The 114,340-nt window shown below is 42.8% G+C and overlaps 1 protein-coding gene and 1 long non-coding RNA gene across 3 annotated transcripts; one reads left to right on the forward strand and one right to left on the reverse strand.

Moving 5' to 3' along the window:
- The first annotated feature begins 43,706 nt into the window (after positions 1-43,706).
- On the forward strand, positions 43,707-62,487 carry LOC140104180 (uncharacterized). The gene is made up of 4 exons (XR_011850259.1): positions 43,707-44,166; positions 53,586-53,710; positions 58,929-59,042; positions 60,646-62,487. It is a non-coding gene; the product is annotated as an uncharacterized lncRNA (long non-coding RNA).
- Positions 62,488-70,723: 8,236 nt separating this feature from the next.
- LOC140104270 (ADAMTS-like protein 2) lies at positions 70,724-110,375 on the reverse strand. Of its 2 annotated transcripts, XM_072127738.1 has the most exons (16): positions 110,236-110,375; positions 103,892-104,016; positions 102,794-102,869; positions 100,119-100,221; positions 98,551-98,696; positions 97,127-97,244; positions 95,638-95,718; positions 94,860-95,035; positions 92,278-92,551; positions 88,994-89,237; positions 85,532-85,623; positions 84,428-84,554; positions 83,480-83,693; positions 82,960-83,115; positions 80,922-81,066; positions 70,724-71,678 (listed from the first exon to the last, which is right to left on the reverse strand). In XM_072127738.1, exons 1-16 carry the CDS (start codon positions 110,311-110,313, stop codon positions 71,560-71,562), a joined length of 2,274 nt encoding a protein of 757 aa, XP_071983839.1. In that variant the 5' UTR covers positions 110,314-110,375; the 3' UTR covers positions 70,724-71,559. The 2 variants fall into 2 exon arrangements, with proteins under 2 accessions (XP_071983839.1, XP_071983840.1); XM_072127739.1 differs by lacking the exons at positions 103,892-104,016; positions 110,236-110,375 and having other exon boundaries at positions 98,556-98,696; positions 102,794-102,874.
- Positions 110,376-114,340: the final 3,965 nt, after the last annotated feature.

The following is a 114,340-nucleotide window of genomic DNA, read 5'->3' on the forward strand; positions in this document are numbered from 1 at the left end:
GTACTGTATTTATGTAGTAATATCTCTTTTGATACTGCATCTATGATGTATTCTTGAAATTGGCACTGTTTCTATGCTGTAATATTGGTTCTGGTAAAGTATCTATGTATCTAGATTAGTTTGGCACTGTTTCCCTGTAATAAATTTAGCTAGGGTATAGTTTCAATATAAGAACTTAGGTTATTGTAATGTTTTAATGCAATAAGCTTCAGATCATTTAAAAACTGTAGGCCACTGGGGGTGGACCCAGAAAATTTTCAAGTAATAGGCCATGAAATTCCTGGAACATCCTCTGGGTCAGTTTCCACAGTTTGCACAAGTTTGTTTGTAGCCAGCCTTAGTCCCATTCAAATGACACAAAACACAGCAAGTATCCAACATAGTAAAGAATCACAACCAAAAATGTTTTTTGCAGAGATTTTGCAGAGGATAAAAAAACAGACACACACAGTTGACTGCAACTAGCAACCTTAAGCTATGAAACACAGCCAACACAGCCTACCTAAAGTCAATATAAGATTTCAGTACAATTGTTGCTCTGGGGCAAAATACATAAACATGAAATACATTTATCACTTTGCAAGCACGCACTTTGGTGTTCTTGACAGAGAGGAGCATCCTTCTGCCAGATTATTTTAATCCTCTCTGTTTCATTTAGTGTCTCCAATATTTCATAACAGGACATCCGGTTCCATGATGTAGCACCTGTTACAAAGCAGCTTTGTGGAAAAATAAGCTTCTCAGTCTCCCATGGATCAAATCACACCATTTCTTTAAGTGTTGTAATTGCATATTGCTGTATTCTATCCAATAGGTCAGAACTCCAGAATTCCAGCCATCATGGGTACAGGTTATATCCAAACTCAGAAATACAATATCCAATCAGAATATAACACACTATAACATTACAGCATAAATTACCAATCAGAAGTGAGATTTGAGGGGAGGCTGATGTGTGTGAAAGGGACCTTCACAATCTATCTGTCTAGTTCCCATTAATTACTTTGCGTAGTGTAGTGTTCTCACATTTTTTAAAACCATAAAATAGTGATGTTCCAGGTCAGTCTGGTCATGATATTTTTAAGAAAGACCAGGGACAAACAGGAGATGGGCTAAAGTTAATAATTAGGCTACTAGGCTGGTAGCAGATTAGACAGTCAGCTAAAGAGATGAGAAAGCTGAAAGTATAAAAACAAAGATATGTGGAAATTAGAACATTTGAAGACAAAGAGGGACATTTACTTAAAGTGTCAGTGTCTGCATTGGCTTTGTTACCGACATGCTCTCGGAAAGAAGATACACATTTAGTATTGTGGAGCTGTGCTGAGACATTTCTGGCGCCGAGACCATTTTCTGTCCCTGGGACCAAAATCTGTCCCGAGCACCAGAAATGTGTCCAACAGTCCCTGCTAGACCAGTTTTCTTTTGGTCTACTTTCCGCCAGTTTACAGCGACCAAAAAGGGCTGCGACACATATTAATTGTGTCTGAGTTTCCACTCCGCTAAAGCCACGCCCCTTTTCGGAGAAGAGTCGGAGCAGACGGAAAAAGTCATTTTTTCTGTCCCCGACAGCTAATAAATAGGTAGGAGAGCAGAAGATGCGGTGAAAGCGCCACAAAACTGGCGGAAACACCATAGTAAATGTCCCCCAAAGAGTGTGTCCACACATTCAGTTTTTCAGATGCAGTTTATTAAGCCAAAAGCAGGTGTGGATGATAATGGGTTGAGACAAATAATTGAAAGGTGCTGCTCCTCCTCCTACTTTTACTCCATTCCTGGTTTGGGCATCAAAAACTACATCCAGTGGCGTAACAATAGCCGTAGCAGCTGTAGCGGTTGCTACGGGGCCCGGGTGGCACAGGGGCCCGGGATGAAAAGCCAAGGTGGGACCGCCTATGAACAGTCATACGGACCACTGTGCCGTCCCGACGGCTCCAGCAGCCCGCCAGCCTAGTTCCCCCACGGTAGCCCGCCCCAGTCTGTTTTCAGCCGCTTGGCCTGCTCCCCATACACGGCAATGGGCGCACGGTGCCCTACGGGAGCGGAACGGTGCAGCACACGTGCATGTCCTAACTTTCCCTGGAATACGGTGCCGTGCACCATATATTACTATGCAGAGGGGCGGGGGTGAGCGGCGCTCATGCCCTCCTCCTCTCCCAGGCGCCGATATGTGCCCGCCATGCGACGGTACGGCGGGCACACGTTAATGTGAATGTAGCCTTAGAGAAGACCAACTTGCTGATACATTTTACATAAAAAGTAATAATTATTTGTGTATTAACTTTTTATTTAATTATCTTGTTAATGGCTAATGAATAGCGGAGTTCTTGACAACAACCTCAAATATATGGCTTGATAAAATTGCACTTGCATCTGATATTCCACCTCCACAAAGTAAGATAAATAGCCCTCAGTGCGCAGATCAAACTTGGCTCCACAGGTCACAAACCTCCTGGCAGGTGGCAAAAGATTAAGTGTAACCGAAATACCAAAACCATCTTCCCAGGGACCTTCCCGTAGAGAAATGCATATATGTCTCCACAGACATACAAAGCATGCACAGCGTTCAAGCCAACACTTTAGAGGTCCATTAGAGATCCGCAAACCTCCTAGCGAGCGGCGTAACTAAATGTGGCTAACCAAACCAAAACCATCTTCTCAGGGAAAGCCCCTTAGCGAAGTGCATATATGTCTCCACATATATACAATGCGCTGGCCATGTGCCTGACTAACTCTCCAGCTATTTCATGGAGATAAATGTAATATAATATTACAATGCTTCTTCACCATTATAGTCTGAGGCGGCATGTGACCCCCTCAGTATTGTACCATCCACCACTCATGTAATATACAGTATACATTAGTGCACAGAAGGTATACATGGACAGTCCATAATATAAAAGACACCACTAAAGGCTACATATATATGAAAAAAACTGGTGCCACAACTACCAAGAAGCTGTGAAATGGAATCCATATGATATGGAGGTCCTATTCAGATCCCTAAACTCCCCATAACCAACCATTATAATTACTCTTTACAGGTCAATGCTGGATCCATAGACCAGGAATGTGAGGGACCAGCACCTATCACGGTCAGTAAAAAGCAGTAAAGTGTAGGCCACCTAGACTACAGAGAGCTGGATGAGATTACAAGAGACTAGTACAGGCAGTCCCCGGGTTACGTACAAGATAGGGTCTGTAGGTCTGTTCTTAAGTTGAATTTGTATGTAAGTTGGAACTGTATATTTTATAATTGTAACTCCAGACAAATTTTTTTTGGTCTCTGTGACAGTTGGATTTTAAATATGTTGGGTTGTCATAGGAACCAGGATTATCAATAAAGCTTCATTACAGACACTCGTGATAACTGTTACAGCAGTTTATTGTAGCCTGGGACTAAAGTATAGATACCAACATCCAGAGGTCCGTTTGTAACTAGGGGTCGTCTGTAAGTCGAGTGTTCTTAAGTAGGGGACCGCCTGTAATAGTGCAGCCTCCATCTTTGATACTGTACATGTGCTCCCCTGCCCCGGCAGCTTCTCTAATCATGTGTAACATTATACAGTATACATGCAGTAATTACCCTCATATAAATCACTGATATTATTAGCCCCAAATCACATAGAGAAGGGACTGGGGACTGTAGGGGATTTCTGGTGATGGTGCAGAAGGCGGCTTAAAAGGCGATTGGCCCCTTCTTTAGGCGGTCCTAAAAAGAGGCTGGATTGGGCGGGCTTATTGGGGCCCGCCCTGTGGTTTAAAAGCATTGGGGGCATGTGGCGGGGCCTCTTTCCTTCTGCCCTCAGGACCGAGCGGTGTGAAGTCGCCCGCCCACCCTTGGCCTCAGGTTAATTTTCGTTTACAGGTGGTTTTCCGGTTTCTGGCTGTTCTCTGTCTTCCTTTCAGATGTCACAGCATTGGCGGATTTTCACACGCCCGAAGGCGAGATGAAGGTGTCCACATGACGTCTGACGCCATTCGGGTGAAAGGTTTTTGCTCAAGAAGAAGCGAAGGGCCCGGATGGGCATTAATTTTGTTCCAACTATTTTGCATTTTTTCTATTGGTTATTTAATTAATTAATTGTTTCTCTAAAAATAAATGCTGTGCCCCTTCCCCCACATACCCACAATAAGAAACATGGTGTGGTGTCCATTGATGGCTGGTTTAATTTTGGAGGATTTAAAATTTCCGGGTCAAGAGCCTGAATATTTTGGGCTACGTTTACAAGTCCCTACAGTCTATACAGTGTGTGAGGTAGCTATACCCTCATATAAATCAGCCTTATATAAACCATCAATACCTACAGTGTGTGGTAAGTACACAGCTTTATATAAATCAGTGATATGTACAGTGTATGAGGTAACTACATCCTTATATAAATCAGTGACATGTTAAATGTGTGAGGTAACTACATCCTCATATAAATCAGTGATATGTACAGTGTATGAGGTAACTACATCCTCATATAAATCAATGACATGTACAATGTGTGAGGTAACTACATCCTCATATAAATCAGTGACATGTACAATGTGTGAGGTAACTACATCCTCATATAAATCAATGACATGTACAATGTGTGAGGTAACTACATCCTCATATAAATCAATGACATGTACAATTTGTGAGGTAACTACATCCTCATATAAATCAGTGATATGTACAATGTGTGAGGTAACTTAATCCTATAAATCAGTGATGTGTACAATGTGTGAGGTAACTACATCCTCATGTAAATCACTGATATGTAAGGTAACTACACCCTCATATAATTCAGTAATATATACAGATGTATGAGGGTGTAGTTACCTCACACAATCAGTGATATGTACAGTGTGTGAGGTAACTACACCTTCATATATATCAGTGATATGTACAGTGCGTGAGGTAACTACACCCATATATATATATATATATATATATATATATATATATATATATATATATATTACTGTATTGTCTGTCTAGACACCAACATGCCTTGTTCATGCTATAGTCACTAAGTCTGGTGCTACCACGCCGGTTTTAGGCAAAGTGAGGCCCTGGGCAAAACTTAAACTGGGGCCCCAAATGTGTGAATACTGTACCAACAACACATTCACATTTAACTGGTTTGGCTATAGGAAAAGAAGATTAGGTACACAAACCGCAAGACATGCACCCAAAGGAATTATACACACTGAGCAGCCTCATGAATTATACACACTTCCCCATTAATGAATTTCCATACTGGGTATCAGGATTTAGGGGTAGTGGACCCAGTGAACCACCGTGGACAATGACGTGAGCCGCTACACGGTTTTCACCAGAGCCCACCGCAAAGCGGGTTGGGCCTGTTCCAGACCACACCTTTTTAATGGCACAAAGATCCGGCGGGGAATAAGGGAAGAGGCTGGCTATTTATTAAGTTACCAGGTGGCCAATTAGCAGTGTTCTGGCCTTTTAAATATTGCAGAGCCAGCACGGGTGCACACTAGGAGGGTGTGCCTGACCGCAGGAGCCGCGGCTGGATCGTGGGGACGTGAGTGACACTGCTGCCGTGGAGGGGAACACTGAAGAGCATGGAATAATGGTACATAATTCACTGTTTAACCCCTTCCCGCTCTGCGTCCGATATATCGGACCCTAAGCGCAGTGACTTAGCGCTCAGCGTCCAATATATCGGACGCAGAGCTGATGCCGGTTCAGCTCAAGATCCGAGCCGAACCGGCATCCGGACACACGGGGTGCCAGCTAAAACTAAAAGCTGAAACCACCGAACCAGTGGAGGAGCAGCTGCCGAGCACGGGAGGCCCTCGTGAAGAATACGCCCACCAGACCTCAGCCAGGGATCACCTACCACCACCTACCCGACCCAAGAACTCTACAGATCAAATGTTCTTATGTAATATTTCCTGTGATATTGTAAAGCAAGCTGGAAGCTAATTGGAGAGTGCTACCACCTGACTAAGGGAGTATATAAACCCCTGATGGGCTGGAGCACAGGAAGAGAATGAGAGACTCCATCTAGAAGCACATGTCAGCTCCAGTAAGCAGAAGAGAGAACAGGACATTTCACTGCTGCAACAGCCAGTGTCCTAATGCCAGGAACCATAGGTATCTCAGGCCACTGCCTAGCACTCAGGACAAGTCAGGAGCCCCAGAGCCGGGATCCACCATCTGGACTCAGCTCTATCAGCCCGGCCTGTGAACAACCTTCCTGCGGACCAGCTATCTCCAACAGCTTGCTGAATCTGCTGCTACTGTTTGGCTGTCGCCTGCTGTTTAAAGTTGAATAAAGAACTGTAAGTTGAATTGCACAATGTTGCCTCCATTTAATCACTGGATAAGGCTATATTCACACTAACGTATGGGGGACGTATATACGGCCGATGTATATACGGCCGATATACGTCCCCATAGGCAGCGTGCAGCACCGTACCGTTCCGTACCCGGGAAAAAGATAGGACCTGTCCTATCTTTTCCCGTAATATGGCGCCGTGCGCCATAGGTTGCTATGGAGAGGGGTGAGTTAGCTGTGCTCACCTCCTCCTCCTCTCCCCGTACACTGCCGTTGCCCGCTACGGTACGGTATGGGCGGGCAACGGCAGTGTGAATATAGCCTAAGGCAGTTTACCACCATGGGCTCCCCATCCATGGGATTTATCCAACGTACACATCAGGGGTTGCCCCAGGGAGAAACCATTGCATCAGCCTCTCCCTCCGTATTCCTTGCACACACTACCTGCTGGAGACCTGCCAGGCTGTAGGTCAGCCCCCCGGTCCCCATAAAAAGCCCTGTGACCACAGCTTACCCAAGGCTGCCCTAGCCAGCCACTCCAGTATTCTGGGTCACGGCTGCCTCCAGGCCACAAGAAAAGGCTAGGCCCCAGTGGGGGATGATGCATTAGCAACACAACCACAAACCTATTAACCTATTAACCACAAACCACACCAGTTTGGCCAGCAGACAGGGATTCCTTTCAATATATTTCCCAAAAGTCCTGATATTTAAATATTTTAAAATGGATTTTTGCGTTTGCGAACCTTGTAACGGAAAATAGCACCCAAATGTCAGAAACCCCCTTTTTTTTCCATTTTGCGACACATAAAAATTTGAATATAAAGTGATCAAAAGATCATATAGTCCCCAAAATGGAATTTATGTCTAAGTCATCAAATATCGCGAAAATGACACCTTAAACATCTACTTACAGAAAAGTATAAAAAAGTTATTGGTCTCAGAAAAGAGTTACTAAAACATAATAAAACTTGTCTGAACTTGGTATCCCTGTGATTGTACTGAATAAAGGGGAGGTGTCATTTGGAGCGGACAGTGAAAGGGTTACTAGCAGGTTTACAATGGCATTAATAGATTTTCCATTAGGGGCTTGACCCTGGCATTTAAAAGGGTGAAAATTGCAGTTAAAATCTATAGCTTCTTGTATAAATGTGCACACAATGGGGCTCATTTACTAAGGGTCCGTGGACACGATTTCCGTGCTGAACCACATTTAACAGGGGTTTTTGGCACACACAATCGGATTTCGGCACATCGGCGCCGGCTTTCACGCGACACAAATCGGGGGACGGGCTTTAACATTGCAAATCAGACAACACGCGGGATTTAACATCGCAAATTTTGTCGCAAGACAATGCACTCACATAGACCAGGAAGAAGAATGTGTACTCCAGCGGACCTCAGCAAGGGAAGCGACAGATGCAGGATCTCGGGCGCATGATGTAGGCGAATCGCGCCGGACTTCATCTTCGTCGGACCGTCCAGATCGGGGATCGTGACAGGACCGGGTAAGTAAATGTCCCCCAATGAGTAATGGCTGCTGAGATTACCCAGCTGTAATGTCACAGCAAGCATCAGAAGGTGTCATATAATGCCTCAACAGTCTACTTGTTTTGCGTTTTTGAACTATATTTTTGTGGTTTGAAGGAAACAGAGAATTTGCTTTGCAAAGATTAAATCTACTGCAAAAAAGTGACATGCTGAAGGTCACCAGTACACAGCAAAGGTCCATTCTCATTGCATATTTTTTGTACAGCATGTGGATGGGATTTGGAAAAAACCCATACATTACATGGATTTTACATTAGTGATACACATCATGTCCAGAAAACACCCAACCTACTGGGTTCTCCAGTCAGTGGTGGCACTAGGTCCAAAAGTCCAGGAATTGGAATGGACGTAGATAGAGCAGAGTAGTACAGTGCAGCGCAGGAACATAAGCTCCCTGCTCCACTACAAAGTGCAGGAGACACAGTCAGTAGGGAAGAGCGCAGAGTATTTGTTGTTTTTAATCATACAAAGGAGATGAATGGGCACATTGAGAGGATATTAGTGGGGGCCATTTTGCCACAGGCAATATGTGTGGGTGGCATTATTACATGTCAGGCCATATTTAGAGATGCTATGATGTGTGTAGCACAATAAGGCTGTAATGTAAAGTATGGGGCCATTTGCTGTGTGGGAGCCGTAATCTAGCAGGATAACTATAAAGTGTGGGGGCCACAATGAGGACAATACACTGTGCTCAAACCAGGATGTGAAGTATATCCATATGGGTTATACTTGGGGGGCCATTACAAAGTAGAGGCCATTATACAGGGAAGGAATGATAAAGAGGGCATTTTACTGTGTGGGGGTCATTTTACAACCTGTTCTGCTAGGAAGCATTATTTGTGTGTTTCTAGTATTTTCAGTGTGTAACACTATTGCAGTATTTGGGGGGAGGGTGGTGTTGGGGATAGCAGAAGCACGACACTATTACCGGACCGGGATGTATGGAACAATGAGGGGGTGAAGAACATACTGTCTGTGTGGAGAGGAGACCTGGTAGTCTTTTCCTAATAGAGGAAATAAGAAACAAGAGCAACTAAACCTGAGGACACATGATCTGTAGTCATTTGATGTTCTCCTGTGTTTTCTGTAGTCATATACAATAGAAACTATTGTTTTTGGTGCAACCACATATGAGGGTGGAAGATACCAGACCTGATGCTACTGAGGATCTGGTACATATGCATTTCGGCCCATGCCCCAGATCTTTTACTACCCTAACATGTCCCCTGGTGTTGTACATAAAATAATAATAACAACGGTGTGGCCTATAATAATTAGAGGATACAGCCAAGGAAACCTGTTAAGGAGGTCGCACTGGTTTCGGACGCCATCTTGACTACTGTCCGCCATCTTAGATACAGCGGCCATGTTCCCTGACCATTGTCAAGTTAATGTCATGATTCAAACTTCATTTTATGTAACCTGTTTGCTGGCCTGTCAGCTAATACCCTTTGACATTTAATGAGAAGCTAGTCTGTCCTCGAAGCTGCATAATAATATGATTCTGGAGCCACTTATCTTCTTCTTAGTATAAACAATATCTGTGTACAAGGTCTCTGAGAACTGAGCACAATTAATTCACTTTCTTTTCCCAGAATTTGCTGATGACCAATAGCTTTGCAGTATACTATTCACGCCCCTTTGATGATTCTTCTGTTTGTTATATATTATGCATTTTGATTATTAAAGGAGAAGATCTTGACTAAGAGATTGGCATGTCTTGGTCTCTATGTTCAATCAAGGGTTAATTAGGACTCACCTTACAAAAGTCAAGAGGGCTGTTGGGGCCCTGCATAAAAATCCCTAACAATATTTGGCGTCCATCTGGGTGGGTTTAGGAGTAAACAACAACAGCACTAAGACAGCCTCCGTGAAGTGTCCCCGCCGGCTCGGTGAACAGAACTGACCAGAGAGCTCTCAGGGTAAGATGTTTTTTCTTGTCTACCTTGATATGTCACTTCTGGTTCACTGGTTGGACGGACCGGGTAAGACTGTCTCTGTGTTATATATTTGCCACTGTTGTTCACTGTAACCTAAGCTCAGAGTTTTTGGCAAAGAACCACTTTGTAAGGTGATGGACAGAGACTGGACAGAGACTGGACAGTGACGGATGGTCAGACAGTCTGTGATGTTAGCTGAAGCTGTGAGGCGGGAAGTAGTAACCCTTAGATGTCTGCAATGCTAGAGTGGGAGATATTCTGTTGTGATAGTCGGATTATCATAGTGTCTGGGATACTGTTTGTTTGGGACTGGTTTTTCCCATAGATTGTGACAGAGTTCAGATTGCGGAGACCCGACCTGATCAGGTGAGCGCTAGACTTTCTTCGGGAGTCTGAGCGGTCTCGTGTGACTGTGAGAACTAGTGGAGGATGGCGGCATGTTTTAGTCAGTCTGGAAGAAAGTGACTTGGTATAGAGTCAGTCTAGTCAGGCAGTGGCTTGGTGTAGCGTCCTTTGTGAGATATTCTCTGGTAGCTAGTTTCTTTGTTTGTCAATAAATCGAGATGTTGGCATCCGCTGAATCTTTGGGGATGTGTCCCTGTAACGGTATCGTAGTTGTAGATACAGAGAGCACAGCAGAGTGAATTGGAATTGAGCCAAGTGCATTGCAGACAAAGTGATGTAAGTAGACAGAAGGTTGTTGAGTTAAGTAGGACTGATGGAAAAGTGCAAGTTGACATGATCGGACATAAGGCTGGTAGTTTTGTGTTGAAATGAAAAGTAGTATTGAAGGTTTTGGGATGTATCAGATGATCTGATGATTGTACAAGTGGGAAAACTTGATTTGCAAACAGACACTTATAGCCTCTGACTGACGGACGGACCAGGACAGAATGACAGGAATCCTTCAGAGTGCCCATTGAAGAAAGAGATGGGCGATAAGGGACATTTCAAAGTTTTTGATGTGGAGAGAATTTGAGAAAAAGAGATTTTATTATATTTTCCTTGGAGTGAAAAATGGCCCCTATAATCCAGACTCCACCCCTGTATCTGGTGGTTAGAGAAGATGACACGCCCTACCATTCTTCAGTGGCGGCCATCTTAAGACAGTTTATTTCTCAGTGGCGGCCATTTTTAAGTTATATTCCCTTCAAGTCCCTGAAAGTTGATTGCTGTTGGCAGCCATAAAAGCTGTTGTGGGGCTTTGTAGGAAAACAGCTGACCATGCTTGGGGCGTCTGCTAGGGGTCTTGGAGTGAGGGATGGAGGTTGTTTGAGTATTATTCAAATTTATTGATCCCGACAATTAGAGAAAAATTACTATGAAAAAGTGTTACAATGTCTCCGGTACCTGCTTTCTGGCATTTAAGGGGTTAACAAAACGGTGGGGGCTGTTGGAGCTGCGTTTTGTTTTGTGAAGAACTGACATGTACATGGCCTTGACGCTGAAGTTCTCCAAAAATCTTGGGCTCTGTCTGAGCTGTGTTATCACTTTGTGTTCTGTTCTGACCTTGACGCTACAGTAAGCTGAAGTTGTTTACAGAAGGGGGCAGATCGCTGCGTTTAGACTTCTCCCTGACAATCTAAAAAAGACTTGAAGGAATTTATTTGGTTGTGGAACAGGGATACAGTATGATGTGATGTCCTCCTGTGTACCCCATGAACAGACTAAGCAAGAATGAGCCCCCCAACTGTATTACAGAGCCTATGACTGACTTTTGTTCAGAACTTTATAGGTAGCACAGAACACTGGACTGGAGATGTGGTGGAGGGACTCTGACATTGACATACAGAGGGAATAGAGGATGTTTCACAGACCACGCCAAAGTGAGATTGACAACATCTCCGGAAGTCTCAACCGACCAACCCAAGTGGGCGTTGCGGGGAGGAGACATTACTGTAGTGAGTGGCGGAGACGGCCCCGACAGGGCAAGACAAGGGGGGTGGTTATGGACAAGGATGTCAGTGAGAACAGCCCCCCCAAACAGAGTTATCGCCTTTCCTTGTAGAACTCTCCCCTGCTAGTCCGATGATGATTTTAGCCCATTCCCGGTCAAGAAAAGACTCAGAAAGAACAGCCGGATACATGTAGCATGGTCCATGACCTCCAAGCTGCCAATGAGTGTACTGAAGCCCAGTGGTCCCTAGCCCAAACTGGCAGCAGTCCCTGAGAGTGACATATTATTCACTGTTGATTTGGCAAATGCTTTCCTCTCTGTGCCCCTACATGAGGATTACCAGTACCTATTTGCCTTTACCAGTCCAGTATTCCAGTACACCTGATGTAGATTCCCACAAGGGGGGGGGTAAAACTCACCCAGCCAATACCCCACGGCCCTACAGGGAGTAGACTGGGAGACTAGCCCCTTACTGGATGTTCTCCTTTTCAGTATGCGGATGACCTACTGTTCTTGTTTGCCAGGTTGCATTTATTGACCTTATGTGTTTTCTGTTCCAGAAGGGTTACAAAGTTCCCAGAGACAAACTCCAGTACTGCCAGGAGAAGGTGGTCTTCCTAGGCTACTGCTTCTCAGCCACAGGCAGATACCTGGCAGAGGGAAGAGAGCTGGCAGTCCAGAATGTGCCCCTGTCCTGAGGCCCTAAGCCTCTTCACATGTTTCTAGGACTGGCCAGCTCCTGCAGGCCTGGGATAAGGTCTGCTGCCCCCAGCCTGATGCTGCCCCTTTCTGACTGAATTGCCTCTTCCCCATTTGCCCTTAGTCAGGAGGCAATTGATGCATTCCATAGCCTTAAGCTGGCAAATCCTGTCTGCCCCGGCCCTAGGCACATGCCACTGAACCAGACCTTTTATTTTATTTTGCACGGAGTATCTAGGAGACAGGTGTCTTAGCCCAGGAACGTGGTGGCCTCCCCAGTGACCTACTCTTAGGCCCGGTTAGACTCAGTCGTGCGGGGAGTCCCTCATGTGTTAGTAGCTGCAGCCAGCAATCTGCTCAGCAAGGCCAGTGAGCTGATCCTAGACCCTAGATCACTCAGTTACTGTGCAAACCCCACATACCTTGCACATTGTCCTCACCCAAGTACAGCCCAAGCATCTGAGCCAAGGCCAGACAGCTCAGACTCCAGTGTGCACTCCTGATTCCTCAGGATACACTGATAAGGTGCACAGCTCTGAATCCTTCGTTCTATCGCCAGTCTTCCAGGATTCAGAGAGGGGGGACAGAAGGGTGATTAACCCAGATGTTGAGTTTTTTTCTCATAGATGGCTCCAGGTCTGCAGGAGAAGACAGACGGTTCTACACTGGATATACAGTGGTCAGTGGCGCACATGAGGTAGTACAAGCAGAACCACTCCCTCCACACAGGTCAGCGCAGGAGGTGAAGTGATGGCACTCAGGGAAGTGCTACAGCTGGTGGAAGGTAAAAGGGCGAACATCTATACTCAAGGTATAGTTCTGGGGTCTAAACACGACTATGAACCCATATGGAAGGCTAGAGATTTCCTCACCTCTGCAGGGAACCCCTTTAAGCATGGCACGCTGGTTATAGAGCTCATGGATGCTCTCCTACTTCCACAAGAGGTGAGGATAATAAAAGTTAAAGCACACACAATTTGGTAACTCCACAAGCCAAGGGCAAGTATGTGGCTGACGGGATGGCGAAGGCAGCTGCACAGATGGAGCCCAGAGACTGTCCTGAAGTCTCAGCGGTGAGTTCTGAGCTAAAAGTTTGATCCACAGGTGTTCCAGTCCCTGGTGGCCCGAGTGTCATCAGAAGTGAAGGAAGTGTGGAGGAAAGCTGGAGCGCAGATGCCGATGGGACCTGGATGCTGGGAGAGAGGGTGTGCCTGCCCGGAGCCCTGCACCCGACAGTAAGTCAAGTAGCCTACAGACACATACACATCCAAAATGGCCATACTAGTGCTCATAAACCATAAGTGGTTTGCCCGGGCGTTACTACCCCTGTCACTAGACTAGTGAAAGCCTGTATAGTCTGTGCCCGCCACAACCCGGGTAAGGTGGAAAAGACCCCACAGAAGGTGACACCCAAGCTGCTGTATCCCTTCCAGAGACTGCAGATGGATTTTATCCAGCTACCAAAAAGTGGTGCGTAGGAATACGTGCTTGTGTGCATTGATCTCTTTCCAGGGTGGCCAGAAGCTTCTCCCATGACCAAGGCTACTGCCAGAGCTGAGGCAAAGAAGTTGGTGAGTGAGATTTTTCTGCAGGTTTGGACTTCCAGAGACCATAGAGTCCGGTCGCAGAACCCACTTCACTGGACAGGTAAAGACCTGAAACCTTGTCCCTCCTGGGTGTAGAACAGGCCCTGAACACCCCTCAGCATCCCCAAGTTGGTGGTGCGTTTGAGATACTTTAAACACCACTCTTAAGTTAGAGATCCGGGAGGCCATGGAAGTAACAGGGAAACCATGGTGCGAGTGCTTTCCTGCTGCCCACCATTCAGTTAGGAACGCCCCCAACAGAAAGATGGGATTGTCCCCCTTTGAAGTACTTTTTGGCTGTGCACCCAGACCAGGCCCCTACTTCCCACAGACCCTAGAGATGATGGCAGGAAACCCGGTGGAACATGCCACACAGTTGAGCCAGGCCTTGAAAAAGGTCGGCAAAAGTGTTTCTGATTCCTTTTTCAGATGCAGACAGAGAGCTCAGGATGCATAACCTGAAGCCTGGAGACTACGTGGTGGTAAAGAGACACCAGGGAGAGAGTCTGGAGCCTCGCTATGACGGTCCTTTCCAAGTCCTGCTGACCAGTGCCACGTCTGTGAAGCTAGAGGGAAGTCAGCACGCTTCCATGCTTTCTATTGCAAACTTACTTATTCTTCTTGCTAGCCGGTCTCTTCTGACTGACTGTATGCTCAGGGACACCCCAACCATAACTATCACTGTATCTATAGGGCTGACCAGCATGCCCTCAGGGTAGGAGACTTTACCTACGGTTGGTGCAACAAGACAATGACCTTCTTTAACATTGACAGCACAGGTAACCCTGTATTAGCAGTGTCTGATGTGTACTGGATTTGTGGGGATAGGAGAGTCAGGTCAGGCCTAGAGGCTGGGAAGGTGAGTGTACGGTGATAACACTTGTGCATTCCTTCCTCGTGATCCCCAGGGATAAGGTTGATCAGACACATAAAGAAAAGGTAGAGAATCCCAAAGGATTCTGGAGGTCTGAGAGGAGCACCTAGATGACAACGTTTATATAGATACAGTGGGAGCACCAAGGGGGGTCCCAGATGAGTACAAGGCCCACAATCAGATATGGGCAGGTCTAGAGTCCATTATTCCCCAGAGAGCTATGAGCAAAGATGTTGGTTGGGTTAACTGTTTTTTTTATTGTAATCAACAGAGATTTGTGAATTATATCCGAGATGCTTCCCAGAACCGCATGGCTTTGGACATGACGCTTGCTGAGAAGGAAGGAGTCTGTAAGATGGTGGGAGTGGCTTGTTGCATGTACATCCCAGATGACATCGCCCCCTATGGATCCATTACCCATGCTCGTGAAAAGATTGAAGGACTGTCCAGGGAACTCAAGAGAAACTCTGGGGTGGACACTTTGTCCTTCACTTTGTGGGTGGGGGATTGGAAGGGTTTCCTTTAAGCGGGGGTGATATTGGGGATTGTGATTTTGCTCTTGTCACTTACTGCGTGCTGTGTGGTCCCCCTCATCAAGTCCACCATGTCCCAGATGGCCGTCAGGAGAAGTGCCCGGAGCGGAGGATGATGCTGCCTGTTTACAAACCTGTGAACTATGGGATCTCAGTGATGTGATTTGAGTGTGCGGGCCTGTAACCCCTGAGTGACCAGCCTCCAGGGGATCTGGTGAAGAGTTAACAAGTCCAGCAGGTAAGGGCTTAGCCTACCTGTGGGTACCTGGAGCTTGAGGAGGTTGCTCAGGATGGAGTTACAGGCCAGCAAAGCTCAAAGGGGGGAATTGTTAAGGAGGTCGCACTGGTTTCGGACGCCATCTTGACTACTGTCCGCCATCTTAGATACAGCGGCCATGTTCCCTGACCATTGTCAAGTTAATGTCATGATTCAAACTTCATTTTATGTAACATGTTTGCTCGCCTGTCAGCTAATACCCTTTGACATTTAATGAGAAGCCAGTCTGTCCTCGAAGCTGCATAATAATATGATTCTGGAGCCACTTATCTTCTTCTTAGTATAAACAATATCTGTGTACAAGGTCTCTGAGAACTGAGCACAATTAATTAACTTTCTTTTCCCAGAATGTGCTGATGACCAATAGCTTTGCAGTATACTATTCACGCCCCTTTGATGATTCTTCTGTTTGTTATATATTATGCATTTTGATTATTAAAGGAGAAGATCTTGACTAAGAGATTGACATGTCTTGGTCTCTATGTTCAATCAAGGGTTAATTAGGACTCACCTTACAAAAGTCAAGAGGGCTGTTGGGGCCCTGCATAAAAATCCCTAACAAACCCAAAAGTCTATGTGGCCCATGTATCATAAGTCTGGTTTTGTCCTTCTGTTTTTTGGCACTTTTATTGGCTTACCTGCTGGTCGGATGTATCCAAGCGGTTTTCCCTTTTTGGTACACGTGGTGTTTGGTCTTTAATAAATTTGCAAAAAAGTCGCAACAAAAGTTGCAAAAAGTGTCCAAAAGTTGCCCTCAGTTCCAAGCTATTTTCTACGCCTGGTCAAATCTAGATTCAGCTGATAACTAAGGGAACACTGCAGAAAACCAGACAATGGCGAACTTTGAAAGGAGACTGTTTTAGGCGCAAAAAAAAAGTCGCAAATGAGCACAAGGACCATGAAATGTCTCAAAAAATTAAAGAAAAAGGCAAACCTAAAGTTTGGTACATGTGGCCTACTGACTGTCAGTCACAGAAGTCCAGTGCTACTGCCTGCTGAATGAGGGGGATGTCATCAATTGTTAGTAATGTTGTCAACATTTTTTAGATCAGGTTGTAGATGCTTTTTAACCTAGATAAACGCAGCCTTCATTGGATAGTTAAGAAAGGCCATTCAAAAATGTTGGGGAGTGTAGTCAGTGCATCAAGAGCCAGCACATACAGATGTATACAGGACATGGGCTACAAGTGTCACCCTCCATGTGTAAAGCCATACCTAAACAATAGACAATGCCAGAAGCGTCTTACCTGGGCCAAGTAGAAAAAGAACTGGACTGTGGCTCAGTGGTCCAAGGTGTTGTTTTCTGATGAAAGTAAATTTTGCATTTAATTTGGAAATCAAGGTTCCAGAGTCTGGAGAACTAGTGGAAAAGCATAATCCAAGCTGCTTGAGGTCTAGTGTGAAGGTTCCACAATCAGTGATGGTTTGGGGTCCATGTCATCTGTTGCTGTAGGTCCACTGTGTTTTATAAAGACCAAAGTCAGTGCAGCCGTCTACCAGGAAATTGTAGAGCACTTCATGCTTCCCTCTGCTGACAAGCTTTTTGGAGGTGGAATTTTCATTTTCCAGCAGGCCTTCCAAAAGTCCACACTTCCAAAATTACCAATACCTGGCTTAATAACACAGTATCACTGTGCTTGAATGGCCAGCAACTCACCTGACCTTAACCCCATAGTGAATCTATAGGGTATAGTCAAGAGGAAGATGAGACACACCAGACCCAACAATGCAGACAAGCTGAATGCTGCTATCAAAGCAACCAGGGCTTCACCTCAGCTGAACATACATTTTCATTTGGCACAGTTTTGCATTTTGCACAGGTGGTCTTATATAATATTCAAATCTTCTGGCTATGAGCCATAATCATCAACATTCACATTAATAAACTTCACTCTGTTATTACTCTATATATTATATACAACAAGAGAAAAATGTCAGCACTCCAAGATTCTGGTGAACACTGCAAGGTTTCGACTCCTGAGGTCTGGAGTATTTCTCAAGCCATATGACAATACGATAATTTATTCAAGGTGATAATAGTATACATTCTAATACTTTAGGAGGGGCACACATGGATGTTTTATATGTGGAGGGCAGTGCAGTTGTGGTGTAAGGGTTATATATTATTTAGGAGCGCAGTGTTGTTATCCAGGTGACGGTTTTTGGTAAACAATGGCGTAACAGGACTCTACTGGGCCCTGGTGAGAACTTTGGATCGGGGCCCCCATATACCTAAAAACAAACTGCCACTCCTGCCCTGCACATAAGACTTGAGAATACACATATATGCTCCACAGAATTATACTCTTAGAGCTTCCTCATACAACTTATATTTACTGTCCAGCAGCCTCCCTTATTCCAGCAGCTCTTAAAGAAATGCTCACAGCAGCACCCTTAATAAAATGTCAGCAGAGGCCCCCTTGATGAAATGTCAACAGAGGCCACTTTAATTAAATGTTAGCAGAGGCCCCCTTGATGAAATGTTAGCAGAGGCCCCCTTAATGAATCAAAAACAATAAACTCTGTATTCGCCTCACCCAGTGATCCCACGGCTTCCTCTTCTCTCGGGCAGCAGCGAGGGCAGATTGGTGAGTGAGATTCTTTCACTTTTATTTTCATCTTGAAATATATAGTTCAATGTTATATAGTTATATATAGTTAAACTCTTTTACATAAGTTGCCCATGTGCCTGTACTGCCTCAATAATAATCTCTGCAAGTGATTCAGCATTTCTGATACTTTTGTGCTGTCTGCAGACTTTCTGTGATTCTTTGTTTACATGTCAGAGCTATGTTGAATAGGAGGGGATTCTGCAGGTGATTATGACTCATCCTGCTCCTCCCTTCTCCTTTCTGTGTCAGTCAGCAAGGACAGACTGTAAGAGAAAGAGACACGCACAGTGGGAGACCCATAAGGACGGGCTGAAGCAGTGAGAGAGAGGGAGGTGTGTATATATGCAGAGGACAGCATGAGGAGAACGGAGAAGGGCTGAAGCTCTCAAAGCCAAACCCCTTTAAGAAAATGGCTGTGCAGCCGATTTTAGTAGTTTTCTGAAAATTTGAATTTTTGAGGGATTAAAAAATAAAAAACCTATATAAACCAAATAAATAAAAGAGATATTTAATTTGGACTGCACAATGAAAGTCGTAATAACCAAGCTCATAAGAAAATTAAAATGTCTCCACATTTTGTTCAACCAAGCCCCAGCATGCAGAGGCTACAAAACATCTACACGTCAAATGTAGATTGTATTATTTGAAAAGAGCCACCAGAGGGAGCTAGAGTACTACAACCAACATCAGCTCTAGAAACACTGCTCCACATACACATTCTTAACTCCCAAAACAAATCATATCAACTTTTAGAATGAAATCTCACTATGGAGATCAGTTGATGATGAATAATTAAAGCTGCTATTCATAATGCTTGTGGGCACAAACTACTTTAAAAGGATAAAATGTAGTATCTCGTATCTACATACAATATTGTACTGTAGATTAGGTACATATGGCAGGTGCTACAATCCAAATGGTCAGCAGGGGGCAGTGTTGTTTGGTAAATTTGTACTAAATAAAAATGTCTTCTACTGTTCTCTGTTTTAGTAGGTGTGAAGAATAAAATCTCAATTTGCGTGTTGCAATGTGATTTTTACCTTATGAATATGGTTGAGAAGAAGTGAAGCGAAAGCGCGCTGTCATTTTGGAGGAGAATCGTCGCTCCCCGATGAGATCAGATCTCAAATTCGGGTTCATCCAGCATTCTTACGTGTCTGCTCATCAATCTTTGCGTCTGCTGCATAGGAACATATTTTTTCTAAAGCTGCAGGATTCAGGTCTGTTGGGTGTTTTTGCAGGCTGTGTATGTTACCTAATTCTGAGCAGCACAAAAGCGGCCAGCAAGTCACTGATTTTTGCGGATCGTCAAGAAAATGGGAAGCTGGCAAATTATGTCAGTAGCTTCTCCAAACTCCATGGTGTGTCACGTGATTGTGTTAGCGGGCAACTGATCCGCAAATAGGACAACAAATGGATGACACGATGTGTGTCATCCGTATTTATATTATCATAGCACCTTAGACTTGGGAGAGCAGAGCAGCAAATGCAACATCCCCATCGGGAGCTGACAGTGTGCAACATCCCCCACCGGGGCCTGGCCTTTGTTTGGGTGGCTTGAGGCCCAGAATACCGGAGTGGCTGGCTTATGCGGCCTTAAGCACGCTGTGGTCCCGGTGCTTGGTACTGGGAACGGAGGACTGACCTACAGCCTGGCAGGTCTCCAGCAGGTGGTGTGTGCAAGAAATATGGAGTGAGAGGCTGATGGAATAAGCTGGACTCTGACCTAGGACTGAGAAAGACTGAAGACCATGTGCTCCCGCCCACAAGGAGTTTTTATATTCCCCTAGTGAGGTGGCAGCACTCTCAATCAGCTTCCAGCTTGCTTTACAGTAAAGAACAGAGCATATAATTGGTTAAAGACAATAGCTATGTTAACTGTTGCCCTCGCAGGCAGTGGGTCAAGATGAAATTACAAAGTATTCCACTTTCGGAATCCTCCTAGAGAGGTGATCAGTCTCCCTAGACAGCCCATAAAATGAGAGGGTGCTATTTGCAACAACTATTCACACTATGCATTGGCAGAGTTGTTGCAAGTGTATGGGTGCAACTGGAGACTAGGAACGCAGTGGCTGGCTTGGTGGCAGCTTAGCTGTGGATGTCACAGTAGCTTAGTGGAGCCCTCATTTACAGTCAGGGCCAGCAGGATGAACCAAGATTCATTAGAATAAAAAGAATTCAAACTAAAGGTTCATTTAGACATCCATGTCCTCGCCTGTACTGGATTCCTGGCAAGCACAAGGCCAGGGGGAGGGGGCAGGTGTGTGTGCTCGTCACCCCACTTCCCTTCATAGGTAGAGGAGTGTCTGTGCCGCAAATCTGCCAAAATCATTGGTGGTGTGATGACACAATGGGGCAGATTTACTTACCCGGTCCATTCGCCATCCAGCGGCGTGTTCTCTGCGGTGGATTCTGGTCTTCCGGCGATTCACTAAGGCAGTTCCTCCTACGTCCACCAGGTGTCGCTGCTGCGCTGATGTCCGTCGAGGCCCGCCGGAGTTCACGATCTTATACTTGGTGAAGGTAACTAAATAGAAGCTCTGCTGCACTATTTTTCCGTATCCCTTTCTTTCCTATACGGACCACTACGGAGTAAAGCGGAACCAAAAGCGCTGCGATCGAGTTTCCATCTGGAGGAAATAGTAACTCACACAGCCGCCCGCTGCATACCGCAAGTGGAAACATGGGATCCACGTGAACATCGCAGAGCCAGTGACACATGGAGAACCTGATGATCTTACCTTGTTATTACATCGCTTACCAGATTTAAGGTACTGTCCCACATCTACATTGAATACCTGAAAGACGTTGATGCAGAGGGAAAAGCTTCTTAGACAAAGTGCGTGTCCCGCTGCACTTTTTTTTATTTTAAATCCGTCGGGTTTTCGTTTGGCCACCCCCCCTGATTTCCGTCACATGCATGCCGGCGCCGATGCACCACAATCTGATCGTGTGCGCCAAAAACCCGGGGCAATACAGGGAAAATCGTCGTAAATCGGAAATATTCGGGTAACACGTCGGGAAAACGCGAATCGGGCCCTTAGTAAATGACCCCCAATGTGTGCTCACCACAACGTCACCAGGACCCATAGAAGTCTATGGAAACCAATATGTAAGGCAACAGTCAACAAGAACCTTAGGCTACATGCACACTTCTGTGTGCTAAAAAATGGGCGCAAACAGAAGGCTGTGATCTAGTCACAATTTGTGGATCCAAATCATGGACTTTGCACACAGTAATGTACATAAGGCTTTATATGGAAGGTATAGGGATAGGTAGAGAAGGATCAGATAATCCAAGATTGGATTTTGGGGAATGAGAGAGGGCAATAAGGATTTAATTAAATCAAAAACCAGTTGGGCTAAAAACCAGGATGAGGCAAAGGACCCTGCCGCACAAAATAACAAAGTACCAGAGGCAGGGGAGGGGGTCATCAATAGGGAAGAAAACAAATGTACAACTTTTTAAAATTGTAACCACAATTCAGAGAAGAAAAGTTGTTACCAAAAATAGAGGTGGAAAAAAAGAAGACACATTTGTCACTTACCATGTGCCAAGTAGACTGGCGGAGAAGGAAACCAGACACTATGATAAATCCCCCTGATAGTCTCCCATGGCTGCCCCCCATTAGAATTAGTAATTTACTATTCAGTACCTTATTATTATTTATTCTAGCAGGTAAACAATTAAGATTTTAGATACTGATTTGTTGTGCATTTTGACAAATCTCTTTGTTTACTTTCTGTAATCTACAAACCAAAACATGTAAGGGCCTAACATCATACCTCCCAACATTTGGGAAAAGGAAAGAGGGACAAAATGGCGGCACGCGTAGCGTGCCGCGGCGATCCCCCTAAGCCACACCCCCAATCACTCCCTGGCCACGCCCCAAATTTTAACCATATTAAAAATAATAAAAATCATAATTTAAAAAAAAAAAAAAATTATCCTTATTGGGATTTGAACCCAGAACCTGCAGTGTCCATGTACAATAATAACACAGCGCCTCAACCCACTGAGCTATAACCTCAGTGATTAACAAGTGGAGAATTTTGGTAACTAAGAACTATATACTGCCTTGGTATATAGGGAGGGATCTTCTCAGATTATTGTAATTATTGAGACTATTATTATTATTATTGAGATGATTATTATTATTTTTACCATTATTAATAATCATCTCCATAATAATAAAATTTATAATAATAATAATAATAGTCTGAATAATTACAATAATAATCTCTGAGAAGATCCCTCTCTATATATCAGTGCATTAGTCTGTGTCACAGTGTAACAGTGCAGATAACACTTCTTAGTTACCAGAAATCCTCAGCTCTGTATCACTGGGCTTATAGCTCAGTTAGTTAAGCTTCTGTCTGCAGTGCAGAGGGTCCCAGGTTCGAATCTCAGCCTGGCCAAAACTTTATGTAATTTAATTATATAAAGAGCTTGTGTCTGGGGAAGACCTGGAGACCATATATGGACAGATAGAGATCTGAAGCTGATGACGTGGTCCCTGCTCTCCGGCTGAGCCGACACTTCTCTGAAAAAGATTCCCTGCCCGATGTCTGCTCTGGGGAACCCTAGGAGATGCAGTGACCATATATGGACAGATCTGAAGCTGATGACGTGGTCCCTGCTCTGCGCTAAGCCCGACACTTCTCTGAAAAGGATTCCCTCCCGATGTCTGTAGAAGCCATTCTGTACTGTGAGTTCAGACTTTCAAAGTATTTACTATGCGGACACAGCGCCGGGACAAAGCGGGACCTGGGGGGAAAATTCGTGACAATATCATAGCTGCCCGTGACGCGGGGCAGGGGTACGAAAAGCGGGAAAGTCCCGGCAAAATCGGGACGGTTGGGAGCTATGCCTAACATGTACCTGCAAAAATTGTGCTTGGAAAAATGTTTGTACCACCGCTGCCACTTGTGACTAACGCTGTGCTCATAGTGACTGATAATTACACATTGCACTTGCTATGTAAGAACAGGATAAAATCTGAGCACATTGTACAGATTGTGAATAAATGGAAAAGGTGCGTCTTGTCAGTCTGACCTTTCTATGAGCCAGAGTCCTAATCTCTGTTGCATCCTATTAGAATGAAAGACGCCAGGCTTTGCCCAGAGCTACCAGCCTCATCCACTGCCTGCACAACCTGCATAGTCACTGATGTATGCACAGCGCAGGAATACCATTATACCAGCCCATTAGCCACATCATATAAACATCTGGCATCTTCATGCAGATTCTAATACACTGCTTAATAATACCATCAATACAGGAGCCTTACTATAGTGGTGCCCGTGTCATGTGCTGCCACGCAACTTTATTACAGGGGCCCGACATAGAGGAGGGAGTGTTCCAATTAATTTTATGCAGCCCGGGACCCCCGCACATTTTATTTCTACACCACTTACTGCCTGGCGTACAAATAAGCACAGCCGGTGACTTTTCATACCTACTGCAGCAAGTGTGCTGGTCTGGGGACAGGAACACTGCACCCCAGCCCACTCCCCCGCATCTCCTTGGTGTGGTGGTGACAGGAAGGGAAAAGTTATCGAAAGTGCTAGAAAGACACTTGCATTTGTGATTTATGGCACAGTTATGGCACAGAAGCCCTAATAAATAAGCCCCTATGAGCTTGTATATAATATAGGGTGGCACAGATACTGCATATATACATCACAGTATATGTTATATACATATTACGCTGGACAATGTGCAGTACAATATAGATGGTGTACATCCTCCATTCTTTATTGTGTCAGGTCGGATGACGTGGGCCCTCTGACACTGCGACTGCTATGGCTCCTAGCGCTGTAGTTACGAACCTGATTTTAATAAGAGGTGCTACATAATTGTGTTTTAAAATGTATTTAAACCGCAGACAGGGGTTTTTTTTACATGGCAAAACACTTGCTGCTGCTTATCAAACACAAGCATTTAGCTCTAAACACATCTGTAGTCTGGAGGGAGATACTCCAGCTGTGCTTAAAATGCATTTTAAAATGCAATTCAAATGAATCTTGTGAACGTGGACACTATGGGGCTCATTTACTAAGGGTCCGCAGACCGCAATATTGTCAGAATATCCGTCGATTTCCGATTTGCACCGCATTTTGGATTTTGTCTCATTGGCTTTTATGGTACACAAATCCTCGCCAGACAACACACCTCGGGGATCGCGACAGGACGGGTAAGTAAATGTGCCCCTATGTATTTCATTCCAAACTCGGGAAAATACAACTTTAAATACATCTGTATTTTTATCATCATTAATCATTAATACTATGTAATGCGTTTTGCCTGGTGCACTTGAAGTGCATTTCAAAGCGCAATGAAAAGGCATTGGGGCTTATTTACTAAGGGCCCGCTGACACACCTTTGTCCGATTTTTCCGGGAATTTTGCATGGCTGTGACAGGTATTTAACAGGGGAATGTGTCGCTGGCAATCGGATTTGGGCGCAACTGCTCTGCTCTTTCATGGAACAGAAATGGGGTGGCGTGCTGTCCGACTGATTCAGACTGAACCCGGGATTTAACATTCTACTTGTGACGCAAGATCAAGCACTTACATGCACCAGGAAGAAGAAAGTGAACTCCGGCGGACCTGAGCAGGAAGCGACACATGCAGGATATCGGGCGCACGATCTTAGTGAAGCACAGCACAGTGCATTTTCGTGGCAAATGTGCCCCATTGTGTGAATGTGGCCTAAGAATGTACAGGTAATATTTGCATGTAGCTTTTGGTGAGGCCCTAAGACCTCCAGTCGACCCTGGTCTGAGATGAGGCACTTTTAGGGGATTTAGTTCTGTTGTACCTAGAAACAGCTATCATATGAAAGATAAAATTCTGTCAGATTGCATTCAGATTTCGGATCTTCGTGCAACAGTACTTAAGATGGGGGTAGTTAAATAAAATTTTGTGAATCTTTATTTTCAGCTCACATTCCAAACTATGACTTTAAAGAAAATCTACCGCCAGGATCAAAGATAGTACACCAAGCACACTTACATGCTGGAGCATGACCGCTCTGGCAGGAGCCACTCTCTTTTATAGCTTCTTATGACCTTGTTTTTTTTTAAGGCTTTTAAAATTATGCAAATGAGCCCAAGGGGCTCCGAGCTTTATAGTCGTTAAATGAGCCCTGAGCCACCTGAGGTTTATTTGCATAATTTAAAAGACTTTTTCCGTAAAAAAAAAAACATAGGAAACTAAAAGAAGAGAGGGCCCTGCCAGAGGGGGCCCACACCTGTATGTCAGTGTGCTTGGTTTACAATCCTTCCTCCTGGTGGTAACTGCTTATCCTTTAACTGCTTATCACTGTGGTTTTTGTAGCTCTGTTTTTTCATACAGATTTACATGTGTTATTTCTTCATGCAATTTTTTACCTGTCTTGTTTCACCTGATCTGTTGTCATTTCAGGCAAAAATCTGCATCAAATCCAGATTTTATGCATATGTGTTTATAATAATTCCTTTATTTATAAAGCGCTCACAGATTACGAAACGCTACACAAGAGCTTGTCAAATCAGTCCCTGTCCCCAATCTAATCAACCTAGCAGTATGTTTTGGAGTGTTACAGATTTGATGGAGACTTTCACATTCCCATAGACATGTAAAACAATGCATGCATTTTTGTGCAGAAAAAATATTGCATTGTCTACATTAATTTTTCACATTCACTTTCATTGAACAAAATCCTTATGTAAAATCCATGCGTAATCTACAACAATTAGTGTAGAGTCCCGGTTCTTGATAGTGAACGTTGGGCAGGACATGTGACGTTTATTGGGGGTCTCTCCTGTTCCTCCCCCTTGACCTGTGCTCTCTACATTTCTAATAAATTTGCTCCTTGCAGGGAGCCGATAGCTCGGTAAACCCCACGGAGTTTCCCTATATTATATTTAATAGGGAGCTGGAAGAGCTGGCTCTTTTCAGTGAGTGGATCTTAATGACCCGGTTCAACGACAAGAGGTGAACTTCCTATCACTACGCCACATCCCTTCCCCTTGCTTTGGCTGCTTTTGCATCATTTCCATTAGACTTTAGCCAGGATTTTCTTTGCTGTTCCTCCCACACAAAAGTCACATGATCATATGACGTCATTACCGGTCCTTTATACCTCATGTACTGCAGCTAATATACAGTTAGTGCTGGTAGTGCCAAATTTTACTATTTTCCTAACGCTGGTGAAATATGATTCCTGCCCTCCATCGGTAGCTTTGTTTGGGGAAACATTTTAGATGTTTTTCAGCTTTATTATTACTATAAAATAAAACTATAAAAAAGGAATCATAGTAGAGTAAATTGCTTTCTACTTCTGTCTGATTTATGATTTATGTTACGCATTACAGTTAATCTACAAGCCGGATGTGTGCAAATTATGATGAAGGATGTCAGTTAATTAGGATCAGACATATTGAAAGCAATGTGTAATAGCTCGCATTTTACAGACAGGTTTTCTCAAGCTTCTTTATTGTTATAATCAGCAGCTGTAATGTGTATTAGATATAGCACCACCATAGATATACTGTAGAAAACTTTGCTCAAGTCTACAGTGTAGTTACTATTATAAATTGAAACCATTAAACATTGCTGAATCCGTCACATGATAGACACTAATAGGGGCACATTTATTTACCCGGTCCTGTCGCGATCCAGTGGCGCGTTCTCCGTCGAGGATTCGGGTCTTCCGGCGATTCAAGGTTGTGCGCCCGATGTCCACCAGGTGTCGCTGCTGCGCTGAGGTCCGCCGAAGTTCACCAACCTATTCCTGGTACATGTAAGCGCATCAAGCGACACAATTTTTATTTTTTTAATGCCGCCTTTTTTCTGAATCCATTGGCTTTTCCGATGGCCAGGCCCCCCCCGATTTCCGTCGCATGCATGCTGCGCTGATGCGCCATAATCCGATCGCGTGCGCCAAAAACCCGGGGCAATTCGGCACAAACCGCTAATTTTCGGGAAACCCGACGAAAAATAGCGATTCGGACCCTTAGTAAATGTGCCCCATAGAGTCTGACTTCTAGTGCTGCCATGGTAGTAGTTGCGAATAGCGCCCTCTCCCGGTAAGGATCTATCTGGTGAGCCTGTGCAACTTACCCGGAGGGTAATGCCAGGAGAACTTAGGTAAATTGCAGCTGAAGCCTCTGCCTGGAAACGCAACAGTTAAATGGGTGTAAGCAATTATCCAATTATGTGGCTGTATTGTAAAATGGAGTGTGATTGGAGAGGTGCTACCACCTGACCAGGGGGAGTATAAAACCCCTGTGCCGGGAAGCACATGGTCTTAGCTGGTCTAATCCAAGAGTGAACAGAGATACAGGGGCAGATTTTTCAAGCTGTCTGAAAGTCAGAATATTTCTAGTTGCCCATGGCAACCAACCACAGCTCAGCTTTCATTTTACCATTGCTCATTAATATTTTAAAGGGGAGCTGTGATTGGTTGCCATGGGCAGCTAGAAATATTCTGACTTTCAGACAGCTTGATAAATCTGCCCCACAGTGTGTGCAGCACACATTTAGTGCTGACACAGATACCAATCCCAGGAACTGAGTCAGGAGACTCTAACCCAGAGCTGCAGCTTCCACAGTTTGGACCCAGCTTCATCCCAGTTATCCCAGCCTGCATCTACTACCAGTCCTGCTCTACTGGTCCACTATTCCTTCAGACCACTCTCCATAACCACTCCAGTAACCAGAATCTGAATCTGCTGTTTGACCGTTCTGGCCTGTTGTCTGCTGTTGAATTAAGAACTGTAAGTTGACTTGCACAACATTGCCTGTGTCTTATCCCTGGATACGGCGCTTTCCACCACAGGCTTCCCCATCCATTACCCAGGGACTCATCCTGCAGACACTCAGGGGTTGCCCCGGGAGAAACCATTGCACCAGCCTCTACCTCCTTATTTCTTGCACACACTACCTGCTGGAGACCTGCCAGACTGTAGGACAGCCCTCCGTTACCTATACCAAGCACCGTGACAATAGCGTCCCCTAGGCCACAATAGCCAGCCACAAGAAAAGGCTAGGCCCCTGTGGGGGATGTTACAATTACATTATAGGATGAAAAGTGTAATGGATGATCCCAGGGGCGTCACTAGACCAAAAGATCCAGGATCTGTGCCCGCTGGTCGGGCAGCTCTGCACACTATCACCTCTGTCTGCATCCTCTCTGGACACAGATAGAGGTGAGAACTTTAGTGGGGAATGGAGCTGGCAGCCCCGTCCTTCACTACAGATAACAGTAGACATGATTGTAGATGCGTCTCCTGCTTCCAGCAGCTGACTACGCTTTATAATTGCATCACCCCGTCTCGTCTCACACACTGGCAAGAAGAGGAGAAGCTGGAAGGAAGGCACAACTCACAGTGTAGGGAGTTGTGTGGGGAGCTATGGGGAACATTAATTTCATGTGGGGCTTTGGAAGACATCAATTGCTTGGAGGGCAGTGGGGAGGACATCCGTTGTTGAATGGCTTTGGGAGATTGCTGGGGTGTGGGGGTGGGGGGGCATCAATACCTGGGAGGGGTTGAGGGGAATATATTGTTGAGAGGGCTTCAAAGGACATCAATTGCCAGGGTGCTTTGGAGGACACCAATTGCTGTGGTGTAGGGCTGTGAGGGGCATCAATAGCGGGGAGGGTCTTCCAGCAGCTGACTACGCATTATAATCACATCACCGCATCTCGTCCCACACAATTCACAGTGTAGCAAGTTTTGTGAGGAGCTATGGGGAACATTAATTATATGGTGGGCTTTGGAAGACATCAATTGCTGGGAGGGGCTGGGGGGATATCCATTGTTGAAGTGGCAACAGAGGACATCCATTGTTGAGGGGGCTGCAAAGGACATCCATTGCTAGGGGATTTGGGACATTGCTGGGGTGTGGGGCTGGGGGAGCATCAATAACTGGGAGGTTGTTGGGGGGAAACTACTATTGTTGAGGGGGCTGCAGAGGGCAACAATTGTTGAGGGGACTGCAGAGGACATCAATTGCCAGGGTGCTTTGGGGGACATCAATTGCTGTGGTGTAGGGTTGTTGGGGGACATCAATAGCTGGGAGGGGCTGCAGAGGGCGTCCATTGTTGAGGGGGCTGCAAAGGACATCCATTGTTGAGGGGGCTGCAGAGGACATCCATTGTTGAGGAGGCTGAAGAGGACATCCATTGTTGAGGAGGCTGCAGGGGACATCCATTGTTGAGGGGGCTACAGAGGACATCCATTGTTGAGGGGGCTGCAGAGGACATCCATTGTTGAGGAGGCTGCAGAGGACATCCATTGTTGAGGGGGCTGCAGAGGACATCCATTGTTGGGGTGGCTTTGGGAGACATCAATTGTTGGGGTGTGGTCTGGGGTGGACATTAATAGCTTGGTATGTGAGAGTAATATGACATCCAATGCCTATTTAAGGAATATATGGACTCTGGTACCTACTAAGGAGCAAGTCATCGAGAAGACACTTAGGCATAATTGGTACTTATTGCCTTGAAAATGGACATTGTGAAAATATTCAAGATTAGCCTAAAAAAGGAGAAATATCAAGGTTAATTGTGAGGAGACATGTCACAGAATGGTGGACATGCCTCCCTTTATTGTGATGTATATTATTACTGTTTTGTTTAAATAAAAATTTATAAAAAAAAAAGCTGGGGGAACATCAATTGCTGGGATGTGGGGTGGCTGGGGGACATCATATATGATGTTATATCATATATGTTATAACATCATGTTGTTATATCAATTTCTGGTTGTGGGGTCTGTGGGGATATTACTTACTGGTTGAACTGAATTATTCATTGGGTATTGTTAGGTGGCTTCTTTACACATGATAAGAAAGGAGCCCCAATTGTGGGGTATTACATGTAGAGGCATTGAGGGGGAATTATTTAGTGTAGAATCACATTGAAGGGGCGTTAGCAGGGGCCACAGATATTTAGTGCATTATAACATGTTTGGCCTCATTCAGAGAACATTATTATGTGGCACAATCAGGGGGTTGTAATGTACAGTATGGGGTCATATATTGTGAAGGGGCAACAATAGGGACAGTGCACTGTGTGTAAATATATGTGGGTTATTCTTTGGGGGTGGGGGCAGCGTAATGTGCATTGCCACAATTGCTGGTATTATAAATTGTGGATTTTCCGTTTTGTCGTAATACAGTATTTGAGGGACAGCGTTTGGGGTAGTAGCGGAATAACAGTGTCTGGGGACCAAGATGTAGGGACAATGAAGAAAATAAGATGTCTGTAGTAAACTCAACAGGGAGGACAAGTGGCTGAAGATGAGACATGGTGATGCCGGGCTTAATGGAGAAGATAGAGAACAACTATTGTACATGTCAGAGGACCCGTCACCTGCAGTCACTGGATGGAATAGGTAGGGATTTCTCTAGTATTTTCAGTTAGTTTTGGAAGAAGCTCCTTTGAGGGGGGTGATGTACGCAAATGGTCACTACTAACAATTCAATCCATATGCATTAGGGCCCATGCCCAGGATTTTTTAAACCCTAGTGTCAGACTTGAGGGTTGTGGATCCTCTGGACCACTGCAGACGATGGCACAAGCCACTACCTGGGACCGGAGTCTAAGTGGTACCCGGTTTTCACCAGAGCCCGTCGCAAAGTGGGTTAGACAAGCAGCGGCGTGGTACCACCAGGTCATTCCTCAGGCGTGACTTGTCTGCAGTTGCGGCCAAGGTTGAGGTACAGGAACGGCAGACAATCTCGTGGTTGGGTCCAAGCACAGGGTCAGGGCAGGCGGCAGAGATGCAAAGTCAGAGTCCAATCCGGGGTCAACAACAGGAGGTCCAAGCAGAGGGGTACGGGAACACAGCACACAGGACAGCATCACGGGGGAACACTGGTACACAGGAACAGCAGCATGGAGGAACACTGGTACACAGGAACAGCAGCATGGAGGAACACTGGTACACAGGAACACAGAGGGACTCACGTAGACACAGGAACACGGAGGGACTCAGGCAAACACAGGAACACGGAGGGACACAGGAACGCAGGAGACACAGGAATGTAGGGGACACAGGAATGTAGGAGACACAGGAACGCATGAGACACTGGAACGCAGGAAAATCGCTATAGAGCTTTCTCTCAGGCTGTGAGGCACAAAGATCCGGCAGGGAGTGTAGGGAGAGGCAGGCTTAAGTAATTTCCAGAAAGTGGCCAGTGCTGCCGGACTCGTCATGGGAGTGCGGCGAGGTAAGGGACTTGCCAGGGAAGCGGGACCGGGGCCAGAGCTGCAGGGAGGAGCATGGGTGACACCTAGCAACGCCTCTGGATGATCCTGATGAAGCCTCCGACATAGATATGAAAATGAATTAATATTTTTTTTCCTTCAAATTACAAAATTTCTGTCTATTACTGACCAATCACAGCATGAACCTCACATTCTTAAGCAGAGAGAATGCAGCAAATATTTGCTGGATTTGTTAGAGATGCGTACATCAATGCTAATAACCTTATAACCCAGGATCAGCATGGGTTTATAAGTGATCAGTCTCGTCTGATCGGCTTGTATAATGGGGTAAGTATGATGATTCTGCTGGGACAGGGGAAATATGTAAAATTTCGTTGACATTAATAGTACATTCTCTTTTTGTATTGCAGTTACCAGTTGGGTGCCACAGATGTCAGTCTTGGTCCCATTTTTTTCATATTGTTTTATTAATGGCCTCATAGGGTTATAAGTATTATTTCAATATTTGCAGGTATTACTAAGCTTTGTAATGTAACTAATACAGAGGCTGGGGCATGGTCTAATAAATGGCTAATTAGGTTAATTGTAGATAAATGTAAGGTGCTGGACTTGGGCAGAGAAAACAGAAAGTGAATTACTTTGGGACTATTGGGAAACAGGAAACTTAATTTTAGTGACCCAAGCCAGGCAGCTGCTAATAAGACAAAATTATGTGATGTATCAAGAGAGGATTTAATGATAAGGACAAAGTTAATTTTATTTATTTTATATCTATGCCGGTGGCCAAAACAAAGGGACATGCTCTATCCCTAGAGGAAAGGTGCCATTGTCCTAGAGGGAAATCTTCACTGGGACTGGCTGCACCAGATCAGGGCCACAAGTCTATAGCACCCGGTCACGGTGTCATGAGTACAAAGTGTTTCACTGCTCAGTGGTGTGGTCGAGCATGTTCATCTATTGTTGGACTTGCAGCCGCTTCTACTTGGCTCCTATGGTCCTGATACCCACCCTGGCACTCATGTCCAACCCCAGAGGCATCTATTTGTGTCCCAGTTACAGCGGAAAATAACCACCTTTGGGGGCAAATGTCTGGATCAGAGCTGTACCCGGTCTTGTCAAACCCAGGGTGACTTCCAAGTCCATCAGGACCAGAGGAGCCAAGTAGCAGGGGCTGACAATAGATGATCATGCTCAGCCACACCACTGAGCAGTGAAACACTTTGTACTCATGACACCATGACCGGCAGAGACATTGATGCTCCCTATAATCACTACATAGCACTGCTTCAGGACTATATGGTGAGGAATGAAGTCAGAAGTGGCAATAAACTGCTTCTACCGTCTCTCTACGCTTTCTCTAAAAGCCAGAGACCCAATGTAGCAGGACAGAATAACCTTGTCCCAGATTTGAGTATTGTTTGTCCTTCAGGCCAGTCTATTCTACTCTAACATGGACCCTTGATATAGTCTTAACCCAGGCCAAATTATATCCCAGGAAATAAACTCTACTCCATGTGTAGGAACGGTACCTCCGCTGGGTAACCATAGCCATCTATTGGGGCGTTTGCAGCAAGATATACATCCCCACGACAACCGTGAGATTGGTGCCTAGGTTGAAGTTTACATAGCTCCTTACCATCCCAGATTCAGTGGGAGAGTCCCCGTTTTTCACTGCTGCCCCGTTGTACTGGATGGATGGGTGTTAGCCCCTATTTGCCCAGCTGTGTCCCACCTCATGATGCTTACAGTTTTATTTTAGATTTGCTCATCAGGACCAGGAGTCAAAATGCAGAGGAGATGTTCAGGACACCGCTTCTACTTCACTGTCACAGCTGAAGATTCACAGCGCGGGCATTGGGACCAGAGGGTGATACAAGCTTCCCTCACACAGAGTGCGGGTTTCACCTATCAGCCCACAATCCAGCAACTTCCCTTTAAACTCCACTCCAAATAAGACTGTGTGCAGAGACACTGCGGGACAGTGTCCTCTGGGAGCTGCTGGTGGGGGCGGGAACACAATATGAAGGGAAACTGCTAAGGGGGGGGGGGGGCATTGGCATGAAGGGAAGCTGCTGGGGCACAGTATGAAGGGGAGTTGCTGTGGGGATGGCTACAATATGAAGGGAAAATGCAGGCGGAGCACAGTATGAGAGGGATCAGGGGGGCATAATATGAGGGGCCCTAAATATGAGGGAGCCACAATGTTAGGGGGCGGTACATTTACATTGTGTTTACATTACGTTAACATTTATGTAAATGTTTACGTAAACATAATTTTCTGTCTTGCTGACACAGAGCGGCCGCGGCACAAAACAGGTTCAGACACTTTATAAATACATGTGTAAGATCCAGACAGAAAACTGACTCGGCCAGTCTAATATTTTAGAATTTTTGTATAAAATATACAAGAATTTTATACTAAATGTTGCTACAATGATCTGAACCCTACATTATTTTGTTGACAGTTTGTTATACATAATAATATTTATGTGGTTGTTGAAATGGTGATTTTTTTTCCTGTGTTCTTGTGCTGAATGTGGCAAAACAGTGGCGGCCTCTGCAAAAATGTTAAGGCAGCAAAAAATAATTCTCATGAAATTCAAAGGCACCCTAACACCTCTGATGATAAATGGATCCCAGTGCTCTATGCAATGTTCTGTTTTCTCATGCCGAGGCTCAAATATCAAGGGATTTTCTTCCAGATACTATAGCTGAGCTCGCCGTCCGAGCAATTTCCAATATAAACAGTGCAATTAAATTATGATTTGTGTACTCTGCAGATTTTCACTACTTACGAGTCAGAAAAATGATGGATATCTGAGCGCACCCTGCAGACGACGTGAATTATGTATTGCAAGATCTGATGCTATAATTGATTTTGAAGGTGAGGAGGAGGCGAGTGATACATTGAAGACTAGATCTTGTACATGTTCTGTACTCTGCTCTAACCCTGATGCAACATTTCAGGCTGTAGACATTTGTTTCCCAATCTAATTTCTGATACCTTCCCAAAGCTGGAAAGCTAATTACCCGGCATAGAGCACAGCTGGGGCTCGAGTTTATCCAGGATCTGGGTAATTACAGCACATGTCTTTAATTTAATATCTTGCCTCATTATGTATGCAGTACAAGCGCACACCAATGTAGCCACTGCATTATTAAAGGTCTCAAGATAATAGCCTGGAATCGCCTGCATATACAATACCTGGAGCTGGTTACTTTGCTTCAACATTTCTGCCATTTTTGGAGCTCTTAATATAGAGATGCTATAGATTGTCTGTACAGTGTCTGTGACTGATCTCTACAAGAAGTAACGCTTATCATCATGCTAGACATCATTTACACAGCAAAGTATTTAGGATAAGTCCTAAACATCTGCAACACCCTTGCCAACGTATAGGCAAGGGGGTAGTTGTGAATAGGGCCCTCTCTCTGCCAGGATCCATCTGGTGAACCTGCGCAACTCATGCAGAGGATAATGCAGGGAGAAAGTAGGTAAACTGCAGCTGTCGCCTCTGCCTGGAAAGGCAATAGTTGTAAATGGTTGTAAGATGTTATCCAATCAGTTGGCTGTATTGTAAGCTGGAGTGTGATTGGAGAGGTGCTATCACCTGACCAGGAGGAGTATAAAACCCCTGGGCAGTGAGAGCACATGGTCTCTGAATCCAGTCAGTAGATAGAGTAGCAGGTCCAGTGTGTACTCCCTCCAGAGCTGCCGCAGACCCACTACCAGGAAGAACAGGAATCTCAGGCCGCTGCCTGATACCTGAGGGCGAGTAAGGAGACTCAAGCCCAGAAATGCAGCTTCCACTAGTTCCCTCTACATCAAGCCAGCCTGCACCTTCTACCAGGCTGAGAGTAACCCTCCTGCGGAACAACTACCACCCACCAGCTCCCCAGACTGCAGAATCTACTGCTGTTACATTTGGCCATTGCCTGCTGTTCAATAAAGAATTGTAAGTTGATTTGCACAACGTTGCCTCCGTCTGATCCCTGGATATGGATGTCTACAACCACCTATCTATCACCCAGGGACTTATCTCACATTCAGGGGTTGCCCCATGGAGAACCGGTACATCAGCCTCTCCCTTCATATTTCTTGCATACACCACCTGCTGGAGACAGGCCAGGCTGTAGGACAGTCCTCTGGTCCCCATACCAAGCATTAGCGTGCCTAGGCCGCAATAGCCAGCCACTCGGGTATTCTGGGCCCTGGCTGCCTCCAGGCCCCAAGAAAAGGCTAGGCCCCGGTGGTACTAGTAATAGCGGATTACAATGTAGTTTGGGAGGTAGCCCGGGGCTCAAGCTTTCTAGGGGGGCCATGGCCACCTAAATCATGCAACAAATTTTATACTGAGAAGGACTTCACGCATGAAATTATCATATGCATGAGCCCTTTCAGAACCTTTAATGGTTCTCCAAAGGTCCTGAAAGCAGGCTGAAGGGACACATCCATTTCCCAAAAAGCTGATTCTGGTACCATATATAGGAAGTGAATTGCAGACATGTAGGAGCTATAATATTCATACAGCCCAAGACCCATGGCAGTCTTTATCCATTCATGCTAACCATTCACTAACATTCCCAATTCACTTCTATGGGCTCAAGCACATGGCTGTGGATTCTGCATTGTTTGGTCTGGGTAATACACACAAAATATTGTCAATTAAATAAAACATTTAACCCCTTCCCGCCGTGGCCCTTTTTCGATTTTGCGTTTTCATTTTTCACTCCCCACATTCAAAAATCTGTAACTTTTTTATTTTTCCATGTACAGAGCTGTGTGATGGCTTATTTTCTGCGTAACAAATTACACTTCAAAATGGTTGTATTTAATATTTCATGCCATGTACCGGGAAGCGGGAAAAAAATTCCAAATGCAGTGAAATTGGTAAAAAAACGCATTTGTGCCGTATTCTTGTGGGCTTGGATTTTACGGATTTCACTATGCACCCCAAATGACATGTCTACTTTATTCTTTGGGTCGGTACGATTACGGGGATACCAAATTTGTATAGGTTTTATAATGTTTTCATACATTTAAAAAAATTAAAACCTCCTGTACAAAATTTTTTGGGGGAATTTTGCCATCTACTGGGGCTAATAACTTTTTCATACTTTGGTGTATGGAGCTGTGGGTGGTGTCGTTTTTTTGCGGATTATGATGACGTTTACAATGTTATCATTTTTAGGACTGTACAACCTTTTGATCACTTTTTATAGAATTTTAAAACATTTTTTAAATGGCAAAAAAGTGCCATTTTCGACTTTGGGCGCGATTTTCCGTTACGGGGTTAAACGCAGTGAAAAACCGTTATCATATTTTGATAGATCGGGCATTTTCGGACGCGGCAATACCTAATGTGTTTATGATTTTTACTGTTTATTTATATTTATATCAATTCTAGGGAAAGGGGGGTGATTTGAATTTTTAGGTTTTTTTATTATAATTTTTTTATTTTAACTTTTTTTTATTTTTATTTTTACTATTTTTCAGACTCCCTAGGGTACTTTAACCCTAGGTTGTCTGATTGATCCTATCATATACTGCCATACTACAGTATGGCAGTATATGGGGATTTTACTACTCATACATTACCATGTTCTGACAGCACATGGTAATGAATGGGTTAACCCGAAGTAGCTTCGGGTCTTCGTGAGACCCGAAGTTACCATAGCGACGGATCGCCGCTCCCCGATGACGTCACGGGGAGCGACGATCCACGGAAAGATGGCGGCGCATGCGCGCCGCCGTCTTTTTGAAGCCGCCGGCACCTTTGCCGGCGGCGATCAGCGGTAAAACACCCGCGATCGGTGCCGGCACCAATCGCAGGTGTTACCGGTAAGCCTTTGCTGCAATATACCGGCACCCGACATGTGACGTACTATTACGTCACATGTCGGTAAGGGGTTAAAACTGGCCTAATGTCAAAATTTCATGCAATGTTGAGGCACAATAAATGGCAACTAATGAACAAACACAGACCACATGCACATGCAAATCCTAATCAAATTTCCTACCAAATTTTGACTCACATGCACAATCTGAACATATTGGGGCAGATTTACTTACCCGGCCCATTCGCGATCCAACGGCGCGTTCTCTGTGCTGGATTCGGGTCCAGCCGGGATTTATTAAGGTAGTTCCTCCGCCGTCCACCAGGTGGCGCTGCTGCGCTGAAGAGTATCGGAACGCACTGGAATACACCGAGCGGGCTGAGTGAAGGTAAGTGCAATTTTCGCGACACTTTTTTTTTTTAAATGCAGCGGTTTTTCCGAATCCGATGGGGTTTTCGTTCGGCCACGCCCCCGGTTTCCCTCGCGTGCATGCCGGCGCCGATGCGCCACAATCCAATCGCGTGCGCCAAAATCCCGGGGCAATTCAGGGGAAATTGACGCAAATCGGTAATATTCGGGTAACACGTCGGGAAAACGTGAATCGGGCCCTTAGTAAATGACCCCCATTGTATACCATATGGCATGTGGAAAAAGCTACAGGTGGAAAAAACAGGCCAAAAAGCCTCCCATTGAGAAAGAAATGCTACTGGCCCTAAAATTCCCAATTTGCAATTTCCAACTTAATATTCTAGTCAGGAACCTTCAATGAACCTTCAATAGTACAATGGCATGGAAAGATGGCATGCAGCAAGGGTAGCGCAGCTGGTGACAATTTATCTATTAATTCAAAAGGCAAAGGTGAAATATGTGATTTTCTGAGTGGACATAATAGGGGGATGGGAGGCTCATGTCACCATGACCAGACGTACCAAGACTTTTGACACCTTCATCATGAGGGTAGACAAGAATCAATATACTCAATGTGAAAACCTAATAAGGAAAGCCATTACTTTAAGGAAGTGCATATGAAGTGGAAGGAGATGACATGAAACATATCCACACTAATAATTGCAATATAGGTAATCTCAATCACTAATGATTATCCTAATATCACCCAGGCCAATTTATCCTGGAGACACTTCAGCACATGTTAGATGTTAAATGAATCTGCCTTCAAGGTCTTGTGGTCTTGGCAAAGCAATCTGGTGAAAAGTCAATGCACATGCATGCTGGGATCATGAAGCACTGATGACAGATCAGGCGTTCATTTATGTTTGAGCTCTGTTGGATGGACATACAGGGGCACATTTACTTACCCAGTGCTGTCGCGATCCTGCGGTGCGTTGTCCGACAAGGATTAGGGTCTGCCGCGATTCCCTAAGCTCATGCGCCCGAGTTCCTGCATCCGTCGCTTCTGTGCTGAAGTCCGCCGGAGTTCACCTTCTTCTTCCCGGTGCTTGTAAGTGCGTGTCTTGTGACACAATTCTAAATGTTAAATCTTGCGGTTTGTCCGAATTTTGTCAGACGGCCCGCCCCCCCATTTCTGTCGCGGTGAAAGCCAGCACTGATGTGCCAAAATCCGATCACGTGCGCCAAAATCCAGGGGCAATTTGGTGCAAAACAGAAATCATCGGGAAACCCGACGAAGATGCGTCCGACGGACCCTTAGTAAACGAGCCCACTGTGTCTTGCGAAAGTATTCAGCCCCTGAGAACATTTCTACTCTTGGCCACAATTCAGGCTTCAAACAGAAAGATATAAAATTGTGAGACACTATTGTGAAGTGGAATGGAATTTATTTCTTTTGTAAAAAACAATAAACTGAACATGGAGCAGGCAATACTATTCATCCCTCTTTACTTTTAGTGCAGCAACTCATTCCAGAAGTTCAGTGAATCTCTGAATGATCCAACGTTGTCCTAAATGACTGATGATGATAATATAAACCACAGTATCCTCTATATACACTCACCGGCCACTTTATTAGGTACACCTGTCCAACTGCTCGTTAACACTTAATTTCTAATCAGCCAATCACATGGCGGCAACTCAGTGCATTTAGGCATGTAGACATGGTCAAGACAATCTCCTGCAGTTCAAACCGAGCATCAGTATGGGGAAGAAAGGTGATTTGAGGCCTTTGAACGTGGCATGGTTGTTGGTGCCAGAAGGGCTGGTCTGAGTATTTCAGAAACTGCTGATCTACTGGGATTTTCACGCACAACCATCTCTAGGGTTTACAGAGAATGGTCCGAAAAAGAAAAAACATCCAGTGAGCGGCAGTTCTGTGGGCAGAAATGCCTTGTTGATGCCAGAGGTCAGAGGAGAATGGGCAGACTGGTTCGAGCTGATAGAAAGGCAACAGTGACTCAAATCGCCACCTGTTACAACCAAGGTAGGCAGAAGAGGCAGATGGGCTACAGCAGCAGAAGACCACACCGGGTGCCACTCCTTTCAGCTAAGAACAGGAAACTGAGGCTACAATTTGCACAAGCTCATCGAAATTGGACAGTAAAAGATTGGAAAAACGTTGCCTGGTCTGATGAGTCTCGATTTCTGCTGCAACATTTGGATGGTAGGGTCAGAATTTGGCGTCAACAACATGAAAGCATGGATCCATCCTGCCTTGTATCAACGGTTCAGGCTGGTGGTGGTGGTGTCATGGTGTGGGGAATATTTTCTTGGCACTCTTTGGGCCCCTTGGTACCAATTGAGCATCGTTGCAACGCCACAGCCTACCTGAGTATTGTTGCTGACCATGTCCATCCCTTTATGAACACAATGTACCCTGTAACATCTGATGGCTACTTTCAGCAGGATAATGCGCCATGTCATAAAGCTGGAATCATCTCAGACTGGTTTCTTGAACATGACAATGAGGTCACTGTACTCAAATGGCCTCCACAGTCACCAGATCTCAGTCCAATAGAGCATCTTTGGGATGTGGTGGAACAGGAGATTCGCATCATGGATGTGCAGCCGACAAATCTGCGGCAACTGTGTGATGCCATCATGTCAATATGGACCAAAATCTCTGAGGAGCTTCCAGCACCTTGTGCCACGAAGAATTGAGGCAGTTCTGAAGGCAAAAGGGTCCAACCCATTACTAGCATGGTGTACCTAATAAAGTGGCCGGTGAGTGTACATCCACTATGTGTGATAGTCTCAGGGTTCTGTATCATGAAGGAACACACCAGGCATCTGTGTGATCTCTGTGATACTGTTAGGGAGAAAAGAAGAAGAAAGCCATTTCTCAGAGATATCCATAAAAAGTCTTGTTTAAAGTTTACCACAAGCCACCAGACATGTGGAAAAGGGAAATCAGGCCATTGATAAATCTATAAAAGCATAAGTGCACCAAAAAACTGCTGCAAATTGCAAGATTTAACCCCTTAAGTACGCAGCCTTTTTTCCTTTTTGAGTCTCCATCTTTCTCACCTTCAGAAATCCATAACTTTCTGTTTCCATATACAGAGTTATATGAGGGCTTGTTTTCTGCATAACAAATGGTACTTTCTAGTGACAGTATTAAAAGGGAACCTGTCATCAGAAATTGAATTAACCATTTTGTTTTGAAGCAGTTTAACACCTTCCAAAAAATCAACTTTGAAGTAAGGAGTAAATTGTTTATATAAAGGCATGGATGCTGAATTTGGGGATTGGGTTCTTTTTACTCAGTTCCTCTAGGTTTCAGTGGTTTTATCCAGAACCTTAGTCTGTGCTTTTTTTACCATAAGCTCCCACTCCAGTTCTTCATACATCACAAGAGTAACATACAACCCTTGCAGATACTTATATATAAAAAAGACTTTATTAACAACATACATGTGACAAAGTAACTACATAAAATACAATACAAAATACATTGAGAACACAACTACACACACAAACCTCCTTTCCTGCCCCCTCCTGGACCCCCAGTAATGTGTATGTATATACAATATGTTCTATTACTATAGCAGCTCCTGGATATATCCTGAAACAGGAGTCACATCCAGTACCTGACCATATACATGTACATATAGAGGCTCATGCACAGTAGCATCTATATATCTAATCCTCCAATACACGTGCAGGGCACAGATCCACATGTGAATGGGATATGGCTACAGGTTGTACTTGTAGTTACACAACAACTGGAACATCTATAGGTACACATATAAAGTCTACTATATTATAATACGTAATATCTTATAATTACTCTTGTAAAGTCATATGTATACACAGAAAGCACACACAATATATAACCTGGTTCCTTATGTTAAGTGCTGCTCATCCAGGAGGGTCAGGAAACAAAGAGAGAGCAAGATTTCTGGTTTTACCAGCTTAAATATCCCTGTGGGCAGCCCCTGCCCTCCCGCCAGAACTCCACCCTAAGACCCCCCCCAGGATAGACCCCAGTGTGTGCAGAGAATCTCACACCTGGTTCATGGTGGCTTCTTCCTGTTCAAAGCCATTTGCTATGTTAATGACCAGTACACACTGACATCTCACCACAGAATATCAGTGACTGTGGTCAGTGTATACTGTATCCATATACCCTATATGCAATATATATAATCATAGAGCAGAGTGTCCAGTTAGGAACAATGTTCCCCTGTAACAGAGGCGGAGAGCTCAGCATTTAAGTCAAGCTCTCCTCACCTTAGAGTGAAGGAGACATGGCTAGTTAAAGGGCATCTGCCACAAGGGAGAAGGACTGTATGCAAATGAGCTGGAGGGGTTCCAGGCTCCATGGGTGTGAATGAAGCCTGGAGCCCTTCAAGCTCATTTGCATACAGTCTTCCATCCTGATGGTAGATGTTCTTGTCTCTGGATGCAGGACCAACAATTACAGTGAAAAGGTAATTCTGAAGTGAGGAAAGCTTGACTTTAGTGTTAAACCTTTTGCCTCCTTGACTCTATACAACCAAATTACACGTCACTTAAAAGTAGATTTTCTGAATGATGCCTCCACACTGGACCATGAAATAGACATGTTCTAGAAGATGTTCAGCTGCTTGATGACATACTGTTAGTGGTTTATTAGGTCAGTTTTTGCTGATAGGTTCCCTTTAATATCCCATGCTGTGTGCCACCGACAATGTGCAGAAATGACAATGCCTTTAGTCTCATACAGACTCCAGATGACGTCGCTCCTTTTGGTGCCACTGGGATTTAAACAGTGGGTGTTACCGCTGGGTGTAATGCATAATGCAGGAAACACCCAGTCTGTATAAACAAGGGCTCAGCAAGAAGAAAGAGGGGTGGATTGCTGAGGGGGGAGACAGTGTATCAGCCTGTAAAGCTGTATCATGGACATGCGCAGGTAATACCCCCAGAAACCTTCTGATGCACCTACATAATTATAAAAGTTGATTTTAGATGAAGGAGGCCATGGATAACAAATATAAGTAGATGGATGCATGAGTAAGGGGCCCTGATTTATCATGATGGATAAAGCAGGTCCCCTGACACCCTGACACTTACAACCAACTTTTTTGGGCACATATGCCCAATCTCCCTTTAAAGTTTGCCACTGTCAAGTTATCCAGGTCCTCCGTTTTCTCCCACACTCTAAAACATACTGGTAGGTTGATTACATTGTGATCCCCATTGGGGACAGGGACTTTGGCAAGATGTGGGCAGCTCTGCGTAATCTGTGTGGGCTATATAAAAAAAGAATTATTATTATTTGCAGTGTTCCCTGAGTTGTCAACATATTCCATACGTGAAAGTTACAACATTCTTGATGCAAAACCTTAAAACCTATAAAGCCCAGAGCCCCTCAGACTCATTTGCATATTTTTTTATTCCTTTTGTTTTGTCCAAACCAGGGCATAATAAGCTAAAAAAAAAGGGGCAGACCCTGCCACAGGGGCCCCCGCCAGTATGTCAATGTGCTGGGTTTACAATCCTTCATCCTGGTGGTAAATATCCTTTAAAAAAAAGAAAATAGCAAACAAAAAAATTAAAAGCATATACAGTGCACAAAGCCAGACTTCAGATACATGTTTGTTTGTTTTTTTGCCCAAATTCCTCGAAAACCTTTTTTTAAATTTAAATATGAAATTAAATGAAATTAGTGAATCTGCTCTATTTCTATTCTGTCTAATACTGCTTCAATGATTGCAGCCGGTGGTTGTAGGCATTCCATAGGTGAATGGGAAGTTGTTAGTCATCGCCCTTCCCCCACCTTTTGGCTGAAATGCTGACTATAAACTGCAAGGGAGAATGTAAGTTACATCGCCTGGTAACAAGTACAAGATATTAGAGCCATTCTATTACACCCATTCTGCCTGAAGCGGTAAAGCAAATGCTCTCATCAAATAAATCACATGCATCATTTTGCTTGGATCAGAAACTAGGACACAATTACACGTATCAATACAGGAATAGCTCAGGGACATTTCAGCACCGCGGACAGCAGTCGCACTGGAGATACTGGGAAAGGCTCCTAGGGCTTGCAGGCACATTATTCATTATGTGGAAGTGACTACGCTGCACAAAATCCACCTCATTGTCTGACGGGCAAATGATGTGAATACCGGTGGGATGGATGGGGCTCTGGTTTATGTCCATGTGAATTGCTGGCATAGGAGCCTGGGTTTGTGTATTAATAATTAGCTGGCTTGGTTGTGCTTGTGATAGGGTGATTGAAGGCCTTGCTCAGAGGAAGGGGCAGATCTCTCAGCGTTTCTAATATTATTTCACTTCATTGGACAAATCCTAATGCTGGGGGAGGGGAGGAAGCAGCACATTCCCATGTTTCTGTCTCCAGTGAATGTGGAAGTAGCTGCGTACAGCTGTGGACGGAGGCTGCACTGACCTCCCTCGCAAGAAGACGAACACAGACATCCTTCACATGCAGGTGAGGACGCGGAGAGTGAGTCTGACATTGCGTTACTTTGTTCTTACCATTTTTCTATCCCATCTTGTCTTGTATCCATGCGCTGATAATCATGGAGGTAACATTCACATCTGGCCTGATTTATCCATCAGACCCTACTTTATGTATAACCCACCAACACCCCACAATCTTGTTACAATGTAGCCCGCATGTTGTTCACAATTTTTTGTTTCATTTAACAACACAATTAGTGATATGGTAACGTGACTAAAAAGAGGGAATAGTGATTTATTCCAGATTCCAGATGGAGACAGAACGTGTGTAATAGACGTCAGTATTGTATTTGTAGTAAAGCTAGAAGGGAAGAGGAGGAAAAGAAAGAGGAGGAAGATGTGATGAATCAGTGCTACAGATGTCTGGATTCCCCCTGTTTCTTTTATTCATATATAGGTGGTCCCATACTTAAGGACACCCAACTTACAGACAACCCCTAGTTAAAGACGGACCCCTCTGCCCACTGTGACCTCTGGTGAAGCTCTCTGGATGTTTTACTATAATCCCAGACTGCAATGATCAGATGTAAGGTGTCTGTAATGAAGCTTTATTGATAATCCTTGGTTCAATCATAGCAACTCCAATTGTCACTGGGACAAAAAAAATTTCTCTGGATCTACAATTATAAAATATACAGTTTCGACTTACAAATTTAACTTAAGAACAAACCTATGGAACCTATCTTGTACGTAGCCCTGCCTGTATTTATTCTAGGCTTTACATGTAAATTATGAAATTAAATGTAAAATTAAATTGTTTAAAGTGTCTCTGTTGGTAAACCAAATCTGAGCTTTCCTTCAATTGCTCAGTGTGACCAGGTGTGCATGTGTTCTCATTGAAAAGAAGGACATAAGTCACTGTCACACACATCCCCGTCCCCTACTTTCCTCCATACTAGCTTTAGTGGGGAGGCTAAAGAACCCCTACTTATACAAGGTGGAAGTTTTGGAGTTTTGAGTTCATTATCAAGTGTTATTGAGCCTAATCAACAAGATATTAGATATTGTATGGATTAACCAACAATGTCATAGTTACATAGTTATTATGGCTGAAAAAGACAAATGTCCATCAAGTTCTAAGGGCATCTAAGGGTCTAAGGGGAAGGGAACACAGTTCTATATGATAAGACATCAGTTGTGTTTTGAGGGTCATACCTCCCCATTAGCGATAGGGTAGTAGACATGTTATAGGAAGCCATTGTACTGATCCATTTTAGGTTGGTTGATATTCTTTCATTGTAGGACAAGGCATCGTGAGATTGTGACTTTAAAGGGAATTCACATTAGCAACTTTATTGTGTATCCATGGGATAGAGAAGAAAATTGTGATTACTGGGGATCCAACTATTTGGTGTCCCCACTACTGAACAGCTCCAACCCGAATAGCAAAGTAGAACTTCTTCTGCTCCATTCTCTGCAATAGCTTTCAATTTATTGGTGTCCTCAGGAGGTAGTGAGTCATTACCCCACTTTTCCTCAGCTATGATCAATTGTGTGGGACCCCAAGGACTGGGGTTAAATCTGCCCCTGCGGAGCTTAGTACTGCACTTCAGTACAGTGAGAGAAATCGTGGTGGTTGTTTATGAATACTACCCCCGATTTCACACTTGGGGATCCCATTCTTCTGATCAATAAAGTACTTGTGGTCATATCCCTAGAAATTATACTATCACCTGTGGATAGAGGATAAATTCTATCAATGGTAAAACAAATTTTGCTTGATCATTTTAGTCATAGGATGTGTAATCTCCACCTGGGGTCATCCAACGCAACTAAATAGAGAGAATAGTGATATGTCAGCTTCCAGATGAGGACAGAACTGTCTACATTGTACAGAATTTATAATAATGTATGCAAAGGACTAGGGAGAGATCTATCCGCTCCTCCTCCTCCTGCATTCCCTGAACATCAATGTGCATGGCCAGATTTGCGTAACTGAAGCCTGTAGGCGAGTATCCTCACTGCCTTACTCTATGCGCTCGTCACATGTGATACGTAGAGATCCCCGTCGCCTGCTCATTCATGTCGCTGCACAGAATATGCTCTTATCTTCCCACACATTGAGTCCAGAGCTCAGTCCAGCTTACATCAATTCAATCACTCCCAGGGTTCACTCTTCTTCTGCTGATTTAATACATGTAAATGTTGTAGTGACTGTGCCTCAACCTCAGCTACCATAGTATTACAAGCACTGTAGTAATTGAGACCTCTGGAAGGAACAGTACAGTATTTTATTCTGCTCAGAATCATTTAGGGGAAAATAAATCTAATTGGACTTTATAGATGTACAAGATTTATAAAATGCTCTGTTTTATATCTGCACACAGCGCCACTCTTGATCTTGGTATTGCACAAACAATGGCAGAAATATTTTGGGGAGAATGAAAACCATTTATACTAATTATATTGACACCATTGTCATTGCCTTTGATATGTATGGAGTGGACCCAAAGTGGTACTAACCTGACGGCGGCTCATTGTTGCTCCCCATGTGCAGCCGTAGTGATCTAAATGTAGCAATTTAGACCGGTGCTAGCACCGATCATGGTTGTCATTGGTGGGGGTCCAAATTTAAGACCCTTACAATGATGGGTCTGCCGATCACTAATTAGAATCAATGATAAATATAATATAACCATAAATGGTGACATTAACATATTGAATAGGATTTTAAGAAGCTTACTCATATATTAAGCAGAATATTAATTGGATATACCATAAATAGCAAACTCTGTGAGCACTAATAATCCTGAGGAGTCCTAGCACTAATTCAACTACCCACCCACCAATCCAAGGGTGACCAATGTACAGTGTTACATAATCACGATCATTGGTTTCCCAGAGGTTAAACCCCACCACCACCAGTCACTTATAACATAGAGAACCCCTTTAAATAAATACGGTCGCTTCACTCTATTGCCATCGACAGTTTTGTCCATCTGCCTTGTAGTATTACGTCTTAGAGCCCTTCCAGTTACTGGGGTTCAGCTGAAATTCCAAAAATATCAGACAAACAAAAGTGGCCCTGTTACTGGTAGGAAGCATTTGTGTATAACCCCTTTAGTAACTTTTGAGGCAACACTATTTTATCAGTTTTACCATGAGTCTTTAAATTGGATAAAAGAATTACAGGGATTCCAAAAGAAAACCACAGCGTCTTTCCTCTAGAGCAGTGGTGGCGAACCTATGGCACGGGTGCCGGAGGTGGCACTCAGAGCCCTTTCTGTGGGCACTCAGGCAATTGCCCCAGGACAGAGGTCACCAAACAGGACCAAATCCACCGAATCTTCCTGCATTCACAGGCAACTGCTTTCAGCACTATTTTAAAGCAACACTTTATTGACAGTTTGGAACTGCTGAAAAAATGAAAAAGTTTTGACAGAAGATCTTTGGAGGTCACCGTGTTGGATAAACCATTCTTCCTGTACAGAGAGACCTTGGAGAGAAGCTACAATGATGTTCTGAATTTGCCCTCCTTCTTTCAACTGTGTTGGAGGCCGATTCAATTAAAAGATGTGGAAGAACAGGTTACAATGAGTTACTGCTTAAAATGCCATGTTGGCACTTCACGGTTAAATAAGTGGATTTTGGTTGTAGTTTGGGCACTCGGTCTCTAAAAGGTTTGCCATCACTGCTCTAGAGACTGTCCCACTTGTGGCCATTCATGTACACAAGTAACAATCGTGTCCAGGGACTGTTGGTTCTAGTACATTAGTAACAAGTAACTATACATTTATGATGGTGGAACTCTTACACCTGAAGAAGTTGATAAACTTTTGGAGCTGTGACTGAACTGTGTTCAAACTGTAGTTTTAAGCAGGTAAATAATTTCGACATTGCCAGGGGTTGTCTAGGTTTATACATTGGCTTCTCTTGGGGGAAAAGGTTCCAAAAACTACTTTGTGATTAAAGTTGTAACTCAGTATTGAATTAATTTTACATAGTGCGGATTCCACTTTGCTGACCCCAGTGTGTTGGATAGGGATGTGATTGGATGATTTTGACCTCTTTGAGCTGATATCACTCCTTTTCTACTAACCGCTAGTACGATTCCCCAGACACAAGATCGGCTCCTGATTGATGTTGGAGGAACGCTAGCATTTGTAACTTTCACTTTGTATCATATGCCTGACTGCTCTCCGAATCCTTGCCTTCAACTTGCTCAGCTCAGAGCTCACTGGAGACCGAACAAACATTTAAGAATTTCTCTTCAAGCTTTCAGAAACATCATAGTTAATTTTCCACGCTATACTACCATAAGCCTTACGTTTTTTACATCCACACTGGGATTTGTACCCCACTATAAGTAAGAGAACTGATACACAGCATAGTTTTATACTTGTATATGAAGATGTAGCTGAATTTGCCCTTCAGCATTCATCCTAATATTCCATTTGCTTACCTATTCCATTGTTTATAGGAAAGCCGCAACACAATTACCCTAATAATATACCCATGTTCTTACAGTGGACAATAAGTATAGTTGTACAACAAGATTCAGTACACATATATTGTAGCAGAATAGAAAAGTCTCTCCAGCCTTTGGGCAAGGTCACTCATTTGTGTAGGAAGGTGCAATCTTTCCGTAATCCTTCCGGATCCAGCAGTGCCTACTAGGTCAAACCCCACCACCATTTACATGCCATCACTTTATGAGATAGAAGAAACCCATTACAGTACCATGACTATTTGCTTCACTTCGTTTTGCTGTAAAGAGTAGGAAATAGTTGATAATATTTATAGTTTGTTATAACTTATATGTTTATCAGATACATTTTATGTAAACATTGGTTGACTCGTGCCCACAATTCTTCCACTATACATCACTCCCTATTTTTCTAGGAAGTGGGTCAGCTGTGTTCTCATCTGTAAAGTCAAACCTATTCCCAGTTGACCAATAGAGAGCAGTCAACTCTTCTCTACTAGTTAGTACCTCTTAAAATGCAATCTTCTTTTTCTCCCGTGCCCCTTGAGTAGACAAGTGAGAGAAAGAGGGTCTCATCCCAGCATCCTCATAGCAAGTGGAGCTTACAGACATCTCCCAATTTTGTGCCCCAGTGGTTTCGCTCTACCAATGAGAAATACACATAACCTACAGAACATGTACTCACTATGATAGAGCAAATATAATATGTAGCCACATGTAATGCTACAGGAATGGTGACTGGGCTATATCAAACCTCTCTATACAAAGCTCAATAGTATTATGATTATGAGAAGGCAACACAAGGAATAAAACTAAGTTTACATTGGATTCCGGGCCTAGGGCCTAAAGAGGTCAGACAGGCAGGTAAAGAAATACAGTATGTATTCTCTGTACTGTGACATCACTGTATTATCCCTGGATTGTATACAGCTTTTATTACAATCACATTGTTCTATTAATTGTCTCTGTGACATCACTGTGACCTTTAGCAGATGACTGTTACCTCAATGTGGCACACTAGGCCATCCTATGACATCACTATGTGCAATCACTACCCAGTAGATTGTGATATCATGTATCCCTGTGAGCATTGGCCATGATATCTGAGTGTATTGTTGGGCGCTGTGACATGAATCTGGCTTTGTTCTATGTTTATGCAAGAAAAGAAATGTGGCATGACTTTTAAAGGACATTTATCACCAGGGTCAAGAATTGTTAACCAAGAACACTGACATACTGGCATGTGCCCCCTCTGGCAGGATCAGCTCTTCTTTTAGATTTTAGCTATGCCATGTTTTTAAAAAAAAAAAAAAAAAAAAGCTTTTGTTTCATAGATGTTAATGGAGCCTGGAGCCCATCAAGCTCATTTGAATCATTTTACAGCCTTAAAAAAAAAAAAAAAAAAAACGAGGGCAGAAGAAGCTTAAAGAGCAGATCCTGCCAAAGGGTGCATACACCAGTATGTCAGTGTGCTGGTTTACAATCCTTTATCCTAGTGGTAGATGTCCTTTACACAGGAAAAAGCAGGGAAAAAAAATGTGTTCTCTTTTTGCATTAAAAAAAAGCTTGACAAAACCAATGATAAAAAAATAAACCCCACTGTTAGGATGTTTCATGTCAAAATGTCTTCCATTACCGATGAGACATAACTGTAGAAAATAATAAGCCTATTGTTTTACTGCCACATAAGGAATACTAGCTTTGTAGATTATAGGTATAGGGCAGTGGTGGCGAACCTATGGCACGGGTGCCAGAGGTGGCACTAAGAGCCCTCAATATGGGCACCCATGCCATCACCCCAGTACAGAGTTCGCCAGACAGGACCGAAGGCCTCTTCCATTCCCAGAAGGAAGCTACAATCATAGCCCAAACTTCTTCTCCTTATTTCTACTGTATTGGTGTCCTCACGTGCCTATACAATTTAAACCTGTGACAGCTCAGGGAGTAAGAAGTTCCTGCTTAAATTGTCGCATTGGCACTTTGTGAAAAATATGTTGGGTTTGGTTGTAGTTTGGGCACTCGTTATCTAAAAGGTTTGCCATCACTGGTATAGGGACTATATAGTGCTAGGCATGTAAAGTCTATACTCATATATCAATAATCATTGCATGTAACTCTTACATAACTCTGCGCTAAAGCATAGTCAATCATCCATAGGCTATGAGGCTGCATATACGATCAGCCCGAGCCTTGAACACATGCACTTCCATCACATTTATAAACGCAATGAAAACGCAAAATGTAAATACCGCCTTAGTCTAACTTCATGATTGGGACTGCCTTGTCATGGGTACACCTGCGACCCGGGTCGCAGGCAGACCCATGCACCTCCCCTTTTTCCTCTAAGCGCATTAGCAGCAGGTATCCTTACCTGCCTGCGTTCCCTCATTGGGGGTCATTTACTAAAGGCCCGATTCGCATTTTCCCAACGTGTTACCCGAATATTTCCGATTTGCACTGATTTTCCCTGAATTGCCCCGGGATTTTGGCGCACGCGATCGGATTGTGGCGCATCGGCGTGGCATGCACGTGACGGAAATCGGGGGCGTGGACGAATGAAAACCTGACGGATTCAGAAAAACCGCTGCATTGGAAAAAAAAAGGGTTGCGGGACTCGCACTTACCTTCACTAGGAATAGGCTGGTGAACTTCAGTGCATTCCGGCGGGCCTCGGGGAACTTCAGCGCAGCAGCGCCACCTGGTGGATGTCGGAGGAAGTACCTTAGTGAATCCCGGCCGGACCCGAATCCACCGCAGAGAACGCGCCGCTGGATCGCGAATGGACCGGGTAAGTAAATCTGCCCCATTGTCTCTGGCGGCATCCCCGTCTCCTAGAGCGTGCACGACGACTTCCTGTCTCTTAAAGGGCCAGCGCACAACTGATTGGCGCTGACCATTCCTTCATTTCATAACTAGCCAGCCCCTTACTACATACCCCGCCGTATCTCTGTGCGTCATGCCTCAGAGAAAGCTTGTCCCTTATGCTTTGTTCTCGTCTTGTGAATTTCCATTATGACACGGTTCCGTCCCTGACTACGCTCCTTTGCTGCCTGCCCTGACCACGATTCAGGCTCACGACTCTGTATCTCACCATGGCTGCCACCACGGACAAAGTCGTGCCTGTGGAGCAACCAGGTGGTACCACACCGCAGCGAGTCTAACACACTTTGCGTCAGGCTCTGGTGAAAACTGGGTGCCACTTAGACTCCGCTCCCAGGTGTTGGCTTACGTCATCGCTCGCAGTCGTTCTGCGGGTCCACCACCCCTGATTCCTGACATGCCTTAGTACAACTGGCGTCTTTAGTCGCGTCACTGTGTCACTGCTCATTTTTATACATATGTCTTAATACATTCTTCTTGAGTGTAACACTTACTCTCACTTTAGAGATAAGATACGAAAAAGATATGTGCTTACAACCTTCAAACTTCATATGATGTCTGATAAAAAGTATCTTCTGGGTATTCCATGTACATAAATATTACATGATTGAACAGTTTCCTGATGTTGCCTGCAATATTAATAGGCAGCTTAAAGAGGACTTATCAACACTAAGTCCTTGCATCCTTTAATATACATTGTCCCCCAGATGTTACAATGTAATTATCTCTCTAGCCACCATTCCTGAGTAATCAATGTTTTCAAATCTCTGCTGTTAAAAGAGTGAAGCCAGGCTGTCCTGCCAAGGACCACCCATCTGACAGTAGAGAGTCAAATTAACATATTTATTGCTAACTAGTGTAGGTGAAACATGGCCCACCAGTCTGTTATCCATCAGAGAAGTGCCTGTACTGGTGACATGTGACCTGCATGGGGATAGAGGTGCCAATAGTAGAGAAGATCGTAGGGTGCCAGAGTTACATTAAGAATAGCTTATATGCAAAACTGCCCTACAAATGAAAAGAAGCTTCCATAGAGAAAAGGAACAAGTATAGGGGTTCATTAACCAAGCAAAGCAAGAGAGGGAGAGCAAGGGCGTATCAAGACTGCCATGGGCCCTGGACTGTATGAATATTATAACCCATACAAGTCCAAATGTAACTTTTTACATATGGTACTAGAAACAGCGTCTTGGTGAATGAAGGATCCATCCCTTCCACTTGCTTTCTGTGGTTTCAGGACCTTTGGATGGCCTGCAAAGGTCCTGAAATGTATTGAAAGCAGGAACAGTTTTTTAAGGAGTTCATAGGTGAGGGTCCTTGTCAGTATACAATGTAGTGAGTTGTTTGGGTGGCCAAAGACCTACTACAAATCATGTCATTCCTCTTTTGTTGTACAATTCTTAAAAGTGCGTAAAGGTGTGTAGGCTTTATAAATATGGAATAGTAAGCTGTTGACGTTGGTAGAAGGGTAAGAGTAAGATGGGACAGCGGCAGAATCACTCAATGATTCGGCTGAAGATGGCATACTCTCCCATGAACATTGGACTTCCTGGGTGTCTCCCGATAACACAGGAAATGCAAAGACAGGTCAGTAGTTGGGCCAGGTACCTGTCTCACCAATGATTGGCTGAGCAGCTTCTCCTAACATTTCTAGTGGTGTCGGGAGACCCAGGAAGTCCATTGCATCAGGGAACAGAAGATATGGGTGGAGAAGCAAAGCGGGAGAACAGTAAAGAATTATTTTAGAATTATTAACATAGAATTTCAAGAAAGAGATACTTTTCCTTCAGTATATATATAGTATATATATAGTACTATATAGTATATATTAGTTTTCATCTCTGCTCACACTCCTATGAGAAACCAGAAGCATTGGTACCAGAGCAGTGGTTTGGTGGGGGAGTAGTAGGTGACTATTTTATTTATTATTTTAATAGCACCTAGTAAAGTCTCTTCCCTTGTATATATATCATAGTGAAAAATTATATTAATACAAAAAAGTTTGAATTCATCATATCGAGCATAGCTGAGATGTATTTGTCACATGCTCTAATACAAAGCTTGTGTATATTGATTTGTAGAACACTCCTGGACTTCTATTGAATTCAGCAGAGGTTGTTGTGTGACCCAAGTCAAACCGACTGCTCTTCTTCTGCATCATAGGAGATACAACCCATCTGCTCTACCTTGACCTACAGTATTTGTGGTATGACTCATTTCTGCAATAACTATCATGAATCTTTGTGACGGCACAATGCAATTACACAATGTTTATTACACTAATACATTTAAGCCCAGCAGCGTAGCCATGCTCATCCTCCGATAAGCGTCCAGTGACTACATAAGTAATGTCACAGCACAATGTACAGAGTAAGGCTATAACAGGAGGCAGAATACATCTTGTATGGGTTACACAGAGCTGTATATGACTAAACTGGATTACATGTGATCTTTTGACCTTCTGTGGGTGTTATCAAGGGGGTAGCTTAATATAGTGGCTGATACATTTGCACTATATGGGTACTAAATGGAAATGCCTTATGTGACATATAGATTACCGATATAAAGGTTTTTCACCTATTAGCAGTCCTTGAAAGGAATTCAGCTGTCCTCAGTATTTCATGCATTCAGAGTATTGTATATTTCATTGATATTGACATTCAGCAAAGGATCATGGATCAAGTCATATTCAAGAAGAAGAACCAAGATAGCATAAGTCAAATCATTACACGTCTACATGTATGTCACAGGTAACAGGTGTTTACACCCAGACATCTCTTAACCCGGCTGGGCTGGATGTCAATGAACAGAGGTGACTCCGTGAGGTAGCGACCTGGAGATTTCCTTTTAGCAAAGTCCTTATATTGACCATTGAGACTTTGCAGTTTGGTTTAATAATATGTCAAATTCCATCAACAACACAGTGGACTGATAATAATAATAATAACTTTATTATCCCAGAGGGAACATAGATAGTGAATAGGATACAGTGTCAGACTGGAATACTTTGGATCCCAGGTATACAAGTCCTGTGCGCGTCCATGTATGAAGTCTCATTAAAAAGATCTAACAATCCATGTTTGGGAGCCATAAGAAATAGCTATGGTATCTTGCAGGACCATTATTATGTGTCAGAGCCTGAGCACAGGCTCAATAGAGGTCAAGTGAATAATCCTCAGTGTTTTATTCTGATCTAATATATGGTGACTCAATGATCCTTCTTAAGGTTAACATTTAGATGATTACATCTTAATATATTCTGAAATATGGACTTTACCAAATGGATAGAAGAACACAGTGCAGGATGTGTTTGAGCTTTCCTTCATGGTGGATATACATGAGATTTATCTCATTGGTATAATCTATTTACATCTGCTCTTGCTGCATACATGAACCATATATTAATTAAAAATATACATATTTCTAATACAGGCAATCCCTGACTTACAGACGACCCCTTGTTACAGACAGACTTATCTGCTCACTGTGACCTATGGTGAAGCTGTCCGAATGCTGATAATTATCTGTACTTTAGCCTCAGGTTACAATGATCTGTAGGCCTTGGTGCAAGGTCATTCCTCACAGTGAAGTTGTGTTGGGCCTACAGATCATTGAAGCCTGGGGCTAAAGTGAATTACTGTAGCCACATGCAGAGAACTGTACTGGAAGCTTAGAAGAGTTATGAATGGTGACTGTAATGAAGCTCTATTTCTAATCCTTGTATCCATCACAACCCTTACAAAATAAACCTATTCTGACCTGAGGAATTTTCGACTCCATAATGAATCTGAAGAACCTTTCTTGTTTGTAACAGGGGGATTGCCTGTATTGGTTAATTTTTTAGCCTTTCATCCGTAATATAGCTGTACAGATGTAGATTTACCTTGAGAATCTTTTCATCCACCATGCACCCATTTTCAAGTCAGCCTAAAATTCAAGAAAAAGAATAAGTTGTCCCTGGGTCACATATTACTTATCTCCAATGAAAGATTAAATAGTAAAGAGTAAATAATCAAAATTCACTTAGTGAAGATTCAATTTGGGTTTGAATCTATTCAGTCTGAACCGATTTTTCTTTAAATGCCTTGGAAATTAGTATCTAACCCCATGTAGTCCTTTTAAAGACAATGGGGCTCATTTAAAAACTCGGTCGGGTTCTCCGACGAGGATTCGGAGCTTGCCGGGATTCACTAAGGTCGTGCACTCGATATCCACTAGGTGTCGCTCCTGCGCCGAGGTCCGCCGGAGTTCACCATCCTCTTCTTGGTGCATGTAAGTGCGTGTCAAGCAACACTTTTTTTTTAAATAGCACGATTTTTCCGAATCCGTCAGGTTTTCCGATGGCCACGCCCCCGTTTTTTCATCGCATGCAATGCATGCATCACCGGGCAATTCGCTGAAAAACTGTAAAATGCGGAAAAACGAGATTTGGACCCTTAGTAAATGTGCCCCAGTGTTTGAATAAAATAAATCCTATCTCATCTCATACATTTTTTAAAAGTTTTTACATTTTCAGTTTTTACTTAAATAATAATAATCTTTATATAGCGCCATCATATTATGTAGCGCTTTACATATCATGGGGGCATATACAAATAAGATACTACATTACAAAGTCATATGGAACAATAGGAGTGAGGGCCTTGCTCACAAGAGCTTACAGTCTATGAGGATGAGGGGGTGACACAAGAGATTACAGTCTATGAGGATGAAGGGGGTGACACAAGAGCTTACAGTCTATGAGGATGAAGGGGGTGACACAAGAGCTTACAGTCTATGAGGATGAGGGGGATGACACAAGAGCTTACAGTCTATGAGGATGAGGAGGTGACACAAGAGCTTACAGTCTGTGAGGATGAGGGGGTGACACAAGAGCTTACAGTCTATGAGGATGAGGGGGTGACACAAGAGCTTACAGTCTATGAGGATGAAGGGGGTGACACAAGAGCTTACAGTCTATGAGGATGAGGGGGTGACACAAGAGCTTACAGTCTATGAGGATGAGGGGGTGACACAAGAGCTTACAGTCTATGAGGATGAGGGGGTGACACAAGAGCTTACAGTCTATGAGGATGAAGGGGTGATACAAGAGCTTACAATCTATGAGGATGAGGGGGTGACACAAGAGCTTACAGTCTATGAGGATGAGGGGGATGACACAAGAGCTTACAGTCTATGAGGATGAGGAGGTGACACAAGAGCTTACAGTCTATGAGGATGAGGGGGTGACACAAGAGCTTACAGTCTATGAGAATGAAGGGGTGACACAAGAGCTTACAGTCTATGAGGATGAGGGGGTGACACAAGAGCTTACAGTCTATGAGGATGAAGGGGGTGACACAAGAGCTTACAGTCTATGAGGATGAGGGGGTGACACAAGAGCTTACAGTCTATGAGGATGAGGGAGTGACACAAGAGCTTATAGTCTATGAGGAGGTGACACAAGAGCTTACAGTCTATGAGAATGAGGGGGTGACACAAGAGCTTACAGTCAATGAGGATAAGGGAGTGACACAAGAGCTTACAGTCTATGAGGATGAGGGGGTGACACAAGAGTTTACTGTCTATGAGGATGAGGGAGTGACACAAGAGCTTACAGTCTATGAGGATAAGGGGGTGACACAAGAGCTTACAGTCTATGAGGATGAGGGGGTGACACAAGAGCTTACAGTCTATGAGGATGAAGGAGAGATACAAGAGCTTACAGTCTATGAGGATGAGGGGGTGTCACAAGAGCTTACAGTCTATGAGGATAAGGGGGTGACACAAGAGCTTACAGTCTATGAGGATAAGGGGGTGACACAAGAGCTTACAGTCTATGAGGATGAGGGGGAGACACAAGAGATTACAGTCTATGAGGGGGTGACACAAGAGCTTACAGTCTCAGAGGATGAGGGGGTGACACAAGAGCTTACAGTCTATGAGGATGATGGGGTGACACAAGAGCTTACAGTCTATGAGGATCAGAGGGTGACACAAGAGATTACAGTCTATGAGGATGAGGGGGTGACACAAGAGCTTACAGTCTTTGAGGATGAGGGGGTGACACAAGAGCTTACAGTCTATGAGGATGAAGAGGTGACTCAAGAGCTTACAGTCTATGAGGATGAGGGGGTGACACAAGAGATTGCAGTCTATGAGGATGAGGGGGTGACACAAGAGATTACAGTCTATGAGGATGAGGGGGTGACACAAGAGCTTACAGTCTTTGAGGATGAGGGGGTGACACAAGAGCTTACAGTCTATGAGGATGAAGAGGTGACTCAAGAGCTTACAGTCTATGGGGATCAGAGGGTGACACAAGAGATTACAGTCTATGAGGATGGGGCATTGATCCCAGTCAGGAAACTAATACAGCGCACTACTGTGTCTCAATCTATACACAAGATCACTGCGCTCTCTAGCGGCGTGCAGAATATTGAGAACTGCCGCTGAATCACATATATGACACATCACTGTCTCCGCTAATCCTCTTATAAAATTATTGAGAGGTTGTGACAATATATTACAAGAGGACTGATCTAACAAAGGGGACTTCCTCTTGCACTATTGTCCCAGGATTACAGTATATAGCCTCTGTGACATTGACTAAGTGTGGTTTGCTGTGCCACACTAGGACCTTACGGTTTTTATAGACGTATATGAGTCTTGGTTATTTTAAAAGGATTAAATAAAAGCTATACTTTATGTGATACACTCACAACTTTTCCCTTTTCCCCAAACTTCCTTTATATAAACTTAAACCTTTTTGGTGATATACATTGTGGGTGTTTGCTTTGTATAGTGTGAACACGCTCCTACCCGTTTGTACCATAATCAGAATCCCATGTTTATTATCACCCTTGAGTGGACACTACCTCCAGTTTGATAATGTAGCGATCTTTATACGTATCATCATACTAAAATTCTTATATCCTGTAATACAAAGAGACTGAAATGATGGCTGGGGCATGTTGTGCATACTGATTACCGGTATACTGTATTTGCTAGAATATATAAAGAATATATAACAATATAACAATATTACTTTTTCTTTTCTAAATGTTGATTCAATTATTTTCATATTTCATTGGCATCACATTTCCTCCCTCCCCCAGTATCCGGCAATGTCTGTAGTTCTTTCCCCACTGAGAACAAAGCCATTGCCCTTGCGGCATAGCACTCAGCACACAGAAGCAGGTAAGATTCTGCCTCAGTAGACCCATGCTGTGACACCTCTCCATGTCTGAACGCTCAGCATGTAAATCACAGTATCAAAGAACTGCCATATAAAATGTCTCACCACCCCCTGCGGCGCAGCCGCAAATTTGTCCATTACATGAAGTTATCCTTTTTGCCAGTAGTTTTACATTAATGCGGTAGTGTAGAAAAGTTACAGATACTGTGGGTATAGTATTATTGAATGCGCATTTTCTTCCGTTTAGGTTTGATGGGGGATTGTTCGGATGACAGCTGGAACTGTTGTGATCACAGGAGGAATCCTAGCGACTGTGATACTTCTATGCATTATTGGAGTACTGTGCTACTGCAGACTTCAGGTAAGAGTATGACTATTATTTAAGGGAACTTGTCACCTGCTTTTACCCCAACAAACAACACAATACAATAGACTACAACATAACTTCATTGATTGTTTTATACGCCCTGACCGAACCATGGGAAAACACATGAACAGATACAACAACACATGGAGACATAACACCAACGTAACATATAAGAAATACTAAAGAATGTATAGAACGGGGGACTAGAATGCTAGAGGGAATATTGGGGGGCTGTGGGAAGGTGGGGGGTCAAACTATTAGCCCTCTAATGTAGGGTATTAAATATCCTTTCAAGAATAGTCTATGTTATGTAAAATCTCATCCATTTACCAAAAAAAAAAAAAATGGTCAAGAAAAAATGAGCAGAAAACTGTCATTTTTTGCCAAGGATGAGTTAGGCTGAGAGAATGGAGGGGCAGCATCTATATCTTTGTCTTCATAACAGCTAGGACCGTGCTTCTGGTATTGTTTTAAAGAAGAAAATTGAAACTTTTACATTACATCAGTGTCACGGGTGCCCCTGGGACCTCTGTCTCAGGTCGCAGGCTGACCCGTGGCCTGTTGCACTACTAACCTCACTGGGTTCCAGAGGCGTCACCCGTAGCTCCTTGCGCGCGTCCCCTCTTAAATTTAAAGGGCCAGCGCACCGATAATTGGAGCTGGCCACCTGCCTTTCCTGATAAATTCGCAGCCCCTGCCTTTGTTCCCTGCTGTATCTTTGTGCTCATGACCTGTTCCTTGCGACCTGTTTCCGTAAATTGACCTCCGGTTGTGACCCCGAACCTGTTCCCGATTCTACTCCTCTGCTGCCAGCCGTGACCTCCTGCTCCGTCCCAGACCCTGAACCGTTGCCACCTGTATTGACCTATTGCCTGTCCCCGACCACTAGATTGCCTGCTGAGCCTGTACCTCAACCTTGGCTGCCACCATGGACAAATCACGCCTGTGAACAACCTGGTACCATGCTGCAGCAAGTCCAACCCGCTTTGCTATAAGCTAAAGAATTTGAAATATACTGAGTTAAGGAAATGGTATGAAATTGGATCTTTATCTGCAGCTTGAATTCCTAACTTTGAATTTACCTACCCATATCTACAGTTCTGTAGTTTGAAAGATGAACTTCTCTTCTTTAATACAATACCAGAACCATGTTTCTAGCTGCATGTTTCGAGCCCAAGATATAGGCATCTAAATTAATGCTCCCCCTCCTGCCAGACTCATCAATGGTGAAAATGACAGTTTTCTGCTCATTTTCACTTCACTTTAGAGGATAATTTTTAAAGGTAAATGGGAAAGATTTAACATAGGGAATTCTAGAACGGGATAGAAAGGAAAACATGATAGTTTAGTGTGGCAACTGTAGGTGAAAGTTTCCCTTTTAAAGGGGTTGTCCGACTATTTAACAGCCAGATTGGGGAGGTTTATTAACCTGCTCCGTCAATGTCCACCCATCTCCTGTACCAGCACTGTATCAGGTACTGAGACAGGTGGGTGTGCCAGGCCACAAGAAAATTGTTGGAGCGGAGACCCGGATTGCTGAAGCAGGTGAGTAAAGTTTACAGGAATATAATGCAAATTTTCTTTATATCTCATATAGTATTACTGCTGTAAGAAAGAAGACCTAAATGGGGAGGCAGAGGAGGATTCTGGTCACCGGCCTCACTCACACTTCCCTTGCCATGATTGTTCTTCATCCCATATCGATGGAGTGTTCCCACCATATGCGGCTCCAGCCTACTCTCCATATGGTTCGCCATATATCATACGGACTGCAGATACCATTTGCAATGGAAGAGAGAGGGATTCATACACTCCAACTCACTATGCAGAAGCAGGACCCCTTCTTGTGATGGGAGGTACCCCTAGTCTTTCTAGAGGGCTCCAAGCCCTTAGTACCCAGGTATGAACTGGAATTGACCAACACAACACATCAGAGTCTCTATGTTCTAATCTTGCCAAGGATTTGACACCAGGATCCATACAGGCCATACATTTCCATGGGCATTCCGTGAACTTTTTTGGAACAAAAAAATTATGTAACAGTATGGCCTGTAAAAATGGTAAATGCCCCATGTATTTTGTAAGAGGACAAATCTTGCATTGCCAATCTCATCATGACGTTGTAGTTCAATTAGACTATGAAGAAGAATGGTGGATAATGCCTTTGCTTGAACAATTACCTTTTATTTTACCACCAGCTTGTGCTTGACTTTTATTTTTCATGGAACAAAAGAAAAGATACAAATGTTTATGAGGTTATTATTTCTAAACCATTAAGGTGACTATAAATATCATTAAAAAAATTATATAGACTTTTTCTAAGCTAACTAGAATCTAAGTCCCGTCTGGTAATATATGCTTCGAAACGATGACCATCACCGTACAGAAGGGTAGACCACCACTCGGGGTATGACTTCATATTCTTATAATCTCCTGTGAAATGGTTAGATTTCCATTCCTATCCTTGTGAGAAGATATACAGTATGGCAGACGTAGTAAGTACTACAGAGTAGGTGAACAATGTAGACAGACCAATGGTTTCAAGTTAATTACAAAGTTTGACTAAACTTTTCTTAGCGCTTTAGTGAAATCCATGACCCCAAATGAATTTTTTAGGCTTCTCTGTTGTCACAAATCCTATATTAACATGCCCAATACATTTTATTGGGGAAATTTTACATAACATAGCTTAACCTTGGACTAGGTGGTGATTTTTAGAACATAATTTCTACTTAATTCCTCATGCATCAGTAAACAGAACCATGTGCAAGTGCCTGTGCAAAGGTCTTTGTGGTTCCTTAGTTGGGAATCTCTTCTAGGTAACCTTTCAAATATGGGAAGAATGCCATATACAAGTAGAAAGTTGGGAATAAGGATGTTTCGGATTTGCAAAATTGATCATTGATTTTAGGAACCCTTCCCAATTTGCTGCCAGAACCACGTGAATGGGGCAACTCCACAACTTGTTCCATATGAATGAAATCCAAGGCAGCAGTAGAGCTGTGAAGGTCCTATATGTCTCCATACAATTCGTAGGTCATATGGCACCATAGAGGCATCCATCTATCACAGGCAAACTCCATGTTACTTAAGTAAAACTCATGTAATTGTCTTTCTCTGTTGAAGTCTATCCATGTGATTTGTGATTTCCCATGAAATGTCATTTAGGCAAAGTCCCCATCTGGCCTGGGTCAAATGGTAAAGCGAGAGAAAAATGCTATTAGGGGTGTTTGGTGTTATTTGCCCAGGCCCCTAAGATTAAGTACTAGAATCTATTTTAAAATATATAGCTAGATATATGAAAAAAATAACATATAAAATGTATGTTTTTCAGAGCTTATTTACAAAACTTCTAAATTCGCTTTTCTTTAAATTTAATTGATCATATTTTGAAATGTAAAAAAAAAGAACCAAATAAAATTTAATTTCAAACGCTGTATATATTTTTTGACATGTGAATATATTTATATTTTATGTTATAGACAGAAAGCTTAAAGGGGTTTTTCCACGAACTAAAGTTAGGCCCTATCCACAGGATAGGGCCTAACTTGCTGATCTGTGGAGGTCTTAGTGCGGAGACCCCCACAGGTCTTGAGAACGGGGGGTCCGTCGGACCCCTCGCGCTCCATCAGACTAATGGAGCAGACGGCCGTGCATGACCGTTCCGCTCCATTAATCTCTATGGAGCTGACAGAAATTACCGAGCACCGCACAGTCCGTTGGACCCCTCGTTCTCGCAATCTGTGGGGTCTCAGCAGTAAGACCCCCACTAATCAGCAAGTTAGGCCCTATCCCGTGGATAGGGCCTCACTTTAGTTCATGGGAAAACCACTTTAAGAGTTCTCAAAGATTTTTGAGAGCTGCTTCTGTGTAATTTGCTTTATAATTCCTTGGTCTACTTGACACACAGAAAATTCTTGATCCATTGATCACTGATCACCCTCAGCAAGTGACCGGGCAAGGCATTTCCTGTATGTGTTCAGAGTTCACCAGCAGCGACATTGTAGGATTGGATCTAGTCTGAGAGGGGTTAATGAAGGTGAATATGACTCCAATTTAATTTGCCTTTTCAGTATTTTTTTACAAAAATTTTACTTTTCCAGAAAAATCCCCTCATGTAGCAGTGTGAACAGCATTAGCAAAGACTAAGTAACTGACATAAGGTGACGAGAGGTACTAGAGAGGAAAACAACAGTTTTACCTTTAAGCTAAAAGGGAAAAGATGATATTTCGTAGAATTCATATCTCCAAAATGATAAAATAGGCAACCAATTTATGTCTTTACAGAAAATGTCCTCTTATTGTCATTTCCAATAAAGTTATATCCATTTTCTTAACTACATTACTGCAGGTTAAATTTAAAGCAGACCTCCATCCAAAAATATCTATCTGTCCATGGGTGTGATTGTACATTATAGTATTGGTTATACCCCCTTTTTAAACCTTCCTCTCTGTAGCTCCCCACTTATTATGACCTGCATGTAGCTCCCCCCAACCTATGTCTCCCTTACTGTAGCTCCCCACCTTATGTATCCTTTTATTTGGCTCCCACGTTATGTCTCCCTGTCCGTAGTTCCCACCTTTTGCCTCCCTTTCTGTAGGTCCCACCTTATATCTCTCTTTCTGTACCCCCCCCCCCCCCCCACCTTATGCCTCCCTTTCTGTACTCCCCATTCTATGTCTCCCTTTTGGTAACTCCCACCTTATGCCTCCCTTTCTGTAGCCCCAACCGTATGCCTACGTTTCCGTAGCCCCCACCTTATGCCTCCCTTTCGCTAGCCCCCACCTTATGACTACCTTTCTGTAGCCCCCACCTTATGCCTCCCTTTCAGTAGCCCCCCCACCTTATGCCTCCCTTTGTGTAGCCCCCACCTAATGCCTCCCTTTCTGTAGCCCCCACCTTATGCCTCCCTTTCTGTAGCCCCCACCTTATGCCTCCCTTTCTGTAACCCCCACCTAATGCCTCCCTTTCTGTAGCTCCCCACCTTATGCCTCCCTTTCTGTAGCTCCCACCTAATGCCTCCCTTTCTGTAGCTCCCCACCTTATGCCTCCCTTTCTGTAGCCCCCACCTTATGCCTCCCTTTCTGTAGCCCCCACCTAATGCCTCCCTTTCTGTAGCTCCCACCTAATGCCTCCCTTTCTGTAGCTCCCCACCTTATGCCTCCCTTTCAGTAGCCCCCACCTTATGCCTACCTTTCTGTAGCCCCACCTAATGCCTCCCTTTCTGTAGCTCCCCACCTTATGCCTACCTTTCTGTAGCCCCACCTTATGCCTCCCTTTCTGTAGCCCCCACATTTTGACACTCTTTTGATAGCTATCCTCTTTTCCATAGCCACCCACCTTTAGCAGTAAATCTGCTGTAATGCGGACATGTGGCTCTCATTTGCACTACAGATGGTGCTTTGTTCTTCCAGTTCTGACCATAATCTATAACAGGTTATGTACATTGCATCACCCGCTAATCAGCTATGAACAACCTATTCGATTGGTCATTAGTAGAACAGTGGTCCAAATATCTGTAATTCTTGGCTAATGATGTGATAAGTTAAAATGATCCTTCTTTTTACAGAAACCAATGAGATATTGTAAATGTGTATGGGCTGGTGAGTGCCACAAAACAGCTCTGTAAAATGCTCTCACAACAACCGTGTCCTGAGGAGGTACTGAAGGTTATCTGTACCATGAATATGAGATGAATTGGAGGACAATAACCAAGAAAGGACTTTATTGAGATCAGGCATTAAGGATGGACCTAAGTCAATCCACGATCATCACTCCAAGTAACTTCAATCTACACACCTCCCTACTGACCTGACTCTCCATTCTTCAGTCTATTCTCTGTCTAATAAAAGCTTAACTTCAGAACATCCTCATTTCCATACTCAATGGAGAGAACACAGAATATCCAGGAGACGTCATAGTAACACAGGCCACATTCTAATCATCTATTCATTGATCACTGAGAACCGGAGAAGAGCACAAGAAGATATTTTACTGGGGCACTGGAGATACTTTAGTGATTTGTGGTTAGTTTATGCCAATAATTTGCAGTCAGTGTTCCCCGGGGCACATTGAAGCTTGAATCATGGTTCTCGAGGAAACAGCAGCAGCAAGAGATGTCGGCTGTACAGAAAGGATGATTTCCAATCATATCATAGGTAGGGGGTCAGACCCCTAAAATCTGATAAGACAGTACTTCTCAATATTTTAGATTATTATTTGAAAACCCCTTTAATGACATTGATGGTCAATATTTCTCATCATTACAAGGATACATAATTTTCCTGCCCATTACTTATAGACATATAGGGACACATTTACTTACCCGGTCCTGTCGCGATCCCGATCCGGACTGTCCGACCAGGATGAAGTCCGGCGCAATTCACTAAGATTGTGCTCCCAATATCCTGCATGTGTCGCTTCCCTGCTGAGGTTTGCCGGAGTTCACTTTCTTCTTCCCGGTGTATGTGAGTGCATGGCTTGCGACACAATTAGAATATTAAATCCTGCTTTAAGTTCGAATCAGTCAGATTGTCCAACGGCCACGTCCCCCAATTTGTGTTGCATGAAAGTCGGCGCAATTGCGCTAAAATCTGATCGCATGCCCCAAAAAATCCTGTTTAATGCGGTACAAATCGGAAATAATTGGGAAACCCGACGGAAATGCGGTGTGTGGACCCTTAGTAAATGTGCCCTATGGGGCTTATTTACTAATGGTCCACGGCCGCACTTTCGTCCGATTTTCAAACGTTTTCAGGATTTTTTGTATTGCATCCTCCATCCACAGAGTAGGAGATAAGTAACACATTGTTGGCCGTTTATAGATACACAAGCATTTGGATCAGAAAAATAGCTCTGACCCATATAAAGATACATAAATTCACTTTACGGGGATTGTCCAATGGAAGTTACTTATTAATTAAATACACAGAACCTTGTGACCCCCTCTAGATGTAATTCCTCCTTTCATGATTTTATCATATTTTGATCCACAATTCAGTTCTGTTTAGAGCTCGATTTTACTGAAACAGATCTCCAAATTGCTAGTACATCCATAGGTGTATATATCTCTCCACCAGAGGGAGCAAAGTGACAGTATTGTAATATAGAGATCAAAATATAACAATTTGAGGCAAAGCTCCCTCTTGTGGTGGCTACTGAAAGGAGCATTTTTGAAAGCTTCTCTTATACAGCAGTACAACTATCCCTATATCCATCTATTGTTCCTCCCCATGCCTGTAAAGCTCCACTGTCCATTGGTAAAGTTGATTCATCATCTATGCATATTCATATTCTTCCAGTTCAGCCACACCCCAGCTTCCCGATTGATATGGGTCCTGTCCTGCTTTCTCTTCAGCCACTTTATGACTTGTCTCAGCTACCTTATTCCCACCTCCCTCAGGAATGAGCGATATTGGCTGTGACTTGTTGGAGAGAAATCAGCTCCCTCATTCCCCATCCCTCAGGAATTCTCTTCAGCAAGTGACACACAGCCAAAATCTCTCTCATTCTGGAGGGTGGGGTGAAGGAAGTAGCTGTGCCTAGTCTAACAGAGAAAGCAAGCCCCTTGTCAATGAGGAACCTGGAGGTACAGCTGAGCTGGAAGAACATGAATATGGCAGACTTGGCTCAAAAGAAAGACCATGACTGGACTCTAATGGGGTCATTTGAGAGGCATGGAGAGGAACAATATAGGGATAGTTGTACTGTTGTATAATAGCTGTTTTCAAAGATATGTTTAGTTAGTGTGTAAGTTCTTATCCGACCATAAAATTGCATAAAGAACATAACTCACCTTTTTATAGGACCCAATTCCGAAACTGGAATCCTGGTTACCACTGCCTTCAGTTTGTGACATGTTAAAAATGATAATAAGGCTGTAGAAAATCACTGGCCTCAAAGGTGACACAAACACTATGTAGAAGTCACTGCTGAGCCAAATATGTGTATGTCGGGGTCACCGGAAAACATGGGAAACTATATCACTTCCAGTCCAACATGGGAAATCTAAAAAAGTTGAGTAATTTACTTTTTTCAATTTCCAGTCAATATATACAGTGATTTTTTTCTAGTAAGACAATTGCCTTAAGACAAAGGGGCATATTTATCAGGACCTCTGCGCACCGGCAGTGGCGCAGAGGCCCTGAAATAATCGCAAATGCTAGCTTATTTTCCCCAATCCGCCACCTTCATGCCAGTGGGGCATGAAGGGGGGGCGCGGCCGGCCGAGCGGGGGGCACCTGCGCACTCGCTGCTGCCGGCGACTTTTCATACGTGAAAAGTCGCTGGCTGCGCTTTTTTCTACACCAGGCCCTGCCTGGCGTAGGTTAACCCCTTAACGCTCTGCGCCGTAGCTCTACGGCGCAGAGGTGTAAGGGATGTATGAAGAGGGCTCACGGGCTGAGTCCTCTTCATACAGAGGTGGGGGTTTTTGCATATTGCACAAAACCCCCACCGCTAATAACCGCGGTCGGTGCTTGCACCGATCGCGGCTATTAACCCCTTCAACGCCGCCGGCAAAGTCGCCGGCGGCGTTTAAAAGACGGCGGCGCGTGGGCGCCGCCATCTTTTTTCCGATCGCCACGCCCCCGAACGTCATCGGGGGGCGGCGATCGGTTGCCATGGTAGCCTCGTGTCTTCTTTTGACACGAGGCTATCTGGCAGCTGCAGATTCGTTACAATGAGCCAGTGGCTCATTGTAATGAATGTGCTGCAAAAATGCCATATATTGCAATACAGAAGTATTGCAGTATATGGTAGCAGCGATCTGACCATCTAGGGTTAATGTACCCTAGATGGTCTAAAAGATAGTGAAAAAAAAAATAAAAAAAAAAGTTTAAAAAATAAAAAAAATTAATAAAATATTAAAAGTTCAAATCACCCCCCTTTCCCTAGAACGGATATAAAACATAATAAACAGTAAAAATCACAGACATATTAGGTATCGCCGCGTCCCAAAATGCCCGATCTATCAAAATATAAAAACGGTTACAGGCGGCGGTGACCTCCGAGGCGGGAAATGGCGCCCAAATGTCCGAAATGCGACTTTTACACCTTTTTACATAACATAAAAAATGAAATAAAAAATGATCAAAATGTCGCACAGACCTCAAAATGGTAGCAATGAAAACGTCGCCTCATTTCGCAAAAAATGACCCCTCACACATCTCTGTGCGCCAAAGTATGAAAAAGTTATTAGCGTCAGAAGATGGCAAAAAATTTTTTTTCTTTTTTGTACACATTCGTTTAATTTTTGAAAATGTATTAAAACACAATAAAACCTATATAAATTTGGTATCACCGCGATCGCACCGAACCAAAGAATAAAGTAGGCATATTATTTGGAGCGAAGAGTGAAAGTAGTAAAAACTGAGCCCACAAGAACGTGACACACGTGCGGTTTTTTTTCAATTTTTCCACATTTGGAATTTTTTTTCAGCTTCGCAGTACACGGCATGTTAAAATAAATAACATTACGGGAAAGTAAAATTTGTTACGCACAAAATAAGCCCTCACACAGGTCTGTACACGGAAAAATGGAAAAGTTATGGATTTTTGAAGTTGGAGAGCGAGAAATGAGCCGGAAAACCCTCCGTCCTTAAGGGGTTAAACACTGCGCTGCTGGCAGCCCGATACATCAAGAGACAGAAGCCTCTTGATGTATTGGGCTGCGAATTTGCAGCGGTGGGGCTATCATACGCTGGCGCACGAGCGCCAGCGTATGATAAATATCCCGCATAATCTCTATTTTTTTGTTTTACCCTGATTCAACAGTGATTTCAAAAATTTTTAACACTGCATTACTAGAACCAATATTGTTTTTCATCAATTCAGCTGTATGAGGCTTATGAGCTATAATACTCTATGGTCAGAGGTGGAAGAACACGGCTCTATCTATAGCGCATGACATGCAACTTAGATTGGGGTCTTATAATGCATAGTCACATTGCGATTTTTTTTTATTACTATGTAATCTTTTGATACAATGTCACAATACGACACCTCCATCTGAATGCCATATAACTCATTGCACTAAGAAGTGGATTTACAAGAATAGGAGCTGGTAGCCCAGACCATCAAAAAATGTCATCTGAATGCTGTAAACAATATAAATTTGGACATTGTATAAATGTTCTTACCAGGATGTGGTATGGCTCTTGGTACACTACACTGCACTGCATGTATATTTATGAGCTGGGATGATCATAAAGACCCCGATCCCAAGGGTGCAGGAAGCTGAACTATGGAGAGCTGTTTGCAGAGGTTCTGTACACAGAATACTTTTCATGCAAAACGTGAAGGTGTAAAAAAACACCATACAATAAATCACAATCTTTAGTTTGTTTCTTTTATTTAGAATAATAAAATACATCTCTTACAGCCATTGTCATTATAGCAGGAGCCATTGTCTCAAGAATACAAAAGTAGATTCTGCCATGGGCTATGCAACAGGATGACAGGGCAAGGAAAACTTTTAGCCTCTGTTAGGCTGCGTCCACACGTGGCGTTTACATTGCGTTTTGAAAGACAATGCAATAGCTGAGAAGAGGAGATTTGCCTAATTTTACATTTCTGTTGACATTTGCATTTCCAAAACGCAATGTCAACTTGATGTTAACGCATGTGTTAACAGTTGTGTTTTGTAATCGCAAATGTTAACAACAATGTAATAGGTGAAATCTCCTTGGCTGCTGTATTGCATTTCAAAATGTAATGTAAATGCTACGTGTGGCCTTAGGGATTTGTAGACACTCCACCGGCACACAACTTGTATCGCAATGGCGTGTGTATCACAGTAGCAGCTGGACAAATCTAAGGGTACTTGACTTCCCTGCACCCAATCTGCTGGTAAATCTGGCCCAACATCTGCTGTAATTCTACATCTAAAACAGAATCATTGCAAATATTGGGCTAGATTTGCTGTGGACTCAAAGAGGATCTCTCTTTTCTATCCACAGCAGAAAGTTGACATGCTGTATGTTTGGATATCTAAAGTGTGTGCACAGTAGTAACCCATACCCTCCAATGCTACATTTATGTTCAATTAAAGGGATTGGGCACTTTATGATCATTTTATATTATACATGAGGCACATGGTATTAAACACCTTGCCAGTTGTATATTCAGATAAAGTTCTCCACCACTTTCTTATAATTAGAAGCCACAGCCCTTCTTCCAGCTCAGCAGCCTACTGCTCCGGTCCATAAGATGGCAGGAGATGGAGGGTCATGGGACCATACACTCCCATGAGCACTGACTCCTCTACAGCGTCCTGTGAGCTATCTGTGCAGGAATCTCCCTGTTACCCGGCCTGTCACTGCCATGTCACAGGGGGTGTTAGTAGAAGCTGTGTGCAGGGAGCAGAGGTTGCACTGCTTCAGCTTTGATAAGCAAAGGAGGGAGTAACAGCCGAAACAGGCGAGGGAGGAGAACATCCTGCGGCTGGAGGACAGAACAAACCAGAAGCTGAAGCAGTGCAATGTCTGCTCCCTGTACACAGCTCCTCATCACAGCCCCCTGTAACATAGCAGTGACCGGCTGTGTAACAGGGAAAGATCAGTGCACAGATAGCTCACAGGACGCTGTAGAGGAGTGAGTGCTCATGGGAGTGTATGGTCACATGACCCTCCATCTCCTGCCATCTTATGGACAGGAGCAGCAGGCTGCAGAGCAGGAAGGCATTACTGAAGGAGGACTGTGGCTTCTGATTTCATGAACACGGTGCAGAACTGTATCTGAATATACATTGGTAAGTTGTTTAGTGTCATGTCCCCAATATATGATATAAAATAAACATAAAGTGGCCAACCCTTTTAAACTGGTTTTCTCAGGCGTTTCAGGATATGTGATAAGCTTGTTGGGGTGCAGGTCCTACTTCTGGAAAGTAGAAACCAATGAGCCCTGTCTTTCAGCCATAGTAAAGGGAGAGACGGTCCCTTATGCATAGTTCCCTACTTTCACTTATATGGGAATTGCACACTCAACCAAGGACCATCTTTCTTAAGATGACCCCGCAGGGCCTGGTAATTGCTAGAACCTTGCTCCAGCCAGTGCCCTATTGCTGAACAGTGTACAGGGAACTGACTAGGAACAAAAGATATTTTTCTGCTATAGCCCATAATGCCCTTAGAAACATACAACCAAAACAATATTTTTTTTTACATAAAATAGCACCTTCGATGTAAGTAAGGTAACTTATCTGCTTATCTGCTCTGTATATAGTATAGAGCTGGCATAGGCTCCAGCACACAGAGGGGTGAAGATATACAGATATGGAAGATTTAGTGCAATAGAGGCATCGTACTCAACAGTAGGTGGATGACCGCGCACCATAAAATTCTGTTAAAAAAATAAGAGGTAAAAAAATAACTTCTGCCAAACACACCTTATACTACCATCTAATACACCTTTAAAGTATGGCAGCAGGATAATGGTCAAAGTAGCACCTGGCATCATCCATAATGTACAGAATTCACAAATATAAGGGACAAACACTTCAAGAACCCCCGGTCAGGAGGCTTTTCCCCCGCAGGCTCGGCAGCAGGCCTTCCGGTAATACCAGTGGGAGCAAAGCTTCACCTTTAACACCAGGGAACAGTTAGCTGTCGCTTTGTCTTCACAGTTTTCATCTGAATACAAATAAGAACATTGATGACATTTTTTAACAAAATATTAATATGTACTATCCAAATATGGACAATAATACAAATAAATACACAAAATGAGCACACACAATAAAGCGATACACAATGTATACAATATTCAAGTGCAGAACATACAACTAATAAGTAATACTATATTTAAAGAAATCTACTATAAAGGAAATGCTAAAATCCATCATGATAAAGAAGGGACACTTACTCATAGAAGTAGGCACTGTGACTGGGGTAATCTTCTTATATTTGTTACAAATATATTACATGGTGCATGGCCACCTTCCTTCTAGATTCAACTTTTAAGATTATGTTAATGAGCCAGAAGGGCTCCGTGAGGTGTAACCAGAGGCTCTCCATTTTGCAGCTTTACAGGCTGTTATTCTGTCTCACTGCCCATCTGCTCCTTGAGCACTTCCCCCCTCCCTCTGCCTGATGGAATCTCACTGCACCAGAGGAAGTGTCAGCACACAATGGGGCACATTTACTTCCCTGTCCAGCAAGGATCATGAGAGTGCATTGCTTGACGTTAATGCACATATGCAGCGATTCACTACGATCGTGTGCCCGTGTGTCGTGTGTCGCTTCCGCGCTCAGGTCAGACAGAGTTTACCACCTTCTTCCTGGTGCATGTAAGTGCTTGATCTTGCAACACAATTTTAAAGTCTGAATCAGTCGGATCGTCCGATGGCATGCCCCCCTGATTTCTGTCGCATGAACATCTGTTAAATACCTGTCACAGCTGCGCAAATCCAAAAAACTGTGAACAGTCCGACTAAAGTGCGATCCGCGACCCTTAGTAAATAATTCCCAATGGGTGGGGGAAAGGCTCCTGCATAGTGTAACAGCCTATAAAACGCCCACACAGAGAGGCTTTGGTAACTCCCCCAGAGCCTTTCTGGCTCATTAGCATAATTTTAAAAGTTAATTTTAGAATAAGAAGATGACCACAGTCATGGTTCCTTGGTCTATGAATAAGGGTTTAGAATGTTTATTGTGCTTGATTTTGATGGTAGATTTCCTTCAATATAAAGAACCTAAGTTGTATACTATGCACTGAAATGTATACATACAAACATAAATTTACGCAATTTATTTACAAATAAACAACATAAATGTACAACATTCATATTTCCAAAGCAAAAATCTATATATAAAAGTAAAAACTAAAACATATACAATGTACACAATATTTATAAACTCACTATTCATCTAAGGCAGTGGTTCTCAACCTTTCTAATGCTGTGACCCCGCAATACAGTTCCTCATGTTGCGGTGACCCCAAACCATGCGATTTGCAGTAAAAACGCAATAAAATTGCGGCTCCGATGGTTTTAGGCGACCCCTGGTTTTGGTTGTTTGACCCCCGCTGGGGTCGCGACCCATAGGTTGAGAACCGCTGATCTAAGGTAACCTGTTATACAAGGCACCAACACTAACAGGGAGGTACATTGGCATCTTATGTTCCCAACTTAGTCTCGTACATGCTAAGGTTTTCATGCCTACCCTAACCTTGATCTCTACTTAGGCTTCTGCTTACTTCCTTGGGCTAAACACCAGTTTCCCTCCATCTGCTTGGATCAGGTGTGACCAACAGCAATCCTAGAGGTGGCAGGTTGGTGCTTCTCCAGCAGTCACATTCCCCAAAGAGGGGTTAAAGGATGAAAACAAGAAAGGCCATTTAGAAAACACCCTTAAAGGGCTGTAACAAATATTATTGTTATTCCCCATCCACAAGATAAGGGATAACAATCTGATTGGTAGAAATCCCATTCTCACAAGTTGAACGAAGCAGCAGGTCAGGCATGTGTCCTGCTGCTCCCTCCAATACTATGGGAGTGATTGGAAATTGGCAAGCACAATGTTCACTAGCTCCGACACTCCTATTCACTGTCTATAAGTGTGCTGGAGCTAGCCGCAAGGTGCTCCGAAATTACTGAGGCTTCCATGGAATTGAGTGGCAAAATGCTGATTACCCCTCCATTCAATTAGTATAATATTCGTTCTCCCAGCACACTGACCCAGGGCCTGTGTTAGAGGGCAGCAAACTGGGCATTTGCCTAGGGCCCCCTGTTCTAAAGCCCCCCCCCTACATGTGGGCTTTTGTGGGCAGAGGATGTATTGCTCCTTTAATACCCCTTTGCTGAATGCCCAGGTGAAGATGCTTCTCATCTATCTCCGGTCTATATCTATTATCTATCTGTCTAGTTATCTATTTCCTATAATCCGTCTATTTCCCATCTATATATCTATCTAACCATTTATATATCTAGCTTTTATCTATCTATTTATCTATATATCTGTCTATATATCTCCTATCTATTATCTATCCATCTATCAATCAATCAATCTATCTCTCATATCTATCTATATTCTATCTATCTTGCTATCTATATATAACCCACTTTATATTTCCGCATCTATAAATCTATCACCTATCTATAAATCTATATCATCTTTCATATATATCTCATATCATCAATCTATTATCCATTTATCTCCTATATAATTCTCCTACATTCCATATTACAGATTGCCTTACCTTACTACTGTGTGTAACTACAACGTGTTATTATTGTGCAGGGCTATAGAGAGCAATCTTACTGAATGTATAGTATACATAGTATAGTTTTATTTTGGGGTCCCACTTTTAGTTTTGCCAAGGGCCCCACTTTGTCTAAAACCCGCCCTGCACAGACCCCCACCAGTCTGATTATGATCCACAGGATCAGGCAGTGGTTGCAAACCTATGACACTGGTCCTAGACACGGCACCCATAGCCCTTTCTGTGGGCACCCATGATTTTGCCCCAGCACAGAGTTTGCTAGATAGCACTCTAGGCATTCTCCAGCAGTCCTGGGTCAGGAATTAAAAGTTCTCTGTATAAAACTTTGCCATGTAGGCGTGGGGAGACTTATAGCCATTGATGATCTGGTAGCGGATTCTGGGAAATGTGCAAATAAGTTTTCCAGGATAGGACAAGGAAGCAAAAGAATAGAAGAAAAGTAAATTCAGCTCACCACTCCCGACTTGTCCTCCACCTGCCATGCACGGACGATCCCGAGACTCCGGACTTCTTATCAAAGAAGACTAGTCTAGTCTATCTAGTCCAGCACAGGTTCCGGTGGGGTTAAAAATTGATATCCTTTTATTTAAACAAAGTAAAAAGCTGAATAGGACATATACAACATGATATCCCAAGTTACACGTGAAAAGATCTACTTGTAACTTGGGATATCATGTTGTATATGCCCTATTCTATGCTTTTTACTTTGTTTAAATAAAAGGATATCAATTTTTAACCCCACCGGAACCTGTGCTGGACTAAAGTTTTTTCTTCTTTGATAAGGAAGCAAAAGATGTGTAGTTTTCCTTGTCCCATATTTGCTTCTTTCCCAGAATTCCCTAGTGGAGCATCAACGGTTGTAAGTCTCCACACGCCTGTAATGCAGCCTTCATTTTTTCCTTTCATATTTCCCAGCAGTCCTGGGCAGACCAGAATGTGCTATTTTAAAGTGACACATCATTGGCTCCCTTAGATTTCATGAGGACCGAGTAGATGCAGACAGGGCAGGGATATGAGCCCAGCTCCTGATTTAGGCCCCTTCCTATTTAGGGAGACCCTGAAAGGATGGTAAATGAAATTCTGAATTTGTCCTCCTTCTTATAATCGTATTGGTGTAATGAAGATGCCAATACAAGTGTAAGCTATGGCAGAGCAGTTACAAATAGGTAACTGTTAAAACTGCACGTTGACACTTTGCACTAAAAAGTGGGTTTTAGTTAAAGTTTGGGCACTCGGTTCACCATCACTGGGATAGGTTATAACAATAATACCTGTTTCCGTACACCACTTACTCTAAGCTCTGTCTATTTCTATTTTAATCCATTTTTATACTGTATTTTAAACACATTTATGTCTATGCCACTAGATCATGAGTAGTAATGTGTCAGTCATTGGCTTTTGTGGACTTTGAGAGTGCGAGAAAATTCTGATCATTGGACTATTTGATAGAATATAACAATATATACAATGTAGATACAATACAATGTGGATACAATGTGGATACAATGCAATGTAGATACAATGTGGATACAATGCAATGTGGATACAATGCAATGTGGATACAATGTGGATAAAATACAATGCTGGCAATGATGAAAAATTCTGAACCACGGAGAAGATGAGACACTAGAGATCAGCAGGGAAGGGATGCGTCAGGCTGGGATTATACAGAGGGACATCATGTACTCAGCTCTGACTGCTGGGCTGCTTCTTATAGCTCAGGATACATATTAACAAGTCTGTGTGGGCGTATAGACCGCTTTTAACAAGAATAACTATCATTCTACCTTGTGACATATGACAAATTATACTTCTTACTCTATGTGATGAGGATCCCATAATTCTGCCATATTTTACAATAACACAGATAATGTCCATAGTAGTAGTTTTGCAATATTAATGATGGATATTATCAGACTGATAGATCCCAAAAGTAAAGCTAGACAGGGACCAGTAGGTGAAGATGCCCACTGTCACCTTTAAGGGGTTGGCCAATAGGAAGCTGTTTTTCATGAAAAATTTTGAAAAAAAAAGACAGTTTTGCAGCTCCTATTCTTGGCTGCTGTCATATTCAAGGACAGGTCATCACTGCAGGGACTGGTCTCTCTATACAAACGGCTCAGAACTGCTGAGGTCAGCACTCAGGCCCAGGACTGCCTGCAGCACTGAACTGTCCTTGAACATCACATTATAGAAACACAGCAGAATGGATCTGCAACAGCGCAAGAGCGGAGGGGTCAAGGATGATTCTATTTTTTTTCTATCGCCACCAGGCTGAATTAATGCAGCTTTAGATGAAGTTACACGACCTCCATTTAGGTCCTTTGTTGTGTCATGTAAATGGCAATTGCAATTTTTATATTCTCTCCTTGCAAACTGAAAGTAATTTTCTTTCTTTGCAAGTCAATGAGACTCACATTGAGTATGTCATAAAACTGCAAAGAGAAAATGATTTTCTGTCCACACAGCAAAGGCTGCATGAACTCCTGGATTCAGCATGAAGAAGACAGCAGAGCCCCATGTGGGAGGGAATTATAAGACAGGGGTGAACACTACAGAAAAGGGGGTTTCTTCATGGTGGGACACAAAAAGGAGGACTATACTTGAAGTTACCTACCCAACTTATAAATGGGGGTATTATGAGTGTGGTGCAGGGCCGGCACCAGGAATGGGCGTACCTGAGCAAGTGCCAGGGCCCAGAGCTGCTGGGGTGGCCACATTAGGCTGTACATAATGTGAGCTATGTGAGTTCACAGTAAAGGGGCCCGCTGAGGCTCTGTCACCCAGGGATCTACTGAAACCTGGAGACTGGGAGATCCAGAATGTGGCTGCACAGAAAAAAACTGCAGGCTATAAAATCTCACTACGTATTTTTGATAAAATGAAGCACAAAGATGGATAAAGCGATGCGCCCCAAGACAGATTTGCTGAGAATACACCCGTGAAATTGATGCACATGTTTCATCTCCCCTGGGATCTGTCATGTCAGTGTGTTTGGATGTTGTCTACGCACATTATCCGTATACAAACTGTTTAGTTTCCACTTGTGACATGTGTGCGTAAAGCAATCAGATCTGTTTACTTTGACTGTGCTTCTTCCAATTTTGTGTGGGTGTAGCGTCATACATATCTCTTCAGGTTCTGTCTCAGGTTTAGGATTTTATCCACTTGAAACAGCGCCACTCATTTTCAGGGGCTATATCTAGTATTGCAGCTCTAGCCTAACACCCACTTGTGCAAATGGTTCTTATTTACAAATATCTGATGCACTGAACTGTTACAATGTAACTAGACTGTACTAGTCATGTCACACCAACAGATGGTCGCCTTAAAGGGAACCAGTCATCAGCAATTAGCCTAATAAACCACCAGGTTATTGTGAAGCAACGTAAAACCATCTTGTTTTTGTTTGTTTTACAGTGACATCATCTTAAAAATCAGCTTTGAAGTGAGATGTAAATTGGTTGTATAAAGTCAAGGAGGAGTCGGACATAACACTGAAGTCAAAGTGGGGAGCTCTGAACGCCTCCTCCTCTGTGATTGACATCATACATCAGACTTCAGGAGATCTGGTTAGTGATGTCTCTGGATGCAGGGCCATCCAGTACAGTAAAGGGGCTTTCTGAGGAAGAGAGCTTGACTTCAGTAATAACATTTCTGCCTCTTTGACTTTATGATTTCAACTTGCATCTCATTTCAAAGTAGATTTTCTGGATGATGCCACCACACTGTGCCATGAAAGGAAGAGGATCTGGAAGGTGTTTAGCTGTTTGACAACATACTGGTTCCCTTTAAAGAGGTTGGTCAGAAATTTAATGTGAACCCCTATCCACTGCAATCATAGGGGTTAGAGCTAAGAGTTTTACTGCTGAGACCCCTAGGAAGTATGAGGATAATTGTCCCAATCACTAAATAAATGGGACGGCAGGCTGGGAGTGGGCCTAGACACTCGCGCCATTCACTATATGGCTGTTTGGTTCAGCCTTAAGTTTTTGCCTCTTGGGCCACATAAACTGAGGTAACAGGCCACAATCACCACACGGGGATCTGACATCTTTAAGGTGGCTGTGATGAATTATGGGTTATGATACACCCTCTCTCCCAACTAAATATATATTAGGCAATTGGCTGCATATCTCATAGTGGTGTTTGTTATGGATAGATTTGTAAATTCATGCTGGGAAATGTGCTGGGCATATATTCTTCTCAGGAGACCCCTGGGAGAAAATATGACATAAATAGGAAATATGTCCCCAACTTCTCACCTTGTTCCACATGTAGCCATGTCCCTCTCACATGACAAGGGAGGTGGATTAGATGGTTATTCAAAAAGAGCATGCCAACACTGAATCAGGGTCAGTTTCAAGAAGATGCAACTAAGTTTTGTAGAGCTGTTCAGGATTTCGTCGGTTCTCCTCCGGGGATCTCTCCGCCAATCTGATTAGTAAGAGGTCTGTTTTTCTTTATTTTATCCCTTTTTATTTTTACTGTCTTGATTTTATGTGTGCCTGTTTATTTCATTATTTTGTAACCTATAAGCATTGTGCCTTTTGCATATTAAATTGTCCATTCATAAATTTGCTCCTTGTTGCTATATACACACCTTTGGAGAGGTGAATTACACTTGTTCCCCTCTGAGTGTCTGTGTGCTAGCAGTTAACTGTAGGCAGTGTGTGTCCAGGTGAGCTGTACGGCGCTTAGAAGAATGTGTATCTGGGTGTATGTGTGCGGTACTTATGTAAGCGCCTCGTAAGCCATGATTATGAGTGGTGGCAACTGTGATAAGTGGGGAGCAGGGATGTAAGTGGTATTGTGGGCTTTGCATTTGTGTAGTATCAGGGATTCTGATGAGTGTGGTTTCCCTGATAAAATTGGGTTCTATAAAGATACCATCTTGCATTGGTGGGTGGGTCTTGATAAAATAAATTTGAGTCTCTGTAGTGCAAGTGCCCCCTCTGATGTAACTCAAGATATTGATAAAATCTACCAATATGATGGTTCAAGCCCCAAGATGTAGTAGGAAGAAGACATTGGGCATATTGAATTAAAGATACCCAATGCTTTTGTCCACAAATATTATAAGCCAACAAAAGTTTGTAGCAGAGCTTACTCCCTGCACCCTGAACACATGCATGCTCAGCCATGTGTTGTGGGACCAATCTAAAACGAGTGGCCATTTTTGCAAAAATAAAATGCCAAAATCCTGTGGAACGGAAATACTTTAATGTTTAACCATATTTATTCCAACAAAAAGTTCCAGTAATTGCAGAGTTAACATAAAGTTCTATCCCACAAGGGTCCTGCACCCATTCTCTTTACAATCCTGCAAAACTCTGCTCTTACATTGTGTTCCCACTGCAGGGATAGCTGGAGAATTTGCCATTGGGAGCCTTTTAAGAACCTTCTCCTATAATAGATCTTTACAGAATCACATGAAATGGAAGAATTAATAGTTTTCACAAAGAACGTGCAGCCAGACGTCTCAACTATTTCATGAAGCCGGGATCAGGTCCCAGAAAGTAAAGGAAAAATTACATATCTGATACAGGGCCGGATTATAGGGGGGAATCCTGGGGCTTGCGGCCCGGGACCCCCACCATCTTGACCCCCCCAGGGTCCCCCAGCAGATCGGCGCCCCCCTGCGATCGCGCCCTCTCCCCTCCCCCCGTGATTGCCCTGATCTGATACCCCAAACAGTAATGGGTGAGTCACCTCTATTTTATGTCCAAAGGGCAGGTGGTCATGAACGTATCAAAGACTGATACTGCCTGAGATATTAATTACCATAAAGAGATTTATAATATCTTGTATCCATACATTTCCATTCAGCTTCATAACAATTGGATTCAGCGCCATCAGCTCTGTGTTCAACACCATAGACAATGGGGCTCATTTAATAAGGGCTCCACGGCCGTACTTTCGTCGGGTTTCCCGAATTTTTGCGTTTTGCTACAAAATTCCGCCGGGATTTTGGCGCTGGCTTTCACGCAACAGAAATCGGGGGGCATGGCCGTCGGACAACCCGACGAATTCGGAAAAACCGAAGAATTTAAAAAACTAAATGTGTCGCAAGATCAAGCACTCACATGCACCAGGAAGAAGCACATGAACTCCGGCGGACCTGAGCGGGGAAGCGACACATGCAGGATATTGGGCGCACAACCTTAGTGAATCCCGGCAGAACCCGAATCCACGTCGGAGAACGCGCCGCTGGATCGCGACTGGACCGGGTAAGTAAATCAGTCCCAATATGTCAAATAGCTGATGTCAAATACATCACAGGTAACATTACTAGTTGTTGTTACAAATTTCTGTATAGGTCATTTTTAGGTCTTCTTTATGTGCTACTTGACCACCTTCCATTTATCCAATATGGCTAGTTTGAAGATGGCGGTCATGTTCTGGATATAGCCTAAAACATGGGACGACTCCTCCTGTATCATTTTGAACATATCTTCCATAAATGATGACTTTTGTGGTAAATTCTTGTATGAAACAACCATGCTACAGCTTCTTTTCATGAAGGAATAATAAACCTAAGAACTTAAGACAAGTTTCTCCAACATTTTTTAGAAATTGGGAGCAGAATCCATCCTTCTCATAAACATTTTATATTAATATAGAACATGCACAAGCTTGTAATAATGTCTTACCAGGGGCCTCGGTGGGGCAGGGGTTAACATTACATGCTTGTCTACTTTCTGGTTTTGTAGACTGATCACATCCCTCGCTCAGTTCTTCCCCTTGATAACATTTTACTTCTCTTAGCTGGTGTCCGGCTCCGCACGTCTTACTGCACTGTAAAGGCGACATGGCAGAGTGGCATGAAAAATACATTCACCTCCAAACATACTTCTCAAATACTACTAATGTGGAAAACACTGCGTAAGGGGAGATACAGAACATTTCTGTCATTACATACCATTCCAAGATATTAAAAGCAATGTTCTCCTTTACTGGGAAAAGAGAAGACTTGGGCACAATATGTGCCATTGGTACAGAAAGAGCTCAAAAAGACTGTCAGACACTGGCATACTTTATTAAAGCGTAAATAGATTTTCTTTTTATTTTAGAAATGAGTAGAACAGGTGGTAATAGTAAACTTTGTAAAATACTTCATTAAGTGAAGCAGCTTCTCTGTGCTTGTTTCCTGCTCTTTCTCCTGTAGTGAGCAATGTATCTGAAAGCATTGAGAGCTCAATAAACCTCAGACAGATAAGTGGGATAAAGATTAACTCTTGCCATATCTAGAGTATATCTCCCTTGATGATTCAGCTCTGTAAAGTGATTGGACTATCCAGGGGGAATCTGTAAAGGTCATTAGATATTATAAGGTTACTTATCTAATCAGCTGTCGTTAAAATACAGAACATAACACTGATTTACAAACTTGCTTAAAGGATATCTACCATTTGATTTCATGCATTATGAACCAAACATACCTTGAGAATGCTGTTGCTACACTGATGCAGAAACATATCCTGTTTAATCCCTGAGCTGAATGGTTTTGCTGAAAAAACAATTATTGTATTCAGCCTGCCACATTACATGGAGCTTCCTGAACTGTTCAGACAGGACTAATCTAAACCTGAGCTGGATGACTCATACACAGCAGCTGGGGGATGGTGCAGCCATTAATTACTTCTGCCAGGAGCCAGGCACAGAAGCGACAGAGCTTCATTATACTAATTTTATAATTGTTTTGTCAGCAAAACCACTCAGCACAGGGATTAAACAAGATATGTTTCTTCATCAGTGTAAATATAGCATTCTCAAAGTATGTTTGGTTCATAGTGCATGAAATCAAATTGTAGATTTCCTTTAAAAAAGGAAGATATGCTAATTAAAAAGCAGAACATAGACACTTATTCATTGAATAAATCATATAACAAAGTTTACTATTATAATCTGCACTATCCACTTGTGTAATTTTGTCTAAAGTTTATATACAGTGGGGAGGCCCTAATTTATGTCACCAGTTCAGAAGAACATGTCATCCTTCCTTTTGTGAGTGATCTCAAAGTTTTTTCTGACTTTTGCTAATGTATTCATACTTTTGCTAGTGTGCAATATGTGCAATTTGGTTCTTTGTTCTCTGACAAATTTGTCATGAAAAGTAAATAATGGGCTCTAAAAAGTAATGTTAGTTGGTTACTTTTGGGCATATTCAAAGTGTTATAAGCCGAGGATAGATTTATAGCAGATTTGAGTGATTACAGTGATTTGATCCCTTAGCTAAGACATATTTGATAGAAATATACGGTATAGGCGGTGTAAGAACACGTTATCTTGTAATTTCCCACCAGTGCAATACTAGAGAGATAATCCTTGGGGGCTTCATGGATGAGGATGAGGAGCGAAGTAAAAGATAGGTTTCCCATGTAGATCATACAAGGATGTGTTTTTTTTCCAGAAATACCAGGATTCTGATAATATCATTGCCATTGCCATGTTTCCATAATATACTAATCTATTGTAATTAAGATAGATGTCATTTGCTCATTCTTTCATATATCATATATCCAAATTAACTGTGGGCAATAAAGGGGGGTGACCAAGCTATTGAAATAAAGCAGCCAGCCCCTTTTAAATCATGTCCCCAATGTAGAGACACTGACAAGCAAGAGCTAATATTATACCCATAACCTTATATACACCAAATAAAGTATATAACCCCTGCATAAGACTCACCGGCCCCCATTCAGTTGTTGTCCAGTGGTGATCGCAGGGTGGGCCCAGGCAGGGATTCTCACTTGGAGGCTTGATACTTTCATCACATTGACTTGATTCTACTGAGCACCGGACTTCTCTCTTCATTACGCCCTCGCTTCCACATGCTGCAGAACACTAAGTAAATGGGGTCAGAAATGATACGTCTGTGGTATGGACATAAGTGTACATATAGTCCTCCTACCATGCTCCTCTCATGCCTCACTATTTACAGGAGGTAAAGTACCCAGTTTCCCCTCGCAATGTGGCACTCACCAGTGATTGTACAGTGAACCACTACCTAGGCTTTAAAGGGGCCATGGAGCTAAATTAGAACAATGTTGTTCTTCAAGGTCAGCCCCCCCCCCAAAAAAAAAAAGATTGTAAAATATCCTATCAATAAAATGGGAATTCTTCTAAAGAATTTATGTGAAATATTTTTTCTACTTCAACATCAATCAGCAGAAGACTTGTCCAAAGCCATGTTAGGTCTTGTACATACCTCTGACCAGTCTGAGTACTCCCACTGTGGTCCACATGGTTTATTCTTACATGTTTTCTTCTGGGGTGGTCTTGGGAGCTGGGCACCTTCACATTGTTCATCATACACCGAACTGTCTAGTCCTGGAGCAAGCATCTTCCAACAACGTACTGAGCGGACTTGGACTCCTTGACCACAAGTTCTCGAGCACTCGCTCCAACCACTTGACTCCCATCTCCAAGTTACAAAAAGTGAAAAGTGTGTAAGGTGAGAACAAAAGCTTATCATGACTATTAAGGGGAAGTCAAAGGGGCACATCTGGGCAGCCCCACCACCATGTATCTGTCACTACAATATTTCTATCCAACATGATAAATGGAAGACACAGCGGGATGAATGATTCCAAATTGAAGGTATTTATTGGATGCTGAAAGGGAAATGAACCGCTTACTGTTGGCAAAACGTGTTTCAACCTAGAATTTGATGTTCTAATACAAATTGTCCATCTCGCTGTGCCTTCCATTTACCTGATGGGGTCCATGTCTTCTGGGACCCTACGCCACCGTCAGCTTGAAGGCTCCCACATGGCGATTGATGTGCGCTATAACAGGTTTCTATGAGGTGAGAGGACATACATGTGTTTCTTTCAAACTGTATTCTATAGGCTCCACTTGTTATCTTGCACAATCTTCTTGGATGTCACTAACGTTGAGGATACACCTGCCCGGATACACATCATCCAATGTCATAGAAAACCTTGGTATGGAAAACCCATGATGCTCCTTGGCAATGCCCAAAGACGAGATTCTGTAATGTATCCTTCAAAAAAGTTTTCCATCGCTATTAAGCGTCAAGTACTAAGACTTATTTTTCTTAACAAAAAGGATGTATCGTAAGTGTTGTCTTTAACACATTACACATATTCCACCCAAACATGTTGGTAAAGTACAGCGTGCCCTTCTCACACACCTTGGCATACACTCCCGTCCTGTACAGAATTCCTGAGTAGGTTCTGGCCTTGTCAATGGATCACAGTGTGACTCATCCACTTCCCTCCCATCATAACGGATGCATAAAGCATATGCAGAACTGAGACCTGCAAAAATAACAGGACAAACAGATGTGCGACAGAAACCATAAACGCTATAGAGCAGAAACGACTATAGATCTGTCAGGAACGTCCAACTGTTTCCAATATACAGCAGTGTAGAAATATATTCTATAAAAGTTATCATATTTAAAACATATAATATATATTTGATCTAAGAAATAAACACATAAATAGGCCCAACGTATACAACAAGATGCAATACATCTCTGATATAGACTGTTTTACTCCCCACCTCCAGTTCAGACAATGGGGGACATGTATAATTGTATCTGAGCCAAAAAATTGTTGGGAACCCACGTTTTTTTTTTTCCGCTAAATTGTTGCAGATCATTTATAATGAGTTTGCGCCAGAAAGAACAGATGTTTCCGACTATCCCGACTCCTCCGGGGTTTTTTTGGCGCAAGTGGGCGTGGCCTATCTTTTCCACATTATCCGTCACATTTATGTGTATTTTGTCGGCACGTTTTGGCGCTAATTTTAGCGCACAATAGACGAGGAACAAAAATGGTCAGAAAGCAAAATTAAGGCACAGTCCATGTAAGATTTTGCCACACATCTCATTGATGTCCGCATTTTTATGGCGCACAACTGATTATTACCGTCTACCCATTATTTACTTACAGCCATGCACAACTTTAAAACATCGGGCTGTGCTTTCCAGAGACTGATCTCCGATGCCGACAGTTGTGCTTGCACCAGAATTAGTAAATCCCCCCCAAAGTCAGAATATTTCTAGTTGCCCATGGCAACTCCCCTTTAAAATATTCATGAGCACTGGTAAAATGAAAGCTGAGCTGTGATTGGTTTCCATGGGCAACAAGAAATATTCTGACTTTCAGACACTTGATAAATCTGCCCCAATGTGTCATTATAATACATTGCATGCTCCATTATTACTTCTGTATATGTTATCCAGAGAAAACCTGTAAAAGTAAAATGTAAAGGAACAATTTAATATTACCTGAGCTGCAGGTGGAGCTACATGGTGAATAGGCTGAAACCTTCCAGCGATACATATCGGCCCGGCTGATATCATGACTGGATATTAAATCACTACAAAAAAAGACCATAAACAATCTTACCAGTATGATCAATCATATTCATCATCTGAAGCTGTTTATGACTACTAAATATTGGATGAAGAGGGTATGGAACTCTCTGAATGTAGAGAATGTGGATAACGTTTGAATGGTTGTCTGGGATAAGAAATAAACAGGCAAAATTCTATGAAATAATAACAAAGCAATAACTGTTGTAGAGCTCCTGATATGTATATATACCATGCTAACAAACTGATGATAAACCTGATCACTGCAGCTAATCACTGGCCTCAGAGGGCTCACCATGAGGCCAGTGATTGTATTCTGTGGTCAAATGTCAGGACATCAGTCCTGCAGTACAGTAAACAACCACCAGCCCTGTGCTCTGAAGAGGTAGCACTCCCTAATTTTGGACAATGATTTTCATAAAAGTAATTGTGGATTGTATACCAAATATATAAAATGAGCATAGAAGTGTTTTTACTAGGTACTTATTGTTAAAAGTAGATAATAAATAGGAAAATGAGTGTGGTCACAAGTTTTTTACATCAAAATTTACAGAATTTAAGGAATTCCTTTAAAGGTGTCAGTGGTCACATGATGTTACATGTGACCGCTATGTCCTAAGTACACAGATTTATGCTAGCTACAACTTTACTGCTGCTTTTATATGACTGTGCAGGCACAGACCAGGGATCTTAGGGGTTCAATGCTTTCCCGAAATATCATGTGACCACCAACTTCATCACTGCCCCCAAAGAGGTCCATCACCTTACTTGGCTCTCTGTGTTACAGATCGAAAAGTTGAAGCAGCCTATAAGAAGGTATGTGTATTCAAGAACCTTAACTAGGTCACCTTTTCTCAGGATAGATCATCAATTTCCAAATGGAAAAAGTCTGACACCAGCAACAAAGACACATTGTGAGCCCAAGAGAGTTGCAGATCCAGGAATACAAGTAATTGATGCCAACTTTTCACCAGGAATGTCATTCAGCTGATGACAGGTTTCAATAGTCTATGATATGCTGATTTGCCTTTTACAGCATTCTGAATACTGCCCCTACTTTATAAAACATTACTTCACATTACCTGGCTCCCTGCCAGGAGTTTGTGGTTAGTCCTGGGGGGAGGGAAGTTACAGCAGCCTGTGTGTGCCTGTGTCTCAGTCTTCTCATGCATTCCTCCTATACTCCACACCATCCCCCTTCCTCCTCAATGCACATTACAGGAAGTGGGGAGGGCAGAGGAGCTGGATGAGTATGGAGGAAAGGAAGAAAAAATGATGAGACTGAGACACTGGCCGCTGCAGCTGCACCCCCTCCCCACAGGACTCACCACACAGAATGCTAACAAAGACATTTTTCTAGCATAGGCAATTGAAACCTGTCACCACCAAAACATTCCTGGTGACATGTTTTCTTTAAAGGAAATCAACCATTTGATTTCATGCATTGTGAACCAAACATACCTTGAGAATGCTGTAGCTATACTGATGCAGAAACATGTCTTGTTTAATCCCTGAACTGAGTGGTTTTGCTGAAAAAATAATTACACAATTAGGATAATGAGGCTCTGTCGCGGCTTGGCACTTCTCCTCTTACCCTAATTATACACTGCTCCAGAGAATGATGTAATCACTGTGTTGTCACTGACAGGCAGAAGTAATCAATTGCTGAACCATCCCCCCAGCTGCTGTGTATGACTCATCCAGCTCAGGTTGATTAGTCCTGTCTGGAGAATTCAGGAAGCTCCGTACAATGGGGGTAATTTACTAAGGGCCCGAATTGCGTTTTTCCGTGGGTTACCCGGATATCACCGTTTTGCGCCGATTTTCCCTGAATTGCCCCAGGTTTTTGGCGCACGCAATGAAAATTGTGGCACATCGGTGCCGGTATGCACATGCCGGAAATTGGGGGGCGTGGCCGTAAGAAAACCCAACGGATTCAGAAAAACCGCCGTATTTTTTTTTAAAAAGTGTCACACGCTTACCTGCACCCAGCAATGGATCGTGAACTCCAGTGAACTCCGACGGACTTCAGTGCAGCAGCGACACCTGGTGGACATCGGGCGCACTACCTTAGTGAATCGCCGGAAAACCTGAATCCTCCACAGAGAACGCGCCACTGGATCGCGACAGGACCGGGTAAGTAAATCTGCCCCAATGTGTTTATGAATGGCAGGCTGCATGCAACCCAACTTTCCCAAGGTCATGGTATGATTGTTTTTTTAGCAAAACCATTCGGATCATCGATTAAACAAGATATGTTTCTGCATCAGTGTCGCTTCAGCATTCTCAAGGTATGTTTGGTTCACAATGCATGAAAACAAATGGCAGTTTTCCTTTAAAGGAAACCTACCATTTGATTTTATGCAATATGAAGCAAACATGCCTGTGTACCTGTAGGTACACTGATGCAGGATCATATCGTGGTTAATCCCTGAGTTGAGTGGTTTTGCTGAAAAGCAATTATAACGTTCAGGACCTTGGGAAAACTGGCTCAGGCCGGCTGCCTACATTAACACATTACACACAGAGCTTTTCATTACACATGGAGCTTAGTCAAGACATGACCAATCAACCTGAGCTGAGTCACTCATACAATACACAGCAGCTTGGGGATGGTGCAGCAATTAATTATTCTGCCTTCAGGAACAACCCAGGGCTTGGATTACATCATCCTGTGATCCAGTGGATAACTAATGTGCTAGGAGGTGAGACAGCTCCATTATTATAATTTTATAATTGTTTTATCAACAAAACCACTCAGCTCAGGGATTTACCAAGATATGATCCTGCATCAGTGTAGCTACAGCATTCTCAAGGTATGTTTGGTTCATAATGAATCAAACCAAATGGTAGGTTTCCTTTAGATACATGATAATCTATAAAATGACACCAGAACAATGGTGCTGGGTTATACAGAGCTCTAGATAGCAGATTCTAAGGTAACGTTTCCTCTGTAGCCCCTTAGTGTGAAGATACTCTAATCAGCTAATTTGCATATGACATTGGAGACAATTTTTGATGCAGATGATGATCATTTTAACACAATAGAGATTAATCAGATGGCGGTTATTACTTTACTTGTGAAAATACATGTGACAGGTTCTCTAAGGAAAAGTATTCAATTCATGAACAACTTAATACCATATTTTAATTATAATGCACACAACTGGCAAGTTATTTAAGTTTTCTTGTTGTATAACTTCTATGCTATATATATATATATATATATATATATATATATATATATATATATACTGTTGTCAATGGTGCCTGCTAAAAAGCAGACTGGATTAAAATATTAATGTCCTAAATATATATAAAAAAAACATTAGTTTACCACGCTCCCATCGAGGTACACTGTGCACAGCTGCGTACCTGCTGAAGCCGGGTGCTTGGAGCGACTCTGTCATGGGACCTGATCCAAGATGTTCATAAGCAGCTGGCAACATCAGGCTGTCCCTGAGCTGTTCTGCTTCCTGCGTGGACTCTGCAAGGGTCGGACCCCCAGGACTACCACCAAAGAGCGATTGGCAGAGCGTGGAGTGACTGTGTTGATCACAGAGTCTCCATAATTCACTCTGCAGTAATCCCGGAGGAGCATCTGTGCCGGGCTGGAGGCCTAAAACAGGGAGGTTAAGCAGTGATGACATTTACACCGCATGTGACATTGCATATGGAGAAGAGTGAACCAATCAGCAAAAAAATCCAAGAAGAAGAAGACTGATTCCTTAAAGTTTCCCAAATGTTCTACAGCAAATGTATCAGCATGTGATTTATTTGTAGCAGGGACAAAGGCTCTGCCTGCAGATGTACATGTGGATATATTTATCATACAAAGAATCTATCCCTCACTTAGTGATCAGTCCGGGTCAGATAAGATCTCACACATGAACAAAAACGTAACTTCTCACCAGGGTTATGCCGTTTTATTTGTGAAGCTTAACCAGCAATTTGTATGTCAGTCTGTTCAAGCAGAAACAATGAAAAAGATTGAGTCTCATCTCCAGGGGAAGCTGTCACCTCCCTGATATGTCTGTCACTGTAAGTACTTGCCTTCCCTGTGACATATCAATCCTGACGTATACATCTCTGCATTCTGACATTCCTCTATTATTCCTCCTATAAATCTATAAAGAAATTGATCTGGGTGTGTAATAAAGCGATCGTGTCCTAGTTAGCCTCTTAACCATAGCAGCCCTTTTTTCATTACTCCTTCCAAAAGCCATAGTATTTTACTAAGCTATAGACTGTACATTGTATCTGGTACTTCCTAGTGGCACCAATTAATATTCATTACACTGGGAAGCTGGAAACAAATTCCAAATGTGGTATAAGTGACACACCCTTTTTATTCTTTCAGTCAATAATCTCAAGGAGATTCCAAATTTATATGGTTTTTGTGATGTTTGAATACATTTAAAATAAATCAAAATGTTTTCAGAAAAATCATATATAAGTTTATGATCATTTTGTTTATTTGTATTCTAGGAAAAGGGGGGTGTTCTGAATTTTGACTCTTTTTAAATATGTTATCTATATTATTAATATTTTTTCTAGGTTTTGGACTCTTAGGGGTAGAGATGACCCGCATGACCCAACATAATGCCGGATTGGTGGCCAGAAAGACACACCTGGAGAATTATAGCCATAGCTGGTTGCTAGGGGTATCAATTTGCAGGATTGGCAATGTCCTGGTAACATGAAACACACCCTTAACAGAAAGTTTGGGTCTGTCTATTTCTACTGGGGGGTCCAATCACTCTTACAAGATACTGCAATACAACTGTATATCAGTATATTGCCATTATAGACCACCTGTATTAGACCTTGCTTAAGCTCAGTCCTCTGGGAGGGTCTACTCTAAGCCAATCGTTCTATGGCAGCTGTACAGAGACAAATCATCTGGGGGAGGGGGCATTTATGTTCTGTAGTCACATTTGACAGCAGAGCTTAAAAGGTTAACACCTGGGATTACTGCAAGTAATAAATGTTAGTAGCAGTTGTCAGCTGTATAATACCGTGAGCCTTTTGCTCACAGCCTTAAAGGGAACCTGTCAGCAGCAATAGACCCAATAAACCGCCATCAATATGTAGATTAACACCTTCCAGATGCATGTGTCTATCATGGTACAGTTTGGGGGCATCATCCAGAAAATCAACTTTGAAGTAAGATGTAAATTAATAATTTAATGTCATAGGGGTGGAGAGCTTAGCAATGAAGTCAAGCTCTGTCTCAGCTTCAGAAAACCCCTTTTTTACTGGCATTATTCACTAGACTTCAGGAGAGCCGGTAATGATGCCCCTGGATGGAGACCTGTCAATTACACTTAATGCATGTGGACTGTGACTTTATTGCTAAATTCTCCACCTCCCTGACTTTATACAACCAATTGACAGCTCATTCCAATGTTTAGATTCTGGATGATGCCCCCACACTGGGCCATAAAGTGTTAACTGGTAGTGGTTTATTAGGTCACTTTCTGCTGAAAATACTCTGTGCTATACTATGGCACACATTTTTAAGGGGTTATTCCCCTTTATTAACACTTACCAAATATCATTATGATTAGCGATGAGGGAACCATAAGGATAACAGCTGAATGTGATTCATTCATTTCCATAAAGGAAGTGCACACCACTGAAAAGATGCCCCAGAACTATGGAATGACATGTATTTAGTCAATCAGACATGTCAGAAGAAGGGACAAAAAAATGTCAGTATAAAGTATGAAAACTATAAAATGAGCTGCTAAATATTTCCAGTGCAATCTGTAGATAGACTGAATAATAAAGTTTTTCTATTGAATTACAGACAGGAAATCCTTTCCGCTATAGTGAGTGACATATCTCCAAATCTGGGGACCTCCAGAAACATCTACATATACATGAAATTAGCATACATGATTGTATATACATGTACATATACAGGCAGTCCCCGGGTTACGTACAAGATAGAATCCATAGGTTTGTTCTTAAGTTGAATTTGTATGTCGAAACTTTATATTTTATAATTGTAGATCCAGACAAAATTTCTTTTTGCCCCAGTGACAATTAAGTTTACTTTTTTTTTTTTTGCTGTAATTGGACCAAGAATTATCAATAAAGCTTCATTACAGACACCTTACAGCTGATCATTGCAGCCCGGGACTATATAGTATTGAGAAGAAAAAAGGCGATGTCCAGCAGTGTTGGTTTCCAAAAGGGATAAAAACACAATTTACTGTATTTCCAAAGTATTAAAAACATCACAATGTCATGGCAGAGAGAAATGTAAACTTCTGACGCGTTTCGAATCCTAGCATGGATTCTTAGTCATAGAAATGTGTTTTTATCCCTTTTGGAAACCAACACTGCTGGACATCGCCTTTTTCCTTCTCAATACTATATGGACTGACCCCGACTTAGCTTGCCCGCGCAGTGGGCAATCACGGACATGTAGCAGTTAAGGTGTGCTGTCTCTCTTCCACTTTTTCATATATATTTTTTGCAAGTCTGGGACTATAGTAAATCATTCAGAGAGCTTTACCAGAGGTCACAGGGGGCAGAGGTGTCTGTAACTAGGGGTCATCTGTAAGTCGGGTGTCCTTAAGTAGGAGACCGCCTGTATATACATGGTTGATGGGTCATAGCATTGATGGGTCGTAGACCATTGAGCTTACTGTCAGTTTGGTCTTCTACTATCTCCTGTTCTTTAATAGCTCCATCTTGATGTCCAAACGACCTTTCTGCATCATCAGTGTTCCCCCAGTTAAAGGTGTCGGGAGAATTGGGTAGGTTGGTCTCAGTCTTTTTAGAAACTCCACTTTTTATATTACTTGGAGCTTGAGGAACAGGTTGTATTGGTTCGGAAAGAAGAGGTAGAGGTGCTTCTGGGGCACGAGGTACTGTGTATTCATATGTAATGTGTGGAATCTTTCCATTGAAGTTATAATACTACAAAAAACAGAGATTAATTAATATTTTAAAGGTGATAACAAAACACATTCATACCTCATTACATTAAGGTGAATACTAGAATTAACTAATAGGGACATGTCAGGAGATTTCACCTTCTTACTTCCACTTACTCTGACTCTTATCTCCCCCAAACCTTCCCTCCTAATCAGCTTTTCACTAAGAAATTTCTGCTGAATTCTGTCTTGCTAGAAATATAGACAAATGCTGCAGAGGTGTCAGATAACTTATAAATAGTGTTGCACAGACCCGAACTTAGCAGGTTCGGATCCCCAAACTCAAACCCCAACTTCAGCCAGCAGGAGAAGCTGGTTGACCCACTGCTAACACAGAAAGAATGAGCAGATCCATTTGGGTTCAGTGAGTTCGGTCCAACCTTGAAAAAAAAAGTTTGGTTCAGTACCTAAATCCCAAATTGACAGTGATCGGTGCCACGGTGTTAACCCTTTAAATGGTGCTGTCAAAGCTTCCTTAAAAAGCCGTCAGCATTTTCCCTTTGTTCCTTGTGACGTAAACGGGAACAAAGATCATTGGGTAATTGGTGGATTAAGACCCCTAATCAGGAGTTATACTGGTCACAGGTGTTAGTGCTCGGTCCGGGTAACGGTTGCCCAAACCAAACTTTTTTTCACGATTTGGTCGAACTCACCGAACCGGAATAGATCTACTCGTCCCTACATATGAACTCTATGGAGAGGGGAGAAGAAGCTACATCTCCACCAGCGCCGTTACAGGTAGAGACTCCAGAGAGAAGATCACAGAACATGAAGTTGAAAGCAAATGGTTAGTAAATGGCAATCTGATCCTTCAAAAATTGGTGATTTAGGCTGAAATGTATATCTAATGTCCATAACAAGCTTAAGATAACTGAAAAGAAACAAAACTGAGAAAAAAAAGTGCAAACAAGACACTTACACAGCTTTGTGGATATATAAGAGCCGACCCTAGTCGGGAGAAGACTAAGCAGGTGAAAGTTTCTTCTTATAGATAATATACATATTTTCCAAATGGTGCAAAAAATCTGCTGCACATTAATATATCTAAGAAGCGTATGTGATTTTTAAGTTATTAAAATCATAGTCCAAAAATGAAACACACATAAAATAATGTCATTTGCAGATTTTGAAACCCGTCTGATTTTCTGCTGTAGATTTGGAGTGATCATCACTGGAAATCATTAATACTAATAGTATGGGGGAACATGAATTCCCATTGGCCACTGAAAAACAGACAATAATGTCCTGAAGTTCCTTGCTTTGTAACAACCATTGTATATGAAGTTAATAACTATGCGATGAAACTGATGGAAATTCCTTTCTAGAATCTTCCTTTCAAAAACTCTAACAAACAGGGTCAAATGGGAGGAAAGTGATCCCTGCAGATCAGTCTAGAAGCCCATTCACTGTAGTACACAGTGTGAACTCTTATTTCACTTTGTGGCATCATAAGATGGCTTAAAGGGGTTGGCCACTTTACCTCATGTTTTTTGCAATGTGTGTGTGTGGGGCAGGATATTAGGTAATTTACCAATATACATGTATTAATAGTTCTGCTCCGCTTTCTTGATATATAAAGTGAAGCCGGACATTCCTGACCATAAAATGGCAGCAGATGGAGGGTCATGTGATCTGTAACTGTCCATGACCTATCGCCAGTTAGAGATCACATGACCCTCCATCTGCGGCCATCTTATGGACAGGAATATCTGGCTGATGAGGTAAAAGACAGGAGGCTTCACTTTACATATCAAGAAAGCAGAACAGAACTCTTAGTAGATACACTTGTACACCAATTACAAAATACATGAGGTAAAGTGGGCAACCGCTTTAAGACCATCTGAGTGAGAACTCCTTTGCATACATTTTTTTTCCTCACAGCAATTCCTGACCTAAAAGACTCCCTATGTCAAATGGTGTTCACCACAAGAAGTAACAGTACTCTACTAGACCTTGGGCAAGAGGCAATGAAATGTTATATCCTCTTATACAGTGTTGGACTGAGGTTTGCAGGCCTCACTGGATAAAATTATTTTGGGGGTCAACTTTTCACCAATCCTCATTAAAAAAGACCCCACCGGCCTTTAATTTAGTTTGACTTCTGCTGTATCTCTGGTGTCAAGTATTAGGTAAGGGCAGGGGCCCACGGGAGAGTCCACTGATCCTGTGGTGGGCCATTACGACTCTGCTCTACTGCTCTTTTAATCAAAGTCTTCCAAAATTTTTAACAACAGATTTGAGATCATTGCTGTGTCTAGACATGCGGATAGGCTGGGGTCTCACACACACACCATGACACTGAGGGACTGGTTGGTTGGCCCAGGTGTAGTTAGGTATTCCAGTCCCTCACTGTGAACATTTGCAGGTCGCCGATACTTGACCAAGGTCCCTGCGACACGAAAGTTCTGGGGGTTATCCATCATCATGTTCCCGTTGATGTAGAAATTCCCAGCCGAGTCTGCAAGTGCTGAAAAAATAAGCAGGATGTGAAATGGAATAAGAGTGGGAAATAATTCAATTAAGTGAATGTGACATCATTTGCTAACAGCCCCGCCCATGACTCGATGTATCCAGGGATTTCTTGCTAAAAAAGTGCACTATACTACTACATGTGTAATGTACACTCAACACATGTCATTTCTGTTTAATTTGACCAAAACTGTAGACAGTGTTAGGTAGGTAGCAACCCTGGCGATGTGTGTTACCTTTGTAGATTGTGTTGATATTCCAGGATTCCTCACACTGCTGTGCTCATAGCTACCATGTCAATTCATTACTCTACAGTTCCTTGCCTCTAAAATGAACATATGCTATATCAAAATTGTGGTTTAATACTACATCAGTCATAGCAGAAGGAGTGGGCTATGGGGCACTACAATGTTCGTAGCTAAGAGCACAGAAGTGTGAGGACCCTGCCCTAATGCACTTGGTAAAGCTATAAGAGAGACCCTGGTGATCAGACATATGGAAATTGAAATTAATCGTAGATTTGTGGATAGGTCACAAATATTTATATCCTGAAAAAACCCAAATATATTTGAATGTATCTCAATGGTCACCATCACTCACCTAGAATATTTTCAGTATTTCTTTTTTCTGTTATGAGAATGTCGAAGGCCCCGTCAGGAATTGTTGTAATAAGTGCATAACCTGGAAAACAATTACAAAAGTTAGTACAGTAAATCAACAGTGAGAACCTGAGTATTCCTATAAGAACGATTTCTCCAGGTTTGGTTAACCACTAGGTGGCGCCTAGGAGATTGGCATACACAGTTTTTCTAATGAGTGCCTCAGTATGCAGGTAGCTCCAGTGCTCCCCCTAGTGGCAGATGAAGGAAACAATAATTTTACTTTTTATCTCTATATAATTATGTTATGGTTATTCTTAATTTCTGACTGCGATGTCTCAAGACATAATCACAACCTCAGACTCAGGATGGATATTTGTTTGCACTTCTAATCTTCTACAGCTTGTTGCTGATGTAGGTTTCAACTAACATTTCCTTTAATTTTCTAATAAAAGGATAGGTCATAAGAATCTTTATCCTGAAAAATTGCCCAGTGAACATTTCCAATATCTTACTAGGTTGGCACTTGTTGACATCACAAATTAAAGGGATATTCTCATGTATAATATTTATGCCATACCCACAGCATATGATAAAAATACACCATAAATGTAAGTTCCACCCCTAGGACTTGCTGATCCTCTACCTGCAGGTTTGACCATTCTTCATTAACGTACTAATTTAGTATAGAGTTAGGGGATATGGGCAACAGAGATAGCACAGAAAAAACTATCCCCACTCAGAATACCATATATCAAACCATTAGGGTGAGTAAATTCAAAAAAGATGTAAACTATATATAGAGAAATATAGTCTTTATTGATCTTACATAATCAAACAGTAATAGGTTAGCACAACAATGGAATACATTAAAAACAAACAAGCAATGTATGTGAAGGAAATAAATAGACATAAATGAATAGGTCTAGACCTGAGGTACAATGGTAATATAACAAGGGCTAAGAAACAAGCAGCAATAAATAGCACATATGGCATATAGAACAAACCACTAGTACATAATTACCATACCACGGATACAAGCATACACTGCGCAACCCCGACAACCCCTTGAAAAAGCCTTACGCGAAACACGTGTCGGGGTTGCGCAGTGTATGCTTGTATCCGTGGTATGGTAATTATGTACTAGTGGTTTGTTCTATATGCCATATGTGCTATTCATTGCTGCTTGTTTCTTAGCCCTTGTTATATTACCATTGTACCTCAGGTCTAGACCTATTCATTTATGTCTATTTATTTCCTTCACATACATTGCTTGTTTGTTTTTAATGTATTCCATTGTTGTGCTAACCTATTACTGTTTGATTATGTAAGATCAATAAAGACTATATTTCTCTATATATAGTTTACATCTTTTTTGAATTTACATTCTTCATTAAAGTCTATGTGAGCGCCAAAAGTAGCTGAGTTTATAGATTTATATGCTAAATGTCTTAGAACTTGACTATTCCCTTGTGGTGACAAAAACTTACCCAAAACGCATTTCCTGAAGCTTCCTGACACTCTATAGCATGTGCTTCCATCTCCCCCGCAGACGCCACATCTGTCCAGTGACCTGGATGAATAGAGCTTTCCGTCACATCCCACCGGCTGCAGGTAAAGGGATACATGAAGTAAGACACCCATGCAACACAGTAATGACTATAGCTAGAACATGGAACCAGACTGGAATCCTAAAGAGATCCTACACATTTATTGTTATGTACAATGTGTGTGAATGTATCTATACTATGATATAAGCCTACCACTACGTAAAAGACATGTAATGTAGTTTTATTTCACAACATATTAAGATGTTCCATTCGCTAGAGCAACCATACCTACACAGCCTGCTCATGCAGGAACTGGAGTTATTTAGAATGTTAAAGCAAAACTTTTAGATTGAAATGTAAAACAATGTACATGCTATAGAGCAGGAAGAGCTGAGCGAGTTTATGTATAGTGGTCCATCTGAAGGCTGCATGTTATAGAGAAGGATGATGTAAGCAGACTATACATACTGTAGTGTGGTATATGCAGGCAGCATGTTATAGAGCAGGAGGATCTGAGCAGATTGTACATAGTGTCCTATGTGTAGGCAGTATGTTATAGAGCAAGAGGAGCTGAGCAGATTATACATTCTGTCCTATGTGTAGGCAGCATGTTATAGAAAAGGCAGATGTAAGCAGACTATACATACTGTCCTATGTGCAGGCAGCATGTTATAGAGCAGTAGGAGCTCAGAAGATTCTACATAGTGTCCTATGTGCAGGCAGCATTTTATAGAGCAGGAGGAGCTGAGCAGGTTGTACACAGTGTCCTATCTGCAGGCAACATGTTATACAGCAGGAGGGCCTGAGCAGATTGTACATAGTGTCCTATCTGCAGGCAGCATGTTATAGAGAAGGAGGAGCTGAGCTAATTGTAGACAGTGTCCTATCTGCAGGCAGCACGTTATAGAGCAGGAGAAGCTGAGCACATTTTACAGCTATGTAGGAGGAGACAAGCAGATTGTAGATATTGTCCTATTTAAAGGCAGGGTGTTATAGAGCAAAGGCAGGGAATGTTATGAATCTCTAAGCAGCACCACCCAGTAGACCCCTGGATGCACAAGGGTTAGAATGACAAAACCGTATACTGTATCAACCTTCTCGTTCTTGCTGCTCTTTAATATACTTCCAACAGATTGGACTACATTTTCACATTTTCACCTATATATGTGAGACCCTAACCTGAACCCTAGCACTGGTGCGTAGAATCACAAGCACTGTGGCATCCCCCAGATGATCCAGGAGAGGTCCAAGAGACACGCTGGACAACGACTTTAAAGATTTTATGCAAACATTTTGTAAGGATGTACAAAATAGGAATCAGCATTCACAAAAAATGCCAGTGATGTATACAGCCCCAGAGGTACCTCACATTTGCCGTTGATACAAACTCCCTGATGCGTCCTGTCTCTACAGCTTGTCCCATCATGAGCTGGAACCAGTAGCTGCCTCTCCCTGGTGGTACTGGTGCACTGAAGATCGCACGGCTTACTGGAAATGCTTGTGTAGTCATCTGGGAAAGACAAAGAGACACTTTGGGGACTTTGAAAATAAAAGCACTGATTTTCAAGGGGTTTCCATTAATTATGGAAAATCTCCAAGGAGCTAGACCCAAGACCAGAAGTACTAGATCGACATGGGAACCGGAAGATGGTGTGGGGTAAGTATGTGTTCTTTTTTTCCTTAACCTTCAGACCTGGCCCTAGAATTTATTTGGAATTTTTTCAGGCTTCTAGCAAAATTTGGGCCAAGAAACACAAAATTTGAGGCAAAAAACACATTTATAAAGGATTTTACACCATTTTTTCCAACTTTTCTGACTCGTATGACAAAGGAGGTGTGGTCTCAAGAAAATAGGGCATGATTGATTGGAAAATAGTCTGTGTGCCAAAAAAATTAGGCAAGTCTAAAAGTAAAACTCAAAAGTCTTAAACTGTGACACATTTATGATCACATCATCGCAGCCAAAGACTAGTTGTTGAGCTCTGCACTGTTAGCGACATCTTAATGAATTCCCACCATTGTCTGTTGATAAGCTGATGAGAAAAAGCGATCTGTGGGGGTGTACTGGGTGTTGGACCCCCACCAATTCCATTTATAAGTTTTCAATATTTTTAGCCAGGAAAACCCCTTTAAATAGGATCTGTCACCTGTAAAAATAGATGGCGCAGTGTTACACTGTAGCGTTATCGGAAACATCCGATAACACTAGCAGACACTGGCACACTGTAGAAACATAGAAACACCGGCCTGCTCTTTAAGGGGGGGGCTAGGGGCAGGGTGGTCTGGGGTTGAAGCAGCGCCTCGGACCACCCCTTCATGAATACGCCCGACTGCTTACAGCGCAGTCTGGCGTTTTCTATTGTACAGCGCTGCAGTGTTTGCTAGCGTTATGGGAGGTTTCTGATAAGGCTAGCAGCGTAACACTGCGGCAACTGTTGTAGCACTAGGAGCTGCTTCTAGTGCAGTTTTTACAGGTCACAAGTCCTCTTTAAAGATGACAATGTACAAATAATGTGATAGGTGACTGATCAATGGTGGTTTGCTAGCCCAAACCCCCACCCCACCCCCAGCCTGCAACTGAGACTCACTAAAGTGAATGGATCCTGATGTGCAAGTCCCTATTCATTTCTGTAGGACTTCCAGTACAGCGACTTCCTGCGGACCCATAGAAGTAAATAGCATGGTGATCAAGCTTCCAGTGGACCTCCATTATTCTTGTGATTTTGAAAATCCCAGTGTTCAATCCTTTAGGAATCAGGCATCTACAATCCTGTAATAGGGTTCAGTGTCCATAGTAGAAAAACCACCTTTACGTTCTGCTCCCACTGGATCAGCTGTCACTACAAGATCCCAGCGTGGAGCATCCATAGGTGGCATCCCATTACCTAATATGAGCTTGTCCATATCTACTTATGCCGTCATGCTCACTCACCTGGATATAGTGGCACCCAACGGTGATACAGTTTCCCAAAGGCCCTGGCATTAAATGCAGAGCACTGATACTGTTTGAAGCTTGCAGACCCAGCAGGACAAAACTGCAGGGAAAAAGCAAAAAATATTATAGTTCTATGCTTCCATTATATGATTTTCAGTAGTCCCATCCATCCGCAGTAAAGATTCTGCATTATGTTTCATAATGTCCTCTGCATATACCAGTTTGCAGTATTATATTGCACTGATACTCAAATACATATACCTTATATACTCGAGTATAAACAATTTTGTGCTGAAAAGACCCACTCGACTTATACTCGGGTGTATAATTAATTCTCACCTCCAGCACTCACCCACTGCATCCTCTTTTCCCCTGGATTGTCTTCCAACTCCCCTACAGTGCGAACAGAGGCACGTCCATGCCCTCTGCCCACATGCACACACACAGTGTGACGTCATCAGGCAGCGACACACTGCATCATACTGTGTGCTTGCGGGCAGAGAGCATGGGCGTGCCTCTGCCCCCACTGCCAGGATGCCGGAACTGAGGGGAGAAGAAGAGCCGGGGAGGAGAGGATGTCGTGGGTGAGTGCCAGAGGTAAGTACTAAGCTTATTATTTTATCATGAAAGGGGCACAGCTGGACATGTCTATGAAGGGGGTGCTGCTGGACATTTCTATGAAGGGGGTGTTAATGGACATTTCTGTAAAGGGGGGCGCTGCTGAACATTTCTATAAAGGGAGCATTGCTGGACATTTCAATAAAGGGGGCAATACCGGACATTTCTTTATATGAGGGTTCTGCTAGACATTTTATTTTAAAGGGGGCTCTGCTGGGAATTTCTATAAAGGGGGGCAATACTGGACATTTCTTTAAATGGGGGCTTAGCTGGACATTTTATTTTAAAGGGGGGCTCTGCTGGGCATTTTATTTTAAAGGGGGCACAGCTAAACATTTTATTTTAAAGGGGGGCTCTGCTGGAAATTTTATTGATGAGGGGAGGCTGCTACTGGACATTTTATTAAAGAGTAGCTACTGCATTTTCATTTTTTGTGGCTTATACTCGGGTCGTCTTATACTCAAGTATATACAGTATATAGGTATAATACAGCAAAGACATAAACATTACTGATACAACATCCCCTACAAATATTATACATTCTTGCAGTTCTGTAAAAAGGGTTAATTAATTGGACTCCGGGTCCACTTCAAAGACCCTGCGGAAGTCTCCGGCGCGCCTCCAGGCTACACATGCTTGTGAATGAGCTAGCGGTAGTACAATGATATATGAGTTTGGCAGGATTATATGTGGGTAATTACACGCCTTATGCGGAGTAATGACAGGGCTACGTGTGGATAATTACAGGCTTGTACATCACAGTTATGTAGTAAGTGTAATGGGTAACAATCACATTACATTCGCTCTACCGTGTTACAACCAGGGTTTACAAACACTTCTCTGCAGTTTACATAGAACCCAGAGCGCTGATTATTAAGTGATATATGCAGTAACAACGTTACAGTAACAACACTCATGTTTCAATATAACCACCGCCTCCTCGAGTGCTAATCCACAGAAAACATCCTTACAATAATAACCAGCGACACAACTGCAGACCGCGTTATGCATAGTTTATATGTGGAATGGTAGAGTCAAAATATAACTATAAAGATACTTCCTAGGGACATATAATTGCATAGATTTGTATTTTTAATATCTTAAAGGGATCTTATTTTATTTAAAGCGTAAAGGAAATCTACCACCAGGATGAAGGATTGTAAACCAAGCACACTTACATGCTGGTGTGTGCCCCTCTGGCATGATCTACTCTCCTTTAAGCGTCTTATTCCCTTGTTTTTACAAAAAAAGGGGTTTTAAAAATTATGCAAATCAGCCTGAGGGGCTCTTTGGCTCGTTTGCATAATGTTTAAAGCCTTCTTTTTGTAAAAACCAGGGCATAAGAAGCTAAAAGAAGAACAGATCCTGCCAGAGGGGATGCACACCAGTATGTCAGTGTGCTTGGTTTACAATCCTTCATCCTGGTGGTAGACGTCCTTTAACAAAACTTTTGACAACTGCATAAATCAATAGTGTAAATTTTGCAAAACACTTTATTAAAGAGATCGGTTTCTGCATCCTGTTTTATTGTCTTCCTTTTTTGAAGGGTGCGTTCACATGTTCAGTTCTTCAGACACAGTTTTCAAAGCCAAAAGCAGATGTGGATCATAATGGGTGAGAACATAATTGAGAGAAGCTGCTCCTCCACTTTTTGACTCCACTTCAGGTTTGGACATAAAAAAAACTGCATCTGAAAAACTGAACGTGTGAACGCACCCTGAGTAATTTGTCTAAATCAGCTTTCTGTCCCTGTACACCATTGACATCTTTGAGATAAATGAACCTGATTAAGTTTCTAATTAACCCCATAATCCACTAAGGAGAGGAAATTACTATGTCCAGCCATAGAGATGAACTGACCCAATTTTTTTCATTTGGCTTCGGGTTCAGGACCCAGTCAACTTCTGATTACATGTCTGTATATGAATAAATTAACAAATGGACATCCCGAAATGTACTAACCAGCAAATAAAGCAGCTGGAGTTTCACATATTTATAAGCTCAGATGTCAATAGCCCTAATTTCTTATGGATCAATCAATGTCTGTTGCCTACCTGTTTCTGGCACAGATGATATTGTTTGCCTTGACCTCCACATACAGTGTTATCTAAACCAGCGACAGTCTGAAGTCTGTGAAAGAAGAAATACATGTTAGTTCTCATTTTTTGCCTGTGTAAAATGTTTTTGTACATTCTGTATCACTCGGTGCCCCTGGGAGCGATGTGCGGTGGGCACTTCCAGGGTGACCTGACTAGTGGAAAATGGGCAAGAGGTCCCGACCCCTTCAGTGACATCACACGCCCAGGGTCACATGACTAGCAGATTGCACATACCATCTAATTTGTAGGCTGCATTTATAGAGCTAAAAGAGCTCAGAAGATTGTATGTTATAGAGCAATGAGAGCTGATCAGACTGTATATTGTGTCCTATCTACAAACTGAATGTTATAGAGCAAGAAGAGCTAAGAAGATTGTTAATAGTTTCCTATCTGGAGACAACATGTTATAAAACAGGAGCTGATGAGTATATTGTACATATACAGATAGTGTCCTATCTGCAGGCAGCATTTTATAGAGTATAGGAAAGGAACAGATTGATTTGTAGCTTGTTTGAGACGACTCACTGTAGTTTAATTGTTCGTGGGCTTATAACGGTTTTCCTTCTATAAATATGCATTCAAGTCAGTTATACAGGCAGTCCCTGAGTTACGTACAAGATGCCTGCAGGTGCTCTGCTGAGCTCCACTTGCTCTATAACATGCTGCCTGCAGATAGGACACTATGTACAATCTGCTCAGCTCCTCCTGCTCTATAATATTCTGTCTGCACATAGGACACTATGTACAATCTGCTGAGCTCCACTTGCTCTATAACATGCTGCCTGCAGATAGGACACTATGTAAAATCTGCTCAGCTCCTCCTGCTCTATAACATGCTGCCTGCAGACAGGACACTATGTACAATCTGCTGAGCTCCACTTGCTCTATAACATGCTGCCTGTAGATAGGACACTATGTACAATCTGCTCTGTTCCTCCTGCTTTATAACATGCCACCTGCAGATAGGATTTTTGTGATTTTGCAGATAGGACAATTAGTGATTTTTGACTGAATCCAAAAGAAGAAAAGACAACACAAGAATAAAACACCTACCTCTGACGTAAACAGTGCCTTTCGCGAGACATGACTCCACCTCCACAGGTTCGAGAGCAGGTAGACCATGAACTCCACTCTCCCCACCATTCAGTCACATCTTCATCCCACACCTCACTGCTGTCCTGACAAGACCAAAGAGCGTCAGCAAAGAAAACAGAACTGCTCCAGTAACTAATCCAGTAGTGGATTATAATGTAGGCGGTTTGGGCAGTGACCTGAGCCTCCTAGGGGCCCATGGTCACCCAAACCACCCACCAAATCTTATACTGAGAAGGACCTTCACCAGGGAATTCCTTATACATCTGTTCCTGCTCTCAATACACATGTACACTAACAATTTCAGGACCTTTCAAGGTCCTATAAAGGTCCTGAAACTTAAAGGAAACCTACCACTTGAAGTGGCAGGTTTCAGATGGAAATACCGGGCACCAGCTCAGGGTGAGCTGGTGCCGGAGCTTATTTTTGTTAGTGTTTTAAACCACTGTATTGCGGTTTAAAACACTTTTTAAACTTTATAGCCGGCGCAGGCATGTACGCGCCCGGTGCTTACCATGCGCTGGTGCCCGGTATTTCCATCAGAAACCTGCCACTTCAAGTGGTAGGTTTCCTTTAAGAATGAAAGCAGACAGAAGGGACCTATCCTCCATTCCCAAGAAGCTGATTCTAGTACTGTATGTAGGAAATTAACTCCAGACTTGCAGGGGCTATAATGTTCATACAGCCCAGCGCCCATGGTGGTGTTAATACACCCCTGGCTACAGTACAATAATGGCATCCATTTAGAAGCAGTTTATAGGTAAATGTACCACTATTGACTAATAATAATATATTGACTTATTTTTCCATGTGTCAGTGTGTGTACACAGAAGACTGTCAATCACTATTTGTGGGCGGGGTAATCAGGACTCTCCCTATCAATCACTGTGTTTGACGGGGTAATCAGACTCTCACTGTCAATCACTGTGTGTGGGCGGGGTAATCAGAACTCTCGCTGTCAATCACTGTGTGTGGGCTGAGTTATCAGCACTCTCACTGTCAATCACTGTGTGTGGGCGGGGTAAACAGGACTCTCCCTATCAATCACTGTGTGTGGGCTGAGTAATCAGGACTCTCACTGTCAATCACTGAGTGTGGGGGGGTAATCAGACTTTCACTGTCAATCACTGTGTGTGGGCGGGGTAATCAGAACTCTCACTGTCAATCACTGTGTGTGGGCTGAGTAATCAGGACTCTCACTGTCAATCACTGTGTGTGGGCGGGGTAATCAGGACTCTCACTGTCAATCACTGTGTGTGGGTGGGGTAATCAGAACTCTCTCTGTCAATCACTGTGTGTGGGCTGAGTTATCAGGACTCTCACTGTCAATCACTGTGTGTGGGCGGGGTAATCAGGACTCTCACTGTCAATCACTATGTGTGGGGGCGGGGTAATCAGGACTCCCAATGTCTCTCAAGAAGACCTGCCATGATGTTTCTGCTTTTATTGAGATATTCTGCTCTAAAATATATAAACCTATATAGCACAGAGCTCAGCTGATCTCCCTCTATGATTTCCTGCTCTCAGGTAACACAGCAAAAATCACCTGACAGGCTCACTTTAAGCAACCCCTTATCTCCATATCAAAATAAATTGGGCATGTGTGTTTAACTATCACATGGGAAACATAAAGACCCCTTTGTGGGGGTCCCTGCATACTTTGGATAACCATGGTTTCCCAATTACCCTGTATGTTTAATTTTTTTTGCAGGGCAACCATTTATAAAGCAGCGACTGTAATATACCATTTTTACAGTTTTTTGTCTTTTATAACGTACAAGCATTGCCAACCCTAATTTATTCCTATTTTTCTTCCACTGCCTTCATGGAGGTAAATAGGAGCTGAGACATCTATAAGACATGCCAGGAATTTACTAAACAATTAGAGGGGGAGAAGTGTATAAAACACAGAATTCCCACAAAAAAGGAACATAATATTAAGATTAATTTTGGAGGTAGGGAAAAGGCTCCCTAAGTGCAGGTCATCTGTCTTCTCCCTTTTCTCTTCCTCCACTACCCCCAGGCCTGGTGGTGTTAGAAGCTGTAAACCTCTTCTCTAGCAAAAGCGTTTGATCTCCTACTTAAAAGGGACGCCAGCAGAGTTAGAGGTTCCACCCCTTCAGTGCTGGAGGGGCAAGAGCAGAAGGAAAGGATTAAGAAGATGGTGTGAAGTGATAGATGGGGGATGAGAGAAACTGAAAAAGATGCTTAGTAAATGCTGACAGATGAAGCACTGAGGCCACAGCTGGATTAGGGGTACTCCCTGCCAAATGCTCTACTGTATGAATGTTTAATAAATGTTAACAAAAGAGAAAGAGTTAATGCATGCATCTCTAGTGCAGGGTAGCAGAATTCGGAGGGAGGTTGGTGGAGGGACACAACAAAAAAAAAAGTCATGTGATTTCAATGGTAAGGGTAACCTAAGGTCTTACAATTCACAAACCACTGATTTTGCAAATTCCAACTTGGTTCTGCACAAATGTAAGGGTAAAGATTGTGTGGCTCAGTAGTGCAGAACCTTAAGATTTCTGCCCCGGGGAAAGTTTCCTTTAGATGAATGTAATTGTAGATATTTTTTGGAGATAAAAGATAAAGTTCTAAGATTATTAGTGTTTTCATGTAAAAATAAAGTCCTATTACCCTTCGGGTCTGAACAGGAGACACATGACTGTGGTGTGGCCCATGAATCCCGGACCGTGCCACAGGCCCAAAACAGTGCAGAAAAAGGGCTCCGAGCATCATAGTAAATTATGTAACAAGGAGTCATTACTATGGGATTGACAGACTGACCTCAATCATATATCTCAGGGCGAAGTGTCATGCATGAAACATTATATTGACTGATATTGACTGATTGACTGTGCGTCTGGGACCCCCGCTAACCAAAGGAGGGTCTGGAGTCTAAGAATGTAACACAGCTGTACTTATCCATTGCCAATCTATTCCGCTCTATGGGAATGATAAAATAAGACATACATAGGATAGGGGATAGTTGCAGAACTGTTGGGACCCCCATTTATCCAGAAAATAGGGATCCTGTTCCGAGCAGCATGCCAACCAAATATAACGCTATTCTGTTGTGTAGTCCCACAAAGGGGCATAACAGTTCTCATAGACCAATTGGGTTCCTAGCAGTTAGAATCCCAACTATCTGAAAGTCATCTCCTAAATTATGGATGATTTGCAAACTTGGGTAAACCCTGTGACAGTCCTAAACCCTCTGTAAAATCCCACCTTAAAATATCATATGCCATTTATATGGATTTATTTATCAAGCTGCCTAAGTGTAAAAATGTTCTGAGTTGCAAATGGCAACCAATTACAGCTCCCCTTTAAAATATTCATGAGCACTGGTAAAATGAAAGCTGAGCTGTGATTGGTTGCAATGGGAAACCAAGAACATTCTTACTCTTGAAAACTTTCCATGACAACCTATCATAGCACAGCTGTCATTTTTTACAAGCAGTATTTGAGATTAAAGCTTTGCTGTGATTTGTTGCTATTGATAGTGTTATCTAATATTACACAAATATGGGAGCTATATTCTTAAAACAGCGTCAAAGTTGTCCTTCGGTTCTGTGGGCTATTGCTAGTAGTTCACACGGGATGTTGTAGGGGGCCCAACCTATGGACAGGGATGGTGTCTAGTTTATTTTTGCTTTGGACAACCCCTTTAAGTGTGCTGTCTAACATAAAACTGTGTATATGGTGCACTGCAACAGATCAACTTTACAACTTACAACATTTTTACAGAAATTACAACTACGGGGCAGATGTATCTTTTTTTTTTTCTATTTGGATTTGCCCATTTTTTTGGCACTTTTTCATGCGTTCTCATGCGTTATCTGCGTACTGGTTCTCCTGGTTTGCATCTGACTGATCATTAAACTGCACCTGCTGACACTTGTCGGCGCATGATGTATCACTGAATTGTGCTGAAACAACGTGCAAATACACTCCATTACCCACAAGCAGCAGTTTGCCCAAAAATGTACAAAAATAAGAGCCTGCTTTATCTATCATGGCTTCCAACACTGTATCCTAATGGCTACCATCTTACTCCATTGATTTGGAGTCAAAGTCCAATGAGATTTCTATCCTCCTGACTGCTGCATTATGCTCTGGTCTTACTGTCAAATTGTACTGAACAAGAGAAACTCCAAACACTTGTGAGTCTGAGGCCACATAGAGGCGCTGTGCAGCACCATACCATGCCACTATTTGTGGGCGTCCTCCATACAGGGTTGTGCTCTACCAGGTTCTCTAAAATATGTTTTCATAAACCTGCCATTGTTTTATGTGTCATATGTAAATTGCATGGTTGGCACTTTCACTGGTGCACCACCATGCCCAAAATCAGGCTGTGATTTATGAGAAAAGTGCACGTGTGCCTCACCCATCAGAAATAATGAACTACATGATACATAGCCTTCCAACCATTTTAGCATGGAATATTATCTTTTTTCTATGACGTTCAACCTGGAAGCCTCGTCCCTCCCCTTCTAATACCTGCCAGAATGCTATAACGGATGTCATGCACTTCAACACAAATGTAAAGCAATTGCATTTAGAAATCTTTCCAGTGTCACAAGAAACAAGTATCACCAATACATTGTAGATGTATAAGAGCCTTAGGTGTAATAATGTTAAAGTATAGGCTTCAGGGATCATTTTATCATTAGAGTTAGAACATCAGATAGATAATAGATATATGATAGATAGATAGATAGATAGATAGATAGATAGATAGATAGATAGATAGATAGATAGATAGGTGCTGGCTTGACAAAGGCTCTTAGGAGCCGAAACGTTGCTTCTGTACAATTTTTTGTACTCTTAAAAACATGGAATAAAGACCATCACCTTTTCTACTTGACAACTTACGTCTTGGAGTGCTGCTTATTTTCTATTGACTAGATAGATAGGTGGATAGATGGAGATAAATAGATAGGTAAATGGATTCTACAAGCAGAGTTAGAACAGTAGAACATCAGATAGATAATAGATATATAAAAGATAGATAGATAGATAGATGATAAATACAGTAGGTAGATAGATAGATAGATAGATAGATAGATAGATAGATAGATGATAAATACAGTAGGTAGATAGATAGATAGATAGATAGATAGATAGATAGATAGATAGATGATAAATACAGTAGATAGATAGAAGATAGATAGATAGAATATGGATAGATAGATAGATAGATAGATAGATAGATAGATAGATAGATAGATAGATACTACAAGCATCAGTAATGAGCTCTCCTCACACACTGGGGTCAAAGGTGAAATAGGGAAGTCAGGAGCAGCAATTAAGGTGCTTATCCTTAATGTCCCCAAGGATAGATGCTTAGGTACAATAGATAGTTAGTAATAATATAATAGTTAGGATAGGATAATAGTAATCTTTATATGTATAGCACCATCATATTCTGTAGTGCTTTACAAATCAAGATAGATAATAGACAGAAAGATGTGAGGCAGGTGGATAGATAGATAGATAGATAGATAGATAGATAGATAGATAGATAGATAGATAGATAGATAGATAGATAGATGATAAATACAGTAGATAGATAGAAGATAGATAGATAGAATATGGATAGATAGATAGATAGATAGATAGATAGATAGATAGATAGATAGATAGATAGATACTACAAGCATCAGTAATGAGCTCTCCTCACACACTGGGGTCAAAGGTGAAATAGGGAAGTCAGGAGCAGCAATTAAGGTGCTTATCCTTAATGTCCCCAAGGATAGATGCTTAGGTACAATAGATAGTTAGTAATAATATAATAGTTAGGATAGGATAATAGTAATCTTTATATGTATAGCACCATCATATTCTGTAGTGCTTTACAAATCAAGATAGATAATAGACAGAAAGATGTGAGGCAGGTGGATAGATAGATAGATAGATAGATAGATAGATAGATAGATAGATAGATAGATAGAAGACATAAAGATATGATAAACCGATGTTTATCAGCACGGGTGGGTTTATAGATAGTAGTTAATAGATAGTTAATGAAGGAGTGGACATATAGATGGATGATTAGATGGACAGCAATTTAATAGATACAGATAAAAATAAAAGTATATAATAATTTAAATATAATAAATTAGATAAATATGATATATTTTGTCGATAAATGATACATCATAGATAAATAAATAATAAGTAATGACTAGACACATTACTCTGTGATGATATATACCTCCCCCCTGTGCTATATAACATCCCACCTGAGCTACATGGAGGGGCAGGGTGCCCTCTGTGGGTGGCATGAGTGTTACCTTAGAGGTGCGGGCTCCGGGGCAGAGCAGGATGAGGAGCAGGATGAGCCCGGGGGGCCGGCGGTGCGGTGCACACATCCCTGTACTGCAGCTGCGGCAGGAAAAGCCTGGGGACCGGCTGCCCGCTCCCTCCCCGCATGGCCAAGTAATTACAGGCTCTGAGCTGTGCGAGGCTGGGGGAGCTCCGAGCCGGGACAGGGGGAGGGGAGCGGGGGGCACAGGAGGGACAGGGAGAGGGGAGAAGAAGACACATAGGAGGAGGGGGCACTCACACACTGGACATGGAGCAGCTCACATCTCATAGTGGAACATAGAAGATTATCAAAACTCCCAGACCCCTCCTATAGCGGACCCCAAAATGTCCATGAACCCACACAGACATTCAATCCATACATAGTATCCCTGCCTCCAATAGACCTATAGAGATTCCTAATCCATGGAAAAGGGACAATGACAGAAAGGGACTTCCTATAGGAAATATTCCTGATGAATGTGAATACTTTTTATTTTCTTGACCATATAAAAGTATGAAAATTATAGTCCCTACAAGTCCAGATTTCTTTTCCTGCATATGGTACTAGAATCAGCTTCCTGGTGAAAGGAGGATGTGTCCCTTCTGCCTGCTTTCTGTGGTTTCTGGACCTTCGAAGGTCCTGAAATGACTCTTGTGTACACTTTGAGAGCATGAACAGATGTATGAGGATTTCATAGGTGAAGGTCCTTCGCAGTATAAAATTTGGTGAGTGGTTTGGGTGGCCATGGGCCCCCTACAAGGTCAAACCAAATATATTATAATCCATTATTTCCAACAACAAAAGTCACCGCTCATGAAGTGACCCCTGAGGATTGAGTTGTATTATTTTCGCCATCCCGACCATTAATGAGCAATCAGTGTCATTAGTTTCCACACTCATTGTACTAATAAGTAAATCTACTGTCAGGTGGGCGGTCCTGAGCTGAAGCAGAGATTCTTGGACCACCCACCTGACAGTAGAGAACATGATTAGCATATTGGAGTGCCAACTTTACAGCACTGATTGATCAGGAGATGGAGATTTCCATCTGCACCAGAACCAGTGGAGTGGTACCCGTTAAAGGATGCAAAGACCCAAAGTTGATGGAGGTGGTGAAGGGTCCTTCCAAAAGGAAATCTGTCAGTTGTTTGAGGCCCCTAAGTGCTTTCATCCAGCAGGGGTATAGGTTCGCATATAGATATAGGAGTGTTGGTGGCCACATTCCCAAGGCTTTTGAGGGGGTCCGGTGACATCTTTGGACCTCCAGCGCACATCAGTATCAGGACATCTCACATAACTGCAAAATATTTTAAGAAAACCCTTTCATTTTACAAACATGGTAGATTTTTTATTTCTTTTTTATTCCAATTCTAATGTTTCTATTGCAACTGTATTAAAACTATTGACAGTCTGTGAACTGCTTAATTATTCTATAGAAATAATATTATTAATATTGAAATACATTGACTTATTTTGCAGCCAAGGCAGCCCAGGATATATCATCTAAGATGTTAGTGTGTTTTTTGGGTTAGGAATCCCAATAGCCGCCTCCTCCCACAGGTTTTCCAGTCTGTCTGTAAGCCCCCAGCTCTTCTGTTTCCCTCTCCTGCATCTTCCCAGGATCAGTAAGGGTGAGGGGGCTGCTGATGTGACTTCCCTCTGTCAAGATTTTTGTAGAGAAGAACCTAAAAAATATTTCATGAAATATCAAGATCAAGCAGGTTCCATTGTAAAGATGAAATGGTGCTTAGTGGGATGAGACTTGTTCCAGTAAATCGGACCTACAAAGTACCCCCTGGTGTTCACCTACTTAAGGGGGGTCAGGAGTGGGAGCCCCCTGGTAGCGAATCACCCATCCACCTCCCTTCTCACCAAGGAATTATTTAAAGTGGAATCAGGTGTCTGACACTAAGCTGTAAGGGGGTCTGGGGCGCACATGTGTACAGCTGATCTGACATCTCCCCATCCCCTGCAGATAACTGGCTTCATCTGTTCCATCGCAGGCATCTGTCCTGGGACCATTTCCATATGGCTCAAGGTTCTGTACACTTGTGAACACAATCAGGGGCAGTACCTACACTGAAAGAACCCATGTCATGTCACCCTGCACATGTGTTATTACATCATGAACATATGAAGGACTACATCATAGGGCGCAGTAAAGTAAGGGCCTTCATCCTACAAAATAAAAAAAATTATTGCAATTTAAAGCTGTGGAACAATGTCTACCCGACTTATAGAGTAAGGGCTTACAAACTAGATGTCTTACACCTATGTCTTGTTATGGCACAAATATATAGTGTAGCATAGGGGAAATCACTACCAGGGTAGTGGGAATAGCGGCTTCTATAGGACCCATGAAACAAGAATTCAGTATGCAGGACCTAGCTCAGCTCTAAGTCTTACTAAACAGTTACTGCATCAATGATCCCTTCATCGCAGCATTCAGTTCTTCTTTGCTCTATTTCTGAGCTATGACATCATGGCCGACATTATCCCTGTGAATTGACTATTAGTATAACTCCTATAATATAAAAAGAATTATTAATATTATACTTTGACATAACTATGGGGCACATTTACTTACCCGGTCCTTCGGAGTTCCCGAAAGTGCATCGTCCGTCCGGAATGCACTGTGCCGCGATTCACTTAGATCGTGCGCCCGATATCCTGCGTGTGTCGCTTCCCCGCTCAGGTCCGCCGGAGTTCACCTTCTTCTTCTCGGTGCATGTAATTGCTTGACTTGCGACACAATTTTGAAGTTAAATCCCGAGGTTTGTCTGAATCCGTCGGATCATCTCACAGCCCGCCCCCTGATTTGTGTCGCACGAAAGCCCCTGTTCCAGCGGCGCGAAACAAAAATCGACAGGATGTCCGACAAAAGTGCGGTCCCTGGAGCCCTTAGTAAATGAGGCCCTATGTGTATTATCTCTGTAATGTGATGTCACTATTTGCATTATTCCTCTTCTATGACATCACTATGTGCATTATCTCTGTACCATGACATCACTATTTGCATTATTCCTCCTCTGTGACATCACTATGTGTATTATGTATGTACTGTGATATCTCTGTGTGTACTATGCCTGTAATGTGACATCATAATGTGCATTATCCCTTTATTATGATATCACTATATGCATTATTCCTTTATCGGGACATCATTGTGTGTATTTTCTCTGCACTGCGACATCACTATATTCATTGGTATTTACGGAGACAAAATTGTGTCTATTCAAAATGTATTTTCACAATAAAGGCCCACATTTATCAAAAATTGTGTAAACTGTACTATGTGAAGTTTGCCTGTAGAGAGTGCAATGTGCGACAGATGATTTGTGGCGCTCGTTATTCATGAATCTGGCTCCCCCTGCACTGCTTCGACAGACTGCACCAACTTTTTTTTGGTTCACCTTTAACTTGGGGCATACAACACAATTCTGTCAGATTCTGCATGATAAATATGGCGCGCGGTCCGACTGAGCACCAGAAGGCCCCTCTATGTGCTGAATTTTGTGTTGCATCAGGCACAGAGCAGCTACGACACAAATGTGTTGCAGACACTTCTTAAATACATGTGCAAGCATTTTGCGCATTATTTTCAATGCAAAGTAAGACAAAGTAAGAAAACTGGCGCAAAGGTGCGCGTGCACCAGCTCTGTAAAATTTAAAGGGGCAGCCGTCTGCCCCGATAAATTCCAACCCCTTCCTGTGTCCCCTGATGGATCTTTGTGCCTCATAGCCTTAGAGAAAGATTTTTCCTGATGTCCTGTGCGATTATCCTGATTTCCCGTTGTGACCTCAATTCCATTCCTGACCTCGCTCCTGTGCTGCCCGTCCTGACCTTCCACTGCATCCCAACTCCAATCCTGTGCTGCCTGTCTCGACCTCCTGCCTGTCCCCGATCACGACCTTGCCTTACAATTCTGTACTTCGTCTTGGCCACCACTGCAGACGAAGTCGCACCTGTGGAACGACCTGGTGGGTACCAGGTCGGGCTCTGGTGAAAATTGGGTACCACTTTGCGGCGGGCTCTGGTGAAAATTGGGTACCACTTAGACTACAGTCCCAGGTGTCGGCTTATATCATCG

This window comes from Engystomops pustulosus, chromosome 10, assembly GCF_040894005.1.
Source record: "Engystomops pustulosus chromosome 10, aEngPut4.maternal, whole genome shotgun sequence".
NCBI classification, from domain to species: Eukaryota; Metazoa; Chordata; class Amphibia; order Anura; family Leptodactylidae; genus Engystomops; species Engystomops pustulosus.

What these genes read in the sequence shown, in the direction of transcription:
- LOC140104270 (XM_072127738.1), bottom strand. Translation starts at nt 110,313, where the DNA reads ATGTGTGCACCGCACCGCCGGCCCCCCGGGCTCATCCTGCTCCTCATC. An exon ending in ATCATCTGTGCCAGAAACAG is followed by an intron (nt 100,222 to 102,793) that starts GTAGGCAACAGA and finishes TTTTCCCTGCAG; the next exon opens with TTTTGTCCTGCTGGGTCTGC. An exon ending in CAACAACTGAATGGGGGCCG is followed by an intron (nt 81,067 to 82,959) that starts GTGAGTCTTATG and finishes TCGCCTTTACAG; the next exon opens with TGCAGTAAGACGTGCGGAGC.